The following is a 111,160-nucleotide window of genomic DNA, read 5'->3' on the forward strand; positions in this document are numbered from 1 at the left end:
TGCTAAAAACATTTCACCGGATGAAACAAACATCGCCAGAAAAGGAGCGCAGGCGCCGCATGAGAAACGGAAAAGAAACGCATGCGAATGGACACGAACAGATTAAAAATTTTGTTATACGTTGGACGTCCGTTAAAGCTCTACGGTATAGTGTGACTGAGACTTTAACTATAGTAATAAGTTTGTAATTGGTTAGTTTCAATTATTCTGAAGAAGCTATTTCCGAAATTGTTAGGAAGTAATTAACATATTAAGAAGTAGGATAGAACAGATACCATTTTTATTATTAATTTATTATCAATTAAAACAAAGAAAGCTGGTAGTAGTAAGAATAAATAATTCCACAAATTGTTTTTAATTTACTTTCATATTTTTTCAACCTAAGCAAAAAGTATACATTAACATGTGACTTTTCTTCATTAACGTATACATTTTTTCGAAATGTGTTAATCAAACCCGAATTAAAGAAGTTAAGAAATAAGATGTTTGCTTATAGATTGTGTGGAGGTAAGTCTTTCAGACAAGAAACAAGGAGCTGCGTTCAAAAAGCGTTTGATGCCCCCAGTGCCATCCTTGTCGATAGATTTTGCACCTAAGTCCAAAACGAGGTCAAGGTCAAACTGAGGTCAGGTGATATTTGAAGATGAGGAATGGTCACAGGTTACAACTGCATTAGTATCAAGTCATTCTAGTAAAGGGTATTCATGCTAGTCGAAACGGTCGCATTTGGTTAACCTCGTACGGACGGACGAACGGACGGACGGACAGGACAATCCCTATATGCTTCCCGCATCAGTAGATGCTGGGGGCATAAAAATAGTTGCTTATCACTGAACACTGTTGAATAGTATATCATTTGTCAGCTATTTTCTTTAATTAAATAGTGTTCTATTTTCATTTACATGTCGTACATTTTGGTCATTCGACGCTTTCAAAAATAGGTGTATTAGACAATAAATGAATAAATTGAAGACTGTTACTATTTAACCAAAAAATGTACACAAGAGCTGTCTGTTGACAGCTCGCTTGGCTATTAAGAATTGATGTAAGTTTAGGCACAATATTACCAGAGATTTTCAGATTTCTAATTTCTATGTCAAAAAAGGGCCTTAACTGAGTCAAAATCCGTGTCCAACTTATGTAGTCTTACTTACATATGGAGACTATGATGTTGGAAAAGTGGTCTAAATTTCATTTAACTATAAAATTTGGAAAATTTATTACAAAGGGATGTTCGTTTAACTGTTTTAGAACGGAAACTCTCTACACAGTTTTTCGCAGTACAAATAAGTTATGAAATAAGTATTCAAATGTTACATATAGATTTATGAAAACCAGGCTCGTTAAGCTCCTAAGTCACCGTCAATATACACATATTTCAAATTCCAAAAAATCTGAAGTATAACCATAGTTACAATTTATTTGTCATTCCGTCGACTATTTTCTGTTATGGCAATGACCTTATCAACTTTAGTATGTTGTCTACCTATGCGTGCAGGGATGCATAATGTTTACGAGTAAGCCCTAGTCTAAGTTATTTCATGTCTTCACGTTTGTTTGTTTGTTTGTTTGTTTTGGGTTTTACGCCATTTTTCAACAGTATTTCAGTCATGTAACGGCGGGCAGTTAACCTAACCAGTGTTCCTGGAATCTGTACCAGTACAAACCTGTTCTCCGCAAGTAACTGCCAACTTTCCCACATGAATCAGAGGTGAAGGACTTATGATTTCAGATACAATGTTGTTTATCAAATAGTAACGGAGAATATACGCCCCGCCCGAGGATCGAACTCGCGACCCCGCGATCCGTAGACCGACGCTCTACCTACTGAGCTAAGCGGGCGGGTCGTCTTGACGTTTGTAGCATTAAGAAATGCAAATATAAACAAAGGTGGAAAACCGAGTGTCAGTATTTTGTATGGGAAATGGCAATTCAGACCAAATCAAACATTCCTATGTACATTATATTATATTACCAGATTTATATACTGAATATCGTATATTTTCTACTGTACAAAATCAGCAAATATATGGAATTCTTTAGATAAACACCTTTTAGGTAAACTTCACAGATCACTTCTACCGTTATTGCTGTCTTCCGTTTACTTTCTAAACCTTTAACACCGTAATTGTACTTATATTACTCTCCTCAGTAATTTACGTTTTCTTCCTATAAAATCACTAGAACTTATTTCTTTTCCAGTGAGAGTGCAGTGTGTTTTCATATTTATCATATCAATATCACTGATTCACATAGCCCCTTTATGTATCAGTCACACTTCAAAATTCACCAGTTTTTACCAGTTTGTTTCTTAATAAATCTCTTAGATGCACGGTGACCCCAACTTTTTTTGCCATTCTAAAGCATGTTTGTGTATCATTAATGATGCAAAATATTTTTAAAATCTTAACGTCAAATTTGTTTGTAGATCTAAATACATGTTTTCCATTGAAAATAAAGTGGGTGGGGTAATTATATCAGCATGTAAAAATGAAAGAGATTTGTTGGTGGCATTTATGCTTATATAAAACTGACATCACCTTGTATTCATATCAGCATGTAAGACATTAAATCTCTATAAAATTAAGTTGGATATTATATGTTTTATAAAGCACCACCATTTTTTCGGTTTTTCAAAATTCCAGAAATACTTAAACAGTGGGTGAAAATAATGGCCTATGAAATTAAAACGAGTTCGGTGACCTGTGTTTTTTTCCTCTCTTGTTTGCCTTGGAAACTAATGTTCTTCAAGCTCACAGATTATGAAAAAAATTCTTAACGTATGAAAAAAAAGTCGTACCTACATCCTTAAATAGAAATGTTGTCAGATACATAGTCAGTATGAAAAAGAAATATTTCATTCAAACATGATAACTCTACACGTTACTTGTAGAAAATCACATCAAAATATTAAAATGTATAATCATGTTTATATCTTTTGACAAAATCTGTACAGTTTACGTCAATAATCTTTCTCTCTGTCTGTCTTTCTGTCTGTCTGACTGTCTGTATTAATTAGCGTTAAGTTCATAATAATGTGACTGTGATTTAGTATTTACGTAGCAAGATTCTGCGCTTGTCAATTTAAATGTGCCATCATAAGAAACTTAAAATCCTTTCTGTTCCTGTAAGTACTGTTCTTCATAATCATTATAATAAAAATCCTTCCTTCGAAATATTTGAACAAAAATTGCCATGGCAGAATCTTGTAATGGCAAAATTGCCATGGCAAACACATTTTTTTGCCATGACAAAATAAAACAAACAGAGTTACTGATCACTACCTTAATATTCGTTTAGAAATAGTTAAAATCATGTTTTAAGAAAAAATGAAAAAGGAATTGCCAATAATGAGTTTTCTTGCTATGGCAAAACGATTTTGCCAAAATAGGTTTTGTCTTGGCAAATGCAATTTTCTTGTACTTATTTACAAAAAAAACTGTTAACGATATTAAATGAAAACATAATAACTTTAAAATAAGTAGGCTAATGTAATAATTTAAGGCAATTTTCATTTTTGTAAAGCGCGTATAAATATGGGCTGATTATGCAAAATACCGGAGTGGCAAAAAGAAAGCGGTGGCTATTTTATGTCAAACGATTAAGTCAAAATATGGATTGGTATGAAAACCTCAACTGATTTCAAAAGCCAAAAGGGCCAAAATTCAACTAAATATCTTTGACACAGTTACATACCTTGACTACAGATGGAGGTCATGACGATGAACGGGTGTTCAAAGTTAAAAAATACCTGCCAAATATTTCAGCAAAACGTGGACTTCTACGAAAACTAAGTCAGTTTCGAAGTCGTCCGAAAAGGGCCATATTTCGGCCAAACTATTTGACAGAGTCATGCAGTCTTGCAGACGGACAGAGATTATTATAATAAACTAGTGATACAAGTTTCAAAGCCATATGTAGCAAGAAGCTGCGTTCAATAAACGCTTGATGCCCCCGGTGGCATCCTTGTCGATACAAAGCAACAAGTCCAAAACGAGGTCAAGTTCAAGGTCAAACTGAGGTCAGGTGATGTCTGAAGATGAGGAATGGTCACAGGTAACATCTGCATTAGTATCAAGTCATTCTAGTAAGGGGTATTGATGCTAGACGAAACGGTCCCATTTGGTTAACCTCGTACGGACAGACGAACGAAGGGACGGACAGGACAATCACTATATGCCTCCAGCATCAGTAGATGCCGGGGGCATAAAATGATCAAGATTTGTTAGCTTAAAGGGGCCATAATCCAGACAATATGTAGATGGAGTTATGTACTACTGCCTTAAACTGGACATGGTGATAGTACACAAGTGTTGAAAGCTTTTAAGCTATATGTCAAAAGGTTTTGTCAAAAAATGGACTGGTACGAAAGACTTGACCAATGTGTAACACCGGCACCGACATTGACGCCGACGACGTGGTGAGTTGAAAAGTCGAGCTAAATTGCTTACAATTTTTAAATTACAGTAGTAGAGAATAGATACGCTTTTCTGGAGACCTATTTAGAAGATGTTATATGGCCGTAAATGTAACATAAAATTGTTGATTTGTGAGACATGAGATCTGAGAATATATTCATCTGCTACATTATGTAGTGCAGTTTCGTTGTATATGTATAATACAGCAGCATTGAAACCAGCAGAGCTTTACTGGGCTGACGGCTTTGTTGTGGAATATGCATGCCGGCGCGTTGTCATAATTGGTCCCTTCTGTTTCCTTTTTTACAATTAGATATTTATTACAGTTAACCTTCAGAGCTAACTATAGATTGTCTTTGTCTTGAAGAACCCCTAAAGAAGCTGGCAAGAAATTCAGAGGATCATGAGAAGTGAGAAAAAGACAACATGTATCCAATACCGCTTCCTGTATTTGACAAAAATGACAAAGATGACAGCAATGCAGATATTTATACAGATAAGATTATGAGCTACTATTGACATGAACGATGAACAAATAACTGAGCCATTAGAATTTAATTTGAACGAAAACATGAAAGATCTACATGTAATTACATTATGAGGTGAGAGAGAAAAAAAAGGCTCAGCAATCACTTACAAGATGAAAATGGTAGTGGAGAATGCATGATATGAGTGGTTGTTCTAAGTGTTCAGATGAGTGGCCTTCGTCTATGTGTTATAAAGTCTGTCCCACCAATCTGATAATCATCGTTTTTTAAGTTATGATATGCCTTAAGATGCCCCAAAATATGTTTTTATTTAGTGAAGATCAATATCTCTAGGCCCTTTTTATATTTTTCTAAAAACATTATATATATATATATATACGCGAAAATATAACATGTGAACCTGAATAAATTTTAAAAACAGTAGGACACGTTTTGGATGATGCTACTTTCTCGGTAATATATACAACATTATCTTGAACGGAATCCGGAACAAGAGGGTTTACATTATGAGGTTGGACATTTTTTCTCGAACTGATAATAACTCTCAATCTATAAAATAGCTCGTTATATCACAGTACTATCTTGCCTTACATGCAGCAAATAAAGCTGGAATCGCTACGTGGAAGCTCGAGTACATAACATCCGGTATATATGGTCTTCCGGATTTATATACTGAAACACTTAACAACTTAACCGACAAAATGAAGGATCAGGTCAGCCACAAACTCAAAAGTTATTGGAAATATTATGCTGTCATTCCCGCCGAAGAGTTCATTGAGGATTGTGACACACTGTGCCATGCTACAGTTATATGGGGAATGGCTGAATTTATTCATGAGGACTTTGTTAAATGTATGCCTTTGCTTGGTCTTCCTGTTTCGTTATCACTGTTTCTGTTTAGCTCGACTATTCAAAGAATATGTAGAGCTATTGGACTCACTCATGCGACGGTGTCCCGATTTGGTTAAGTTTTTGTATGTGAGCTGTTGTCTCAGTAACCACTTATGGGAATGGATTGAAACTTCACACACTTATTCACTGTTCACTGTGATAAATAGACTTACACTGCGCAGATTCCATAACTCTTATTTGTTTTTTTGTTTTTTTACAAAAGTATGGCCCTTTTTCGACTAAGGAATTTTTGGTTAAGTTTTTCTATGTCGGCATCGCAGTACCCACTAATGGGAATGGAATGAAACTTCACACAATTGTCCATTGTAATTTACGAACTGATATGCATATTACAGGTTCCATAACCCTGTTTTGCAATTTTATAAAATTATTTATTTACATTCAACTGACAAGGCTGTGAATAGCCGGGCATTGTTGTCCTCCGACAGCTCTTGTTATGTTATATTTTAACTTAAAAAATGATCATAGAAAGAAGTTAGTGTTAATGAAAATAAAACTTTGGTACTTGTCGTCAGATGTATTCTTAACAAGTTAATAAAAAAAACTTTCGGGTAGGTGTATCTAGATGCATTGAATAATAGATATATTCGTGCAATGAAAATGCTGCCTTATATGTTTCATACTTACGTTTATGTGTGCAAAAAGTCTCATTATTATCATTATTATTATTATATAATGATTATACGCTTGCCTGCAATTTCAATTACTGGCTCCGGTCTTCTATACTATTGTGCAATTTCAGTTATGAATAATTATATTTGTCTTTAACATGTTATTTTTAAACTGTAGTTACATAATACGTTTAACCTGATCTAGTCTCCTTTTTTAACTTCTTTACCTATGTAGATTTTGCAGAATTTTGTACAATATTTTCGTTCAACTTCATGATATGAAGTTAATAGAAAACAAAAAGATTAGTCAAGATATTTTATTCATATGTTGTTGTTTTTTTCTCGAGATACAATGTTCTGGATATTTGTAATGTTTTGTTGAAACAAACTGACAATTAGATTTATGTAATAAAATGCTATTTTTCTTTATATAGTCGTTATATACTATTTAAAGTTTTCATCTCGCTTTTAAAACCCGTTTTTTGAAAAACAGTCAAACATTTAATTCAGTGATTTTTAATATGCCAATTCAAAGCCGGAAAATGCAGCAAAAATGCACGTCGCACTGACATAATTATAGGTCATATAGTGACTTTCCAGCTTTTATGGGGGAGGAAGACCACAGGTGCCCCTCCGGGCATTATGTCATTACGAGCGGGCACCTGGGTAGAACCAAAAACCTTCCGTAAGCCAGCTGGATAACTTCCTCACATGAAGAATTCAACGCCCAAAGTAAGGGTCGACCCCACATCGGTGAGGGGCAGGTGATTTGAAGTAAGCGACCATAACCACTCGTCTTCGGAGATCCCTATATCGCTCACCAGTTTCAACATTGACCTAGAGATCATCAAGGCAAACATTCTAACCAAGTTTCATAAAAAATTGGTGTCAACAAGTTTTTACTTTGATTTTACCGGATGACCTAGCTTGTGACCCCATATGCCTTAGATTTGGACTTGACCTAGAGGTCATCAAGACAAACATGCTGACCAGTTCTCATGAGTTTCAAATTTAAATCATGGACTATTGAGTGTTAACAAGATTTTCCTCTGATCTGGCCTACTGACCTAGACTTTGACCCCACATGATCCAGTTTCAAACAGACATCGACTATACAAACATTCTGACTCAGTTTTATAAATATTGGATTACAACTGTGGCCTCTAGAGTGTTAACAAGCGTTTCCTTTGATTTCACCGGTCTTTGACCCCGCATAATCAAGATTCGAACTTGACCAAGTGGTCATCTAGACAAACTTTCTGATCAGTTCTCATTAGTTTTAAATTCAAAATGTGGACACTAGATTGTTAACAATATTTTCCTTTGATCTGGCCTGGCCAATTGTCCTAGTTTTTGACCCCGCATAACCCAGTTTCAGACTTGACCTCAAGATCATCAAGACAAACATTCTGACCAAGTTTCATAAAGATTGTTTCACAACTGTAGCCTCTACAGTGTTAACAAGTTTTTCGGGTGACCTAGCTTTTGACCGTACGAAAACCAGATTCAATGTTGATCTAGATGTTATCTATACAAACATTCTGACCAATTCTCATGAGTTTCAAACTTAAACTGTGGACTCTAGAGCGTTAACAAGACTTTCCTTTCATCTGGCCTATTGTCCTAGTTTTTAACCCCACATGACCCAGTTTTAACCTTGACCCAGAGATCATCTGTACAAAAAGTCTTACTAAGTTTCATAAAGATTGGGTCACGACTGTGACCTCTGGAAAACAAGTTTTTTCTTTGTTTTGATTGGGTGACCTAGTTTTTGACCCTACAAGACCCAGGTTAAAACTGGACTTAGAGGTCATCAATGGAAACATTCTGACTAATTCTCATGAGTTCCAACTTAAACCGTGGACCCTAGAGATCCTTTGATCTGGCCTACTGACATAATTTTCAACGCCGCATAACACCGTTCAAACTTGACCTAGAGTAGAGGGTACAGAGATGGAAAACGGTATGAATGGGGATAATTGCAGTAAGGAACCGATGAGGGCAGTTGGGACAGATCTGCAGGAAGGGGGACCTTCGAAGTCAGGGGAAAACAAAGGTGAGAGTTCAGACTTAACAGGGGGTCAGCCGACCACGAGCAAAGATGTGACAGCACAGAGAACAATACTTCAGCAGAGATCTAGCAGCGAGATAGCAGATTTACAACATAAAGACTCAGACCTTAAACTCATATATGATGCAAAGATGTCGAACCCTGATAATAGACCACATTCTAGCAATGTCACTGATACAGGGCCAGCGACTAAACACTACTGGTTACTATGGGAGTCCCTACAGGTGATAGATGGTATTCTTTATAAGAAGTTTTTCCGAAAAAAGGACTTAACCCAGTATTGCAAATGGTGGTGCCTAGATCATTAATGAAAGAAGTGTTGCATGAGGTTCGTGGCGCAGTATTAGGGGGACATTTTGGTAGGAAAAAGACTTATCAAAAACTGAAAATGAAGTACTACTGGTATGAAATGAAAGATGATGCCAATAATTGGGTTCGTAAGTGCGACGCGTGTGAAGCTGACAAGCGACCAGAGAGGAAGCCTAAAGCGCAACTTGATAGTTTCTCTGTGGGTGGTGTAATAGAATGTTTGGCTACAGACATATTAGGTCCATTTCCTTTAACTCCTCGTGGCAACAGATATATACTAGTTGTTACTGATCATTTTACAAAGTGGGTTGAAATATTTGCTGTTCCTGATCAGACTGCAATGACTACTGCAAATGTTATCTTAAATGAAATCATCTCACGATACGGGTCTCCAATTTCTGTTCATAGTGATCTTGGTAGCAATTTTGAGAGTAAGATTTTTACAGAACTGTGTAAGTTAATGAATCCAAAATGTAACGGTCATGCTGAGAGATTTAATGCCACATTGGTACGTATGATAAAAGCTTATCTTAAAGGTGAACAAGAAGATTGGGACCTGAACCTTGGATGTCTTGCCGCAGCCTACAGGGCTACACCACATAGTTCTACAGGTTTGATACCCAACATGCTGATGTTAGGGCGTGAGGTAAGAATTCCAGCAGAATTGTCTAGAAATGTCGTGAATGACAAAAGTGTAAAATCATATGGTGAGTATGCAGAAAAGTTGCGCCCGAGAATGGTTACAGCACATCAGGTTGCAAGGCAGAATCTTTGTAAGGCTTCTTTGCGGAATAAGTATGGGTACGATATCAAGCTCTCTGAAATCAGGTATAAAGTAGGTGACTGTGCATGGTATCTTCATGAAACTAGGTTACCAGGTATAAGTCCTAAGTTGCAAACTATGTACAAGTCGTGTGTCATTTTGAAGCGCGTTAACAGTTTAAACTATCTGATTAGGCTTCAAGATTCTGACAAATCGCGCGTGGTTCATCATGATAAACTGAAGCCGTATACTGGGGATAAGGTTCCAAAATGGGTAGACAGATTACAGAAGGGAATAAGGTTCTAAACTGGTCAAGGTCAAGGTCTAACCTTGGATATATTTATTTAATCTTTTTTTGCATGCAAATATTTAGTCTGTGTAACTTCTTTCTCTAGATGACCTCAGCGATGTTGAAATGTGTAGGCAAGCGGGGCAGAGTCTAGGTGTGCAACTTGTAACAAGAGAGACGAGAAGTCGAGGACTGAGATACATTTCTATAGAAGCCATGTTAGAGAAAGAAAAACAATCATGTCAGCTCTCCTGGTCACATGGAGAAGTGTAATGGAGATTTAGTTACAGCCGCGCTATCAATTACCGAGTCACCAAATCCAAGGGTTTTGAGGTGGGGCGAAGACATTATTAAACTTTCTCGGGAAGAATCCAGGAGCCACTGGCTCAGTTTAGGATACAAGGCAAGCACACCTTCAGAGGAAAGAGTGTTAGAGCAGATCATGGTGAGTGAGGATGAAAATATCTTTACAGACGAGGAAAATGAGAAGGGTAAAGTTGAACAGAAGAAATCTAGTTGTAGTGTAGAGACACAGACTGAAGGGTTGCCTCCGTCAAATGAAAAAGGACTGGACGCTATGTCTGCTAAAATCTGCGAATTACAGGCAGCCCTAGAGAAACTTATGGACAAGGTACTAGAAAGGTCAAATAAAGCTTATGAACTCATTTGTTCAGTACGTAGAGAGCAGGACCGGAGCAGAGAGAGGGAGGCGAGGCGCTATGTGGCCAAACCACAGCAGAGATCACGTTCTCGACAATTACTGAAAATCGTAATGTGCTTCAGACTCAGAGAGACTCATGAAGTAGTTTGTACTTTCATAAATAAATATATCGTAATCTATTCACATTTTTTTATGTTTGTGTATAATCTTATTATAACAAACATTTTAGCAGGGGATGGATCTGGAGCCCAGGTGACCATGGCCTTTCGGACGTAGCTAAAATAGTAATATGGTACTCTGTTATGGTTCGAAGTTTCTGCATAGTTTACCTGATGAACAACGTACAGACAGATGAACAGATTGTCATTTTTAACGCTACGTGTCTCTGTCAGGCCATTTGATAAATATTCATAACTTCTCGTAGATTTTGCGGGTACAGTGGCTGGAAATGTTGGAGTTTACGACGTTCCATCTTTGAGTAACCCCTTCCGGTAGTCGGTAAAACTTATAGATCAGGCCAGAAATTACGAATTTTATAACAAATAATTAGTTTTGTCTTGCATGTGTTAAAAAGATTTATTTTAGGTACAGCACAAGTTATTTGGAGGTAGGATCGGCCCCGAAATACTTGTGGAGCAGGTGCGCTGATGATTTGACGATAGCAATGGCGGAAGAGCGGAGACCTTGAGTTCCAGCAATTCTGACCGACTTTCCTGCAAATCCAGTATCGCATGATATATAACGAAAAGCGCGCCTTGGATCTACCTCTTCCACGCTTTGGAAACATTCATACAAGTCAATTCATTAGATTTTGTGATTTTTAAGTTATTTTACACTAGTACTCGGAACAGGAACATTTCGAATGTGAAAGTAAGGACGGCGTTCGATGTTTGGATTCAAGTTGGAGTTTCTGGAGTTCAGTTAAGTTATTTCTTGTTTTGAATTTCTATTTTCTATTTCCTTTTTTAATATCGTGTACAAAAACATAGCGGACGATGATTATTTATTCTGAAGATTGATGACAGGTCTTGGACTATTTTGTTTATACGGCGGGGTGTGATGCGGTCAGCCAATCAGAATGCTCAGCGCCGATGACGTTTGTTTTTGTTTATGTTTTGCACATGTTCTTATTTCGTTTTGACGGATAGACAGAAGGAAATGCTTTGTTGGTCCTTGGAGTACTGTCAGCTGCCGTTCGTTTTGAAAACTTGTTACTTCTATGGTTTTTACAGTTGTGTTTTTATTCTGAGTTGCTGATGTTGACTGATTCATGAATTAACTTGATGTACAGAAATGATTTTCTAACTATGCATAAAAGATGAAAGTTTAGCCTAACTGATGTTTTTATCTTCATGAATTGGGCGACCCTTTTCATTTTCATCAAGTGCTAAATTATATTTGAGGAACTTCGATGGGTACAGAACATAACAGAACAGATAAATACGATTTATGAACTTTACATGTACATTTTTTTTTTTTTTGAGAATATTTTTCAATTATATTGTTGGAAATTATCAGATATGGCTTGTTCTTCATCCCTCATGTCTCTCATTCTTTAGGTGGTATATTATAGGTATATCGGGGATTTAGGGGACGGCTCCTTAGGTAAAATTGCTTAAGTAGCCTTGCATGAACTAGGATTTGAACCACACATTTTTTTCAATGTTGTTTTTAAGTTCATCGTCTCTGGACCCCGACAATATAGCCAACAAAATAAATAAATATTTTGAATTCTGCTGCGATCTATGGTGGCTGATTTGTGCCATTTCGTTCTGTCGCAGCGACACAACGACACGCTGCTACCGTCGATACCCCTGCAAACATTGCCATGACGAATGCCGCCCGCCGGAAGTCGCCCTGCCAAACGTCGTTAACGTCGCCCCGCCGAATGTCGCCCCGTCAAACGTCATCTTTTTGACTTCATTAATTAAACTGAAGATAAAGGTTAGTTAGTAAGATTTAAGACTTATGGTATATTTGTTTATTTCTAATGAAGTGTTAGCAGAGAAACTTGCTCACTCTTTCCCTAATCACGTTACCCCAACACCACCGTCTATCCTTCAGTGAGTTTAGCAGTGACATACACTTTTTGTGCCTCCCATGAGCGGTGAGGGGCATATAGGTTTGGTCTTGTTCGTGCGTCCGTCCGTGCGTCCGTCCGTCCATCCGTCCGTCCGAAGTTCGTGACGCGCCTAGCTCAAAAAGTATTTGATATAAATTGATGAAACCTTGCACGAGTCTTTATCATGATATGAACCTGTGCACCTCCTATTTGTCGTCTGGCTCCGCCCCCTATTTTTAGAGTTATGGCCCATGAAATAGTCAAAAATGCCCATTTTCACCTTGTGACGCGCCTAGCTCAAAAAGTATTTCATATAAATTGATTAAACCTTGTATGAGTCTTTGTCATGATATGAACCTGCGCACCTCCTATTTTTTGTCTGGCTCCGCCCCCTATTTTCAGAGTTATGACCCCTAAAAATGTAAAAAATGCACATTTTCACCTTTTGACGCACCTAGCTCAAAAAGTATTTAATATAAATAGTTAAAAACTTGCATAAGTCTTTATCATGATATAAACTGGCAAACCTTTTATTTTTTGGCCAGCCCCGGCCCCTATTTTTAAAGTTATGGGCCCTGAAATAGTTAAAAAAATGCACATTTTCACCTAATGATGTGCCTAGCTTAAAAAGTATTTAAGTAAATTCATGAAACCTTGCTTGAGTCTTTATCATGATGTGGCCTTTCACACTTGGCATTTTTCTTGAGAATCTTTGCGCTTATTACAGAGTTATGGCCCTTGAAATAGCCAAAGTAGTGGATTTTTTGTTTGTGGTGCTCATAGCTCAAAAATATATTGCCTAGAATAATGAATCCTTTTCATAAAATGTTTGTTTAGGCTAAACTCCATTAATACTGCAAACATTTGAATTATTGCCCCTTATTTGTGACAAATGTACCAATGGGGGCACACCCTGTGTCCTACAGACATATTCTACTTTATGACATATAGATAGATAGAGGACAATATGCGTGTTTGCGTGCGCCTGCCCGTCCACTCGTCCGTTTAATTTTTATTGTCGTGCATAGGGAAAATCCTGTATGCTAGCCTCAGTGATGACCCTTGACATTGATCTTACAGATACGTCACTGATGAATTAAAGGATGGAGGGATGGGGCTCAGAGGAGTATGATGAGAGTATCTGACATAACTATTGTACCTTTTATCTCCAATTTAATTAACACAATCATGTCATTCCAGATGGCAAAAAGACGACGTTTGGCGGGGCGGCGATCGTCGGAGCGACGTTTTGCGGGTTGGAGGGTAGTGTTCTGCGAGGCAATGTTCGGCGGGGCAAAATCTAGCAAAGCGACGTTCTTCGGGGTGCCATAACGACGTTCATTGGGGTGACGTGCGGAGGGGCGAGGTTGGGGTGATAACGACTCGGTCTTTAGCTGTACACTTCTCTGACATATCTCAAATCTTCTCAAAATTGTATTTGTTAAGATTTTTTGCACTGGTATCAACACAAATTTGTGAAATTTACCATTTTTCTGTCCTCTGCCACCATTTCTGCTAGGGAGAAAATAAGAACCAAAACATGTCATATGGAGACAGAAGCTATTCTTCAATAACTAAGGAAAAATATCTGTACAGGGTTTATCAAATACAGAGCTAGAACAATGAATTGTGAAAAAACTTTGACAAAACGTTTTGGCGCCTTCCTATACCAAGCAAAGGATGCAGATACACAGAGCCAACGCTTTTTGCTCTGTTTTCAACTTCACCAAAGACTTGTCATAAACAATCAATTGCTACATAATTAAGTGTAATGTCATGTACAGTATAATCAATTGCTCCAGTGAAAACATTTTCAAAGATGTTGCACTCGCAGAGCGCCAAGGGTTGTAGGAATCGTCATAGTCCTCTATACAAACAGAAAAAGTAGTTCTGTTAAAATCAATGTCACCATTCTGCGTTCTGATGAAGTTAACCGAGAATTCGTTGTTTCCCAAGGTGACATTTTTCGATAGTATCCGCATTTCTCCGAATAGCACTTCAACAGCCTCCATTGGTAGGTTTATCTGAAATAAAAAATACGATGAAGTCAATGGATTTTTCAACAAGAAAAGTAGATCTCGGCAATGCTGAAGTTGTCGGTATTTTGAAAATCATACCTATCTAAAACATGTTGTTTGTATATAGCTTATGACCCGCAAAAACTAACAAATAATGGTGTATAAACAACCGGAAATCGTATGCTGTGACATCATTTTTATTCGCGTAGGACGAATTTTCGCGTATTTCGCGCTAGGACCGATGCGCGAATTTAAGATCGCGCTATTATTATTTTTGTTATATATTTTCCTTTCTAAAATTGAAAATGCGCGAATTAATGCCCGCGCAAAACAGTCCTTCTTCACGTTTGCGCGAAATTTCATGCCAGCGAATATAAATGATTTCACAGTATATTTTATTTTGAGTAGTAGTTATCCTGTGACACTGATGATCATCAGTACGCTTTGGTGCTGAAATGTTAAATATAGACGATGTGTTCTATGCAAATGATGTTCTTTTTACCGTTGATGTGGAACATGCAATATCGCCTGATAAGCCGAACATTTAGAGTGAGGTTAGCATGCATCTAACTAACTTATCATCCCGCATTACACTTATAGAATCTACTTAACGTTCTTCAGTATATCAGCTTTAAAATAACCATATACCCATACACATAACTTTATTCCCCAATAAAGCAATATTTTTAGTTGGAGTGGGGGCTCAAACTGACGACCCATGGCCTTTTAAACTTTATCAACGTTAAAAGCCTACGTTTAAGACTTAGACGAAAGAGCGGAGAATAAACATTTCATCAAAGGCTGTTACTTGCAAACACATACTCATAAATTCAGAATGTTTATTTATGCAAAGTCTCATTGAAATTAATGCAAATTTATCATATGTTTGACGTCGCGGGAGTGTAGTAAAACCATTACATAAAAATGACCAAACACTAGTGTGATAAAATGAATATGCTATTTGTGACTTTTCACGTTGTATTTATTAAACCCGTTAAATAAAATTGATAAAACGCTCGACAGAGCCTTGCATTTTATTATTTTATTCATCTTGTTTAATACATTCAATATGAAGAGACCCTTCTGTAATATCTTCTATACAATACTTATAGAGTAAAAGCAAAATTTGGGATTCTGAGTTTTAGACGTAAGATGTTAATGAATAGTGGCCCTTGTTTCGTAATGGTATCACCAGACCACTGTATCCATTAACCTTTAGCCTGCTGGCGGCAAGTGATTCTGCCTTTGCGACCAGTGCAGACCAAGATCAGCCTGCACATCCGTGCAGTCTGATCATGGTATGCACTGTCCGCTATTCAGTCAGTAAATTTTTGGTGAACATCCCTCAAAGTAATAAGTGGTACTGCCCAAATTGAATGATGGACCAGTCCATTTTAGAAATTTAGCAGGCTAAGGGTTAACAAAAATAAATGTTATTTGGAAGCTGAAGCGCTTCGTCTGGTACAGTGGTCGGCGGTATTGGTGATAAGCTCTCTGCTTCCAAAGATTCAAATTAAAGTTTCTAATAATTTGATGTTTTTATATACACAGCTAAATATGTACATGTGTGTAACTGACAACTATATTCTCCCTAAATATACCATAATTATAGAAAAGGAACATCAATTTACAATTACAGGACAGAAGGTCATGCATATAATTTGGGAAAGAAACACAAACCTGGTCGCAGAAAAACGTTTTCAAAAGTATGATTTTCCGAGCAAGCCGAAAAATTCTTAATGAGTTGGGACCTGTTGCAATCTTCCTATATAACTGGGGTCTTTTGGCAGCCTCTCTGTTGTATGTTAATTTATTGATACGGAGACTTTTTCCGTCTTGGATATATGTCGAGTATTTGTCTAATGTAGGGCGAAAGGTGTGTGCTTTCCCTAAAATTTTAATTTTCCAGTTGCACTTCAGACATTTCTGCAGCGTAGGAAGCAAGACTGATGGATCTATTCCGTCTGTTGTCAGTTTCGATAAACTAACTATAAACGATTTAATTTTCTCTCGTTTTTTTGGCACTATTTCATAAAATACTTCTATTATATGTGGTTTTACTCGACGACAAGGTATTTTCATCCAAAGTGCTGGATTCCTGAGTTCCTCGAGAGTAAGCGCATTTAGTGTTGACACAGACAGTTCATTTCCTACCGTACTCCACAACTTAAACTGTACGTGGAAAGCAGGTATGTGCCATCTTTTTATAAAATATTTGCAACCGGTTGGTGTCAGCAACATCCCATCTGGACAGTATATTGGGAGACATGACTTCTGAAACAAGTATGGAACACTTTGAATTTGTAAATCACACAGTTTTAAAGTCATTCTACTTTCCGACAGCTTTCTTTTGCAGAAAAAATATCTCAAAGAAGTGTAAGATATTTTGGGTAAAATCCTCAAAAACTATAAGAGCTACAGCTCTGGGAATTTGTACACTTGTTTATCATTATAAAATGAGTAAGTAGACCAAGAGTCAAAACTCTGGCTTTATGTCTAAATAATGCTTGGAAAATTCGATTTTGATTAATTTTTTTGTTTAGGTCCACAAAAAGCTACTGCTTTGAAAAAAAATGCTGATTTGTTTATTTTCTTTTTTTTTCTTTTTTTTAGTATGTAGACAACGAACCATAACTCAAACCTGCATTTTGTTAGAATTAAGGCCCTTTTAGGTCCACTTTACCTGAATACTATAAAATATAATCTTAAAAGTAGATCCCTCGGAAGCATCGAGATAAACACTAGCGTTGAAACTTTGCAGACTTGTGAGTACGTAGGCTAAGACCTTAAAGTATAATATGCGTTTTATCTAAATTATTGCCCTTTATATACTTTAAAGTTAGAAAATTTGATTTCTTATCATTTAGGTCCACTTTTTTTAAAAGTCTATTATCATATTAATAGTTACAGCTTTGTTACTTTGTACACATGATTTTTCTGATAAGATTGGTGTTTCTACTCTAATTTGCATTTTGTCAGAATTACGGGTCTTTTTTACTTAGGAAATCTTATTTTTTTTTCAGATGTTTATTCTTGAAAACTTACTATCGCTTTAAAATTTGATAATTTTATACGTCCGTCTCTGAAAGAGCGGAGCGTATGAGTGAACACCCGTGGCGGGTGGCGGGCGGCGGACGAGCGGGCAGTCGGCGTCCAAAGCATCAGATCTTCACTAAACTTGCTGACAATATTTGTGGGCAAAATATCTCGGCCAAGTTCGATAACTATTCAATTCGCCTCAGGCACTCTTGGATTATGGCCCTTGAATTAGGTCAAGTTCGATCTCGTGCTTATTTTGTGACAGTCTGGCACTCCTATTTTACCATCACATAAGATGGACAAGAAGGCTAAGAATTATTATAAATCTTTTCTTGCATGATCACGAGCACTTGCAGACGGACGATGGCTCCCATAGGCTGTGCTCTTGTCTTTTAACTTAAAGGCTTTCAAAACATAAGATACTCTGCCAAATATCATGATACATATAAGAAGAAACCACGTAACAAATAAGACATAAAACTTCGAAATGTTGAATTTCCAAATCATTTATGTGTGGAAAGCATGAGACTTTATTCCTCTTTGCACCTGTGAGTTATTTTCGTTATGAAGCTCATTGATTTCAGTTTGATAAATATCTTATAAATGATTGAAAGTAACAAGCAAGAAAAACATACCTAAATCTGAAATGCAAAACAACTGTGAAAAAAATGTTAACGAACTGCTTAAATTTCAGGAGTAATATTGCCGCCGACTTGAGGGAGCTTTCGTTTGGCTTTTGCGACAAATTGTTCCATAAAGGACGATTTTGAGGAATTGATCGATAATTGATATCTTAGCAATTAAAACCACATGTGGTGGCATGGCTTCAGACTTAAATGAGCAATTTGTGTCGTGAATATACCTACCATGGAATATTTTCATTAGAATATCATTTTGGATTGTTAATGCCTTGACAGAAGAGATTTCATAAACAGTGACAAAGGAAAAGTAATTGGCTACAAAAACAAATGTTTTAGTGATGGTGTTGCTATTATCAAGAAATAGTTTATAGCACATTGTTTTGACGCTATTTATGCACGGTGGGTGGTTATACGTCGGGCTTAATCATATCACGAGGAGGCAGCCCGAGTGAAATTATTTGTACGACGTATTACCGCCCAAGTGTATAAATGGTGTTAAAACACGGTTTTGCTATAAATTATTTCGATTTTAATATGCCCTTCATATAAAACAGTAGATAAAATATAGTAGCGCCCTTTCTTTGTCGCAACAAAAACTTTGACGTCACCGCACTTTAACGTGAAGTCATTCTAGCGTAAGAGTGTTTTAACAGAGGCAAGCATATTAGAATTAAATTTAAATGTGATGTTTGTTGAATAAAACGTTCTCACAAACACTTACGATGCTTTTTTGCAATTCAAAATATAAAATGGTATATGGGTAAATACTTTAATGAAAGTAAAAGGTTTTGAAAAAAAATCTTCCTAGTCTACCAGTAAGTAAGCATTAAAATTAAGAATTTCAAATAATTTTAGAATTATTTAAATATTACACAATTTGCCAACATGACATCCCATAAATATAACCGTATAGTCTAACATATAGTTGTTTTGTACGTAAACATATTTTAACCTAATAATCATTCATTCACAAAAACGTAAGCAGTATAAGATCGTACATTATTTTTAAATAAGGACACATACCAAATCCGAGAGTACTGAAACGTCCGTCTGGGAGTCTGGTTTCAAACATTTGTTGATCATTACATTTTTGTGTATTTTTGAAGGTGCTATGACGGAACTATCAAACAGAACAGTGAATGGTACAGTAGTGGTCCGTCCAAATTCATTCTTGCATTCTTTTGTTAGACTCTTTCCTTCCTCACACAAAACGCAAAAAGGGTTCCTGAAGCGTTGACCCAAATTATGAAGAAATGGCGCCTTCAGAGTGTGACACAATGTGTCGAAGGTGGAATTTGTATTGCATGTTTCCTTAAACCCACGGAAACAACGCTTCATAGACCAATTCTCTTCCTTAGGGGGAATATACACACTCGGGTCACTATGGTCACCGTGATTTTCCCATACGGATGGTCCCACTTGTTTATGGGATGACAGGATCAAGTAGTTCCAATTTGTAAAGTTATGCACATTGTTACATATGGCGCATTTTTCGTTAACATAGATAGTTTGTGTTTCTTTTGAAGATACTGGTTCAACAAGGTATTTGCCTTTCTCATCATACAGTTCACATGGAATATTTCCGTCGGTTTGAAAACTACCTCCCGTTTCGTAATTGCATGTCTTGATCATCCAGTATGCTCCAGCAAAAGGAGCTTCAGTTTTATCATTAGTAAATGGGGTAATGCATGCAGCAATACCTCGATCTTCTAGACGATATTTGTCAATGTCATCAAAACAACAGTCAAGTCGTAATCCACATTTTTCATCGCATTTACAGGAAGAACAACATGGTTCCAGTCCCTCAACGTTTAAAGATTTCGATGCAGTTCTGTTGCAGATATCCGAATATGGACATATTTCATATATTATCTCGGGTAAGTCGAAATTAGATGTCACAACTTTCAACATCACCGAAAATATTGTCAGAATATATTGAAAATCCATGTCTCCTATAAAAAAAGGTCTCGTTATAGTAAACAAGAAGAACGTTTCTCTTAAAATATCTTTATATAATTATCGGCTGAATTTGCATGGTGTGCATTTTATACAATCAAATGTTTAGTTTGAAAGTTATATCTAGAATGCTTTAGCAATCACTTCGTAAACGATTACCACCTTTTAATAAATATCTTATATCATACGAAGTGAAACGACAAGTGACAAACTTTCTAACGGAATAAATATTATAGATGCGAACAACGTACCATGCATAAGGCGTTACTCGTAATATTGATACATTATTGGTTAGTAGATTCTGTACAGTTACTTCATCCTGTAATTTCAGATACTTTCCACACGCCCCTTTTGGCGTTTAAACTGCCCAGTGTCTCCTAAAAATAGCCGTCTGCTACGTAAAATGGCCGTTTGCGCGTAAATTTTCTGATGTCCCTCAATAAGTTGCGACTTCTTCAGAGTATATTAATGACTTATTCCGGTCGTATATACCGAATCATCCAACACCGCCAATTTTACAAGATGTTTTTGCTCACATAAATGCATTAAAGTACCATTCAGAAACTTATGATGTCACTGTTTTACGTCAAAATGCTTTACACTGAGTTGTTACGTCAGCTTGAAGACGGGGCACACGTTGTATATGTATGCACCGCACGCACTGCGCCGCTTATACGTATCAAATGTCAGTTTAAGAAAAAATTCTTTGATAAAATACATCCGTTATTTCTTGTGTAAAATACTTGCAGTTGGACGTGATTAAAGTTGAGTTATTCCGAGATTTATAGGGACATTTTAGCTCCATATAACCATTGGCACAGGAGCGAACTCAAAAATGGAGGGGACTGGGTGAGTGGTTGGGGGATGGTTCAGGGGCAGAAAGCAACTGATGGGAGGGGCGGAGGTAATCAAACCTACGCAGACTTTCCTTGAACATTTTCGGACAATAAAATCGTCTTCAATGTTCTCTCGGATTGGCTTTTCCTTTTAATCTACCGTCATTTCTGAGGTATTTGCATTGACTGGAAAGCAAAGAATTAAACACAATGTTAAACAATTGGATGAGTATTTTATGTAAACTATGATGAAATAAATAGGGAAATTAAAATTAATAAAATGTTTAATAAATATCATGGACGTACAATACTGATCTGTTTGGGTAAGTTGTTTGCATAAATTCTTAATAATAGGCTCGCCTGGATTTCGGAGTTATGAGTACAACTGATGATGGTTTTGTGTTACAAAAATTTAATAACCATATGTTAAACCAAGAAAACAAATTATATGCTTTGCTACTCTTCAAAATGGTAGCAACGCATTTTAGTAGTCACTACCAAAATTCGGCGGAGTTTTGGTAGCGACAAAATGCGTTGCAAACGTACATATGATGTGTTAAGGATCATGGAATGGAACGTATTTTGGTAGTTTTTTCTACATCAGGGACTGTGCTCATTTTTACATTATGCACAAAAGAGAGAGATAAAAGGAGGGAATGTCTCCTATAAAAATGGTGGGGGAGGGGGTTCGGAGTTCTCCTCCCGAGATATAGTTTTAGTATAAAAACAACCAAAATATAGTTCCTGAGCTTGTGAAAGGGGCCTCAAACGGCGCTTTCTATGCAATAACATTATATTGTTTTGTTTTTTAATGTGCTAGTGTTGTCATAGTCCATTGAGATTTTAAAAAGCACGAAAACGTTGAATTCTGTAAAACGAAATATAAATGTGAGGATGGCACATTGGTCCTCAACCGAGATATTTGTAAAACATCCAACATAAACATAAATGATGAATTCTGTGCGTGTTTTAGAGGTCTTAGGTAAATACATCCCGCATTTTTTTTTTCTTTTTAAAGGTGAGGAGTTCGAGAGTCCACCACAGATATCTTTGAAACACAACGGAAAAGAAAGGTAAAATGTGGGCGTGGGATTATTCGAATATTTTTCCTAAAAATAAATTCTATGTCGCTAGATTTAGATTTTTATTTTGATGTACACATGCGAGTGGTATTTTCGGGTCCTCCCCGGACTACGCATGGTCTGCGTGTTTAGATGGGAAAGAAATAAATATAATTTAATCAGAAATGAAGCTTATTCCGCAATAAGGTATACAATGTCATATATTTTATTATTTATCTACATATATAGACCTTTTTACAGAGAGCTATTTCCTAAGCAACGGGAGACAATTTTCGCGCATGCGCACTCTACGAAAGGCAAAAAGACATGACCGCAAAATATAAATTACGTTAGAGTTATATTGTATTTCAATCTATTCGATCAATAATGAGATTGTTTTATATTGAATATCCACCGCAAGACAAAGGAAAATATATGTAGATCTTTGCAAACCCACAGCTGATATATTTTAAGTAATGTGTTGTATCATTGATTATGTTGGATTAATCAACTATTTTTTCAACAATTTTTATCTCGGCAAATTTAGGTTCAGAAAAATGAAAACAAAAAATATGATATTTTAAATGAATAATATAATAATAATGAAGTTTTTGTTTTATTTCCTAACATGATCTCACAGAACTTACCACCTGTCGCAATAAGCTTACATGATACTTGCAACATAATCAAAAGTCGAAGTTGAAAACAAAATGTTCAATTAACAAAGTTCAGCCTTTGATTTTGTATCCAATTATACTCAAATGGGGAGCAATTTATTCCGTATTCAAAAAAAAATAATCATCTTAAAATTGTGCTCTTTTATTTCTATTGATTCTTTGAAAAGTTTTTATTTGACAATATCAAAGTGGTTCGGATGGTAAATGCAGCGGTCAGATTTAATAGAGAGGGAGCGGGTATCGGGGAGGAGCGTTCTACATTTACATTCTTTATCTGTTGTTAAACGATGTTCTATTCTTTGCGGAATTCAAGTTTATCATAATTATTCTATTAATTTACGGGTAATGACTTCTGCGCACGATACATTTTCGATATGAAAATGATCCAGCATATAAACATAAGAGATAAAACAATTATAGATTTATTTTCCTTCAGTATGTAGTTATAGGCCTTGATTTGCTTCATATCTTACGAATTTAGTTTTTTTGTAACTACACTTTCATCGTTTCAAAAGGAAATGTCCATAAAGTTCCAAACTATATTCATAGATTTTAAAATACTAGATATCACGTGAAATGTTTATTTTTTATTCACAAATCAGTTCCGCCACGTGATATATTAGTCCGAGTGCGTTCTTATTATGGCATTGATGACCGGAGGTAACTTTTATGATCTGTTCTAATTAGGAAACACCTTCGAAGTTAAGTTAATGTATTGATTACCTAGGTGACTTATGTTTTGTCATGTCATTTGCATAACAGTTACCTAATAATTTCCGGTATATTACTTAAAACAGCATCTTCAGTGACATGGATCCGCGACCTCTATGAATGTAGATATCATTCAAGTCGGAGGAAAATATATACAATAACTATTTGAATTCTGGATAAACAGATAAAATATGACATTTTTTAATGTAAGGACAAGTTTTACATTTGTATGATATGTGGAAATGCTTTTCCTTTCTGGCGAGAATAAAGCAAGCTTTTCAAGAAAGATACGATTGGTAACATACATGTCTTTGATAATTTTATGTATGAGCGGCGGGCGGTCGGCTCAAAAAGTTGTTCTCTATCTAACTTGAGCAGTTCTTATCCAATGTTCATTAAACTTGGTCAGAATGTTAACATCTCGGGCAAGTCCGATAAATCAGCCGGATCGTAATGACTCTCTTTGAAATAATATTGTTCATTCGTCACAAAATATTCTTTTGGTAAATATTGTGTGGTTATTATTATATACCGTTTGCGTTGGATGTACACATACCCAACGCATTTTACTACCGAAATGCGGAGCTACCATTTGAGGTACAATAATGCTTTATTTGATGAACTTTCAAACGCTTTTGACACCCAGTAAGAGAATACCTATGATATATATTAAATAAGTTAGGACTTTGCATTTTTTGTACCAATCAAAATTTTCTTGTATTCTTGGCTTATCTCCCTTTCTATTTTTATTTTGTTTTCGTAATGAATTTATGAAGATTTTACTACATCGCTTCAGATATGCTTGTGTGTGTTTTCTTTCAGCTCACCAGAGCACGAAGTGCTTAAGGTGAGCTATTGTGACCGGTCATTGTCCGGCGTCCGTCGGCGTCCGTCGTGCGTCGTCCGGCGTCCGTCGTACGCCAACATTTGCCTTGTGAACAATCTAGAGGCCACCCAATCTTTATGAAACTTGGTCAGAATGTTTGCTTTAATGATCTCTAGGTCAAGCTTGAAACTGGGTCATGTGGGGTCAAAAACTAAGTCAGTAGGCCAGATCAAAGGAAAAGCTTGTGAACAGTTTAGAGGCCAAAGTTGTGACCCAATATTTATTAAACATGGTCAGAATGATTGTTTTGATGATTTCTAGGTTAGATTTGAATCTGGGTTATGTGGGGTCAAAAACTAGGTCACCCGGTGAAATGAAAGGGAAAGCTTGTGAACACTTTATAGGCCACAATTTTGACTCAATCTTTATAAAATTTGGTCAGAATGTTTGTCTTAATGATCACTAGGTTAAATTCGAAACTGGGTCATGTGAGTTCAAAAACTAGGTCAGTAGGCCAGATCAAAGGAAAAACTTTTGAATACTTTAGAGGTCACAGTTGTGACCCAATATTTATGAAACTTGGTCAGAATGATTCTCTTGATCATTTCTATCTCAAGTTCAAATCTGGGTCTTGTGAGGTCAAAAACTAGGTCACCAAGTGAAATCAAAGGAAAAGCTTGTGAACAGTTAAAAGGTAACAATTTTGACTCAATCTTTATCAAACTTGGTCAGAATGTTAGTCTTGATGATTTCTAGGTCAGCTTTGAAACTGGGTCATGTGGGGTCAAAAACTAGGTCAGTAGGCCAGATCAAAGGAAAATCTTGTCAACACTCTAGATACCACAATTTAAATTTGAAACTCATGAGAATTAATCAGAATGTTTGTCTTGATAATCTATGTCATGTTTGAATCTTGGTCATGCGGGTTCAAAAACTAGGTCAGTAGGCCAGATCAAAGGAAAAGCTTGTGAACACTCTAGAGACCACAGTTGTGACTCAGTCTTTATGAAATTTTGTCAGAGTGATTGTCTTAACGATCTTCAGGTCAAGATCGAATCTGGGTCATGTGGGTTTAAAAACTAGGTCAGTAGGCCAGATCAAATGAAAAGCTTGTGAACACTTTAGAGGCCACAGTTGTGACCCAATATTTATGAAACTTGGTCAAAATGATTGTTTTGATGATTTCTAGGTCAAGTTTGATCAGATCAAAGGAAAATCTTTTCGACACTCTAGATACCACAATTTAAATTTGAAACTCATGAGAATTAATCAGAATGTTTGTCGTTATAATCTGTAAGTCATGTATGAATCTGGGTCATGTGGGTTCAAAAACTAGGTCAGTAGGCCAGATCAAAGGAAAAGCTTGTGAACACTCTAGATACCACAGTTATAACTCAATCTTTATGAAATTTTGTCAGAATGATTGCCTCAGTGATCTTTAGGTCAAGTTTGAATCTAGGTCATGTTGGGTCAAAAACAAGGTCTTTAGACCAGATCAAAGGAAAAGTTTGTGAACACTTTATAGGCCACAGTTGTGTCCAATATTTATGAATCTTGGTCAGAATGTTTGTCTTGATGATCTCTATGTCAAGTTTGAAACTGGGCCATGTGGGGTCAAAAACTAGGTCAGTAGGCTAGAGCAAAGAAAAAGCTTATGAACACTATAGAGGCCACAATTTTGAATCAATCTTTATAAAACTTGGTCAGAATGTTTGTCTTGATAATCTTTAGGTCCAGATTTAATCTAGGTCATTTGGGGTCAAAAGCTAGGTGACATTGTCAAATCAAAGGAAAAGCTTGTGAACACACTAAAGGCAACTGTTGTGACTCAATCTATATGAAACTTGGTCAGAATGTTTGTCTTGATGATCTTTAGGTTAAATTTGATACTGTGTCATTTGGGGACAAAAACTAGATCTGTTGGCAAGATCAACTCTGGTGAGCGATATAGGGCGATCATGGCCCTCTTGTTTATTTTTATTATTTATTTATTTTTGCAGTAATAGAGCTGGAAATAACAGAAAAAGTTAATTTATATGCCAACTGGTAAATTAATAGTATTAAAGTCATTATATGTTCTAACGTAATTTTCATACAACTCGGGGCATGTATATTTGCAAAATATGAGATGACTCTTGGTTAAAAGCGGTACACCGGTTAATTACATAGTATAAACTAAACTAATGAAAATTTTAATAGAAATTATTGAGCAGTAACTGTTGACTTCTAACCTAATCTGTAGATCTTCTAAAGTTTTAAATATCTACAACATTTACAAAAATATGTCTAACAACTTGTTTTGTTATCCATTTTACATTTCATTTGGTCCGATGTGATTCTTTTTATTATCAACTTACAACATAAAACACAAAGTTTCTAAAATGTTTTCACCACAACACAAAAAGCCGATTAATTATGACATAAGCCACAGCTTGTATATTCTTAGTTATTTCAATGTTATTTCAATAAATATCGCCGGAATCTTAGTACCATCTGCGACAATGCAATGTTTTAAAGTAAAAGAATCACAGGATTTATATGCACTTTGCAAAAAGGGGACAAAACGATATAGCAAAAGCATCGGTCGCCTTTTGTTGTAGAAACAGCAAACTCTTTATTTATGGGAGCAATTACGTGGTCGTAAGCAATCTTTTGTTCTGTTTCTTTAACTCGTTATTAATTAACTTAAAACGTTTTTGGCAAGACTTCATTTTTAAGGGTTATTAAACTATTCGGCAGGATTGGCTTGAACATTTATTATTTCCGTTAAGATATGATAAGGATATTGTAACAGTACCTAGATCTACAGCGTTGTATTAGGTTCGAATAGATTTTGCTGGGTCTGGATTCAGAGTCAAATTCTTAAGAGCCGAATACAGCATCATTGCAGACCCAGATACTGTTGATATAACCTTTTATTAATAATATCTGTCATGTGTTTACGAATCGGATAGAAATATCCGCCCCGAGGGCAGCTGCGCATTGGGCGGTAATGAGGCTTGCCGAATTACCGCCCTTGCGCTTATGGCCGAGGGACGGATATTTCCCTCCGATTCATAAACACATGACTAATATATTTTCTTGCATATCGTATACATGTTAGCATTTTATTCTGGCAGATATTTTTTCTTGCATACCGTATTTTACAAATAACAGATAGAAATACTTTCTTTGTAGCACTCTTTCTTATAGTAGAACGCGGGAAATTAACGTCCGTAAGCAGAAGTGACGTCATGATGTTTTGCGTGACGCACAATACCAAAGTTCCACTTTAGTTTTATCGTTTGTAGCGTAACGTTATGTTCTTACGGTAAACTAACGTATTTTGAATCGAGAAATATACTATAAGGAACGGAGAGAAACTATCAAGGTACTGCTTTTTTCGTGTTTTTACATAAACAATATTTTATCAGTGCATGAACAACTAGTTGTCATTAACAGATTCATCTGGCATGGGGTAGCCAGAGGGGTTTTGCCGGCATGGGTAAAATCACCTGAAACGCCAGTCCGGTGTGCAAGAATATACTTATATAGGTATTTCCAGTGTTATGTCAGCAAAAATGACTGTAATTTTAGACAAATAACACTCGTTTGAATCAGTGAACATTTTCACGCATGGAAGATCGTGACGACATCATTACGTCATTTTCGACCGAATAGTTTACTTGTTTTTCTTTTCTTTTTTTTTTCTTTTCTGTATTGGTTAGTGAAATATGTTCTTAATTCGAGACATCATAAGCAAATTCGCAGGTATACAATAAAATGACATATTCATAACTTCATACACAGGAACCAATAATCACTTCATTCAGTGGTGTATTTAAGACAATTTAGTATCCTCAGCTCTAAACAAAAGTTAATCGAGAGGGAATCCGTGACCAAGTAGTTAGGGTCGCTGATTTCAAATCACGTGCCCCTCACCGATGTGGGTTCGAGCCTCACTCAGGGCGTTGAGGAAGCCATCCAGCTGGCTTACGGAAGGTTGGTGGTTCTACCCAGGTGCCCGCTCGTGATGAAATAATGCACGGAGGGGCACCTCGGGTTTTTCTCCACCATCAAATCTGAAAAATTGCCATTTAACCTATAATTGTGTCGCCAACAAAAACAAAAAACAGTTAATCTAATATAAATGCTCAACAACTGACCGGTGTCGTGACCTCAAATATGGCCACAAATTTTGTCGCATACGCCACATACAATCGTCATGTACTTTCAATTCTCAGTCAACAAATTCATCATTATTATTCATTTGCCTTTTTATCTGTTGTTTTCAGTCGGATAAGTCACGTGATTTGCCAGTTATTAGTTACGGTACTGTACAATATACAGTAATTCAGTTATTATTCGAACTTAGAGTAGTGATGGTCTAGTGGGAACGGCTTCGGCGCCTCAGCGCAGCAGTTGTGGGTTTGACCTGCGAAAATTTAGTAGTGATTAATTGGAAAAATATTGATGGTTTATTCTCAAGGATTTTAAGGTCTCGATCAAATATTCTCACAAAGAAATTATAGTGCGTTGTGTTCTGGTTTCAGTTATATGAAGCATAAACATGAAAAGAAATCTAGTTTGTAGAAAAGTCGAACGTTTATGGGCCTTTGGATAATTTGAAGAAGAGATATAAACTTTAAGATAGAATCATAACAACTCGAATATAACTACATCTATATATCGGTGGACAGTAGGATGATTTTCGATTTTCAGTTGATTGTTTTATTTAAACATACGGGTACTTGGATACTTACTATCACAAATCGTTGACAGTCACGCTTGACTGATTATTGAACTGATTATTGGTCAAAGCTAGTTAGCGGAAGCTAGTTAGTTTCCACTTTTCTCTATTTTATAACTGGACAATAGGCAAACTACACGATTAGCGTACGCCGTTACAGTACACTTAACTGACTTGTAACTTGTTCAATGGCTTTCAGTTTATAGTGATATAGAAAATACTAAAAAATTCTTTTACAACGGAAATTGAATTAAATGACAGCATTGTCTTTCAAGTCCCTCTAAACCAAAGAACACAAAGAAACAAACAAAGAGAAAAGCAGAAATGCAAAACAAATCAAAATATGCCTACATCGAAGGTACTGTAAAGAAACACCATACCGGTATACATTTAAGCTCTCAAAAGAGCCATCGCAAATAATAGACAGTAAAATAATGGTAAACGATAGATTACGTTCTGTTCTAACAATGGACAGATTTATAAAAAAATAGATAATACATGATACAACTGAGGAAATAAACGATAACATATTAGGATCTGTTGTTCGCAAAATGAATTGAAACCTTGGAGGCCGAGAACCATGAAAAGAGCAGAAACATTGACAGCTTGCAGGGGAAGAAAACAACTGGAAAGTCAGCAGAAAATAAATGGAACTCTCAAACAATAAAATGAAGAACTTTAACAATGTCAGCATTTTGGGTACTGCTCAGGACTCTTACAAATAAATATCAGCTCTTAGGCTACTAAAACGTGCTTGATATGTATAAACTGCGTTTAAACCTGATTATATCTGATAAAAAAGATGTTAATATTGCCCATATAATTAAAGCATTGAAACAGGTAAAAACTGACCTATCATCGTACGGTTTGTTCAGAGACAGGTAAAAATGGATGTGATGAAACAAACTGCCACTCTCCGACAAAAGTGTGGAATTTATATGAACGAAGACTTGACTCCCCTTAACAACGCAGTACTTGGTTCTGTAAGGCTCAAGATCAAGTAATTAAATGTTTGTACTTCGAGAGAAAACTGTTTGAACGTTTCAAAGGGGGGACAACCAACAGTTCGAAATATAAAAATGACAAGGACACATCATTTGTTAAACAAATAAAATACGGAAAGAGACGCCACTGTGGAACAAAGCTACAGTGACAACGTAAAAAACGGCAATGAACAGGTAAAAAATCAAAATAGGTAAAAAATCAGAATAAGAAAAAGTGACTGTGAAACAGATAGAATAAAACCCAAGTGAACAGTGACAGTGAATAGGTGGGAAAATATTCTTTCCTAATTTACTCCTGAGGCTACAGTATATCTTGTTTTCAAAACGTTTTTAGAACGAACAACACTTACTTTTAATGTGTACTTAATTATTTAATTCGAGCCAAATTAAAAAGATTGATATCTCATACCTCTACAGGCGCGTGTATTAATTTTATTTTTGACACATATTCTGATGGTCTTTAGAAATGATTAAAGTATAAAGTCTTCCTCTGATTTTCTACGTATATTTGTATCTGATTTAAATACTTTTGTAACTCAAATACAATTTTAAGCGGACTATCTTTCATCAAACGCTTACATAGAGACACTAGAAAGTGCACGCACCGAGCTTTGTCCTGATGTCTTTTGTATTTGAAATCATTTTTATTTTTGAGTCGAGAAAATTCGAGTTTTTTGGTAATCTTTGGGATCCGGATATTTGGCTTGCAATTTATGCCAGGATACTCCAAGATGAGCAAGTATAGACCTACTTAAAAAAAATACGCACCGAAACGGCCGGAAACTGGACCCTACAAAATCACCATTTCTCTCCAGGTCGGAACCTGTGGAAAAATTGAGTTTTCGGGGGAATTTTGGGACAGGGGTATTTTGCATGCAAATCATACTAGGATGGTCCCAGATGACCAAACACTGACCTTCTTTAAAAATACTCACCGAAAAAGCCAGAAACAGTACACTTAAAAATCGCCTTTCACCTTTGGAAAATACGATTTAGGATCATTTTTGGGACTTAAATATTTTGCATGTAATTTATGCTAGGATGGTCCTAGATGAACAAGAACTGGCCAACTTTAAAGAATACGTACCGAAACTACCAGAAACAGGACCCTTGTAATCATCATTTCTCTTCAGGTCAAACACTGTGCAAATTCGACTTTTAAAAAGTCCGGGTTGTCACCCCAAAACTCCCGACCTTGAGAGAAATGACTATTTTAAGGGTAGCATTTCTGGTCATTTCTGTAATTATATTTGAAAGCGGATGAGCGTTGGTTTAAGACCACAATCCTGGCATATGAAGCAAGCAAAAGATCCGGTGGCCAAAATCACCTAAAAACTCTAATTTCTTACATATCCAGGCCTGGATAGAAATGACGATTTTTAGGGTAATGTTCCTGGCCCATTTCTGTACTTATATTTGAAAGTGGATGAGTTCATGGTCCTCTAGGACCACCCTGGCATGAAATAATAGCAAAAAATCCATGTGGCCAAAATCATCCCAAAACTCGAATTTCTTGCAGGGTCCAACCTGGAGAGATATGACAATTTTCAAGGGCAGCGTTTCTGACCGTTTCTGTAATTACATTTGAAAATGGGCGGGTGCTTGGTCTTGCAGGACCATCCTGGCATAAAATGCATACAAAAAAAACGGTTAGCCAAAATCACCCCAAAACTCGAATTTCTTACAGGTCCTGACCTAGAGAGAAATTAGGATTTTAACGGGCAGCTTTTCTTGTCGTTTCTAAAGAAATAAGCACAGATACGGACGGAAACTGGACACTTAAAAGTGGCTATTTCTCTCCAGTGACCTTGGGTAAATTCGAGCTTTGGGGTGATTTTTGAGACCCAGACATTTTGCATGCAATTCATGCCGGGATTGTCCTAGATGACCAAGCACTAACATACTTTTAAAAGTACGCCCCGAAACGGTCGGAAACTTTTTCTATAGTTTATTTGTTTTGGGTTTAGCGCCGTTTTTAACAGTATTATAGTTATGCAACGGCGGACAGTTAACCTAACCAGTGTTCCTGGATTCTGTACCAGTACAAAGCTGTTCTCCGCAAGTAACTGCCAACTTCCCCACATGAATCAGAGATGGAGGACAAATGATTTCAGACACAATGTCTTTTAACATATCCCTCGCCCAGTGCTCGAACTCATGACCCTGAGATCCAAAGATCTGCACTCTCCCTATTGAGCTAAGCGGGCGGGCTGGGTCGGAAACTGGATCCTTGAAAAATTCGAATTTTGAGGTGATTTTGTGTACCCGGATGTTTTGCATGCAATTAATGATATGGTGGTCCTAGATGAGAAAACACCGACCTACTTCAGGAAATACGCAACGAATCGGCCGGAAACTGAACCATTAAAAATGGTCATTTCTCTCTAGGTCGTGAACTTTTTAAGGTAATATTTAGACCCGGATATCCTGCATGCATTTCATGCTATGGTGATCCTAGATGAGCAAACTTCGACTTTCTTTAAGAAGCTTCAAAACGGCCGAAAACTGGACCCTTAAAATCGTCATTTCTCTCCAGGTCGGGACCTTTGGAAAATTCGAGTTTTGTGGATGATATTTGTGACTCGGATATTCTGCATGTAGTTCATGCTAAAATTGTTCTAGATGAAGAAATACTGACCTACTTCTAAAATACGCACCAAAACGGCCGAAAACTGGACCCTTAAAGGTCGCCATTTGTCTCCAGGTCGGGACCAATAACCAACTTTAAAATCACGCGCCAAAACGGCCGGAAACTAGACCCAAAAAATAATTCGCCATTTCTCTCGAAGTCATAACCAGTGGGAAATTGGAGTTTTGAGCAAGATATTTTGCATGAAATTCATGCTAAGATAGGTCGGCACCTAGGAAAATATCGAGTTTTGTGGTGATTTTTGAGACCCAGACATATAGCATGCAGTTCATGGCAAGGTATTCCTAGATGACCAAGCACTGTCCTACCATAAGAAGTACGCACCGAGACGGCTGGAAATTGGACCTTTAAAAATCATCATTTCTCTATACATGTAGGTCGGGAACTTGGAAAAGTCGAGTTTTGGTGAGATTTTTGGGACCCAGATGATCCTGAATGACCAAGCACTGACCTACTTAGAAAAGCACGCACCGAAACGGCCTGAAACTGGACCATTGACAATAAAATCGTCATTTCTCCAGGTCCTGATCTGTGGGAAATTCGAGTTTTTCTGGTGATTTTCGGGACCCAGATGTTTTGCTTGCAATTCATGCCGACTTGTTATAGATGACCAAACTCTGACCTGTTTTTAAAGAATACGCACTGAAAACGGCCGGAAATTGGACCTGTGGAACGAACCTTTCAATAAGCAATTTGCTTCCGGTTCGATTTCCACTCGTCAGTCGGAAATTGGACATGTTTTCAAGCCCTGCTGTCCAAAAGTAGTACTATTATAATGTAGTAAAGGAACGAAGACAAACGCGTACAGTAATATTGTGTCACCAATATAGTGCTGCCTTAGTATACTTCAACGCAGTATCGCGTATTTGTGGTCGTGCTTTCGATCACTGTCGTGCTTTGCTCATCGACATAGTGCAACCATACTATCAGGTCATTAGTGTCTTGCCATCTTATTGCCGTGGAAACACAAATATCTAATGCAGCAGCAATAGCATGATGGCCCTTACGGGAGTACAGTTCAACCTCTGTAGAGCAACACCCTTTGGGAGATACAGATATTGACTGTTATGTAGAGGTTGTTGTTCTGGAGAGGTAAATTTGATAATATATTTTAGCTTAGGGAAATTTTGATGATGTTGTTATAGAGAGGTTTTTCAGACAGGACCGCTCTGGAGAGGTTGTATTGTATATACAAAATCCTCTTAAATTATCTTTGAAATTAATCTAGTGAGAATTGGGATTTTCAGACTGTCAAAAAAGTTTTTTAAAGGAGGAAATAAACTCTCCATAAAATTGCCACTACTCTCAGACTGGTCCCGTGGATCATGGAGGTCATTTCATGTATCTGTATCATAAAACTTGGCCAAAGTCGGTGCTAGTGGCGTGAGGGGTGCTGTACATTTCACTACCTGTCATAAGCAGACTAGATTATACACAGTCAGCTGTTCCTCTGCTTCGTTGCATTGCTTCCTTCAAAGGAATCTATTTACAGATACATTTATGACAATCTTTAATCATTGAAGGTAGTTTTGCACGTTTGATAAACCGGAAATAAAAGCGTGGTTCTACAGTCAAGTCTGGGCTCGGTATACGGAAACGAAAATCATTTTGTGACCGAGAATTTCAATCTACATAGCAGCATTACGGTCGTAAAATCGTAAAATATCGCCCCGAATTTGGAATCATGTTTATATATTTCATGGTCCTTGGGATCATGTAGTCCATTCAAGGCATATGTACGATATAATTAGGCGTAATTCGGTACTACAGATGCGCGAAGTATTACATTCATGAAGAGACTTGATTAAGCCAAGTGCTATTATTACGCCTGGAGGCGGTCTTTGCTGGCGGTCTTTGTTTCCAAAGTCTTTCTTGTAGGTTTTATTTGTAAGTCCGCCTAACATTTTGAAAAAAATTTATCTAAAGCTAACATTGGAGATTTACCATGGAGCCTTGAGGCATGGCTTTCTCTCTATTTATATAATTAACTAAAGCGGTCAGTGTGTAGTTAGCCATATAACTTTTCAAAATTCACATGTTGTCTAGTAATCTTAAATCGGAAACTTTAGTTAAAGAAATATAAGTGTCCACAACTGCCAACACTTGGCCTCGAAAATTCTCTGATTATATTTTGACCGGCAACTTAGTATGTAGTAATAGGTTCGATTTCAGAGATTTTCAAGGCAAATTTTGTTTTAGATGTTTAACAGAATCTTGTCCTCGGATCAAATCGGCCGCTTTTTCAGCCACCATGATTACCGGAGCATAAATGTTCCCGGAAGTTATTGCTGGAAACACGGAGGTATCAACCACACGGAGTCCCTTTATTCCTTTCACTCTAAGGTCTGAGTCCACAACAGTTGTAGGATCATTTACCGCGCCCATTTTGCATGTAGATGAAACATGGTAGACGGTTACCGCAAGATGTCGTACAAAGCATTCCCAATACGCATTTGATCGATATTCATATTGCGAACAAAACGACATCTTCATTTGATTGATATCTGTGCCGAGATCTTTCATAGTTTGAGTATGCATGAATTTTTCCCAAAGTCTGATTCCTGTAATGAAAGTGCCAATATCTCTCTTGTCTGTGAGATATTTAGGATCGAGAAGTGGATGGTCAAAAGGATCCGAACTTCGAAGACGGAGGATACCTTTACTATGTGGACGCGTTATGCTCACTGCAACACTAAATCCCTCAACATTTCCGTCTCTTGCCAAGTATTCAGTTGCAACACCTTCTTTGAAGTTAAAGCAGTTAGTATCAATGAACTTACTGACGATCATAAATTGAATATCGACACTCATTCTTCCTCTTTTCAACTCATTGCTGTAAAGGAATGCTGAGCCCTCAGATCCTGCCGTAGTAAGTGGACCAGTGCCAAATATCTGATACCTTAAATGAGTCCAAAAACTGTTCAAAAGTTCATCTGTTAAACTGATTGGTCTATTTATTTTACTAGATAAAAATATCATTTGATGGTCTTGCATATTGTCTCCAACTGGTAAGTCGACGATTACAGGGATATTTAAGGATTGGAGATGATTCTTCGGACCTACTCCTGAAAGCATTAACAACTGGGGTGAATTTATAGCTCCTGCCGATAAAATCACTTCTTTTCGTGCTGATACGTATGACTTCCTGCCTTTGTAAATATAAAATACACCATGAGCTTGTTTGTCCTTTATATTTACCTTAGTAACAAATGTTTTAACGACAATGTCTAAATTTGCTCTTTTTCCGATGCGTCCAAGGAAAGCTAATCCGGCAGAATCCCGAACTCCATTTCTAACAGTGGTTTGAATCTTGTTAAATCCTTCTTGATCAGCGCCGTTATAGTCTGTGATATTGAACCCAAGTTCTTGTCCGGCTTTTATGTACAGGTCCGACAGTTTTGTAACATGTCCATCAGACACAGCTAGTGGTCCGCCTGAGTGGTGGTACTTGGAGGACTTGAGTTCATCAATTTGAATGTCTTCTGACTTCAAAAATAAGGCAATACTTCTTTATAACTCCACCCTTGGCACCCATTCGCAGCCCATTCATTGTAATCATAACGGCTTCCTCGGGTATATTGCATACCGTTGATGACGCTAGTTCCTCCTAGCACGCGACCACGTGGCCAAATGCTTTGATTTTCGTTTAGGCCCAGGCACGAAACATTTTGAGAAACTGTATAGTAATTCCAGTCGTGTATATTATCACCAAGTTCGAAACTATGTATTGGAACATGGAACAATGGATCTTCGTCATAAAAGCCGCCCGCTTCTAGTAGAAGAACTCTCGAATTTTTATCCTCGGAAAGTCTCGATGCTAATACGGAACCGGCCGATCCACCACCAACTATGACGTAATCATATACGTCATCAATCTGATTCGAGAGGATCTCCCTGTGATGACTAAACGTGCTGTCACGGATGAAATGATAGACGTATGAGATTAAAAAGGATACTACTACCATGCTCAATGCTATAAACACGTGTGTTGAGAGGCATCTGAAAAACGTTACATATATAGATTAAGATTTGTCGGCATAAGTGAAAATAGCAAGCACTAAAATCAATAAAAAAAACAGACATACTTTATGCTTGCTTTCTGTCAGTAATTAGGTTTCAAAACATTCTTAAGAATTAAAGCATTAATTTCCTAATACCTAAAACGTCTTTTCTTTTTGTTTTTTGTTATCGCACGATCTTCAATGTCAGCCATTTATAGACTATGCAGTATGACGTCATTTAATAGCTCTCTAAAATTACAATACAAATCCATGTATCAAAAGTAATACGTCTATAGCAAATTACATTTTTGACAGTGTTCTCTTCAGATGTATTGTCCCCTGTAATGACAAAGAAGGCACGCGCCAATACCTCTTGATTTTCTCGCAGAGAATTTAAAAAAAAAATAACAAATAGAAAAAACAGTAGACTTCAGATATTCTGTCGGAAAATAAACTGAAGTGTCGTTACTGGGTGACTCACCTTGTTCCTTGATTTCTATCCATTTCTGTAAACTAAACGTTATTGATCACCTATTTTAGTAAGAAAAAAAAACTAGAAATATTCTTTAAAAGGTGTTGTATTCAGTTCTGATTTAAATTTTTATTTTGATAACGTTAGTCTTATAGACACGCACCAGATGAAGAGATAACATTCGAATTCGTCCTAGATTAAAGACATTTATCTACGTTTATTTACAGAAACGTGTAAGTACCTCTACCCAAACTCCCTGTTATGTCGACTGTCTGATATAAGACTTCAACGGAATATGATACTGTGAAAGATATGATACGATTACACGGTACAACATGATATTTATGAACGACGCGATTCTGCAACAGCAAATGTTAAGTTTTATGGCTTCGTGTCGAGTCATGCCGTTATAATATAGCTTTATGCCGTCGCACCATCTTCTTAAGGTGGCGGTGATGGTAAGAAAAAACATCGTCAATTCCCATGCGATTACTTTTTTTGTTTTCGTATTTGACTTCGGCATCCTTCGGCCATGATAACAAATGTTTTTTTCATAATAAGCGGAAAATACCGAAACGACATACGGAGAGTACGTAAACGAACGAAAATTGCCGATTGTAATTACGTGTCCACTACCTTAACAAATTATGAGAATTCGAAGGTTGTCGACTGTACGACACGAGACCAGTACAGTACGACATGATACAACGACGAAACAATACGACGGGATACGATATCACGATCGATTATCACGTATCGTGTCCTCGCAGCGACATTGTGGTCCTCCTCTGCAGTACGGTTGTATCGTATCGCCGTTCTGTAATATCGCAAGATCACGAAATTGTAGCGCACCGTTCTACTAATGGGGTTTGCAAAAGACAACTACTGCAAAAAAAGCCTTAACATATTTTAGTATCCGCACTAAACAAGCTTCTTACGCACATTTTTCATTTTTAAATTACATGTACAAAATTATAATCAAATATTTTCTAACTTAACTTCCACATGCACATGATTCGAGCAAAACAAATATCAATTGTATGTCACCGTGCACTGCTTGGTATATACATTATGCATGAGCAAATCGTACGTGTTTTAATTCTGAAATTACAATCAGCGATTTTATAGCCAGTAAGAATTTACATAAGAATTTATCGTGATAATGTTTACAGAAAAAAAAGCCCAACTTTTTAGTTTAGAATATCATTATAACAGCTACGAAGCATCTCGTAGCATTAAAGCAAACCTTTGCTCTGAAACATTTTCAGGAAATAAATAAAATATCTAGAAACAATATGGCTAAAAAGGTTCTAGAAAAAAATGCACAAGTTACCGTTTTACCCTGACAGTTACCTAGATGTCTCCCGGCAGAAATAAGCCACCATAGAAATCATAGTTTGTCTATACGCATTCATTTTCAATACATTCTTTCGCGGCTCAGGGTGGACATAGTATTTTCGATAAAATTGTGCCAAGATTCCATAAAAAAGTTATAACATATCTTTTTCTTTTGTCAGAGTAATGATTATTTCTGTTTTTCGTTATGATTTTGTTCTTGCTATGAAATTCTCTCATTTAGAATTGTGACAAACGACTGCTTTTAAAAATGTGTGGAGATGGTAAAATGTTTTCACTTGCCAGTAACTACATATTTATCTAAACGTATGCCAAATATCATTTATCAAGAGTTGCGTTTGAGCATTTGTTAAGTGTATTTATGTACGTATATATTGTCGAGTATGCAGTTCAGTGTTTTTTACCAAACCGCTTCGTGAACTTGCATAAACCATGTATAAGATGAATTTTATTGTGCAAGGCATATATTAGATGCAAGTCAGGTTAAAATCTAGATCTGAACTAATAAATAAAGATGCACTAAATAAGATTGTTTAAATAAAATCTTATACACAGCTATTTGTTTTGAAAGCATTTCTCTTTTCTTTGTTTGTGTCTTTTTGCAGAAATAGTAGGGTATATATAATATAGGTTACCTGGTGGGTTAACCCTTACCATGCTGGACACGACTGGTTTTGCCTTTGCGACCAGTGTAGATGTAGGTCATGATCAACCTGCAAAGGCGTGAAATCTGATCATGATCCGCCCTGCTCGTTATTCAGCCAGTGTCTTTTTGGTAGGCACCCCTTTTAATAGTAAATGGTACCCTCCAATTTTGAAGATGGACAAGTTCATTGTAGATATTTAGCATGGTAAGGGTTAAATAATGTTATTTTCTTACCTCAATACTCTATAACAGGTGGTCACATGCTGGCCTCCTATTTTAGGTGGTTTTTAATCTTGGTTATGTTAAAACATTTGTTGTTGATTAAACAAAATTAATGAATGGGTTTGTTAGTGACCGTGGCCAGTCATGAAAAAATATAGGGTCACTATAATAAATAACCCCTTCCCCCTTCCATTTTTCATGTTGACCCCACACACTTTCGTAAAGGTTTACTAATAAGAAATTAACAATTTAACTAATAAAAAAATATAACGACAAAAATGATAATAAACCTTGATTTAAGTGTGAAATTGTTATTTCTGATAGCGTTATACAGTGTGTAGTTCGTGTATTGGAATGATTCTGAAAATAAGAAATGAATCGCGTTTTTTATCGTTCCAGTTAGGTATGAACTACATTGGCGTGTTTAAAGTGTGTAGAGACCAAATGTTCCAGACCCAAGTGGAAATTACGAAAGTTTAAAAAAGATTGAAAGGTAAGGGTTGACTTCCTGGAAATATTGCGCAAGCAAACACAGCCAAAGCCTCATGTCGCAAAGTAGACCAACCACAAATAGAAATTTTAGTGAGAAGATATAGCTGACGGGGTGCTTCAAATATTCATCAACCGCGTTTTTACCTTATATTTTACAATTATGTTAATTATGTTATGTCTTGACTTTACATTTTGGTTTTTCTTTATTTATGCAGTGTTATATACATATGAAGTCATATATATGTGACAAAGTCTTCAACTAACAGTCTCTGTTAAAAAAAGCAATCGTTTAACGGTCGAATCAAAACGCTTATCTGATGTGAAGACTTAGTTGTATCAACGTAAATTAACGGATTTCAAAAATTCAATATTGATAAAGTGACGAATCATATAATTTACATATAAGTCACATTTATAATCAGAAAAAAATAAACTGAAAACTGAAATCACTTTATGAATAAAATGGGCCGGTAAAAACAATACCTGCCGATAAATAAACAATACCTGCACTAAAACAACCTAACACCCAAGAACTGATTTTTGATAAGAAAATAAAATCTGAACTCTTAAACGATTTTTGTAGTAGTCAGTCGTCACTTAACAATTCTAATAAAGACTTGCCAAATAACTTCTATCAGGAACCCTTAAATAAGCTTCTATCTATTTCCATCTCACCCAAAGACGTTGAGGACGCTCTCAAATCTTTAAAAATTAATAAAGCCTCAGGGCCTGGTGAAATAAACAACCGTATCCTGCAAGAAAAAGCTTCAGAAATAGAATTTCCACTCTGTTCCTTGTTCAACTATTCTTTGCAATATGCTAAGGTGCCTCAGATCTGGAAAGATGCTCATGTCTGTGCCATCTTCAAAAAAGGCGACCCATCTCTGCCGATCTACAGACCGATTTCTCTTCTTTGCTGTATTGAAAAGGTTTTTGAGCGCATCATATTCAAATATCTTTTTAATTTTCTTCATGAAAATAATTTAATCTCTTCCTTCCAGTCCGGATTCAAACCTGGAGATTCAACAGATATCCAAGCCCGCCCGCTTAGCTCAGTAGGTAAGAGCGTTGGTCTACGGATCGCGGGGTCGCGAGTTCGATCCTCGGGCGGGGCGCATGTTCTCCGTGACTATTTGATAAACGACATTGTGTCTGAAATCATTAGTCCTCCACCTCTGATAATTCATGTGGGGAAGTTGGCAGTTACTTGCGGAGAACAGGTTCGTAATGGTACAGAATCCAGGAACACTGGTTAGGTTAACTGCCCTCCGTTACATGACTGAAATACTGTTGAAAAACGGCGTTAAACCCAAAACAAACAAAACAAACAAAATCAACAGTTAACCAACTCACATATCTGTATAATAGCTTTTGTAAGGCATTAGATGATGGCCTTGAAATTCGCACAGTCTTTTTTGATATAAGCAAAGCTTTCGATAAAGTTTGGCACCAAGGCTTAATTCTCAAGCTCCAAACAGCTGCTGTGCAGGGACCTTTTCTAAACCGGTTTTATGATTACTTTTCTGATAGACGGCAGGCTGTTGTTCTACCAGGTACCATGTCTGGTTGGTCTACAATAAAGGCAGGAGTTCCCCAAGGCTCTATCCTTGGTCCTCTCCTGTTTTTAGTGTATATCAACGACATAGTAGAAGACACGGGTTCTTATATTCACTATTTTGCCGATGACACTAGTCTTCACATAATTTTTGATCATCCGATATATGCTGCAGGTATTCTTCAGTCCGATATCAACAAAATCTCAGATTGGACTGACAAATGGCTAGTCAGATTCAATCCATCTAAATCAGAAACAATGGTAATTTCAAGAAAAACATAAAAACCTTTCCATCCACCTCTTCTTATGTACAATCAACCAATAGCCTCTGTTAGTTCCAATAAACACCTTGGCGTTCACTTATCTACATAATGTTCTTGGCACACGCATATCACCTGTATTACAGAAAAGGCATGGAAACGCATCCGTAATTAAAATTTCAACTTGATAGGAAATCTTTGGAAATAATATATCTTTCTTTTATACCCAACTTCTTGAATACGCTGATGTTATCTTTTCGAACTGCACTCAGTATGAGAAACAAGAACTCGACAAAATACAGAATGAAGCATCCCGAATTGTATCTGGAACTACTCAGTTAGTATCTTTTCGTGAACTTCATAAAGAAGTTCCTTGGGAATCTCTTGAAACCCGGATACGAAAGCATAAACTCATATTTTTGTACAAAATAAAAATGGCCTTTCTCCTGGCTACCTTTCAGCTTTAGTTCCTCTATCTGTTTGTGAAGTAGCTCGATACAACCTACGCAATGTTGATGATATACAAGGTATACGCACTCGAACTTCTCTTTACTACAACTCCTTTCTACCATCTGCTCTAAGAGAATGGAATAATTTACCGTCAGAAATACAAAATTCACCAACCTTGTCTTCCTTTAAATCACAGCTAATACGAAACACCTATACATGTCCAAAACACTTCTACATTGGTGCACGGAAATGGCAAATTTATCATGCCCGGCTGCGTACTGAGTGTAGCTCTCTGAACCAACATCTCTACAAGAAAAACATCTATCCTTCACCCCCTTGTCAGTGCGGAAGCATTGAGAGCAATAATCATTTCTTCTTTGAATGTCCAGAGTGCAACGATATCCGTAGAAGACTCCTTCAAACAACCTCCAGCTTCTGCAATGTCACTCTGCACACTCTTCTGTATGGTGACCAGAATCTTAGCGATGACATCAATAACAGTATATTCCTAGCAGTTCAAAACTACATCAGGGAAAGTAAACGTTTTCCATGAGCTTAACTACATTAAGAAACATTCCGTTTTGCTCCAAACCTTCATCAATCCAAACCAAACCTCATACATTTATTTCTTTTTCCTCTCATTTCTTTTGGACGCCTTTTACTTCACTATTTATATTATTATTTGTCTATGCAAATCATATTAGCGGACGGAATCTTCTTAATATGCATAAATTTTCTTTCATTTTTTAATGTTATAATTACTAATTACAATAAACTTCTATTTTCTAATCTCGATTCTTTTCAAAACTTTGTCCTAACTTGATACTAATGTTTCATCTCATTTTTTCGATTCAATGCATATCAATTGATTTTTGTTCGATAACACATTTCAAACAAATCATGTAATACTGCCAAATTTACTGTAAGTTATCCCATATAGGAGAAGACCTTTATAAGGTTAGCTTTCGGATCTATCCTTTTTCAGCCTGTATGATAACAATATTGTAAATTGTAGTATGCACATATGTTTGAAATAAAATATATGTAATATGACAGGAAAAGGTTCGCCTTCCTTACTCTTTATGAAATAAGCAAACTTCCAAAAAATGGATTACATAAAAAATATTGATTTTGATGTACATGTTTGCATTCAAAATACTGTTTATAAAGATTTGCTTTCCAATTCCCAACATGGGCGGAACCGTTCAAAAATTTAATGTTGTTACTATTAAACTTACATAGCAGATGGTTAGTAATAGGCTAGTAATAGGTTAGAAATGAGTAAGTAATAGGTAAACAGTGGGTTAGCTAGCGAGTAATACGTTAAGTATATATAAGTTAAAGGCGTAACAAGTTAGATATGAACTAGTAATAGGTTAGTAATAGATTAGTTATGGTTAATATATACATTTGTAATATGAAATAAGGCACTGCCTCAATCGGAAATTGATCCAACTTTAGCCTCAGGATATCCCATAAACTTTGAAAAGAGCACGGAAGGACACGTTTTTTTTAATTCGATAGTAAATATCCCATTTGGAATATCACATGTTACCGTAGAGGCATCGATCCCGACTTTCGTCGCTACGCGTAGGATTGATTCCCTATCAATTTAAAGGTAGATTTTGTAATAAGAACAACAGTGCCCATATTGTGTTGTATTGTATTAAAGATAGTTTCCGGCACCCTCCGAAGAGGTATATATATTTATAGCGAGCTCGAAGAGCAGGCCCGAAGGGCCTGCTCGAGAATCGAGCTTTACGGTAACGCAAGTATACTTCCACATTTGGTGATGGATTTGAAAAGTTTCGTCGGAAGTTCTTAAAAAGCGCACCCTAACGGATAGGTGCTCGCAGGAAGTACTTCTTTCCGGAGTGAATACAGAACTTTATTCAATTGCTAAAAATATTCATCGCTCAACAATAATGAAAGAATGCTTTCCAGTTGTATGAAGAAAAATATTATTTTCATTTAAAAGATCAAGCATCGGGCAGAAAATGGAAACAAATGTCATTAATAAGCAGAAATAAACGGGAACGCGGGAATGACGTCACCGTGACACCGGCTTCCCATTAATTTTGCAACGTATGATATTCACTGTTATAGGTATGTTGACACTAAATGTAGACTTTTCCAAGTGAACAGGTTCTCCTGAATTCTTGTGACTAGTGAATAGTTTCTTTGTGACAAATAAATGATGCATAATATTTTTTATCTAAATCCGATTTCTTTGAGCTCGCTTTGAGGCTTTGCCTTATTTCATATTATGAACTCTGCTCACTAGGTGCTTTTATTTCTAAGTGCACACTTCGTGTATATATATCATATATCCATATTTGTACTAATAAGCAAGACGTTGCGGTTCGGACAAGTTATGTAGACGCTTATTATGCCTAAGGAAAAAGCGTATTCTTCCAAAATTCCGAAGGAAGTCAGACGCTCTGTGCACGTGCCGGAAGTACACAGTTTTTTAATTCGATAGTATATATCTCATTTGGTATATCGCATGTTACCGTAGAGGGATCGATTCCCTACTAATACGTTAGTAATTTAATTATAGATTCTTAACAGGTTTATAATGGGTAACTATAGTCTGTCCCACCTAATTTTGGACCTCAACTTTGGGCTGATATGAAGAAATGACACGAGATCAAATATCATAAAACATGTTTTTGTGAATAAAAAAAAGTCACCCTCGAGAATTTCAAGGTTTTTTGCAATAATCTGGTTTTCCCATGCGGCTAAATTTCAGTTTCTCTATAGGAATTCGCTGTTGTTTATTTCTGGTCGCCATTGCCAAATATTCTCTATTTTGGAGATTTTCGGGAAATTTCACGTGTTATTCCTCGGGGACGTTTCAGACTTATTTTTTACACTTAGCTATTTTTCCTCCCGTAATAACCAGAATGGGTTTGAAATAGAATATACAATTTAGTATACAAACGAAATTTTGAAAAATGTAATAATGAAAAATAGAAAAAGAACTTACTTTGCACGAAAAAATCCTGCCATTAAATATTCAGTTATAAATTCCTTTAATCATAATTCCATTTATCCTTAAATCCTTTCAATCGATGTCCAGTTCAATGCAAAATTTTCAAAGTCAGAAGTTTTACACAGAAAATCCATCATCCGAAAAATGATCCAGTCAATCTGCGGCTGTGTTTCGAAGAATTTCAGGCAAATAACTGAACTATGCATTTGAAACAATATCATTAATCACAGTATTTTTCAAATGCATTATCCAGGAAGAACTTGTACGATACAAAGTCGTCAGCTGCTTCGGCCTTTCTTAGAATACAGCCTTCTACACATTTAACAAGCTCGCCATGATACAATAACTTTTCAAATGCTAAATTCCAATTATGTCATACAATATATGACGTCATTAAATAGCTCGAGCGATCAAATGCATAGGCGGCACTGCATACGGGCTTTTTTACGCATATCAACCCCAACGACAATTAATTTAGTAAATACTGAAGCTAACTGAGTCCCAAAAATTAAAGAGGGTAAAGTAAATTAGCTGTCGACCGTGGCAGTCTGACTACGTGGATAAAATTTAGGTCAAAGGCGGGAATTGTTCAGTTTGCTTTAAGTTTGAGCCCAGACCTAAATCTGAGAATCAGAGCTTTACTGGGCTGGTGGCTTTGTTGTCGCATATGCACGCCGGCGCTTCGTCGTAATTGATCCCTCCTTTTTTTTTTCTTTTTTTTTTTATCAATTTTTTTTATCTATTCATTATAATTAACCTTCACAGCTAGCTATGGATTGTGATTGTCTTGAAGAACCCATAAAATGCTGGCAGGAAATTCAGAGAACATTCACTCCCAGTACTTAACAAAAATGACAAAGATTCAGATACAATGTATTTATACACAAAATTTTGAACACTAAGTACATGCTGTTAGTAACCTGGATTATGAAATAATAACGAGCCATTAGTACTTAAATCAAACTAAAACATGAAAGATCTTTAATAACATTATGTAAAGGGAAAAAAGACTGACTCAGCAATAAGTTACAAGATGAAGCTATCAGTGAATGTAAATATGATACGGGTGGTTGTTTTAGTGTGTCTTCAGAATTTCTAGAGGAAGTTCAGATATTCTGAGTACGTATTCAACATTTTTTGTAAATTTTCTAAACATGTGTATTTGTCTCGAGAATTTATTTAAATTTTTAAAGAATCAATGTGAAGGACTTGACTGTGAAAGCTATTGTAATGAGACTGTCAATGATAATTCACCAAGTTTTAGGATAGTTAATATTTCAAAGTCTGTAGAGAAACAGACAAAATCAAGAAAAAATAAAGATGTTTCAAACAGCGTGTTAGGTAGAATGACAGAAGACAAGAAAATTACTGCAGATACTGGAAATATCCTGCATTTACCAAATCCTGATTCCTCAGTGATGAATGGAGCTGAAAGTGATATACATGAATGAAAGATTTTAATATCATTCTGTGATATTTTAGATTAGTGACGTGTTCCAATGTTTCAGCCATCGGTTTCTATTCGCATCCTAATTTACTTGCAAGTGAAATGTTTCAGGGCTGGAATAAGGATTAAAATGAAGTCTATGACGCTGGTAAAAAGGTAACGTGACATTACTGAAGTTTAAACCAGTTTCAGTTTTGTCAATGAATGCTATTTGTAACTTTTTCTTAATAAGAGGAAACGGTTAAGTTCTAATTAAATGGTACACATCTACAAAGCAATTTATGCTAATATAAACATAGCACAATTCCACATTAACCCTTTTTTCCGACTATCCGAGTTTAGGGTACCTTGGCTAGAAAAAAATTTAGTGCACTTTAAGAGAAGGCAAACCCGAAACATTTGAATTAACCTTCGTGTAAGCGCCACACAAGAAGCTGACTAACTGTATTCTTGGGTGTTCTTGATGGAAACACTCCCATTTTCATAGCTTTGGTACATGTATTGTATAATTACCCCTTGGATATGATGCCTACTTTTTAACTTTTCTTTTAGCATTTTCTGTGATATACAGGCTCCGTAACCTCAGATTCCAATTCAAAATTCCGGTTTGTTTAGTTTTGCCCATTGCCAAAGAGAAAACGTATTAACACTGGAATTCTTGAGTGTCATTACGTGTCGACTACCTTAATACGAAGCAATATATGTAGCTATACTGGCTTGAACTTACCAATACAAAAATTAGATTAGGTTCTTCTCTACTTCCAAGGACATAATGGTTACTTTTGTATCACGACTTAACTGAGGTTTATTGCTTTTAAAACTCTGTATTTCTTAAATGTGACATGTAATTGCCGAGAAAAGATATAAGCAGTTCAACCAAAATAAATAAAACGCTGCCCTACGCTCTAAATAGCATTGGACAAAGCGTCGAAATTGTTCAGAAAGACTATTTTGATGTGACGCTAATTAAACCTAACTTGCACCGGAACAAGGACGTTATTTATAAGATAAGCTCGATGATTCCGATGGCAAATGCTCAGTGCTTGGACGCCTGTTCGCTGAAATTATTTTACATTCTAAGATGTTTTTCTCTGTTAAAAACTCTTACGCTAGAATGACGCCACGTTAACATGCGGTGACGTGAATATTTTTGTTGCGACCAAAAGCGCTACTGTAATTTATCTACTGTTTTAGATTAAGGTCATATTTGAATCGAAATTATTTATAGCAAAACCGTGTTTTAACACTATTTCTACACTTGGGCGGTAATACGTCGTACGCTGCGCCCTCGTGAAATTATTACGCCCGACGTATAACCGCCCATCGTGCATAAATAGTGTTAAAACACTTTTTTGCTATAAATTATTTCTTAAGTAAAAGTTGTTTAGAGACAACGTAAGGGCGGTCATAAAATGGTTTCTTAACACAAATTGTCTGAATTGTTGGCCTGACTCCGAACGCAACAACAAAAAACATCAAGTGTCCCACTTTTAGGTCTTTTTGACTTTAGAGAAATGCACGCGAGCATGGATGTAAATAAATGAACTGTTTTCCGAGACTCTATGAAGTTCAATTTAGCCGGTCGAGCGTTGGATGGTACTCAAGTTGTAACCCCGGGTCAAATCCGGGTCATGTCTCCCTTTTTCACCATTTTTACTTTCGCTCGAAGGTTGTTTTATCAAGTTGAACACCATTTTCTAATAGTATTTTATGCAAATAAGGTTGTCAGACATTTCAACTAAGCCTCTGTTTTGTGTTATTGTCAGATGTTTCAATTATTTAACACTTATTAAAATGTGTTCATTACGACTCAATTTTACCAGCCACTCTCACCACAGTCACAGTAAATCTCACAACTATAAGCAGTGTACGCGGGAAAAGTAATCTCGCTTTTTAACCGGGCTTTCCTTCCCTACACAATCGAAAACTTTATACAGTGATATTTGATTATGATTTTCTCTTCATTTATTCTTTACTGACAGACATATACCATTTTAATAAGGATGAGTTATGGAAGGCCGGTGCGTTATGCAAATTGTTGAATGCTAAATGCTATTTGTCAAAGCCTTTATGTCAAATATCGGCAGTCAAAATGTAATTTCCGACTATTAAATGCAGGGAGCACCGGCGTTCCATACTTTAATCACGTGCTGGCGAATGAGGAAGTACATAAGCTCGGACAGAAATAGTTGCACAACAGGTTTGTAATTTTATTGTTGTAAACCTTTTGGTGTAGATATTAAAGCTGTTATAATTACACTTCTTCTTTTAGTTGCTTGCCAAACTTATTAGATAGAAAAATTCTAAATTCTGTTAATTAAGCGGCCGAAATGTTAGGCACAGAACCTTGATTTTTTGTCTTCTATGTGCATGTATATAACTGATCCATAAGAATATTTCATATACATGTACTGTACTAATATTTTCTATATTAGTTTACATAAGGAAATCCTATATACTTGTAAGTAAATGAAAGAATAAGGGCTATACTATACAAAAGTAAAATACATCAAATGCATGAACCTAGTAAACATACAAAGCTGAAATTACTAAGACCGACCACAACCCAGTGACCTACACTTTCCTTCCCTCCCTCACCAACCTCCTCCTCTCTCTCACACACACACACACAAACACATACACTCACACACAAGCACACGCATGCACGCATATTTTTTGAAAGTCTTCATGAAAAGAACACACAAAGTACTGAGCATACTGTTTCATTAACTCAGCGTAGACGTTTAGACATTAAACTAAAAAACAAGTATTACACATTGAAACGCAATCTCTAATCTTAAGTGTATGCGCGAATTAAGATGCATATAGCTGTTTGTAATGTGATATTTCCTGGGTATATTTAATTTAGTTGCTTAAGGTAGTTCTGCATGCTTGATTAACAGGAAGTGATAGTGTAATATCATTTATCCGTAAAACGTTGAATAAAGCCTGGATCGGAAATAAAATCATTTTATGGATTAATGGCAACCATTAAGTAAATTTATTACAATGGCACTGTTACTATCTGTCTTAAGATATGATATTAAAACGTCATTCATCCGTAAAACGAAGAATAAAGCTTAAATTCGGCATACGGAATTGATCATTTTATGGATTAATGGCAACACGTGAGTAAATTTATTACAATGGCACTGTTACTATCTTAATGAAGTTAAGATATGATACTAAAACATCTATCAGATATTATGAAACACCCTGTACATGAATGTTACTAATTAAACATTAAAGGCTATCTTTAGAAATATAAGTATCCGGAATCAAGGACGACATTTATCTCTATATATGATTATCAACATTTATAAAAGTTCTTTAATCATTCACATATATTGACTTGTACAATAAATATATTTTTAGTTTACAATAACACGCCTGGAAAACTACAGAGCTACCTCTTTAAGAGGTATACTGTAAACTGCTCTGTCGCAACTTCCGAGGTAGTGCTAGTCGCGATAAAAGAACATCAACAAAGATGAGTGTCATCATATTTTTTGCATTTTTACAAGCAGTGTATCGAATATCAAAAATCGGGGAATGGTAGGCGATGTATATATGATTTAACTTTACAGAGAACTTTAAATTTGCTAATTCATTCTTAATTTGTGGTCGTGGTGATGTTTACCAACAAGCTGATTTAGCAGTAAATTTGGCCATTTCGTCATGAAAGCACTTTCATTGTCAAATATTTACATTTTAACTAATATTAAGAAGCAAACCGAGTAGGCGTGAGATAGCTGTAAAATATACATTGCATTAGGAAATAAAACATGTACTGAAAATGGTTGGGGAGTAAAATTATTCACTTTTTTTTGTGAGAGATAGCTCTGTCGTGAAGGAGATAGTCATGTCGCTAAGGCGATAGCTCTGTGTTGCATGAATAGAGCTGTGTTCATAGGTTAAACGTTTTAATATTTACGTTGGGTTGTCCTCATTTGAAACAATATAAAGTTATTGTTCCATTTGATATACATATGTATGAATTTTCCAAGTATTGTTTTGATAAAGGTTTTTCATGAGGTTATAATTGTAAAATTTGAATAGTTGTACTTTTTGTTAACCTTTTTCTCAGGTGAGTTATTGTGTTCGCTCGATTAACGTCGTCAGTCGTCTGTCTGTCTCTCCGTCAACATTTAGCTTATGTGTGCAATAGAGGCTGTATTTTTCAATTGATCCTGAAATTTAGTAAAACATAATTGTCTTGTTTAAATCTAGGTCCTGTAAGAAAATGTATTATCTGGGGTCAAAAACTAGGTCACTAGGTCAAATTAAAGAAATACCTTATCTATGCAATAGGAACTGCATTTTACACTCTATGAAATTTGATGAGAATGTTTGTCTGGATAAAATCTAGGATAAATTTGGAGAGATCGTCCTGACGTCACGCATCAACACCTGTTGTTTATCTGGTGGTGGGCACAACAAATACTTTTTTCATTCATCGTTTGTGTATGGGATCGGGTTTTTTAATTTTTAATAACTTTATCGTTCATTTATAGATTTTAAAAATTAAAAAAGGTTTTGAAATGTTTATGATTTTCATATTTTATTAAATATTATTCAAATATTTTTTGAAAATGAATAACCGTTTTAAATGACATATGCTTTTAATAGCGGCGTAGCGATGCTTCAAACTTTTAGAAAAAAACACTGTAAGTTAAGCGTTCATAATTAATTCATTTTATTACGAAATTATAATTCAAAGTTATCAATAATTGCTTGTTTTACATCCTTTCTATTGATCAACAAATTATTGATATCATTTTTGTTTTACAAAAAGTTTAAGCAACTTTTGATATGGGTTATCTTGGATCAAAAACTAGGCCACTAGGAAAAATAAAAGAAACAAATTGTGTTTGCAATTGGAACTGTATTTTTATACAGGATCTTCATGAATTTTGATAAGAATGTTTGTCTGAATGAAATCTAGGTAAAATTGAAATATGGATAATCTTGGATAAAAGCTAGGTCAACTGGTCATTTGAAAGAAAAACCTTGTGTACGCAGTAGGAACTGAATGTTACACTGGATGTTCATAAAATTTAGATCGATGGCCTGGCTTATCCTTTAATCTCGCCTACTGACCTAGTTTTCAACCCCACATGATCCAGTTTCAAAATTTTCCTAGAAATCATCAAACATTCTGACCAAGTTTCATAAAGATTGGGTCACAAATGTGGCCTCTAGAGTGTTCACAAGGCAAATGTTGACGGACGACGCACGACGGACACCGACGGACACCGGACAATGACCGGTCACAATAGCTCACCTTGAGCACTTTGCGCTCTGGTAGCTTATAAAAAGTAACAAATCAATGATATTTTGTAAGTCAGTTACTTACCTCCTAGATCGGTATTCATGAATTAAAAATACTCGCGGTCGTGCGGAAACACGATCCGCACAAGCGCGGGTATATTCAATTCTTGAACACATCTTACTCGGTTAGTAACCTACACATAACTCCTCCCTCTGTCATTATTTTATTCATATCAAGGTAGAGTGCTCACAAACGGTATCACAAACAAAACTCCCCTGTCTGTTGTGTAAACTAGGTCAATTGCATTTGATTTGGCAGTCCTGATTGGACAGCCTGTTTTATGTAAACATTAATGATTGACAGTTTTGGATCTGTTCATTCGTAATTATTCGCACCTGTCATTGTTTGCTTAAGAGCGGTTGGACAAGCACATTCAAACTATTTCATACTTCATGCTAGCGAATTTAAATGATTTCACAGTACATGTTTTTTTTTCTCCTAATTTCGCAATTTAAAGATGCTAATGCTCTAACGTCATAATATGACAAAATTCAAATTCTAAAGAAAGATAATTTTACTCAGAATCTGAAGTCACGACCCTTTCGACAAACGCGTCTGATTGGTTCAGATAAAAAATAAATTGATAGAAATGAAAATAGCCGAGAATATTAGAATTTCAATTATAAAGAAAGTCCTTAAATTCAGAATTAGATCACTACAGTAATTATGTCAGTAATTGTATATTTAATTGAGGTTGCTAATTAAATGCGTACATTGTTAAAACACTAAATATATTATGATGAGCCTCCACGTAAAGTTGTTCTATAAGGTTTATCTAGCTCGTAAATCAGCACGACACTTAAAACTTTCAGATCTTAGATTCATTAGTGCATTTGAACGTGTTCGTACAATGATGAAATAGAAAAAATCGGAAACTCCACAGGACGCTCAACACAACAAAAACGAAAATGTTGCAGGCTCGGTTTGATTGAGCCTGTTCATGGACGATAGTGGAAATGCATGCTACCGTCCACGCCCTCACACATGCAACAAGTACAAAAAACAATTTAGAGACATCCGCAGATGTGTTCATACGGCGGTGCACATGGAACCTTCAATGCTACACTAGTGTGTAATTCCATGAAAAGCGGCGTATGGTCCCCAGTTAAAATAATGGGTTTGCCCTAAACGAAGTCGCAGCGACTCTGATATTTGTACAAAGTATATTTTATTTACCGGTACGTACAAACAAACTGGTCCTGTCCTCAACGAAAAGCAATTATGATATCATTATATTCAGATATGATTTTACAAGCCTTGTAAAATCATGTCTGAATATTATATAGTGTAATAGGTAGTGTAAACAAGTATCAGAGTCACTTCCACTAAAGTTACAGTCAACCCTTGCTTTTCACAAGATAATTTCACGCATCAATTTTTCTCTAACTGAATTTATCTTTTTTTATAGAAAAAGTAGCAGCTGATTGTAAGAAAATATAGCCCGTTCGCTTAGATCAATAGTGAAAGTGCAGATCTATTGATCATGGGCTTTGAGTTTGAACCCCTGACTATTTTACGATGTGTCTGTAGGAGGACTTGATAGTTAGTACTGGTGCTGAATCCAGAAGTACTTGTTAAAACGGCACTAAATTAAAAAAAGCAAAATACTATTAAATATAAGAAAATATTTAATATGTATTATACAAATAATGTAATATCATATAAAAATGAGATAACTGAATTGTATCTCGTGAGCGGGCATAACTACTATCCGGGTACATTCAACACTGCCCAAAACTGTTAATTCAACACAGAGCTATCTCCTTTGCGACATGACTATCTCATTCACGACAGAGCTATCTCTAAAGGTAAAACGTGCATAATGTTACACACGAACCATTTTCGGTACATATTTTATTTCCAAATGCATTGTATATTTTACAGCTATCTCATGTCCTCGGTTTGCTTCTTGTTCTTGATATTAGTTAAAATGTAAATATTTGACAATGAAAGTGCTTTCATGACGAAATGGCCAAATTTACTGCTAAATCAGCTTGTTGGTAGACATCACCACGACCAGAAACTAAGAATGAATTAGCAAATTTAAAGTTCTCTGTAAAGTTAGATCATATCTACATCGCCTACCATTCCCCGATTTTTGATATTCGATACACTGCTTGTAAAAACGCAAAAAATACGATGACACTCACCTTTGTTGATGTTCTTTTATCGCGACCAGCACTACCTCGGAAGTTGCGACAGAGCAGTTTACCGTATATCTCTTAAAGAGGTAGCTCTGTAGTTTACCAGGCTTGCATAAGAGACTTTTCTGTATCGTACGTTTGGTACTACTAAACATATTTTTCGCAGATATTTTGGACAATTTGAAAGACGATGAAAAAACCCATTTAATTATGACCCGTTGTGTTAGAAAATATATAACATATACAAGATTATACATTGAGCAAAAAAAGCATATCACGCGACTTTCGTAAAATGATATATAAGTGGTTTCCAGTAATATTGCCGGTTACCCCGTATCGCGGTAATCTCCCTTTGCCGGATATTTTCGCCGAGCGCCACTTAGTGTTGACAGCAGTGACCTATATTCGTAAACCGGATCCACGCGTTTTTGTTTACAAACATTTATCTAACATCTTAACTTTCGATAACCTACTCCTCCGTCATCTTTATCATAACTGTTGTCGACCCTACCTTTTAATCCTTTTTTGCACGATTATTTCATATAAAGTTATATCTCCATAAGCCTTCGTTCTCACATCTGTTTGCTCCACAGTCTCTTTAGCATCTGTAGGCTCGGCAGTCACTGTTTCTTTCTGGATATTTTCTGTAATAGCAACTTGGTCCTTTATTCGTAAACTATAAAAAAATGATTGTTTCAGGAGTCTTAATCATGATATAAACTTGCGCGCTTTAAATATTTTTTTGTCTGGCTCCACACCATATTTTAATAGTTATGGCCTCTGAAATAGTCAAAAATGCACATTTTTACCTAATGACGTGCCTAGCTCATAAGGATTTTATGTAAATTCATGAAATTTGCATGAGTCTTTATTATGATGTGAACTTGCACACTTGGCATTCTTCTTAAGAATCTAGAGTTATCGCCTTTGAAATAGTGGATATTTTTGTGATGCTCATAGCTTAAACGTATATTGCCTAGAATAATGAATCCTTTATATAAAATGTTTGTTGAGACTATACTCCTTAAGACTTTCACTGCAAACATTGGAAACATTGTCCCTTATTTGTGACAAATGTACGAGTGGGGGCACACCCTGTGTCCTACAGACACATTCTAGTCTGGAGGCTTATTAAGAAAATGTTTATATGGCCGTTAATTCAACATAACATTGCTGATTTGTGAGAATATATTCATCTTCTGCATTATGCATTGTCAGCAGCATGGAAACCAGAGAAGCTTTACTATTATGAAACATGCACGCTTGTTTACACTACCAGGCGCTTCATCGTAATTGGTCTCTTCTCTGTGTTTTTTACCACCAGGTATTTATTATAGTTAACCTTCAGAGCTAGATATAATTTGTCTTTTGTCCTTATTTTGAAGAACCCATTAAAAAAGCTGGCAAGAAATTCTGAGGATCGCGAGAAGACAGAAAAAAGACAACATTTATCCAGTATCGCTGCTTCCACTCGACAAAAGATTATGAACTCGATGCTAACTTACAACAAGCAATTAGAATTTAATTGGAAGTGACACATGAAAGCACTCTAATTATGAGGAGAATTATGAGGAGAGAAAAAAAATGGAGTCAGCAATCAATTGCAAGATGAAAATGTTAGTGGAGAATGCATGATATGAGTTCCAAGTGTTGAGATGGTGTTCTTAGTCTATGTGTTTTAGTGTGTCTTCAGAATATTCTAGAGAAAGTTCAGATATTTTGAGTACATGTTTCAAACGTGTGTAGTAAATTTTCTAAAATTGTGTTTAAACAAATATTTATTTTGAACTGCAAACAGCATTTTTTTCTCGCCTAAAAAGCAGCAAAATGCAAAACACGTCCACCCCCCCTGAGACAGAATTTTGTGACATAGGTGTGCGGTGACAAGCATCGGCAGGAGTTAGTGCATCTTTAGTGATTGCAGCTGGCTAAAACGGATAAATACCGGTTTTCTGAAATGCAGATCTCAAGTTACTTGCAGATAATCCAGCTGCGTATGCTGTACATGCTAACTTACAAATATTGTACCGAGTAATTCTAGATTCTGGACTTGTTCGTAAGAATTTGTGACACTCTGAGTTATAAACATGCTGCAGTGGTCCACAGCACCCTAAGTCTAGAGGTTGCAATAAGTGACTAGTGTGAGCTGGAAATACAAATAGTATGACATTGATTTGTTTGGCCCATTCTATGATTGGAATGTTTACATGGGACCTGTGTCCATCAAAAATAAGTAGAACAGACTGGCTTTCATCTGACCTTTAAGCCCTCCCGCTTAGCTCAGTAGGTAAGAGCGTTGGTCTACGGATCTCGGGGTCGCGAGTTCGATCCTCGGGCGGGGCGTATGTTCTCCGTGACTATTTGATAAACGACATTGTGTCTGAAATCATTAGTCCTCCACCTCTGATTAATCATGTGGGAAAGCTGGCAGTTACTTGCGGAGAACAGGTTTGTACTGGTTCAGAATCCAGGAATGCTGGTTAGGTTAACTGCCCGTCGTTACATGACTGAAATACTGTTGAAAAACGGCGTTAAACCCAAAACAAACAAACAAACGAACATCATCTGACCTTTGAACAAATTTAAGAACATGATCATTCAAGTATTTCAAGAAAGTGTCAGAATTGGACCTGCCACTGTCAGTTACACAGCCAGATGTTCCTGGTGTAGATTCAGCAAGTAGCTCATTATTCATGCGTTGTCCTTTATAGATAAAGAATGGTGGATGTTGAGTTCCCAGTCCATTCCCACAACCTAACGATAAAAAGATGTTTAAATGAATCTATCATCTAAATAGAAAAGTCATCATTTTTGGTCCAAAGCACCAAAAGTCTAGAGGTTGCAATAAGTGACTAGTGTGAGATGGAAGAACAAATAGTATGATATTGTTTTGCTTGGTCCATTCTATAACTGGAATGTTAACATGGGACCTGTGTCCATCAAAAATAAGTAGAACATACTGGCTTTCATTTGACCTTTGAACAAATTTAAGAAAATGATCATTCATATATTTCAAGAAAGTGTCAGAAGTGGACCAGCCACTGTCAGTTACACAGCCAGATGTTCCTGGTGTAGATTCAGCAAGTACCTTATTATTCATGCGCTGTCCTTTATAGATAAAGAATGGTGGATGTTGAGTTCCAAGTTCATTCCCACAATCTAAAGATAAAAAGAAGTTTAAATGAATTTATCGGCTAAATAGAAAAGTCATCATTTTTGGTCCAAAGCACCAAAAGTCTAGAGGTTGCAATAAGTGACTAGTGTGAGCTAGAAGAACAAATTATTTATCGGCCAAATAGAAAAGTCATCATTTTTAGAGCTCTACATACTTGAATTTTACAGTTTCAAAAGTAGATTTATAAACTGAAATATATGAAATCACAAACCTACGATAGTAGTAATTGAGGATCTTGGTGAAGTGATAGCTGGTACTTTATGAAGGCCTTCTGCAACAACCTTTAGCGGACGATGTTCAGCTTGGACTCCCTTCTCGTCAAAGTTGTATATGCATTCTGGTTTGTCAAAATCATTGGCCAAAAGTACAGTGTGCAGATTTTCGAAGTATAATTTCATAACATGTTCAGATGTTGCTGGAGCTCGTTCCTTGGCCAGAGCTCTTGGACTTAAAGTTTTTAATTCAGGCCATCTCGATTTTAGTTCACTGTGCCATTTCTGTGAGAGGCTGGTCTTTGAACCTCTTCCCCAGACGCACTGCTTAATTTGAAGCTTTAGCAATGGCTTCTGGACCTGAAAGTTAATGATAACATTTTAAAAGTCCAATACAAAAATGTTGATGTTATGCAGGCTCCTTTTATACTTTGAATACAGTTAGGGTTGAAGTATTGCACATTTATGACTACTCAGTATGTGATTAATAAATGAGAAGAAAATCAGTTATGTATAAAACTATGCCAAATACCTGTATAACCATAACCTAGTGATGTCATGTACTTCAAATTGTTAACAAATATTGTATTTTCCTCTTTACTGAACAATGGCTGAGGCCCTGACAGACTGTCTCGGGGTCTACCTTGTGCAAAACCCTGTCTGTAAGCGTCTGCATGGGTACATTGAACTGAATTGATACCCTTCTAACAGACATGTTTTTTCTCCCTCACAACCTGATAAGAATTTGTAAGAGTTGTAGGAGAGTAGCATCTGTACTTTACAGACACCTTAATGGGATTACATTGAAAAATATCAATACACAAAGCAATTATAACATAGCTAATTTTGGCAATCAATGTAGTGAAATGAAAGAAAATATGTAAGGAACAACGTTTAAAACTAAATACGGTTCTATCCTACCTCTAAGTACATTATGGTTACTTTGTATCACGACTTAAAACCGATAGAGATTGTTTTACTTTAAATACTTCTGTGTTTTTCAGAACGCGACATATAATTGGCAAGAATAGATATAAGCAGTTTAACTAAAATAATAAAACAGGCCAAAGCGTCGAAACTACACATCTTTAATAGAAATTGTTGAGAAAGACGCCGGTTGTACTGTTCTGATGTAGTGGTAATTAAACCCAAGTTGCAACTGAACAAGGATGCTATTCTCAAGATAAACAGTGATTTTGACGCCAAATGCTAAGTGATTTGTCGTGATAAATACATTTTAAAATGTCTGAGCACAAAGATTATTTTACGGTTTAACTTGTATTAAGACTGTCATATCTTAACGCTGGCTCTGAGTTGTGTCGACATGACTATGAACTCAACAAAACTTATAAAAAAAACTGTAGCTTATTCTTATGCTCAGCACAGTACATTAAATCTCACAATTAAAAGCAATGTACGTAGGTGACATAATCTCGCTTTTTAAGCGGGCTTTCCTTCCCTACAGCATCGAAAACTTTATACAGTGATATTTGATTCTGATTTTCTCTTCATTTTTTTTCTTTAATGACAGACATATACCATTTTTATTAAATGAGTTATAGAAGGCGGGTGCGTTACGCAAATTGCCGATTTGCCAAAGCCTTAGTGTCAAGTATTTGCTTCTGACTGTTAAATGCAGGGCGCACCGGCCTTCCATATTTCGAACACGCACTGACGAATGAGGAAATAGATAGGTTTGTAATTTTATTGTTACAAACGTTGTGTTGAAGATATTAAAGTTGTTGTAATTCTGCTTTTTCTTTTACTTGCTGGCCAAATTTAATCAGATAGTCTGTTAAGAAAAAGTACTCACTCTATGACGTGAGTAAATCAATTATTCACTAATTTCATGTTCCTAACTACAAAAACAACAAACAAAAATATAGGATACAGGTCTTAGTATTTGACAGCATTCCAATGTACAAAAAAATACGAATATATTGTCTTGTAAATGCCAGTTGGTACGACGTTGTGCGATGTATCGACCAGTAGAAGTGGGGTACATGCGGTTATCTTTTATCTTTGCACACTGCTCAGCCTGAAAACATACTATCAAAATTTAAGGCAAACATACAATCAGGTGTACATAATAATCTAAACGGTAAAAATGGGTTTTCTTTTATGTCCAATGTAATAACTTGAACTCATCTAATCTAGAATAGTTAAACAGCATATAAGATGGCCACTCAGGTCTCTCTCAGCTTCGTTGAACAACCACAAAATCAAAAATAAAAATAAATTGTGTAACGTGTAAAACATAACATTCTTTGAATTTAAAACCAAAATAAAATGAAAACTAGCTCTAAAGAGGATAACGACACTATCCATTTGATAACGAAGGAATAACATTGTTTGGGGAAAAACAGCGTAAAATATATTGATATAAAATTAAATGCGTACTTGTGAATGTTGTTTTTCTAAATATAGATACCTAGTCTGGCATGAAAAATCCAGATATTCGCATATAATGTTAAACGATATCTGCCTTTAATGTTGTAATAATACACGACTACTTACTCAGCAGTAATAATTATACAGAAACTGTTCATGTCTAAAACCCTTAAAATATATAGATATACATTTAAGACACGTAATTGTGAACCTTATTTTCTATAAGAACTTAAAGGAGATGTAGTGTCTGGCCTAAGGAATCTCTCTAGAACTAAATGAATACTCTTGTTTTAAATTACAGTCACAAAGTCAAATCTGCCTTTCATATTCGAATACTGCTACAAGCCATTAGCAATAACTATTAAGAAACTCGACATGTCTGAAAGGGTGGGTGGGAGGGAATACACAAATAATCAGAATACTTGTTATGCTGTCAAATATTGAACCTCGAGTGAAGAACTATCAGTTAACAATCACTTAAATAGTGCACTGAAAACATGAGAAAATCGTGAATTGCAAGCAGAAAACGAGGTAAAATAACTACAAGGAACTGGACACAAAAATAGTTAGCAGACGATGAAAAACGTTAATAATTTCATTTAATTACTAATAAACTTTGATAATGTGGCAGTTGAGTCCTATAAGTCCAGGGGTGTTCAAAGATAATCCGTCATAGATCTGTTGCAAAGCAATTATTGGATTTACCTGTATTGGACAATAAACAGTGTCGATTGTATTCAGGTCAACTGCCACATTATCAAAGTTTATTAGTAATTCTGTACTTTTGTAAATTAACCCGTCGAGATGCTATACCCGGAGATGCTATAGACATGAAAAGGGCATGCTATAGTAAAAGACACTATATGCATGTACCTTGTAAACAAAACAATGTTAAAATAACAATAAACTTGCAGTTTAAAGACTGACGACAGCTCATTGACCTACCCCTTTCCTTCTTCCTCTCCCCATCCCCCAACCAACCCCACCATCACACACACCACACATATACCACACTACACATGTACTTCATGAATAGCTTCATGAAAAAAATATACACACATACTGCTTTATTGATTCAGTTTATTATTGTTTAGACACTAAATTCATTGTCACGATCTCCTTTATGTCATTGTCAGTTTGTACCTAAAATGTAGATACATGATTTTCTCATTTTTCAATTCAAATCAAGTACAGTTGCAATCATGAATACAAAAAAGAATACAGTTTTTCTGTGGTGGGTCTTTAAAACGAAATATTACACATTGAAATGCAATCTAAGCTGAAGTTTATGCGTGTAGCTATTTGTAATCTGATATTCCCTACGTATATAAAATTTATTTGCTTATATACTGAGCGCAAAATGTTATATGAACCAAGGACAGCAAGAGCTCCAGAGGTTGTCTGTCGCTTATTTTGGTAGCTTTACATTTGATATTCATTAGTCTCTCAGCAAAAGATACAAAATACCTACATGACACATTTTATCACACTATCATTTGAGTAACTGAGAAGATTTCAATTTACTGTTTCAGTAACAGCGACTCTCATTTAAATCTCACTAGTGGAGATGAAATCTAAACTAAGTTTCAATGAAAACTCCTCAGTACTTTTGAAGTTATGATTCGAGCAAGGGAAAAGCATAAACAAAAAAAGAAGACCATTTGACATTATGTTGAAGTTGGAGATATTGTTCTTTCGATCTGCATGACCTCTCATTCTAAATTAAATTAGTGGTCATGCTTTGTTCAAGTGAAGTGTGACAGATGAACACACTGTACTGATTACAAAGTGATAACTTTATACTTAACCTTCGTGGGGGAGAATGGTGATGGGAGCAATAGGTACAAAGTCTTGTTTCTTTTAATGATCAAAGGTCGTTAAGCCCTCCAAAATTTGTATTTTTATCTATGTCAAAAACCAAACTTTTATTGTATAAATTAATAAAACCGGCTTCAGACTGCAAAATAAATCTACATTTGTATTTTGTTGTTTTGTTGGTGACTTTGAATACACCATTTAGCCAGGATGTATATCTGCGAAAATACTAATCCGATGAACAACTATTATTTGCATTCTAACACATAATCTACATGCGTCAAATACGTAAAAACCAACTTTGTGGCTTTTTGAAAATTCAGCCAGTAGAAATTTACCACTATTTTGCTAGTAAATAGCGATATAAAGTCATGTTTGTTTACAGAAAATTCATATTTTCACTCTTAACCTCACCCGACCTGGGCAAAAACCAAGAGCTGTCAGAGAAGGCAGCGCGTGCTCGACTATTTCGATGCCGGATGGCAAAATGTTACTTATCTAATGAAAACAGAGCTATCACTAGAGTGAATTATACCCCCGAATACTGTCTCGTCAGGGAAAACAAATGTTTATATGTGAAGATCCTGAATTGACAAGTGTTATTCAAATAAGTGAGGCAAATTGTTGGTTATGGTGCACATATTACGTGCTTAATGACATTGTAAAGATATACATTATGAAGGAAATAATCTCAGATTTTCATCATTTTCGGGAATAACTTTTAGCTCGACTATTCGAAGAATATGGTAGCTATCCTACTCGCCCCGGCGTCGGCGTGAGCGTGAGTGTGAGCGTCACACAAATGTTAAAGTTTGCGTACCACCCCAAATATTTTCAAAGTCCATTGAGATATTGCTTTCATATTTTGCATACTTGTTTACCATCATGACCCAGTCTGTAAAAAGGAGGAGGTAACTCTATCAAGCATTTTGACTGAATTATGGCCCCTTTTCGACTGAGAATGTGCTTATTGTAATGTTAAAGTTTTACTCATTGCTTATATTATACTATCAAGCACTGAGAATAGTCGAGTGCGCTGTCCACTGACAGCTCTTGTTATACATTCTTTTTCTGTTTTCTATCTTTTGATTGTTTGAAGTAGTTGCGGGTATCTCTCCAGACCATATCGCCTCGGTAACCTGGTGGTAGAACGTCCGCTTCGAGTGCGGGAGGTCGTGGGTTCGATCCCCGACCGCGTCATGCCAAAGACGTTAAAAATGGTACTAGTAGCTTCCTCGTTTGGCGCTCAGCATTAAGAGGATAGTGCTAGGTCAGCCCGGTGTCAGTATAATGTGACTGGGTGGGGTATCATGCCACGTGTCTACGGCGTGATATTCCAGTGAGGCAGCACTATAAAGTTGGGCATTGTGCTGACTGCTACAAGCAGACACCGTCATTTATATGACTGAAAAATGTTGAAAAAGACGTTTAACCCGACACACACACGCGCAAACTCTCCAGACCACTTTTTCCTTCTTTGTCTATATAAAGCCGTCATCTTTAATTGGGAGCTGTCAATTTTCGGGATGGGGCTCGTATTACCGAAATGACGTCACGTTAGTATGATTGACCGCCATTTTCAGATTTATGTAGAGAAAATGTTTGAGAAGTTATTGAAACTCAGGTAAGGAGATATGTGAAGTATTGTTTAATATGTTGTATTATGCAGCAGCCCTTTACTTTACAGAAATGACTCTCACATGAAAGATCAGATATCTTTTAAATTCAACGAGATGCTTTTAATTTTGAAGTGAGTTAGTATACTAGCCTGATCAGCGTTATATTTAAAAATGTGTTGAATTGAAACAATGCAATAAAATAAAGCTTCCCATGTAAATCAGTGAGTCTCCAATGTACCTCTCGTTTTTTCTCACTCCTATAACGTGCGGATACGGACCAAGTACTACGAATCTCGAGGTGGAATGGCCTTCTTAGTGTTGCTTCAATTCATTATCTTCACGGAAGAGCTAACTTTCCTAGTACAAATTAGCCGTGACACTCAGATTCTTGTACTGAGCTAGTTCTAACGACACCAAGTTTCAGCTCCAGCCAATTTTGTTCAATAAAGAATTATTTCTGCGTCGTCCACCGTGAGTAGTCCGTCGTCCGTCAACATTTGCATTGCGAACACTCTAGATGCAACCGTTGTTATCCAATATTTATGAAACTTGGTCAGAAATACTTGTCTTTTTTATCTCAAGGTTAAGTTTGAAACTGGATTTTATGGGATCATGAACTAGGTCAGTGAGTCAGATCAAAGGAAAATTGTGTCAACTCTTAAGAAGCCATAGTTGTTACTTAATCTTTATGAAACTTTGTCAGAATGTTTGTCTTGATTTTTCCCTAGGTCAACTTCAAAAATTGGTTATGCGGGCTCACAAATTATGTCACTATACCAGATCAAAGGAAAATTTTGTTAACACTCTAGAGACTACAAATTAAGTTTGAAACTGATGGGAATTAGTAAGAATGTTTGTCTTGATGATTTCTAGATCAAGTTTGAATTTGACATGTGTGGGGTCAAAACTAGGTCACCCATTAAAATCAAAGGAAAAGATTTTAAACAATCAATAAGCCACAGTTGTGAATCTATCTGTATGAACCTTGGTCAGAATGCTTGTTTTTGTTATCTCTAGGTCAAGTTTGAGAATGCGTCATGTGGGATTCAAGTCTATGTCAGTAGGCCAGATCAGAGGGAAAGTGTGTGAACTCTCTAGAGGCCACAGTTGTGACACAGTCTTATGAAACCTCGGCCAGAAAATTTGCCTTGATGAGCATTATGTCAAATTTGAATCAGTATCATGTAGAGTCAATAACTAGGTCACTCGGACAAATCAAAGGAAAAGCTTGTGAACACTGTAGATGCCAATGTTGTGCCTCAATCTTTATAAAACTTAGTCAGAATATTTGCCTTGGTAATCTCTAGGTCAAGTCTGAACCTGGGTCATGTTGGGTCAAAGAAAGGTCAGAAGGCAAGATCAAAGAAAACTTTTTAACATTCTTGAGTTTACGGTTTAAGTTTGAAACTCATGGGAACTGGTCAGAATGTTTTTCTTGATGATCTCAATGTCAAGTTTTAATCTGGGTCATTTGGGGTCAAAAACTAGGTCATCCGTTCAGATCAAAGGAAAAACTTGTTAACACTCTAAAGGCCACAGTTGTAATCCTATCTTTAAAACACTTGGTCAGAATGGTTGTCTTGATGTTCTTTAGATCAAATGTGAAACTGGATTATCTGGGATCAAAAACTTAGTCAGTAGGCCATGTCAACTCTGGTGAGTGATGAAGGGCCATCATGGCTCTCTAGTTAATTTTATGTTGTTAAGACAGCTTAGTCTTAAAAAAAATAAAATAATATTTTTATTATAAAACGATCTAATGTAAGTTACAATATTTTGTTTGTTTTTTCTTTTGGAAGTTTTTTTATAGAAGCATACGTCCAAGCTGAAGAAAATGAGGTTCGTCATTAAGCGATCTTGCATGGCAATGAACACAGGTTTTCAGGGTATTTTCAGGGAGATCTCTGTTTTTCCTGTCCGGCTTGTTCGCGCTCAGCATGACTTACGTTTCAATTCTAGTCATTGAAACTGATATATGTACTTTTCAAAAATATTAATGAGTTAGTCTTACATAAGATTGTCTGCAGCATCCTTCGGTTCTATCTAGATGTCTACTACCTCGTCGACTGTCTTTAACATTATCTCCTTTTAATTTTCCTGCCGAGTCACCTTTGATTTTCTGGCATACGTCAATTGACCTGAAAAACCTAAATACCTCATTAAAATTTTGTTTTACCAGGCCAGTGGAAACTAATTCAGCAATTGTGAACTTTATACAATTACAATTTTTTATAAGTTACCGTTTTTGTAGAGGTTAAGGTAATTATAAAGAATTTCTATTAATTTATTTTCATCATTTATCCTTGACAGTTAAATCAAATGTAACCTGCCATATGATGTCTCACATTACACGGTAAAGTGACTTCAGATGACAATTATTTTTGCAAGCGTCAAATATCCTCACATTATAAGATGAAAAGACTACCCTATATCGCTAACCAGGCCTATTTTCAAACAGCCTCAGTTAGATCAAATGATAAATCGTTCTGATCATGTTTCATAGGGAATATGTGGCTGTAAGGGTATAAACATAGTTTTTCTATTACTTTATTTAGTAACTTTGTTTTTTTACTCCAGACTTGAAATAGATTTTATTCAGACAAGAAATATGTTCAAGTCTTCTGACAAGTTTCCATTTAAGTAAAGTAGAAACTATAGCTATAGTTCAGTGGTCTAGTGTTATTGTATAAAGACAATGACTCCGTAGATGCTTCGTATATATAAAGTTGGAAATATCGATTGAATGACTGGCTGACTGACTTGCTGGTTGACTGTTTGAATTTAAGCATGAATAACCTTTGAATTACCTTTGAATAACCTTTGTTAAAAAGATTTTGAAATAATATATTTCAGACTAAACGCAATAAAGTTCAATAACGGTTTGTGCTGGGATACCAACTGCTACAAAATAAAATCTCCTATAAAATGGCTGATGAAAATGGAAAGGACAGTTCGTTAGACAGAAGAAGCAGTATTGCTGAATCGTCAGATTCGTATGACTCATATTTCACAGCAGAGACTAGCATCCCCTCGGCAACGATCTTTAGCGAAACTATCTCCTCGATACGTACCGAAGAAAGTACAAACGTACAAGAACTTATTCAAACAGCGCTAGGTGAAATACAACCCGACGCATATATTGATTTCAATAGCAGTTTCACTCTTTTTGACGGAATTGCATCTATTACAGGCAAAGCGTCGAATGATGTTAAAGCTGAAGTCATAGAAGTTCTTAAAACCCATAGAAAGCAGTTTCAGATTATTCTTAAGCTGTTCAACAAGGATGAAAATACAAGCACTGCCAGCATGAATGAAAAGGAACAGCTACGGTTAGAGAGAGAAGCATATGACCATCTTATTACTCAGTGCAATGATATTGATAGCCTAGAAAAAAAATACATATTTCCAGTCATATTTGCTGCGGCAACAATCATCAACGTGCCAATATACATTTTCTGCGAAGCAGACTATGCAAAATTTACATGGCAGTTTTTCCCGCCACGTTTCGAGTTTCCAGATCAACCTCAGCCACCTATTGTTTCTTACATGACGATATACATGTCACCTGATGGCAAGTTCTCCCAGATCACAATAGAAAATGTTCCAAAATCGAACGGAATACTTGGATATTTCCTCGAAACACTTGAAGGTTAGAAATGATATAGGTAGAACAATATTTACTATCATTGTATCTCTGATTTTAAAATGATGATGCATTATAGCAAAATATGTGAAATACTTTAAAACTTTTAAAAGTGCTTAGAGATAGTATTTATTAGATATTATAACATTTTCATTTATATCTATATATTTATATTTTACAGCAACTGCTGCTTGCGACATTGACCTGCCTAAACAATTGCTAAACATTTCAAAGGATAAGAAAGACGAGATGATACGCCGGGGAAGTAAGACATCCCTTAGACAAGCGTGGTAAGGAAAATTACATAATAGAAATGAGATATAGTATAGTGTATACTCTGTATATCTTCCATAGCTAAGTTTCCACAACAATTCGTTTTGATCAGTAACTGGAATTGACATCTTAGCAGTTTTGAAATACATATGTGTTTCGACAGATATTTGGTAGATAGACATTTCAGTACAGAAAATCTTCCAAAACTTAAAACTGTACTTAATATGTAAAGATATATTTTAGTAATCTTTTGGGCAACACTTTAAGACTGGACTCCGCCGGAATAGGAGATAGCAATAATGACAAAAATGGCGATGATATTATGGAACATCTTCTCCTACACAATTCAGAGGAGGATTTTTTGCTTTACTGCAAGGTAATTGTTTCATCAAAATTGATTTAAAGAATGTAAAAAGTAAAATGAGTAAAATTAAAAGAAATAAATCCGTTTGAAATTTTAAGCTGTCTAAAACATAATATGAAATAATAATTTATTTTCGTATTTTGCTTAAACTATCACAACTACAAATGATATTTTCTGATTAACTTTCTTGAAGATACTGATCAAGTCTAGTGACTTCAAGGCGTTAGAAGTTGGCATATCAGACTGGGATGCATTCGGTAAAACTTTCATTTATCATTTATAACAAAACTTAGCATTAAAATGACTCGTAATATAAACTTATACATTGCAGCCAACTTTGATTTCAACACTACGCTCTATCTAGATAGCTGCTGATGTTGCACCAGCTTTTTGACACTAAACTGAATTAAAAGAAAAACAGATGATATATTTAAAAATTATAATGTAATACTCCAATTATATATTGAATGCTACATTCTTTCTTCATATGTCCAAACGACGTGTTGCGAAGTATGCTACTGCTGTCACTTTTATAACGTTTGACATGTGCAATGTTGATGGAATTATGCTTAAGCTGATATGGGACTGCCGATGGTGGCTTCTATGATTTTTTTGCTGTACATTTATAATTCGTTTTGAATATTTGAAGTTAAGCATCTTCGTTCAAATTCTATTAGTTAATAGATTGTTCCTGGCCGAGTGAGCAAGGTATCTGACTTGGAATTCCTCGCCCCTCATTGTTTTTGGTCCGAAAAGTCGCTTGGTGAGTAGAATTCGTTCATATGAGAAAGCCATCCAGCTGGTTTAAGGAAAGGTCAGCTGTTCCATCTAAGTGCTCAACAGTAATGGAAAAATGCACGGAAACGCACATGGAGATTTCCCCAAACACAAAATGGAAACATCTGACCCAGAATGGTGTTGACGTGTAATGACCACAAATAATCTATTATTTAAATGTAAAGTTTTACATTTTTGGGAAAAACTATTAAAGGGAGTTAACACATGGGTCAGAGGCTGGTGAAAGGGCCCTTACGACAAAATGTATGTTGTGATTCTTGCAAAGTCGTTAGTATTTAAAATGCTACGGCCTTTAAGATCATTACCTATTGAGTCAGTTAAACGCTTGTGACGTCATGAATTCTTATACTATGCGTTTAGTTTCACTTGGATTTGATTGTATAAAAGTATAATTTATAAAATAGTCTAACGTTTACAGATAATTACATATAACTTTTTCTTTAAAAGCATTTCCATGCATTTCCCACATTTAGGGTTGTTAGAGAATTCATATCACACGTATTACAAAGACAAACTAAACAAATATGTAATAACTATTAATGATATAAACGTATGATATTTTTCTTCACTTTTTAAGTTTCATTGTTAATCAAATATTTTTATTTTGTTTGGTGCTTTCTGTAAGCCGGCGGCCCATGCTTTCGGTTAGATGCTTGTTTCTTACTTTATGATGTTACGTTTTGTTTGTTTTTAATTAGGAGCTATGACCAAGAAATTCGCCCCGTCTGAAACAATGTTGAATAAGGTAACGGGGTAATGCATATGCATTTAAAATGTTAATGATTATCTTGCAGCAAATATGCATTCCTCCATATAATTCTAAAAAAATATAATCACTAAAGTTTGACCAATAAGCTTGGCATATATAAGGTAAGATTTTTGTACCGAAGGCATCTTATAGGCCTTCAGTTTATTCTAACGCGTTTGTGCTGACGCAAAAGTATAGTATAGTTATCGTTTTTCAACCGTTGTATGTAGACATGATGTTCTCTCTGAAACGTGTTGCGGTATAGTAATTTTATTCGTATGTGGAAAAATACTGTCCGAAAATTAATGCAAAATAAACATTTTTTAACAGAACATATTGTTTATTAAGACTTAAGCCTAACAGCTCATCGTCATAAATAATAAAATTACAAACATGCAAACACAAGGAAATGGTAAAACATGTCAATGTGAGAGTGTTCATTTACATCGCCCAATAAATGTTTAACAATCTCGGCAAATGTACATAAGATTTAACCTACAATCGATCCCTTAACATTATAAAAGTATCACAACGAATTTTAATTTCTGTTTGCCTGATTTCTAAACAGCTGCATATTTGTAGTTGCAGAATGCGAATATACTCGAAGGTTTATGACACTAAGCGAACTGGACCAAGTGGTCGTTGAAAGAAACATTGAAGTAGGAAGACTTGTAAGAGCATGCAAAGAAGGTGGAGAAGAGTTAGACAAAAGGAGAAAAACTGTAAACAGAACTGTTATTGCGAGCTCTACCGTAGGACTGATTTGGCGGTGGACTTGCAATTACCGGTCTTGCGCTGGCTCCCTTTAGTTTTGGTGCATCCTTGGGATTAACTATTGCAGGTGGAGCGATTGGTGTAGCAGCCGGAGCAACATCTGGAGGTGTTAGATCAGTAGAAGCCGTCAAACAGAACACTAAAATAAAAGACATAAAAGGAAAACTGACAGTTGTGGAAAAATTGGAAACAGATATATCTGGAAAACTGAAAATGGCCCAAGAATCGTTTAGTAATACAAACTTTGCTCTGGACAGGGTTCCACAAGAAATACCAGGAATAAGCAGGCGTGGATTTATGGCTGTTGGCTCAGCAGCCAGATCTGTTCATTCAGGTGTGAGTATTGCCCTTGCAGCAGCGAGACTTTCCGCAACAACCGCGTCATTTTCTGCAGCTATAATAGGACCACTATCTCTTGTGTTTGATATTGCATTCCTAGCCGAGGCCATTGCCAACACACGAAAAGGGGACAGAACCAATGCGAGTAAAAAGTTGAAAGATACTGCTGCAACGGTTGATGTAAAGCATAGAGTTTTCAATAGTGTGGTACGTGGAAACTGTTTTGACTTATACAGATTAGTTGTAATTGAAACTATTTAAAGTAGTCGAAGAAGCATTGTTTTGTATTTAATTACAACATCACATGGAAACTAATAATGAGAATCAATCAAATATGTATTAAATAGGATAACTGTATATCTCTACCGAAAAAACACTAAATAGTGTTTCAACGCTTAACGTTTTGATGATTTAATGTTACAAGATGTATCGAATTCCTTGTTCAAATGAGTCGGTATCTTCAATCACTTAGAGCATATATCTAACGACTGAAGGTACCGTTGCATCACAAAAGAAACTAGAAGCTATACGGTATGTTCCATTTATTATATAATTAATTTATGTCTATAATATATGTTCTTGAAATTTGATATGTAAATAGTTTAAGAAATATGTTTCGCAATACAGGAACTCAAATAACATGGATTAAAGTAGAAGTGGAGAAACAATCTGCACAATACCTATTTCGCTTAAAGACATACAATGTAAAGTGCGATTTCAGTTTGAAAGTGATCAATTTAAGGAAACACTTTGAACAATATCCTTTTGTGCTGTTGAAATACCAATGTAGGGAAAAACGTTGTAAATTATGATTTGTGCTAAAGACGTTCACTCTACAATAATAAGGTTTGAAAGCTGGCATGACAGTTTAGTAGACTTATTGGCTGATGTGTTATTTTCTTCATTTCGAAATGACGCACAATAGAGTTCTTTTGTAAAACTATATGTAGATATTTCATGTTTTTATAACATGTTTTGTTTTGAATAGTAATATTTTTTTCAAACAAGGAAGTATTTGAAATATAAAAGGTCCTCCGTGGCTGGATGGTCGCCGACTTTGAGCTACTCGTCCCTCACAGATTTGGGTTCAGAACTTCTCTTGGGTTGTAGAATTCCTCATGTGAGGATAACATCTAGCTGGCTCACGGAAGGTCAGTGGTTTTATACAGGGGCCTTCCAATGTCAGACACAATGACAGGAGGTGCACCTGCAGTCTTCCTCTAACACCAAAAAACTGTTAAAGTCACACGACCTAAATTTTCTCGGTGCGACACTGTACCCAACACAAAAATATATGTATCATATTTCCATTTAACATGATATGATATTTGCTGTGCAAATGGATAGGTCAGGTCAGTATGTCAGTGATAAGGACCACATGTGTCTGGCTAGAGTAGTTTTCGGGTTTGACTACTTTTATTATGATATCATAGTTTCAGTTTTTTTAATATTTCAACGTAAATGTCAATATTGGTTTCGTCATAGTTGACGCTTATAACAGAATCTTGAAATACTTCACTACTACTTACGTGTACAGTATTTGATTGACTATTGACCGGGAAATTATTCAATACGTTTTTGAGTCGGCTAAAGGCTGAAAGCCTTTTGACGAGTCCTTGCTATCCAACGATTCTCTAAATGGACCAAATAACACAGTGAAGGGATGTAGTTCCATTAGATTTCTCAAACTTCAAACAGTTCACTGCATGAATGAAGTTAAGTTGTGTCAATTCCCTTTGCTATGACCAATATACGATGTAATCTGTCATATTTATGACTTGTAATTGTGCAATTCTCGAATGTAACTCATTAAGCATAAATGTGCATTTTAAGAATTGCGCAGGCTTACAAAGCTTGGGTAACATCCAGCGAAAGACAAAAATAGTTCCACAGGGCCCCAGATAAGATGCGTATTAGCGTAAATTACGTATAGAAATAATGCAAATACGCATCGTATGATTTCTATAAACTTTGCGTGGGTTGAATTTTGCAGTCAGTAAACGAATAAATTATCGGAAGAAGAAGCTCTTACTGGTTTGTTTAGTTACTACTGATATTAAAAATGATTTTAATTCTTATTTTTCGAGAAATAAACAAATCGGCGAAACATTAAATTGTATTTTCTTGTAGTTTTTGAAATCGAAAGTAGATCGTCTATGTTTGGCTGCTTTCACGAAACGAAATAACTTTTTTATGAAAAGATATAAATAAGAGGTAATTTAACCGTAAACTTCAATGTCAGATACTGCCAATTGCTGCTAAATGTCTTCGTATCATCACAATTTGTAAAATATATTGTTCAAACTGGAGAAAAGTGTAATCGTATCCGGATATAATATTTTGGGTAAATATCGAGCTGTGTTATGAAATTTTAAGAAAAAAACTAAAAACAAACTGAAACTGGTAGACTATACTGTCAGTACATCAATCATTAGCCGACTCAGGCCATTCAGGCCTTTGATTTTATTTTCAACCTTAAATGACTCGTGATATAGATGGCCGGTCAAAAGTCTTGTGAAGGGGACTTCAGTGTAGTACTATATGTTGTAGCTAAAATGGCACTCTGAGTATAAGTTTAGTTTAACTGGCAGTTTGGTTCATTAAAACGTATATAAACATTTTGCTGTCACTATGTTCAAGTAAGCCCGGTAGGTATTGCATCTTGACTATACAAGAAGATTAAATTTTCCACTTTATACATGTAGGGAAAAGTGACCATGCCCACTATTATAAGGTCAATTTAGATATGCCTTACAAAAATCAGAAATATTTTCACAATTTTACTTTATGCTTCGAGCTACGTTTTATGCCCCAAGGTTTTGTGTAAGAACAAGGTCTATTTATAGCAATTAACAAATTACCCCTATGAAATATTAAGTACATATGACCTTCTATAAAACGATGTCGAAGTTGCACACCAAGGTTAGTTTTGCGTCTGTGTATATCACGTCTTCTATTTATAGACTTTCATGATGACCACAAACAAAAGTATTTGAAACAAAGAAAAGGAAATCTGTTTGAAAACATTTCGAAAAATAAATCTCGAGACACATGTGCTCTTTATCAACATCTGTTAAATAATTATATTTTTCTTCCCATATGAAGCTGACTGAAATCCATGTGCAAAACATTTTCCGGCAAGTAGACTTAAATACCGGATATTTTCTGTTCAAACTGTTAACTTTTGAGTTTAGATTCAGTTCAGTTCAGACTTTAAGTTATGTCATGCTAGGATAAAGCTTCTGGGACTGTCGAATAATGGCAGAACCCTAACGGTTGACGGATACAGTTCAGTCCCATAATGACTGCTAGAACAGAAGACACTTGGAGCACATCTAGCCTAGTGTAATTTCCAGATATTAACTTGGAAACTCCTGTCTTACCAGATATGGTGCACTGTAATTTTGCAAGGTAAATAAATCTAAACTGAAATGCTTTGAAAACGCAAGCTTTTTGACAATGTCAAATTAATTAGGTATATTCTATATAAAATGTTTGATCACAAGATAAATTCTGACATCACACCGACCCAATTATATGTGATATGGCGACTTTCCAGTTTTTCTTGGCATTATTTCAGGCACGGACGGGCACTTGGGTAAAACCACTATTCTTCTGTATGCCAGGTGGATGGTGTGCTCATTTAAAGTAATTCTAAAACCCATATCGGCGAGGGCAAAGTGATTTGAAGTCATCGGTCTTTACCCATGGCGAAAATGAAAATCTTAAAAATTGCCCAAATACTGTAAGCGCATAGAAGCTCCGACCTTTGTAAGCCAGTTGGATGATTCCTCACAAGATTGAGTACTAGCCCCATTCCGCTTTCGAACAAAGAGCGATGAGGGACAAGTGATCTTAACCGTCATTTTATGACAAACCTTGATAAAGGGTTAAGGTCGCTGACTTCTAATCATTTGCCCCTCAGCGCTGGGATGTGTAGTATATAGATAATATATATCTGAACAGATTAGATTTTGACACTCTTGTTTTCTATTGCCAGTCTTTCTGCACGAAAGATAAAAGTGAAGTCTTTATAGTAAAGTCGCAAAATCGCAAATATCAGACTACTAACATAATTTAAAAGTACAGTAGTTTTCCTAAAATGACAATGAAGACGAATCGCAGGAGTTCTGTGAGAGTAAACAATACATTGTTTGTCTGTTTATATGTTAATATAAAGAAAACAAGAAGCCAAACTGTCACAAAATACGCCCTTCACAGCAAATTACTTTTGACTATTAAATTACTGTACTCATAGTGAAGACAAGTTGTCAATTTTCTCAATTTTGAGTTATTCAAGGGCCGTAACTCCAGAGCGACTACGACTATTCTGCTGGTCATCGAATTTGACTTGGGAAATATGCCAATAAATATATTCTGACTATAAGTTTGTGAAAATTTGGATAAGAAACGCTTAATCGGACACTGTCAATTTTCGCAGTTATTTGTAACTCAGGGGCTATAACTCAAGGCTAACTGGGACTAGTCAGTTTGTTATTGAATTTGTCAGAGATAATATACATATTTACAAAGTCAAGTGAACATTGGACAAGAACTAGTCAAGCTAGAATTTGTGAAATTCAAGGGCCATAACTCCGAAGATAATAATTCGAACTGGCTGGTTATCAAACATGACCTTGATGTTATACACATACACACTCTGTATAACTTACATAATCGTACGCTTCCGTAAAAGTTTGACCCGCAAAAAACACGGATGATAAATGTATGATATTTTTAAAATTCTGCAAAATTCTATTGAAAACTATTGTACCGTTTCGGAGATATTTAGTTTTGTATCAGATGTTGTCATATACATTAAGCAAAATACATCTAGCTATGAAAAGCAATCAAATGTCTTAAATTAGAGCGTACATTTAATTACGTTGATCTTTGGAAATATCTGCAAGGTCAGTGAACTGAACATTTTTCATAAGGGAAGTCCAAATGCGTCCAAGGAAAGGTCTTCACGGTCTCCATTTGAGCCACACTGAGGCTCACAATGTGCCATCGTTCAAAAGTTTCTATGAGATGAAAAAGTGATACAAATCAATCATCACGCTTATTCACCAGTCTTTGTAATTTTTCCAAGGCTGAAAAAGATGCTGGCTGAGCGCAAATATTTATCGAATAAAGCACTTAGGAGTGGATTTTTTGTTCAGTTACTTAAGACCTTATCAAAGGGAGACTATTCTGCAGCTTTAACATTTTGCATTTCTCGACTGCAGAAGTGCGTGAAAGTCAAGGGCGAATACTTTGAAGGGATAAAATCATAAGTCTGTACACAGACTTTGTACCATACGCAATTTTCATTATTTTTAGAATGACCTTCATAGTAATACAGTTGTGGGGTTGTGGCAGAAGTATGGTCGATATAAAAAATACTTTAGATATCGAGTGGACAGTGTCAATTTTGGCAATTTTGAACAATTCAAGAGCCGTAACTCTGGAGATAACGGAGTGGAGATACCGAGTTGTTATCGAACAAGACCTAGTTTTTTAACATCTTCTATATAAGTTTGTTGACATAAATGAAGTATAACTCTAGTTATCGAGTTGACACTGTCAAATTTGTCAAATTGACCAATTCAAGGGCCATAAATCTGAAATACTGGACCGAACTGGCTGGTTATGGAATTTGGCCTAGATGTTATTGGTATACACACTTTGTATATGTTTCGTTTAGTAACGATGCAAAATACTCTATTTATTGAGCGGAGACATAATGACATAATGCGCCTGTTTTTCAAACGGGAGCATAAAAAGATGTGTTACCTATCATTATAAAGGATTACATATAAACAAGTTGCTGAAACATCATCTCAGGCTTTTTGAAATGGTAATACATTCACTGCTGATGGTTACTTGAGACATTAAATTTTAACTATCTTGTAGGAGAATTGAAGAACCCCTAAATTCTGCATAAGTTGAACCTATGTAAGACAGGTAACATACATGTGTGTTGTAATTTTAATATTCGTGCAAATACACTACAATGCAAGTCGGGAAGACATTTAATCTGTTGATAACTACAAGTAGAATATTTTGCAAGCATTTGAACTATGAACAGTGATATACCGCAGGTAAAACCTCAAGTAATTTATGATTATTAAAGTTCTTGCAACCTCACATAACATATTGTGATATAAAAGGAATGACCCTGACAAAATGTGGTGAGGACTAAAAAGACGTTTTCCAGAAGGGCTCTTACGTCATATGGTAAGACCTAAAAATACGTAGAAATGGCCTAAGAACGGAAAATAAGAAGAACGGAAGAACGTTCATATGGTAAGAACGGAAAATACCTAGAAATGACATTGACGTTAAATGGGAAGAACTGAAAATACGTAAGGACACTGACGTCATGCGGTAAGAAATAGACGTCGAAACGATCCCTTATTTGTCCGCCCGTCCAACCATTTGTAATCGCAGTATATACAACGACTGATTTCCTTTTTTTTTCTCTTACAGATTTATGAATCGGACAATGTTAGAAAAAAAAATAAAAAACGTTGATATTTTACTAGTAACCAAATTGATTACCTATACATGTTATTTGAATTAAAAACATTTAGTAAAAGTAAAGATTAAGACAGAACAGTTAGATTGGGTAATAAGTCAGTCTAGATTAGGCTCTACCTTCATGAGCAGAGCCAGCTTCTTTTCGCACCGCTTATTGGCAACTTGTACGAATAGTTGTTGACAATTGGCAAACTTACTGATATTGGTACCGTTCGTTGTTACATAAAGCCATTGAGTTCTGTAGGTACATTCATTTTATACAAGTTACACGTTTATATTTTCATCCAGGAGGTCTTAGACCCATGTGGCATAAACAACGATATAGACAAATATGTCGACTCTTAAACTTTTAACATAAAACGAATACATTTGTTATGTCCACATAATTTAAAGTTATTCTATTTATTTAATTGGTTTAAACATATTTATTTATCAAGATATACATTACATAGAACATACATACATATAACATCCATACAATACAAATATCAAGACAAGTGGATTGAATTGAAAGCTGCTAGGGCGTATAGTAATTCTCTCCACTCTCTTTTTATTTAATTAACACTTCAAAATTACATTATTAAATACAGGCCTTTAAACTTTGTTATCAAAATCAGTCATAATTGCCTATTCAGCATGTTAAAGAAATTTTGTTAAAAGGTGTTACGTACATATCACATAGACACTTCTCATTTAATGACATGATTTACACAATATATTTTACAGATTGATTTCATTGTAAAGTTAATTTGTAGTAAAAGCTTTATCAACGTAGGTACTTAAATTCTTTATGACACTCTTGTTTTCTGTATTCATTAAATCAATGAACATATGCATATATGGTCTCCTACAATAATAATTTGGTATGTTCTGTTTGTTTTAATCGTTATATAAAACACATTCTAAAACAAAGTGAAACTCGCCATTACATATTATATGCGATTGGTTGAATGAACGCACGGATATTAGTCCTACTTTCTCTCTTTCAACAACAAAACCTTCGTCATTCACGACTTTCAGTTCAAATCCAGCAAGTGGCTTTCCGCTACAGTAGTTTAGGTAGTTTTCCTTTTTCTTCACCGGGTTACTTGTAAAGCAACCTCCCTCGGACGAGCCATATGCGTTTGTGACTGTTTCAGTCAATATTACGATCGCATTCATACAAGTTGAATCAACAGGAAGACCAGCCGTGTGAATATTCTTCAATAGAAAGCTTGGTTTTTCAGGCATGTCTTTGACCATGTCGACAAGCCCAATAACCGTTGATGGTAAAAGACCCGCAACTGTGCATCTTTCTTTCCGCATCACTTTGTATGTGAACTCAAAAAGCTCTCTTAGGGTGCTGAACGGTTTTGTTTTTGTCACAACTTTAAGCGCATCATGTAAGAACATAAATGGAAAGCCACCAATCCAGGCAATGCGGCGTTCACAATACATTACGTCTGCAGTGTCGTATCCAATGGATACTTTCAAGTGATGCCCTATTATCATTGCGTCATGGTGCGAGTGTGGTACAAATTTCGACTCTCCCGTTGATCCCAAAGTAGGAAAAAGTAGCATGGTAGCCTCTGGGTCAAGTTTTGGCAATTTAAAAGAATCTCCTTGTTCTCTCAAACACTCCCTGAGCTGAAGCATTTCCAATCCATTAACCGTCGAAGTTGAAATAAGCCGTTTAAGTGCTGGAACTTGCGAACTTTGAACTGATCCATCTGCGTTGATTTTCTGAATAAAATTCATGCAAGCTTTCAGCTGCTTGTGATCATCTCCAGGATTTAGAACTAAGCATTTGACGTCGAGATTTTTCAGCTTGCTATGTAAATCACTCCCATCTTCGTTCCTGATAGTTGCATTCAATTGAATTGCCCCTGTGCAAATCACTCCAAATGTGCATATTAACAAGTCTAGATCATTGTACAAACACGTTGCTACCACATCACCTTTTCCTACTCCCATTGATAAAAGCGAGTGCGCTAACTGCCGAGACTTCTTATATAATTCTTTAGCCGTTATGCTGTCTCTTCTTCCATCCGAATGCAGAAAAACGTAAACTTCCTTGTCGCCATATCTATCTGCCATTCTCATTCTGCCGGTCTCATAATGGTATTGAAAATCCACAGATCTGTGTATATAACTGAAACTCTTTTCCATTATGGCTGCAGCAACGACTTTTGTATGTATCTGAGTGTCTGTAGGAGGTTTTGTGACAACTAAAATAATACATAATAGGATAAAAACATGACCAAATATAGTTTACGGGGTTTTTCATGTACTTGAATACTTAATTGTCTCATTCGTAGATTATCATGGTACGTTTGATAAAATAATATTTGAACACATGAATCCATTTAACAAATTCATCTTTGACTCTAGTTTAAACATACTTTAATGCCAGTAGTGTTAGGGTTAGGTAGAGATGGATTTATACGAACCAATCGCCACTAAAATATATCAGTTATGGTAAAGCACCTACAAACGAGCGTGCATATTTCACAACAAACTAACCCTAAAAGAAGAGAGAGAGAGAGAGAGAGAGAGAGAGAGAGTATGACATGATATGTGCATACATTAAGCAAAGGGGTTGCCCAATAAATTCTCTCAACATTAGCAACGGGTATTCCCCCATTGCAAATATTTGCGTATTTCAATAACAATTATGGTTATGAACTTACTATGTCTATAGTACATGTATTCTTATCAATTCAAACAAGTTATATGCGATAAAAGAGATAATTTTGCTTGTCACATATAGTCATTTTGCAATGCAGTTTAAAAGAATTGTGAAAATTTCAAAACTTGTTATTAAGTTTACTGTGAGTAAGAAAAATATTGCTATAAAAGAGAATTGAAGTTGAAGGTGAAAAAAGGTTTGACCTTAAACGTAACAACAAAAATATATACACTTATAATCTATATAAATGAATATTTATTTGAAAGACTTAATAAATTTATAAAAGGAACAGTATCTTCTTTAAAATAATCATGTATCAATTCAACATGAAATAGAGAGACTTTCCCAAAACATTCTGTACAAACTACACATTAAAATAAAAACACAATCTTAAATGAAAGGCGTGGTATTTTACAAATGTATATTATAATATAATGGGAATAATTAACTTAATTGATATCAGGTCCGCAATCAGCGAGCGCAATACATACTTGTGAAATAAGAACAGTAGGGTATTATGTAGTATAAATAAAAAGCTATTGAACCAATTAATTAATTTCTTTAGGTGATGAAAATGTCATTGTGTTCTAATATTTTATCGCATATGCATAGCTAGGAATCACAGTCTCTACAACAGAACATTTTAATAAGATAATTTACTAAATAATCTAAGACGGAAATATAATATCTTTTCAAATGTTGTTTAAAAGATAACTAACATCATAATTGTACATGCCAAACCATATGTCTGCATAAGGACGCCAGCAATATCTAGTGAAAGTGAAACTTTTAGCGTGATTTCTTCTGACTTAATTTTAATGTCATGTACTTATCCTTGAATAAAATAATTAAGTCCCTTTTTGACAGCTTTCTTGGTGCATTTTGTCACAGTTTGGTAAGTATTTCACAGAAACAGCATCTGGAATACTTTCTAGCGAGTCCATCGCAAATGTACATGAATCCGCCATTTTGAAAGAAGCTTGTGGGAAGCAGCAACGGTAACTAAGGGGCGGAGTAAAATGATCGGTTTACGGATCCATGCATTAAAAGTACACAGTAAAATAATAATAACGCTACGCGCTAAAAATAGATCGGTGAAGTGTACGCAGTTATTTTTAGCGATAGATTAGTCCATATTACTAAAACTGGTAGCACTCTTTTTTTACAATGCATATACCGAACAGTTTATCCGTTTTACTTATTGTTTTTAAATATTGCATAACATCATCAAAACTGCGACACCGGAATTATATTTTAGCATCTATAATAAATACGTAAATGGCCATTTCTTAAACAGCCTTTGGAATGAGCTTTTAGTAGAATATACTGACGAAATACGTTCTTATAACTAAAACGATATATGTTGCCATAGAGCATAAAATGGTTTAATCAATTATATTGATTATGACTTACAGCAGGGATTATTCTCTATACCAATTTTTTCTGCGTTTTTATAAAGTGCTCCCTTCTAGATTAATCCTGTCTGTATTCATGAGCTAAAACGTAATGATGAAGTTCTTTTATATGCTCTCTGATACATGTTTTAACAGTTCAGAGGTTTTAGACACAGCTTTCCTAGACTGTATAGGTTTATATGCTTTTAAGATATAATAAACGGTAAACACCTTTGATTGTTTTTTTGGTAAAAAATAATGAAGCGCTTTAAATCCCCTTCAAGGTATATATGATCAAACTTATCTTTTTATCATTGTTCAGTGATAACCTACAAATGAGATAGTCAAAAGTTAGCGTACTTCAGATATTTCAGTACATTGATGTCTCTGCATAAAATTAGGTTTAACATTTAGAGTCACACGTATATCTTAATATTAAATCAATTAAACGCCTGTACAGGTATTCAGACTTATACAGACGTCGTTGCAACAGCCTCGATGGAAAGGAATTTGAGTTATATACACAGACCTGTGGATTTTCAGTACCACTATGAGACCGTGCCTGAACGACTACATGGAATGGCAGAGAGACATGGCGACAAGGAAGTTTATGTTTTCCTTCATCCGGATGGAAGAAGAGAAAGCATAACGGCCGAGGAATTATACAAGAAGTCTCGGCAACTAGCACACTCGCTTTTATCATTGGGAATAGGAAAAGGTGATATCGTAGCAACGTGTTTGTACAATGATCTAGACTTGTTAATATGCACACTCGGTGTGATTTGCACAGGTGCAATTATACTGAATGTGCTCATCAAAAACGAAGATGGGAGTGATTTACATAGCAAGCTGAAGGATCTCGACGTCAAATGCTTAATTCTCGAACCTGGTGATGACCACAAGCAGTTAAAAGCTTGCATGAATTTCATACCTAAAATCGACGCAGATGGATCCGTTCAAAGTCCGAAAGTTCCAGCACTTAAGTGGCTTATTTCAACTTCGACAGTAAATGAAATGCAAATGTTTCAGCTCAGGGACTGTTTCAAAGAACCAGGAGATTCTTTTCAATTGCCAAAACTTGACCCAGAGGCTACCATGCTACTTTTTCCTACTTCGGGATCAACGGGAGAGTCGAAATTTGTACCACACTCTCACCATGACGCAATGTTAATAGGGCATCACTTGAAAGAATCCATTGGATACGACACTGCAGACGTAATGTATTGTGAACGCCGCATTGCCTGGATTGGTGGCTTTCCATTCATGTTTTTACATGATGCGCTTAAAGTTGTGACAAAAACAAAACCGTTCAGTACCCTAAGAGAGCATTGCGAGTTCACATACAAAGTTATCCAGAAAGAGGGATGTACAGTTGCGGGTCTTTTACCATCAACGGTTATTGGCCTTGTCGACATGATTAAAGACTTGCCCGAAAAAACAAGCTCCATGTTGAAGAATATTCACACGGGTGGACTTCCTGTTGATTCAGCTTGTATGAATGCGATCGGAATATTGACTGAAACAGTCACAAACGTATATGGCTCGTCCGAGGGAGGATTCTTTGCAGCTAACCCAGTGAAAAGAAAGGAAAACTATCTAAACTACTGCAGCGGAAAGCCACTTGCTGGGTTTGAACTGAAAGTCGTAAATGACGAAGGTTTTGTTGTTGAAAGGGAGAAAATAGGCCTTATATTCGTGCGTTCGCCTTGTCTTTTCCGGTATTACTACAAGAACGAAACGAAAACCAAGGAAGTCTTGTCTTCCAGCCATTGGATGAATACCGATGATGTCGGTTATATAACAAATGATGGACAACTTGTTGTGAGTGGACGCAAATCTGACATCATACTGCAAAGCGGCAAGTATATGTTTCCATCTAAGATTGAAGCATTTATAAAAAATCATCCAGATGTTTTGGATGTTTTGGTGATTTCTGTTCCTGATGCGGCGAAATTCGAGTTAGTTTGCGCATGCGTTATTCCTTTACCTGGTAAAACACTAACACCGGACGACATAGAAAGATTCTACGCAGAGCATATCCTCGCTTTCGCAAATGAAGCATTTTCTCGTGATAAACCAGAAATAATAATGATTTTCAAGTCTTTTCCACCACTCTACACTGGAAAGCCAGATAAGAGAGCATTGAAAGAAGAGGTATTACGACGCTTACAAAAAAAATAGCAAATGCTTGCAATAATTGTCAATAATGTGGTAGATTATTAAACAGAAATTTGAGGGTTTTTTTATATATAAATAGCCAGTTTCATTTAGCAAGGAAGTGAACGTATTTTCACTTAAATTAGATTGAATTTGTAGAAAATCATGAAGAGAACAAATTATCTATGATGTAAAAGCGTTACACATTTCAGACACTATTACCTGAAGAACAAATGGGAATTTTACCGCGACTTAACTTGCATTCCTGTCAAACGAAGAAGACTGAAAAAAGTGGTTTGCTTATGAATAAAATCAATATCGTTTAGATGCGTATTATAATATCACTCGGGCTTCACCCTCGTGAAATAATTCCTTCACAACTGAACATAAAACGATTTCATTCAACGACGAAATTCTTAAATAGACACACTAGTTCATTGTGTTTTAACATGTTTTTTAGTGTACATCATTAACTGTAGGAAATGTGCCTCTAAAACAAACTTTTGCGATTATCAAAATTCATGATTGACGAGCTACTAGACTAGAAAAGCACAAAATAGGTTGAAAAGCTTCTTACGTTACAGAAATATCTGCTAGTGATAGTAACGTATGTTGATAAAGTACTCCTTACTAAGAAAATAATATCCACAATGTGAATTTGAACGAGATTATATAGATAATGATGATGCAATTCCACAGATAGAAAAGCAAAACGTAGTGGCATTTAAAGAATGAAATCAGCAATGACTCAAATACTTTAAGTGATCAGGATATCTGAAGTTATGGGCATTAATTATAATCATGTCTGTGATACTCCGAGGCAGTGATTACTCTGAATCTGCGGTTTCTGATACTCCGAGGCAGTGATTACTCTGAATCAGCGGTTTCTGATACTCCGAGGCAGTGATGACTCTGAATCTCTGAATCTGCGGTTTCTGATACTCCAAGGCAGTGATGACTCTGAATCTGCGGTTTCTGATACTCCGAGGCAGTGATTACTCTGAATCTGCGGTTTCTGATACTCTGAAGCAGTGATGACTCTGAATCTGCGGTTTCTGATACTCCGAGGCAGTGATGACTCTGCATCTGCGGTTTCTGATACTCCGAGGCAGTGATTACTCTGAATCTGCGGTTTCTGATACTCCGAGGCAGTGATGACTCTGAATCTGCAGTTTCTGATTCTCCGAGGCAGTAACTACTCTGAATCTGCGGTTTCTGATTCTCCGAGGCACTGATTACTCTGAATCTGCGGTTTCTGATTCTCCGAGGCAGTGATGACTCTGAATCTGCGGTTTCTGATACTCCGAGGCAGTGATGACTCTGAATCTGCGGTTTCTGATACTCCGAGGCAGTGATTACTCCGAATCTGCGGTTTCTGTACATGACCGATTAGTTTCATTTTGTTTCCGGAAGGGAACATGTGATGCTGAAATATGGTGAATCATAATACAACGGCAAAATAAAGGGAAATGTATCAGATCAATTAGTGACATTGTATTAGTGACATATTATAATTAGTGTGAACATAACTATATTTATACTATCAAGTTTACATTACTATCAAGTTTACATGTCTTGCCATTTTAAATTCAATACTACAGTTACTCTCGTACTGTACAAAGGTACAGGGTTAAATTGTACATTTAAGAAATTAAGTTGTTTTTCCTCAATTGTTTTTAAAATATTTTACAGGTTATTTATTTATAAAATGTGAGAAAATACTATATATATTTCTATGTGCACGTTATTTAAAATGCTGTATTTCAAATACATTAACAAGGTATAATGAAAAGATAACTTGTATCTTTTTAACCGTGACTGCAATATTTCTAAAGATGACAAGTATTTTATGTTTTTCTTACATTTTCTGTATATTATTTATAAATGCACAACTTTAATAACATCATTGCTAACTCAGCAAGATTCTGACAACTCAAAAATATAATAGAGTCTTCAAGCCCTTTTTCCTTGAGAATTAGAAAAAATGCGTTGTAAGTTATCTAAATTGGACAATTTGATCTTATATTTGTATAAAATTTATTTTTTGAATTATACCTTTAATGCACAAGAAAGTCAATGCGGAAATTTAAATCAAAGAGTATAAATATGATTATCCCTAGTTTCAAGTGTGATTTGCTGGATTTTGACATCAGAGATAAGACTGTTCCATACAGGTTGTCCGGCCTCTATAACTTAAATGACGCTTTTTAGCTCACCTGAGCCAAAGGCTCATGGTGAGCTTTTGTGACCGCTCAATGTTCGTCGTCAGTTGTCCGTCGTGAGTGTTTGTTTTTCCTAAATTAATTTTTGTACTTCTGGCATGTGTATGTGTAAAAGTTCTGCTCAACCCGGGGATAGAGGGCGTGGACGGTAGCATGCATTTCCACTACTTAGAACAGGCTGAATCAAACCGAGCCTGTCACATTTTCGTGTTGAGCGACCTGTGGAGTTTCCACTTTTTCTATTTTACATAGACTTATATAGCAAAAATACTTTAAACATCTTCTTGTCTAAAACCACAAGACATAGGTCTTTGATGTTTGGTATGTACCATTGCCTTGTGTTCCTCTACCAAGATTTTTCAAATTATTACCCTAGGGTAAAAATAGGCCTAGCCCCGGGGATCCGGAATTTTACACAGACTTATATAGGAAAAAATTTGAAAATTTTCTTGTATGAAACTGCAAGGCCTAGGCATTTGATATTTGGTATGTTGCTTTGCCTAGTGGCACTCTACCATAGTTGTTTAAATTATTGAGGTTAAAAGCGGCCCCGTCCCAGGGTCACTTTTATATTAGTTATATAGGAAAAATACTTCAAAAATTATCTGATCATATTTCCTAGACTGTTTAATTATAATTACCCGTTGACCCCGAGTAATTAGGAGTCACTTGACTGTGACCTTGACCAACTGACCTACTTTCTTGATTTTTAACATACAGCTTTCAAGTTTGGATGACATATACAGTTCTGCACACCGATATTAACACTGACTTCCAGTGACCATGACTGTGACCTACTGACCTACTTTCTTGATATTTTAGCACCAGTTCGACATTTGAAACATATAGCTTATATTACTCATGTGGGCGATCCAGGGTCATCATGACCTTCTTGTTTATACATTCCGTTGGACACATTTATATGTCCCATTACAGTAATTTGAATTGTCTGCATCTCAATAAATACATGGCAATAAGCATTTAGTATTTTTGTTCCACCTTATGCAGTTCACTGCTAACATTTACTATACGACAATTTCTATTTGACAGTCTATATTTGACACTAAATAATTTGACAATTAGCATTTGGCATGCCTTCCTAGACTTACAAAGTGTGTTAAGAGCTAAAATTCTTAGTAAGACTTTTTATTTGGGATTAAATAATCAACATATTACTTAAGCAGGTTTATGAATTTCTATGTAAAATGCATGCACATGAACTAAATTTATGGTATATATGAGAACTTACTGAGTTTTCTCATCTGGAGTTGAATAAAAATATATGTCCAGAAATGTTTACTTAGTAAGCATGTTTTGTGTATAAATCGCAGACCTGAAGATTTGGTAACAGCCCGTCGAACAACGTTCCGGGGATTCTGAAGATGTTTTACACGAAAGAACACCGCTACGCTATCTAGCGAAAACCGTAAAAAAAAACAGTAATTAATATGTCCTCAAGTCATGATTTCCATGAATGCGTAGTCTACGTTTTTGCACGTTGACGACATTTCATTTTGAATTATCCTTTTGGCCGTATGCGTTAGCTTGCACGAACCGGGTTATAAAGTGTTATAACACTAGCGGAGAACTCTGTAACAACGTTTTGTAAACACCCCCGAAAGTGCATAATAGTAGTTTATGCTGATGTGCGTTCACAGATATGTTTGTTTGTAATATCGATGTGTAGCAATGTATTATCCGTACTATATTTTCATAATGTATTTCATAGATTAAGTTTGCTTTTAATTAGTGTTAATTAGACTGTAGATTTATTAATATTAGAAATTGTAATATTCCAGAGAAAGTAAATAAAACTGATGATAGTTACGGTCGTTGATTACTTTTTTGTGATCATGGTTGCAAACGTTTATTCTTGCAAAATTATATCGATTATGTACTTCGATTTTGCTTGGTACACCGATTTCGCCCGATTTTCACTCGTTTCAGCCAGGCTAGTGTCGCGTGCATCAATTTGGTACATATAAAAGCCCGATCTAAACATCACTGCGTATTCCGATGTACCAGTCACAGGATGGGGATAGCTCGGTGTTGTATGAATAAAGCAAAGCTAGGTTTTTTGAGAAGCACAGTTTTATAAGAGGTCAGGTATGAATGGATATTTAACAAAGAAAATGAAGATTGTGAGTTAAATAACATATAAAATAAACAGTTCTGAGTGTTCATTTTTTTTTGTAGATTTGCAGTCCATTCATATAAAAATGGAGTGGACAAAAGTAACAAGTGAATGAAGTATTGCCATGCAATACAAAGTCCCCTACTGGAAGGCACCTAATTTTCTCCACTGCAGTATAACATAATGAACTGATATCTGTCAATGATGTATAAACAATATTGTACTATATATACAATATGTTATAACAACACACTTGGATTAAAATGTGCATATATAAAAACCCACAGTTGTTTTCATATTGCATTTTTTGGGCCGATTATAAAAAAGTTATCATATAAGTTATTTATATAGTAACAACAAAGCGAAATTTAATTAATCCTAAAAAAAATCTATATAATATAAGTCCACAAGAAACTCTTTACCAGGTAGAGATAGGTCAAAATACACCTAAACATTGGATGTAACATGCATGTTGTACCACAGAAAAGTGGTCTCGATTTTTCTCTACGGCCAGTAATAAAAAAGTTACAATATAATCTATTTATAGTAAAACAAAGGGACGTAATTCTAAAAACAAGGGTGCCTCATGGTGAAAATTTGGTCCAAGTTACATCAAAATCCCTCCATGCATGAAGAAGAAATGCTCCGGACAAAGTCATTCTTGAATTTGACCTTTGACCTCTAAATATGACCTTGACCTTAGACCTAGGGACCTGGTTCTTGCGCATGAAAATCCGTCTTATGTTGGTGAACAATTGTGCAAAGTTACATCAAAATCCCTTCATGCATGAAGAAGAAATGCTCCAGACAAAGTCATTCTTGTGTCTGACCTTTGGTCTGTAAGTGTGACCTTGACATTAGACCTTGGACACGGGTTTTGCGCATGACATGTTGCTTCATCCAGGGGAATATTTGTGCCAACTGATATTGAAATCCTGTTTTGAATGACAAAGTTATAGACCGGACAGTAAAAAGTCCTATTGACTTTTGATCTCAAAGTGTGACCTTGACCTTTAAGCTAGGGTTATGGGTGTTGCGCATGACACGTCGCCTCATCATAGGGAACATTTATACCAAGTAATATTGTAATCCCTTGATGGATGACAGAGTTCTGGATCGGACAGGAAAAAAACCTTATTGACCTTTTGACCTCCAATTGTGACCTTGACCTTTACGCTAAGGGTCCAGGTTTTGCGCATGACAAGTTGTCTCATAATGGGGAACATTTGTGCCAAGTATTATAAAAATGCCTTCATGGATGACAGAGCTATGGACCGGACAGTAAAAGAACTCTGTTGACCTTTGACCCCCAATTGTGACCTTGACCTTTGATTTGAACTAGGGATCCGGGGTATGCGCATGACACGTCGTCCCATCATGGGGAACACTTGTGCCAAGTGATATTAAAATCACTTAATGAATGTGAAAGTTATGGACCGGACACGAAACAGACCCTGTTCATGCTATGTTAACATTTGATTGCTAAGTGTGACGACCTTTGAGCTAGGGGTCTGAAAGTTGTGCATGACACATCGTCTTATCATGAGGTACATTTGTGCCAAGTAATATTAAAATCCCTTCATGGATGGGAGAGTTATGCACCGGACAGGAGAAAAGCCCTGTTGACCTATGACCTCCAATTGTGACATTTACCTTTGAGCTAGGGGTCCGGGTTTTGCACATGACACGTCGTCTCATCATGGGGAACACTTGTGCCAAGTAATATTAAAATCCCTTCATGGATGACAGAGTTATGGATCGGACACGAAATTGCGGACGGACGGACGGACGGAATGACAGAAAAGCGCATTCCTATAGTCCCCGAAACTGGTTTTCAACCAGTAGGGGACTAATAAAATTATAAATGCCAATTTCAGGTCATTAATGCACAATTTAGGCATTGTAATGAGTTCCCTGTCTGGGGTACTATGTAGTTTGCGGGTAAAGAATAAATTGACAGAAATGTCAAAACATAGTCGAGAAACAATAACATGCTCCTGTGAACACGAAGTCCTTTATGTAGAAAATCTGACAATCAAGTAAAATGTAATAAATATAAGAAGAGGGAAATTATTTGTTCATTTGTTAAGCGCTGTTTAAATATTCCTGGATTCCTTACCTGTGCTAACCTGCCATTCAAATGTAATAGCCAATTTCTCCGCACGAGGAAGACGAAAATTATGGTAGGTAAAATGTTTTCATTCAAATTGTCACACAAGAACAACACTTCGCCGGGGCCCGAACTCTTAACCCAAAGATCCTTACCCCTACGATTTCCGTGTTGAGCTGTGCAAGTACAGAATGAATACCCGAAAAACTTCTCTTTCATATGAAACAGGTTATTGGAAGCATTATAAAGGAAATAAGGAATGTGCACAATACTGCTTTTTTTCTTTTGGAGAAAACTCAAAGCTCTCCAATGCATCATTAGCCAATGCATATGTTTTTCGACTCTGGCTTTGCGACCAATATGGATTCAAATCAGCCTGCATATCCATGCAATATAGTTTTGGGGATTAACTAACAGTATTGATCTGCATCTTTTCCGGTCGCAAAGCGCTAACGCTCACTATATCACATATAGTGCAATCATTTAACCTTACCTTTGATACATAGGCATATTAAGGATCAGTTCTTCCATAAACAGTTAATTTATTTACAAATAAGATATCAAATCAACTATGATTGAGAGTAATGTTTCAAGATTTCTATGTCTAAGACGTTCTTTTCAGTCTCATCCTTTGGGTTTACGTTAAACTGCAATGTGTCTTTGAAGAACAACATTCCTTCAATTCTTTTATAAAAGAGGCCAGATGGTGAAACAGAGAGGAAAGACGTTTTCTTTCAGGTTAAAAGTCCCATCGGGCAGTGTGATATTTAGTTGTTGAATCACCTGCTGGTATGCATCAGTTTGTCTGTAATTTATCATTTAATATATTTCCAGTAGGAAATCAAAGTTTAAAATGAGTTTCAAACAGGCCAACATGACTTTATTTTGAACATTATAACTGTGCGATAATTGCTTTAAATGTTACTCGGCCATTTGTTATTTGTATCCGAAACCCCGCGGAAAAATGCAAACGTCGTTGCTAATAAAGATCATGACGCGCGAAAGCCTTATTTCTCGTTTGGTTATTTAAAAAGGGTGAGATATTTCGTAGGGGGCTGTCAGCTTGAGAAAAGTGAACACGTCCAAGGTACAATGAAAGATAAAAAAAAACACTTGATTACTTTTCTCTGGATGACATTGTTCCGGTTCACCCTTGCTAGTGTGTGTTATTTGTATGTAAGTGTACATCACCTAAGTGGTACACGTGTTCTTGCATTTATTTGGTGTTCGTCGTTCTATTCAAACAAGTACACAAATTTAAATACACCGTTTAAATATTTCTGTTAAAGAGGACAGTGTTTTTAGAAGGTTGTTTCTCCTATTGATCTATTTCCCTACTTTGTGGCAAGGTAAAGGAAGCACTTGTTGTTATATTTAAATATTGTATCCATTTCATGTACGTATTAATTAAAAGATAAAAAGTCTGATAGCTTTTTTAAATTAACATTTTACAAAAGTAACTGCTGAAATACACAAGTATTTACAAATGTTGAAAACTAGACAGAATCATAATGTTCAATGTTTTTACATCCAAAGGAATCGAAAATGTAAGCAACATTAGATGGTGACTTGCTAATTTACAGTCACATCACGCAGTGTTAGCCGAATGACTTTCTATCTTTGATGTGGAGGTAGTACTAGTTGTTCTCGACATATTTCAGAATGTTTGGTGGCGTCTCACAAGGAGAATCTAAACTCTACCGGTTTTATATCCAACAACAGTAAGGCGTATTCAGAATCAGTGTCTTTAATCTATCGACTACAGATCTAAGAGAATAGATCAAATCTCTAGTATAAAAAGTTGCTGCTTTAGTGAACATAGAGAGGTAAAGAATAGAAATTAATTGTTAGTAAAATGGGTTTATAAATATATAAAGAGGCACTAGCATGGCAATACCACCAAATTCATGGGATAAAACAGGAAAGAAATTATCAACTGATGTGACAAATCCAAACATAAATCAGTCATAATAATGCAATTCAAAACGGGGAGAAATGAGCATATTCAAAGATATACTAAATATATATATATATATGTCATTAGCTGGAATAAGTAGTTCAAATGTCTGTGTAATACCGATACTGAGAACCAGTTTACTGATGGAGTAAATGATGAGCTTTACATTAAAACCATTTAAAACCAAACACTTTCATTTGAGCTGACCATAGCTTTGGGAAACCCTTAACAAAAGTCAAGAGTGAGTGTGGAAATCCATTGAGCAAAACATGTTTAATTTACAAGAAGAATGAATGTCTGCCATAGTAACGATAATTGAGCAGACTTAGGGTACGCTAAAAATTGTGAAACATTTGCCTATGTCGCAAACTTTTGAAACCGACCTGTAAATCAAATGATCCCAGCAAAACAAAATCGGTCACCCTATAAATGTGATTTTATTACCACTGTTGTTCTGAACGGTCTGAGAATTCATATATTAAGTTACTGATATAGTTTCTTTCGACTTTGAACAAGTTTGTTTCTAGTTCGCGACTCAAGTGGATTGACATAAAATTGTCTTTTAAATTTCAGTCTCCATCAAATACGTATATACAAAACAATTGCCGTCCATGAACCAACATAGTGGTAATGCGCCAGCATGATCCAACCACCTGCGCATCCGCGCGCTGGTCGATCCATGTTTCGCTAACATTTCTCAATCCAATAGGCTTAAGCGACAGCATGACCCGACCAACTCGCGTCGCACTGTCTGGATCCATGCTGTCCAACCCACAGTTATTTCAGCACGCTCAATTATTTCCAGTCATTGACGATATGAAATTCTGACCAAAAAATAAACTTACTAGAAACAAACAACTACATAAATTGATACATTTCTGTCAAAAAGTTAACCTGGGCTTTAATGATATAAAGATGCTTGCAGACATAAAAGATATCAATGCGGTCGACATGTCTCGCCGTAATCTATGAAATTTGCGGGCATACAAAATTCTGATACAGTTGTAGGCTTGATCTTGCGAGTGATGCCTTACAATGTAACATGTTTATTACTATACGAATCTAATTGATTGTTTGTTTATTAGACTAGAGATAAAAATGTGCAGTTAACAAACTCGAATTAACAGATTATCAATATATATAGGTGCCCGAATTGAACTTATGCTTGGCGTATTTGCATAGTAATGTAATGTAATACGCGTACAGTATAACGAGTATAGCTTACAGAATTCACGCAAAACAATCGCAATAATTTTAAAAAGATTTCTTCTGATATCAAATTAAAAGAGAATGGACTTTTCAATAAGAAAAAACCATACTTCCCCAACTGAAAACCACAGGAAACAGTGTATTTCTTTCTTCTATTAGTACTTCTGCTTCTCAACATCATCATCCATCAAACAATAATTTGAGCCGCGCCATGAGAAAAGCAGTATCGTGGTTTGCAACCAGCAGTCTGGTCAGGATCCATGCTGTTTGCCTTCAAAGACTATTGCAATTAGAGAAACCGGACAGCATGGATCCTGACCAGACTGCGCGGATGCGCAGGCTGGTCTGGATCTATACTGATCGCAAACTCACTGTGTTGGTTTTGTCATGGCGCGGTTCAATGTTGTATTTTCTTTAGAAAATTTTAATATTGAAATGGTACTATTCTAGCTTCTTTCTGATACTAGACATTTCACAACAAGTAATACTTCTTTCTTCTTACAGCAACTCTTGCACTCACAGCTATAAACTGTCCGTTTTGAAACTCTGGAAACGATTTTGTAACATTTTTAAATGTTTATCTAGTAGGTTTTGGCTTCATCATAATGAGCTTCTGATTCAGGTTCCTTATTTTTACGACATCTCCTTATACAGGTTACAGAATACAGTAGTATTCCGCTCGCAGCCACTGTGATGCCACCAATAATGAAAGGTATATTGTAACTTCCTGTTGCGTCGTAAAGCCAACCTGTATAAATTAAAATTCAAGCTTTTTATTTTGTTTAGGGTTCGGTACAAATACAGTAACAAAATCCAATAATACCGTTACAGTTGCTGGACTTGTATTTTTTCAAATCATTTTGACGTTTACCAAAGCAATCACGATAAAACGAATGACATAAAATGACTTTTATTAACAACATTTGGATGAATATGTTACACGCTTGTAAATGACAATCAATCCTTATCAATTAAACATTACACGTGAAATTTATGAGTATACATCTATCTGAAGACTCGTTAAATCATTAAAACACCAGCGTCCCCAATGTCTCAAAATGAATGCATTCTGCCCTTACCTGCAACTGGTGGACCAATCAGATTTGCCGTCCCTTTAAAAAATAGTAGAATGCCGAAAGAATTTGTTAACATTTCTAGTCCTAAAAGGTCAACCAGGACAACAGACATCAATGGAATATATACACCTAAAACGAAAAATGTGAGACATATTTGGTCTTTAAATATGCCAGTTTTTAGCTGCCAGCTCTGTACACATTAAGGATATAATTTATGAAACAGAATTACAAATAAGAAAGAGGACATAAACTTACAATTTATTGTGTACTGCAGTATTTAAAATGATTAGAACAGTGAAATTATTATCATAACATGTTTTTTCTGTTTTATATAGATGTATTGTGACTAGTTGTAATAACAATAATTATAACGTTATCGGCATGGCGTTACATTATTGCTATGTGAATGATGTCGTAAGAACTTAATCATTTTTTGTAAAACACAATATCTTGGACAAAATATACTTACCATAAGAGAGACCAAACAAGCATGCGAATAGAATTAACGAGGTAAAATTAAAGCACAAAGGGCAAAGGGTTGTTGCAATGCCGCATATTATCAAAGACGTCTCGAACAGCAACAAACGATTAACTTTAAATTTATCCGCAAAAATTCCACTTAAAACCCTTCCAACGGTGTTTCCTATGCCAACAATAGATCCTAACCATTTAGCACTCTCTGTGTTTATTCCCTGGTCAATTGCGCGGTCATACAGGAACATGATCGGGATGAGAAGACATAAGCTGGCTAAGACATTTGAAATCAGATACATTATGAACATCACATCCTTCAGTGGGGACAAATTGCATGATTGCTTCGTAACATTGTGTAAATTAGCTCGGCCACAGCCGCAGCACAATTTCTTCGCAATTTTTGTCTTGACTTCATGAATTGATTCAAGGTTTGCAATCGTCCTTTCCGATTTTGCGAGAGACGCCGATATATTGGAATCTATATCACTTGATGGAAGTTCGCCTGCAATAAGAAACATTAATTAAATATCTACATAACTTAAAATGTAAAGATTTTTCGTTCTCCTCAACAAAATGTATAGCATCATCTTCTTTTATTGGAAGTGTTTTCTTTGTAAAAATATAAAGTAAACAATGACAGATGTGGTACAAACAAAATTTTGTAACAAGGACTTCATACACTATCATATGCTTCTAGCCTACATTTTGAATGCAAAATTCTCCACAAGTATTTAAACAATACCCAAATCGTTTCGAGTCAATGATAAACCGATGTGTTAGTTAACTTATTACAGCAGAAACTGGTTTTTATCTGTTCCTATAAAGATGTTTTTCTTATTTTATCTAGGCCAGGATATATTTTCTTGAAAAAATAAAATGTTTAATTTCCGTAAATATATAATGTCATCACTTTACTGAAGTTTTAAATATATGAATTCCAGTCGAAAAAAGTGACAAAATAAGATTATTTAAGGAAAAAATAACATTTTAAGAATAAAATCCTATAAATAAATAAAAAAAATAGAGCGATATTTTTGCAAACAACCTGTACTTGATTTATCTATACACTGTTCGTAATGTAAAGTTACTGGTGCATTACATGTATGTATAGATATACATGTATAAGTGACCGGTCAGTTTTATTACAGTGGTTCAGGTAGTTAAATATTTAAGTACATGTACATGTCTGTATAGCTGTGTTATAAGTGATGGCAGGTATTTGTGTGCTGTATAACATTAATACTAAAAAAGGCAGTCATCTTATCAAGCCGTAGGGTGGGTTCTTGCTTAGGATAAGTGCCAGTGGCACAGCTAATATTTGAGGCGCGCCATGTGAAAACCAACATAGTGCAATTGCGACCAGCATGGTTCTGCACAGTCTAGTCACTGATCTATACTGTTCGCTAACGGTTTTTCTAATTCCAATAGGCTTTGAAACCGAACAGCATGGATCCTGACCAGACTGCGCAGATGCGCAGGCTGGTCTGGATCCATGCTGGTCGCAAAACACTATGTTGGTTATCTCATGGCACAGCTCACTTGGCTTAAACATGTAATAAAAATGTATCCGAAATGACAGTTCTTTGTGGGGCTTGCCTAAGAAAGCTGTATCGGAAAAAAGTTAAATCTGGATAAGTCTGACAACAACCCATTTAAAGATAATGTTGCCTAATCAGGGTTGAAGTTGTGAACAAAACACATTCGAAATTTGTCATTTGTAGGCAGGTCGATGCATAAAATAAAAATTCCATCTGAAACTCGACTGGACCTTTTAGTTCGTTTTCGATTCTGGACGTATTTGTATATGTCATCTGCATGGAAAGCGACTTGACACATCACTTTCGTGGCATCACACTGAATGTGAAACCGTCACTGTCATGACCTGCTCTGGACCTATGTATCACAGGCATATCAATACCAAGCGTTATTTCTGTTGGATGGACTATAGTCAGGATCAGATTATCTGCTGTGCACATATTGACTCTTTTTTTTTTTTGGTGTTTAGACCTAGTCCGCCGCAAAGAACAATATTCAATTCAGTTTTCACAGAAGGAAGAACATGAAGTAATGAATGCGTGTGACATTTAGATTGTGTCTAAAAGAAATATAAACGCACTTAAGAAGATTAAAAAAATAAAGAAATGAAAAATATATAAAAAAATACAAAAAATAATAAAACCGAATGGAAAACAACATCTTCATCACTAACGGAGTGCGTGTCGCGAGGAGGGCATGCAGAGGATTACCTGGTGTGTTGCTAGTATTTTGCCAACCTACTGCAACAAACAACCAGGATAAGCCAATGAAAATTTAATCCAACGAATAATATTCACAGTATTTGCTTCTCTCGCTACTATACATGTATAATATGCCTATGTGTACCCTTTCAAACATTTGTATAGTATCTGAGTTACAAACAGATGTAAAAATATGTGACAATCAAATTTTTAAACATGAATGTAAAAAGTATTGGTTACTTTACATTTAGGAACACCCTGTAGTTATATTTTTTGTTTAAAAGTACTGTTCCACCCCTTGCATCAACACAATAGTCATGGAAAATGTTTATTATTAATATCTACATATGCTGTCCAAATATGGTTTTGATGCAAGGGTGGGAACAATGTTGTATAAAGCAAAATAGCTTTTATATGTATAATAACAGGGTACGTAATTCTATTTAAAGCAAAAATCACCGTTTTATGAAACAAATATTGAAAATTTGACTTTAAGAAATAATCTCAAATATGTATTTTGATGGTGTATGTAATTAAAAACGTATTTCTTAGTGGTTTATTTTTCACTCTTGGAGTAGGCAAATTCATATAGAAAGTGTCCGAAGTCCTTTTGTTACGGTGTCAGGTTTTGTTGAAGTTCCTTCAACTTCTCCGAACATATTTACTTATGAAGAATGAAACCAGTTCCTATCGTTTGGTGTTCAAGCTTATGGTTGATTCAAAAAGGTATATTTATGAGAATAGAATGTTAAGGGTTTACAGACTTTGAAAATGATATACAGCATATATACAGTAGAACTTCCGAAAACCGGACCTTCTAAAAACCGGACACCTTTGAAAACCGCACGAAACTCAGTCCATTTTTTGGGGGGAGGGGCGGTTTGTTCTTATTTCTTTATACTTATATTTTAACTTCTGAAAACCGGAACTTCAGAATTCTGAAAACCGGACGATTTTGAAGGACTGTTTATATTTTAACACTTAAGTTGACTTAGCAAAATATTTGCCGGTTTAAAAGTTCCACCTGTCTTTAACAATGCACGTTGCAAGTTGTTAACATTATACATTTTTGAAGTCCATGATATCCGAGAAAATTAATTTCTTATGAGTTTAACTGATCTGCAATATCAGCATCTACCATAAAATGAAATATTCTTACCATGCTGAAAATATTTATCTGCCACGTCACCAGCAAGAAGTTTCTGTTCTTGTGGGTTCTCTTTCTTGTGTAAAGAATTTTCACAGTGGAATGAGCTAATTCCATATTTGCAGGCTTTACATTTACTTTTTTCCAATTCTGACGTTGACGATGACTCAAAATGTGATTCATTTTTATTTGCATAATCATTGCAATCGGCACCCAACGTCATATTTTTAGCATCGCTAGTCGATGGGAAGTTTTCTTCCTTGGCTTTACGTTTTTCTAAAGGCACGGGTCCATATGCGGATGCCTTTTGCTTTTCAACTGGTCTAAATATAGCGCCACAAATGATACAGTTTAGTAAAATACCCGCTTGTATAAGTAATGCACCGCGCCATGCATACATGTCAATAAGATATTTTGTAAACGGATTGAAAATGAAGGCACCTACACCACTTCCGCATGATGCAAGTCCAACAGCAAAAGTACGTTTCTTTTCAAAATAGTGTCCGATACTGTCAATAACTGGTAAATACGTTAGACAAAACCCTATACCTGCAATGGAAAAAACATTATGAATACCATGTGTCATAAGTATTTTCTAAAGCTTATACGAAATATTTCAAAAAGAATATATTTTTGAGGATATATGATTATTTAACCACTGTAACAGAACTCCTATGTCAATATTAATTAAGTCCCACGATTGATTCTTCTTGCATGTACCGAATTTTATATTTTAGCTGACAGATTTTTGTTTCGTACAACATGAATACAAATAAAGGTCTGAATAATTTCAAATATTCTAGCAAAGCTTATTTCAATATAGCGTGTGTCATTCATTACAAGTGGCTATAGTGTTTGAAACTGACCTGAAAGTGTACCGAAACTAAAATACAGAAAATAAATGTTTGGTGAAAATATGCTTAGCACATATCCAAGAGCGGCAGCCACAGAACCAACTATTATTGTCAGTCGACATCCAAACTTGTTGATCAAAATACTGGCTAATGGGCCTGAAATACAGATTACAGCAAGCGAATTTATTTTATTTTGATGATAAGGTTATAATATTGTCAGTCAGCTGACATTGTACTAGATATACAGGCTTCGAAACAACATGACAGAATTAGAATCTGTTGCAGGAACATTATAAAAAGTATGTTTATAGATAATGTGTATTGGTATCTTCGCGCAGCAATTAATAAGGCAGCTTCCGTGGCCCAGTGATCGGATTCGCTTATTTCGAATCACTGATTCTGCACTGTTGTGGGTTCGAAACCAAGCTTGTGATGTGTAATTGTTATAAGTGATAGAGCCATCTAGTTAGCTCATGAAAGATAGGTGGTTCAAGTAAGATGTCCGTTCTTGCCTGAAACGATTTCCGGACGAAAAAAATGGAAACCCATAGGTCGCCAAGCATGACAAAAATCAAAATGTTGCAGACTAAATTTGCTTGAGCCAAATGACAATGGACAGAACGAAGCAAACTGGAATTAGGGCGGAGATCCAAGGTTATGGAGCCTTGATATAAACAGTACCACTTATACTACTTTAATCGTGCTGAACGGTCTGTAGAAATTGAAATAAAAAAGCTGATTGAAAAGCTTAAAAATTGCCATATAACCGATCTTTGTGTCGTAGGGACTTGACTCCAACAAAAGTAAAACAAAATCACAAGTTCTGCTAGGAAAATTTCAAAAGGTGTTCCGATTGCTTATACAAAATTTGCATAACTTTAAACGTGTGCTTGCACTAGAATAAAATATCATTATCTTATACAAGTAAATGTGTACGTCCATAGCAAAAGCAACACACAGAACATTTCATTTTCTTATTCACATGTACAGTAAATTCGTATAAAAGGTGAATCTTTATATTATATATTATATTATACCAGATTTATATAGCGCCCTTTTCATGATAAACACGTTGTTCAATGACGCTTTACATATAGCAAACGCAGCCACATAGGGTGCGGAATTCATCCTCTACTAGTACAGACACAGAACGATCTGACCAGAAGAACAAGGTGAGATAAAGTCCCCGGAACAGACCGAGAGAAATCTTTTTTTAGATACAGGCTTGTCTGGCTAACTTAGCCAGCTCTTTGCGAATAGACATTCTGGTTCTTCTGCCCGGCACATAGCACCGATACAGGCGAAGCCGTCTTTCCTGGGAAGAACCAATACAGGCCTGTTAGGTGGGAGACACTCAAGATCATCTCAGAAATTTCAAGTGTCTAGACCGGGATTCGAACCCCAGACTTCTGGATTGACAGTCAAGCGTGTTACCACTAGACCACCGGCCCACCAATATCTTATAGAACTTTACATACATTTACGAGTGTATAATTGACTTTTTGTTGGCTTTTTAAACTTTAATTCGTTGCATATAAGATCTTTAAATGTGCACACAGACAATTTACTTACCAGCGAATAACTGAAAACCAGCTGCCAATGAACCTATCCAGGCAGTCTCCCCTTTTCCACCTTTGTAATACTCTAAGAATTCTATGTAGAAAATTCCAAATGAATATAATATTCCATCAGTTATCAAATGCACTAGGAAGGCACCGAGAACTATCATCCATCCCCATCCACCGTCCGGCGGTACAACTGTGCCATTGTTTTTCTTTAATGCCATATGGTCAGTTTCTTTGTCATGTTGCACATTTGATATAGTGTCCTTCTTAAGTGCCATAATATTATGTTCAGTTTCTTCCGGTTGCACAGCTGATGAATTGTCTTCCTGTCAAGCAGTTTTATATGTTCAGTTTCGGTTGTCCTTTATTAATGGTGCATACTCGAGATTGTCTGGCTTCACAGTTTATAGATCGTCCTTCTTAAACGACATTCGCTCAGTTTCTTCCTTTTTATTCAATAAGTCATTTTTCTTAAATGCTATACGCTTGGAATCCTAATATTTGCCTAATATTTTTCTTTTCCCGTTGTTTTACAGGTCGTTTAATTCCAGTTTAACAAACGGTAAATGACTTTTCTCTGCTTGTTACTCGTCTATCTTAAATAACAGAAATAAAGAGTCATACATAAAGCATCCGAATGTCACAGTCAATGGCATAACAAACTGGTTGTTAGCAAATCTACGGGTAAAAATCAAATTATTTCACTTATTGACTGCATTATGATAAATAAATTCATACCCAGAAATCTAGGGTGGTGGAACCTATGCTCGCGGTATTTCGATGAATACGCTCTCTGCAGAAGCACAGATAAAAATATTTCATCATGCTATGTTCAACACCGATCAGTGGTGAAATGCCTTTACAACAAACGTAGCGATAGCCGCGCGTGCCGCTCACGTGACGTATACAGCAGCCGATACATTTTACGCAATATGTATCCGTCGCACAAATCTCAGACAAATATGTCAAAATAACCCAACTAAAGTAAGTTTTTTAGAAATCATGCATTACAGTCAGATGTAAGATACATTTAAGATCAAGATGTGATGAATGTGACGCCTGGCTACACTACGAGTGACTGTCGAACCATGAAAAGATCGATGTTGATCTTAGTATTTTGACAAAGTCCAAATGGCTTTTTCTGAGATGTAGGGAGGAGTAATTTTCCTACACACAAAAGAAGTGTCGGAAACAATAGTGAGTTATTCACGGTCGTTGTTTGAATCATTAATACTTGAACATTCTGTTTTTATATAACATTATTATACGTTTTTAAGCTTTGTTCTAATAGTGACTCCATTTCTGTAAGGGAAATATACACATTGAGGCACATACTAAATTTTATCCTCATTTCTTTTGTTTTTCACATAATAAATGAGTAATGTTCTAAATATTATATTCGCATATGCTTTTGTTCATTTTTAGCCTGCTGAATTTTTTTTCGCCCTTAGTTTAATAGATATAACATACCGCCAGCATAGGTTCCCTTCAGGACGAATTTTCAGCTTTTCACTTATGCCGTGTCGATAGCTCACGAGACGACTGTCACGTGATGACGCACATCAACAATATGTTTCGATAATAGGAGGATAACTTTATGTTTTTGTATAGGCAAATCGAAATAATATTTTTTTTCTTGTTTCTTTAAAAGATAATGTATGTACAAAATACCGCGAGCATAGGTTCTACCACTCTAAGTCAATTCGCTGGTTTATTGGCGAAATTGTCTCTTTTGACAGCAGATTATCGAGTGTATCGGTCAATTTACGCCTACTGAAATACAGAGAGGGGAATCTTTAACACATGAAATTACATAAAATGCATTATTTTATCTGACAATATTTCTCAAGTTATTGAAGCATTCTGCGATACTTGCACTTTCTTTCAATATGAATTTTAATAAAATAAGTTATGATCTTCTTGCTTTCCTAAGCGTTTAAGATAAGTAACTATTTTGATCCCGAGTCCCATTGACTTCTGTAGGAAATAACAGATTTTAAGCATTATATGATCTTTTTAAATGATATATTCTCATATTTATACTCGTCTCACAACATTTACTGATTTATAGAAGTAAACTAGAAAAGTTAATCTTTCTTTCAATGAAATTGTTTTTAAATTATTTTAATGTCTTCTTGCTTCCCTTAGCGTTTGAATATTACTGATTTTACTGATTTTGACATTTTTGTCCGTCTTACTACACATGTACTGATGACACCGGTAAAGCATATTTGCTTTGGTAAGATTACAAAATAAACCACATGCATATTCTTCGAAGAGTTCTACTAGATTTAGTAGGTGTAAGTGGTTAGCACAATTCATATATGAAATAATATACTGTTAGGTAATATATATTGCTTGACATCCCTTTGTTTCGGAGGCATAACGACACCATTTAATGGTGTGTAACCTTTACCGGAAACTTATTTTCAACTAAACCATTGTGGTGAATGTTTTGCATAATACTAAAACAGATAATGAGAAAAACTTTTCATTAGTTGTTGAAATAAGAATTTGAATTCAAAACCTGAACACTGCGGAATCATATCAAAAATGTAAAACATGCAAAATGCTATGCGAGCCTTTATGTGGATTTAAAGAAATACGTGTCAACTGTTTGGCCCTAAATTCAAAACAATAATGTAGGTTATAAAAAGCATGATAATATGCAGTGTACAATTAAAATGGTTTTATATTACATATTTGATCATTGCATTGTCATTACAACAACATCCTATAATATTTGTAGAAGTCCAGGATCTTTTGAACTGTAGGTAAAAAAAACAACCTCTAAAGTCGAGAGGGGTTTATTTTCAATATATCCATCAAGTGTTCAGATAAGCAAAAATCAAAAGCCTTGCAAATACTGTATTGTTGTAAAAGTGTTTGGTCATATATATCGAGTACTTAAGATAAAAGAGAATGAATTTTAGTATCGGGAAAATGTCTGTTTATAATAGGCCAGTATATCAGTATATATTTATTGACACTGCTTCTCGAAGAAATCTCGAGTTAATTTTTCATGAAATGTGTGTAAGTGTTTTGAGGTTTTATCAGTATTGTCAGCACGTTCTGACAGCAGTTTCGGGTACAATAAAGACTTTTTCCAAAGGAAAAGACTGTTTCGACGACACAAGATGAATTTTTGTCAATTTGTTTGAATGAATTATGTAGTAATATATAAGATACTGATAACTGTAAGACTCGTGCCATAATATTTGTCACTTAAACTCCCAGCATTAAATACTAAGTCAATATAAAAGCACTCACAAACTAAATGAAAATTGCAAAGATGTCTCTTACCCTATGATTTTGCCCGCCAAATCTGAGTCTGTAATATCAGGCACTTAGTCTGCAGTCACTGGACACTATTCACCACTAATGGTTAATGCAGGCTAAACGGATTTTAAATAAGCTGTGTGAACTAGTTTAAGCCTGTATTTTATTTAAATGTCACGATCTTTAACACAAGTTTATAGGTGTATTAAGTGACCTTATAGTGTTAACTATGTCAAGCTTGATTGCGAATATGTTTATGTGGCTTTAACAAAAAAACGTGTGTGTGAACGACCTTCAAATAGGCGATGGATAATATTGCCATCCATTCTTATTTACTCTTTAAAAAATGTACAGTTAAATGAAGTTGCCTAACTTAACAGCAGTATACATTGCACATATATTTATGTCCAAGACTGTTTTTGACATTGTACTTTGTTTTTACATTTTCACATATTTCTCTCTTGCTTTAAGCGTTCTTTTTTATTCTCATTCTTTCACTTTATGTAAAAATTGTAAAGTTTCTTTTCGAATACTGCTTGTATCAGGTTATATGTCCCCTATGGCAGTTTGATATCTAACTCCTGCCGAACCACCCGTTGATTTGATTCATATGATTTGAAATGTAGCATTTAAAGTATCATAAGTAAAATACTACAGTGAGTTAGCCCGAGTACATTAGACACAGTGCAAACGTAATGAATAGTAGGAACTGAGCTTTACTTCTCACAGTATTTGAATAATATATTAAGAAAACAAATAAAACAACAAAATTAGAGTTAATTATATTGTACCTTACAGGTCTATGGATCTGCAAATGATTTTTCCTACCAATGAATGTATATAGAATGGTATTATCAGTGTTTATTACATTCACATACATCAACAAGGATTTATTTTGAATACTACATTTTGAACACTATAACTGTTTGTTAATTGCCGTGAATATCATACGGTCGTGAATGATTTTAATACAGTCTGTTTTTCTAAAGTCGCATCGATGCGGTTTTAGACCGCATGGCGGCTTCCTGTATTTTGATGGCGAAAATGGGACCAAGTACACCTCCGCACAATATTTCAAGCATGTGAGGTGGCGGGATAGGGTATCTCCCTCCTGCGTCGAATGTTTTTGAAGACTGTCGGTAAAATGGTACATTCTGAAAACACGGTAATGGGTGTCTTAAATGCAATTTAGGGGAAAAACACTTTGTCATATTTTGAGAAGAAAACAACAACATTTCAGAAGTTAACACTTTAATATATATGCAACAATGACCAGCAAGGTTACACAGTTGAAATATTTGTACACTTAAGCAGACTCCCATCATACTAAATGTCACTTCAGTTTCATATCCGAAATACCAGGTCATGCAGCTCAACAAATTACATCTGTGTATGTCTATGCCTTTCGAAGTATCATTCCAAAACATCTCTGTTGGAAGTTGAACTCTGTAATGGCTTGTACTTGTAGTAAAACTTGCCAGAACAATATTCAATGCTTTGTTGGTGAGGGAAGCTCTTGATACCGGTTAGAGCATTGAATTAACAGTCTAAAGTACACATATTCAATTTCACGAGTATTATAATAAATGTTATAATACGAACAGAAAGTCCCTAAGACTGCCGAACAAAGTTAGAAATTGATATTGAACATTCACTCTGTACTTCAGAATAATAGCATCTTTTTTTCTTGTGTTGCATTTGTAGAATAATATTGATTTTATGTTATTGTTTGTACCAATTACTAAATTTACCTTTATATTAAAGTGTATTCAATAGATTTACATACCTACCAGCAGTGGATATAGGCAATATAAGGCCAACTAGGTTCTGGTGAGACGCTTGTAAATGACTTGCTACCCTTCCTGTGGACTGTGATGTATGTGTGTCGCAATTATAAAGGGTTGCCTTCATTTGTGTCACTTCATTTTTAATTTCAGGTCTTTATTAGTTTGTCTGGTACACTTGTATCTATATAACAGCTGTATTAGATAGATAACCTTAAATGAATATGTCTACAGGTTAAATGATACTCCTAAATCAATATGGAGGATTATAATACTGCTAAATCAATATGGAGGAAAATGGTACTGATAAAACAGTATGGAGGATTATGACACTGCTAAATCAATATGGTGGATAATGATACTGTTAAATCAATATGGTCGGAGGATTAAGATACTGCTAAATCAATATGGAGTATTATGATACTGCTAAATCAATATGGAGGATAAAGATGCTGCTAAATCGATATGGAGGATAATGATACTGCTAAATCAATACGGAGGATAATGATACTGTTAAATCAATATGGAGGATTATGACACTGCTAAATGAAAACGGAGGATAATGATACTGCTAAATCAATAAGGAGTATTATTGTACTTCTAAATCGATATGGAGGATAATGATACTGCTAAATCAATATGGAGGATTATGATACTGCCCAATCAATATGGAGGATTATGATACTGCTAAATCAATATGGAGGATTATGATACTGCTAAATCCATATGGAGGATTATGATACTGCCCAATCAATATGGAGGATTATGATACTGCCCAATCAATATGGAGGATTATGATACTGCCCAGCCAATATGGAGGATTATGATACTGCCCAATCAATATGGAGGATTATGATACTGCTAAATAAATATGGAGGATTATGACACTGCTAAATGAAAACGGAGGATAATGATACTGCTTAATCAATAAGGAGTATTATTGTACTTCTAAATCGATATGGAGGAAAATGATACTGCTAAATCAATATGGAGGATTATGATACTGCCCAATCAATATGGAGGATTATGATACTGCCCAATCAATATGGAGGATTATGATACTGCCCAGCCAATATGGAGGGTTATGATACTGCCCAATCAATATGGAGGATTATGATACTGCCCAATCAGTATGGAGGATTATGAAACTGTTCAGTCAATATGGAGGATTATGATACTGCCCAATCAATATGGAGGATTATGATACTGCCCAATCAATATGGAGGATTATGATACTGCCCAATCAATATGGAGGATTATGATACTGCCAAATCAGTATGGAGGATTATGGAACTGTTCAGTCAATATTGATGATTATGATACTGCCTAATCAATATGGAGTATTATGATACTGCCCAATCAATATGGAGGATCATGATACTGCCCAATCAATATGGAGGATTATGAAACTGCCCAGTCAATATTGAAGATTATGATATTGTTCAATCAATATAGAGGATTATGATACTGCTAAATCAATATGGAGGATTATGATACTGCTCAGTCAATATGTAGGATAATGATACTGCCAAATCAATATGGAGGATTATGATACAGCTCAGTCAATATGGAGGATTATGATACTGCCCAATCAGTTTGGAGGATTATTATACTGCCAAATCAGTATGGAGGATTATGATACTGCCAAATCAGTATGGAGGATTATGATACTGCTCAGTCAATATGGAGGATTATGATACTGCCAAATCAATATGGAGGATAATGATACTGCCCAATCGATATGGAGGATTATGATATTGCCCAATCGATATGGAGGATTATGATGCTGCTCAATCAATATGGAGGATTATGCTGCTGCCAAATCGATATGGAGGATAACGATACTGCCAAATCGATATGGAGGATAATAATACTGCCGAATCAATATGGAGGGTTATGATACTGCCCAATCCATATGGAGGATTATGATACTGCCCAAACAATATGGAGGATTATGATACTGCCCAATCAATATGGAGGATTATGATATGTCAAACCAATATGGAGGATTATGATACTACCCAATCAATATGGAGGATTAAGATACTGCCCAATCAATATGGAGGACTATGATACTGTCCAATCAATATGGAGGATTATGATACTGCCCAATCAATATGTAGGATTATGATACTGCTTTATCAATATGGAGGATTATGATACTGCTCAATCAATATGGAGGATTATGATACTGCCCAATCAATATGGAGAATTATGATACTGCCCAATTAATATGGAGGATTATGATACTGCCCAGTCAATATGGAGGATTATGATACTGCGAAATCAATATGGAGGATTAATATAATTTTCTGCGGTTGAACGAATGTGAATTAGAAGAAAATTATTTTCCATTGGTCGAATAGTGTGTCCAGTAGGCGGTGCTTGTGCACGAAGTTTTCGTGTTAAATGTAAGGTATTTAATTGTCATTCAGCTTTGGGCGATCGACGGGACTTTATCAATATTTTAGCCCGGTGTGTATTGAAATTGATGAAAATTTACAACGCGACAGTTCTTCGTCGCCATCTTTAGATTCACAAAACAATTCTGTTAGTGATCAAAGGAAACTTGTTTTGGATGAACTGAGAACACAAAGAAGGGACTTTCTAGATCTGAAAGAGGAATTACAAGGTAGTTCTAGAACTGTTGTCAGTGAAGTAAGTAAATTGAAAACTGAGAAAAGCATTGTTTGGAAATTTCAAGGCAACAAGATTCAGTACGAGTTTAATAGCGACATTGATGAGTCAGTGAAACAGGTTCAGTGGGCAATTGGACACGGAAAAATTGACTACGCTTCTGAAGTTTTGACAGAAGTATTAAACAAGTTGAAAAAACGCAATAAACTCATTCGTATAGCGGATTCCAGTTCGGCCGGCTGGGACACAGTAAAATTATACGAAAGCAATCCTATTGCCAGTGACGAAGAAGATGAGGCGAAAATCAGCAAAGCCGAAAATCGTGCTCTTAAAAGAAAGAAAAACAGCAAGTCTGCTTCGAATGTTAAACGGTCTGCGACTACTAAATTCCCTCAGGTGGATTATATTGCTCCTGCTCGGCCTTTCACAAGGGGCCAGGAACTTCCTACAAGACCAGTTTTACCCGATTTCGGCAGGGGAACTTCTTTTCGTCCTTCTTTCGGAGCCTACAGCTACGGTCCACAGTTCACTGGGTACAGCGCAGCCGCCCCAGGTCCATGTTTCGCCTGTGGAAGCTTCAGCCATTTCCGTCGGGACTGTCCGTTCACCACCCGTTCAGCCGGGAACCAGTCAGCAGCCAGAAAGTAGCTTTACATTCAAAGATGAGTATGATTATGACTTTAGTAACTTCACACATGATTTTTATGAGTACGAACAGGGACAGAAAAATATTATTGTAAGGGGAAGGTTGAGAAAAATGTACAATTTGGTGTGATATAGGTGCGTCAGAATTTGTTTTAGATGTTATAAAATTTGGCTATAAAATTCCATTTTATTCTACGCCACCTCGCTCAATTAATAAAAACAATCGTTCAGCATTATTGCAGCCAGTATTTGTTAGTTCAGCAATTCAGGACCTTATCGACAGATCTTTGATTCAGCCTTGTTCTCAGCCTCCCTGGATAGTTAATCCTTTGACCGTATCAATACAAAATAATGGAAAAATGAGATTAATCTTAGATTTACGTGAAGTTAACAAGCACTTATGGAAACAATCTGTGAAATTTGAAGATTTACGCATAGCTTTATCTTATTTAGAGAAAGATTTTTATATGTTTAAATTTGATATTACAAGTGCGTATCATTTCATAGAAATTTTTGAACCTCACACTGAATTTCTGGGTTTTTCATGGACAGATAAGAATGGTGTAATTCAGTATTTCAAATTTCTTGTTCTACCATTTGGTTTATCAAGTGCATGTTACATATTTGGAGGGCTGAAAGTAAATACATGCTTATGTTTCTAGATGATGGGTTCGGGTGTGCAAGTAATTACCATAATACAGAACAATTAAGCTCACAGGTCAAAGAAGATCTGTTGCTTTCAGGTTTTGTTCCAAATGCTACTAAATGTATATGGAAACCAGTACAGAATTTGCAACTCTTGGGTGCTATTTTGAATTCTAAAGAAGGCAAAATTAGTATTTCAGTACAGAGAATAGAAAAGGCTAAGGCAACAGCCTCGCAAATTTTGGAAGACTTAAAAACCCACAGACGTGTTGCTGTTAGAAAAATAGCCAGTTTCGTAGGACAAATCATCTCAATGTCTATTGTCATTGGTCACGTGACTCAAATAATGACAAAATATTTGAGTGCTGACATTTTACAGGGTCGAACGTGGGATTCATATATATCATTGTCTGTAGAAAGTGTCGAACAGATTAAATTTTGGGAAAGGCATTTAGAAACTGTTAATGTTAAAGATATATATCAGTCACACATGTGTTCTAGGGTAGTGTATAGCGACGCTAGCACCTCGGGCTATGCTGGTTACGAGGTTAGTACAGTAAATGGCATTTCACATGGGATGTGGTCTTTAGATGAGAGTCTCAAATCCTCCACCTGGAGGGAACTGTCAGCAGTTTTTTCTGTTCTCAAATCTAGTGCACGTGCTAATGAATCAACGCGTCAAGTGGTTTTCTGACAACCAGGGCGTTGTTTCCGTAGTCTCTAAAGGCTCTATGAAAAAAGATATTCAAGATTTAGCGTTAAGCATTTTTCAACTTTGCATGCAGCATGCTATCACTTTGGAAATGGAAAAGATTCCCCGTTCGCAAAATGAAAAAGCTGATTATCTTTCTAAGATAATAGATTATGATGACTGGGGTATTTCTTACGCTATATTATCTATCATACAGAATAAATTTGGCGCTTTAAGCATTGATTGGTTTGCGTCAGAACACAACGCGAAATTACCAAGATTTTATTCCAAGTTTTGGAATCCCGCGTCTTTAGGTGTAGACGCTTTTACTGTTTCCTGGTCGTCAGAATTCGGCCTGTTTGTTCCTCCAGTCTTTTTAGTGAACAGGGTTTTAAAAAAGATGCTTGTTAATAAAGCACAAGGCATTTTGATGATTCCTTTATGGAAATCGGCTCCATTTTGGCCGTTATTGTTTCAAAACGGATCCTTCATCTCGAACGTGTTTGACTGGATAGATTTGCCTACCGAGGCAAAGTATTATGTTAAATGCAAAAACGGCAAAGGAATGTTCGGGAATTCAGATTTAAGATTCCGAATGCTTGCTTTACAAATGAAGTTTTTAGGGACAATACTCTGTATGGACTGAAGAATAATCATTATTAAGTTGTTTCCCTTGTCCAAGTTTTTTTTATGTTTACATTGGAAAGTAATGTTTATGCTTGTATATATTTATAGAACAGCAGTAAAAAAAAAAAAAAAAAAAAAACCTATTGTTTGGGGTTTGGCGGCTTCGCCTGTAATAAGGGAGCTTTCCTGGATAAAGTGCTCGCTTGAGCCAGTACGTATGAGATTATATGTGTATAATACGAGTGTATAGTATTGGAATACTGTACTGTAAGCTTATTTTGTATGTATGCAAATTTGTCAAGTCTGTAAAATATTTAACTACAAATTTAAGATATTAGATCCAATACTTTCAACTAAGAAACCTTAGAGAATGATATATTCATTAAAATATTTTCTTACAAATTTATTTTTCCAGATTCATAGAGAGGTTTTGGTGGACCTACTCCCGGAGTTACTGAAGAGATCCAGAGCAGAAAACACGTGTAAAAAGTATGAACTAGCTTTCAAACGTTGGGAAAATTGGGGTCTTCGTAATTCCTTAGGGAGTGGGAACATCTTGCCTGCTAAAGTTTTACCGGTGGCTATTTATCTGTCATCTTTGATTCAGTCTGCGAATACGCCTGCTCCTGTTGTAACTAGTTATTATGCCATAAAATGGTTTCACGAAGTAAATGGGCTAGTTTCACCTACATATTCGAAAGTCATTGTCAATATATTAGAAGCTGCTAGAAGAATTTTAGGAAAGCCTACTTATAAGAAAGACCCGATAACTGTTGACATTATTTTGTCTATTTACAATTCTTTGTATCAAGAGAAAAATATAAAAAATCAGAGGATTATTTGTGCTATTATTTTAGCGTATGCAGGTTTT

At 35.8% G+C, this 111,160-nt stretch overlaps 4 protein-coding genes and 1 pseudogene across 4 annotated transcripts; 2 read left to right on the top strand and 3 right to left on the bottom strand.

Annotated features, from left to right (window-relative positions):
- Positions 1-34,598: 34,598 nt before the first annotated feature.
- Positions 34,599-37,454, bottom strand: LOC123523367 (glucose dehydrogenase [FAD, quinone]-like; annotated as a pseudogene).
- Positions 37,455-48,786: 11,332 nt separating this feature from the next.
- LOC123524123 (uncharacterized) lies at positions 48,787-71,198 on the top strand. The gene is made up of 6 exons (XM_045302080.2): positions 48,787-48,828; positions 66,170-66,965; positions 67,141-67,249; positions 67,476-67,608; positions 67,790-67,853; positions 69,725-71,198. Exons 2-6 carry the CDS (start codon positions 66,242-66,244, stop codon positions 69,949-69,951), a joined length of 1,257 nt encoding a protein of 418 aa, XP_045158015.2. The 5' UTR covers positions 48,787-48,828; positions 66,170-66,241; the 3' UTR covers positions 69,952-71,198.
- A 6,458-nt stretch (positions 71,199-77,656) lies between these two features.
- LOC123523366 (acetyl-coenzyme A synthetase-like) lies at positions 77,657-78,859 on the bottom strand. The gene has a single exon (XM_045301049.2). It carries the CDS (start codon positions 78,857-78,859, stop codon positions 77,657-77,659), a length of 1,203 nt encoding a protein of 400 aa, XP_045156984.2.
- A 2,371-nt stretch (positions 78,860-81,230) lies between these two features.
- LOC123523365 (putative acyl-CoA synthetase YngI) lies at positions 81,231-86,386 on the top strand. The gene has a single exon (XM_045301048.2). It carries the CDS (start codon positions 81,338-81,340, stop codon positions 83,018-83,020), a length of 1,683 nt encoding a protein of 560 aa, XP_045156983.2. The 5' UTR covers positions 81,231-81,337; the 3' UTR covers positions 83,021-86,386.
- A 5,829-nt stretch (positions 86,387-92,215) lies between these two features.
- On the bottom strand, positions 92,216-103,416 carry LOC123523364 (monocarboxylate transporter 12-B-like). The gene is made up of 7 exons (XM_045301047.2): positions 103,285-103,416; positions 99,989-100,577; positions 98,429-98,572; positions 97,575-98,111; positions 94,174-94,680; positions 93,708-93,833; positions 92,216-93,376 (listed from the first exon to the last, which is right to left on the bottom strand). The coding sequence occupies exons 2-7, from the start codon at positions 100,257-100,259 to the stop codon at positions 93,210-93,212; spliced, it is 1,752 nt and encodes a 583-aa protein (XP_045156982.2). The 5' UTR covers positions 100,260-100,577; positions 103,285-103,416; the 3' UTR covers positions 92,216-93,209.
- Between the last annotated feature and the right edge of the window lie 7,744 nt (positions 103,417-111,160).

This window comes from Mercenaria mercenaria, chromosome 3 (assembly GCF_021730395.1).
Source record: "Mercenaria mercenaria strain notata chromosome 3, MADL_Memer_1, whole genome shotgun sequence".
NCBI lineage: Eukaryota > Metazoa > Mollusca > Bivalvia > Venerida > Veneridae > Mercenaria > Mercenaria mercenaria.

Coding starts and splice junctions, on each gene's coding strand:
- LOC123524123 (XM_045302080.2), top strand. CDS start 66,242: ATGGCTGATGAAAATGGAAAGGACAGTTCGTTAGACAGAAGAAGCAGT. Junction 66,966..67,140: donor TTTCCTCGAAACACTTGAAG/GTTAGAAATGAT, acceptor TATATTTTACAG/CAACTGCTGCTTGCGACATT. Junction 67,250..67,475: donor ACATCCCTTAGACAAGCGTG/GTAAGGAAAATT, acceptor GATATATTTTAG/TAATCTTTTGGGCAACACTT.
- LOC123523366 (XM_045301049.2), bottom strand. CDS start 78,859: ATGAGAATGGCAGATAGATATGGCGACAAGGAAGTTTACGTTTTTCTG.
- LOC123523365 (XM_045301048.2), top strand. CDS start 81,338: ATGGAAAGGAATTTGAGTTATATACACAGACCTGTGGATTTTCAGTAC.
- LOC123523364 (XM_045301047.2), bottom strand. CDS start 100,259: ATGGCACTTAAGAAGGACACTATATCAAATGTGCAACATGACAAAGAA. Junction 98,573..99,988: donor TGGTTTTCAGTTATTCGCTG/GTAAGTAAATTG, acceptor TCTGTATTTCAG/GCCCATTAGCCAGTATTTTG. Junction 98,112..98,428: donor TAGTTTCGGTACACTTTCAG/GTCAGTTTCAAA, acceptor TTTCCATTGCAG/GTATAGGGTTTTGTCTAACG.